Source organism: Phacochoerus africanus, chromosome 15, assembly GCF_016906955.1.
Source record: "Phacochoerus africanus isolate WHEZ1 chromosome 15, ROS_Pafr_v1, whole genome shotgun sequence".
NCBI lineage: Eukaryota > Metazoa > Chordata > Mammalia > Artiodactyla > Suidae > Phacochoerus > Phacochoerus africanus.
The window spans coordinates 73021954-73140563 of record NC_062558.1 but is presented as its reverse complement, the minus strand read 5'-3'; the positions used below and the strand labels follow the sequence as shown (position 1 = coordinate 73140563).

General features: G+C 40.4%; 3 protein-coding genes and 1 pseudogene across 7 annotated transcripts; all 4 read right to left on the bottom strand.

The window, feature by feature from the left end:
- Window positions 1-8113: 8113 nt before the first annotated feature.
- Window positions 8114-39190, bottom strand: SUPV3L1 (Suv3 like RNA helicase). Of its 5 annotated transcripts, none has more exons than XR_007132227.1 (16): window positions 38847-39190; window positions 35676-35753; window positions 34969-35076; window positions 33615-33729; window positions 31992-32160; window positions 29829-29940; window positions 26110-26187; window positions 23713-23804; window positions 22551-22731; window positions 21386-21479; window positions 19320-19539; window positions 16611-16691; window positions 16087-16263; window positions 14408-14556; window positions 11267-13744; window positions 8114-8972 (listed from the first exon to the last, which is right to left on the bottom strand). XR_007132227.1 is itself a non-coding variant. In XM_047760870.1 (15 exons), the coding sequence occupies exons 1-15, from the start codon at window positions 39118-39120 to the stop codon at window positions 13309-13311; spliced, it is 2364 nt and encodes a 787-aa protein (XP_047616826.1). In that variant the 5' UTR covers window positions 39121-39190; the 3' UTR covers window positions 10697-13308. The 5 variants fall into 5 exon arrangements, 3 of the variants coding, with proteins under 3 accessions (XP_047616827.1, XP_047616826.1, XP_047616828.1); XR_007132228.1 differs by having other exon boundaries at window positions 11318-13744; XM_047760870.1 differs by lacking the exon at window positions 8114-8972 and having other exon boundaries at window positions 10697-13744.
- Window positions 18660-19192, bottom strand: LOC125116007 (60S ribosomal protein L23a-like; annotated as a pseudogene).
- Window positions 39191-43356: 4166 nt separating the features above from the next.
- Window positions 43357-74350, bottom strand: VPS26A (VPS26 retromer complex component A). Its single transcript, XM_047761052.1, is given in 10 exon segments — window positions 43357-45042; window positions 47690-47832; window positions 50339-50407; window positions 53520-53626; window positions 55871-56035; window positions 57105-57261; window positions 58913-58988; window positions 67514-67663; window positions 74178-74239; window positions 74242-74350. Coding segments are annotated over 10 exon segments (1080 nt in total). The 5' UTR covers window positions 74279-74350; the 3' UTR covers window positions 43357-44928.
- Window positions 74351-85419: 11069 nt separating this feature from the next.
- SRGN (serglycin) lies at window positions 85420-100813 on the bottom strand. The gene is made up of 3 exons (XM_047760900.1): window positions 100665-100813; window positions 89358-89505; window positions 85420-86302 (listed from the first exon to the last, which is right to left on the bottom strand). Exons 1-3 carry the CDS (start codon window positions 100738-100740, stop codon window positions 86071-86073), a joined length of 456 nt encoding a protein of 151 aa, XP_047616856.1. The 5' UTR covers window positions 100741-100813; the 3' UTR covers window positions 85420-86070.
- Window positions 100814-118610: the final 17797 nt, after the last annotated feature.

Below are 118610 nucleotides of genomic sequence, written 5' to 3'. Positions count from 1 at the left end.
CCTGCTGTATAGCACAGGGAACTATATCTAGTCGCTTGTGATGGAACATGATGGAGGATAATGTGAGAAAAAGAATGTATATATACATATATGGGCCACTTTAATGTACAGTAGAAATTGACAGAATACTGTAAATCAACTATAATAAAATTTTTCTTAAAAAAAAAAGAATGAAGTCATTTGTACTCACTGGGAAGCTGCTGCTGGAGAGAAAAACTGGAGTTACAGAAGAGAAATGTATCAAGCCCCCAGGCTCATGCACTTACCTCACTCATCATACTTGATGTGAGAAGGACCCAGAAAGGGGTTGATGACCTTGGCCCTCTTCCCACAGTCATTGGTCAACAACAACAATGCTTCTAACAACAGCAGCTAACATGGATGGAGTGCTATTTCCATTTTATAAATGAGAAAACCAAAGCCCAAAAAGGTTCATTTACTCAAAATCACAAAGTTTGTAAATGGTACCGTGAGGAATCAAACCCAAGAGTTTCATTTCAGGACCCAGCTCTTAACCAAAACATAATATTGCCTCTCTTCTTCTTCCATATGATAGGTACTCAATAACTACCACTAGCAGCAGCATTCTGTTGGGTTATTATCAAGAATTCCAGAGTTCCCATTGTGGCTCAGTGGTAACAAACCTGACCAGTATCCACGAGGATGCAGGTTTGACCCCTTGCCTCACTCATGGGTTAATGATCTGGAGTTGCCATGAGCTGTGGTGTAGGTCACAGACAAGGCTCAGATCTGGCATTGCTGTGGCTGTGGCATAGGCCAGGCAGCTGCAGCTTCCATTCAACCTCTAGCCTGGGAACTTCCATATGACTCAGGTGCAGCCCTAAAAAGAAAAAAAAAATTCCTACTACAGCTGACCCTTGAACAACACAAGTTTGAATTGCATGGGTCCACTATTTTTCAATAGTAAATACTACAGGGCTACAGGATCCAGGTTAAATCTACTGAGGATGTGGAATCACAGATATGGAGGAACCGGGTAAACAGAGGGCCGGACAGAAATTGTAAGTAAACTTTTGACTGTGTAGAAAATCCTACGCCTCTAACCTCTGAGTTGTTCAAGGGTCAACAGTACTTGGAAAACTAAACACACAGATATCACTTCAGCAGGATCTTCCCCGTGGGGGAACATGGTAAAAGAGGAATTTCTAACCACAACATCCCAAACACTAATCAAATGCTCCCTAAAGTCAGCAACTGATCTGATGTTAATGAAGGGCAGCTGGGCACACCAGTGTCTCTCTGCTCCTAAAGGCACCTGCTCTATAGCACAAAGGGAAAAATGAGTTCTCCTGCTCAGCTTTGTTTGCTTTTCTACCTCATAACCTTATTAATCAAGACAAATTACCCGACAGTTACCTGGCAGAAGCTTCATCAGCTGCCTCTTCAGAAGCCACTGATTCTCCAATCAGGGCTCTTCACCCATCCATCATGTGGGTGAGCCATTGGAAGTCTAGCCTAACTCTGGAGTGCTTGATTGAAGTTACTCTGATGCTTTTCTCAGATGGATGTGAAACTGTCTCCCAGATTGAGAAACACTATCCTTTTCAGTCTGTTTACCCCTCAGACTATGAACTCTTTTAGATCCTTTACTTTGTTGTTTCTACAAGCAAGCAAAGGTTAATCTTTAGTTGTTGACACTATTTAATCCCCGACCCATGGGGAATTATTGGTATTCTGAAACAGACATGCTGTCCCTGAGTCTGCACTGGAGGAGGATAACATCATGGGGAGGTCACTGGCCCACAAGTGATAACAGTATTGTCTTAATTCCTTCATTTAAAAAGCAACCTCTGAGGTGCAGTATGGAACCAAGGTCATCGATTATTCAACACAGGGATAAGAAGCGACAATGGCTAATGGACAAAAAGGATACAAAGCTATAACCAAAGATTTCTGCAATCTTATGGTTGCTTCGTGCGCCAGACAGGCAGCCTTGGGAATTTTAATCAGGCAAATGACACCAGAGGATTTCCATCTGTTACATCATTCCATTTTTTAATCTAAGCATATCAACATCTACATTCCAGGTCTGAGTTAGCTGGATAAACCAAGAAACTTTTTCTTTTCTTTTTTTTTTTTTATTTTCCCACTGTACAGCAAGGGGGTCAGGTTATCCTTACATGTATACATTACATTTACATTTTTCCCCCACCCTTTCTTCTGTTGCAACATGAGTATCTAGACAAAGTTCTCAATGCTATTCAGCAGGATCTCCTTGTAAATCTATTCTAAGTTGTGTCTGATAAGCCCAAGCTCCCGATCCTTCCCCCTCCCATCAGGCAGCCACAAGTCTCTTCTCCAAGTCCATGATTTTCTTTTCTGAAGAGATGTTCATTTGTGCTGGATATTAGATTCCAGTTATAAGTGATATCATATGGTATTTGTCTTTGTCTTTCTGGCTCATTTCACTCAGTTATGAGGGTCTCTAGTTCCATCCATGTTGCTGCAAATGGCATTATGTCATTCTTTTTTTTTTTTTTTTTTTTAAAGGCCGCACCTGCAGCATACGTAAGTTCCCAGGCTAGACGTCAAATAAGAGCTGCAGCTGTCTGGCCTATGCCACAGCACACCAGATCCAAGCCATATCAGCAGCCTACACCACAGTTCACAGCAATGCCAGATCCTTAACCCACTGAGCGAGGCCAGGGACTGAACCTGTGTCTTCATGGATACTAGTTGGGTTTGTCACCTCTGAGCCACAACAGGAACTCCCCAAGAAGCTTAATGATGATAAAGATCACATGTATTTGGAGTCCTACAGCTCAGCCTCCTCACTTTATAAAGACAATTAGATTATTTTACCATTTCTCATCTGATTATTTCAGTCAAACCACTGGAATTTTCACCCTTATTAAAGCTCTATGTAGAGAGTTCCCTGAGGGATCAGCAGGTTAAGGATCCAGCATTGTCACTGCTGTGGCTTGGGGCACTGCTCTGGCGTGTGTTTGAGCCCTGGCCCCAGAATTTCTGTATGCCGTGGGTGTGTCAAAAAAAAGAAAAAAAAAACCCAAAACTCTATGTAGCTATTCAAGGATGTGTAAGTCTTAAAAAGCACTTAGATTTTGCTTAAGAACATTTGAGGGTTGACACTGCTAAGTGACATGTATTACCTGTGTGGCCCAAAACTTCCATGAAAGAAGGAACTCTCTCACATCAACACACGTGTCTGTTTCCATAGGGCTGTCCCTTATGGGAAGGATAAAAAAGATAATATTTGCTTTCAAGTACTGAGTACAGTAGATGGTCGAATCCAACAGAATATACCTATTATTTAGTAAATACTTGCATAATGTTTACTAGGTGTCTTACAATATTAATTCCCACAGCAACTACCAATCTCTCCATTTTACAGATAGAGGAATGGAGGTACAAAGCACGAGTGGTACATGGTGGAGCAGACTTGAGAATGGGGGTAGTGTGGCTTTAGAGTCCATGCTTACCCACTGTGGTACACTGGCTCTCACTAACCTGGAAGAAAATCACAGGGGAAATTCAGGGCCTGAGTTAGGAAAACTGGCCCAGTGGAAAGTGCACAGGCTCTGGGTTCCCACTTTGGCTCTGCCCTGACTGAAGACAAAAGCTCCAAATTCATATCTGTAAAGAGTTCATGGCTACCTTGGTGGTCATTTTGGAGAACGAAAGTAAATGAGATCACATTGAGAGAGCCATGCGGCCGGCAATGGGCACACGAACAGCATCTCTTTAATCTAAGCCTTCACCTGGCTAGGTAGCCCTTCTTAAAATTGCTCTTTCATCTCCTTTCATTTGGTCCCTCAGGGTAAGAAAATGCATACACTCCTTTCAGTACATTCAGTAAAACATAACCATATACCATGATATCACTAAGTGGAATCTGAAAAATAAAACAAATTAGTGAATATAACAAAAAAGAAAGAGACTCACAGATGTGGAAAATAAACTAGTGGTTACCAATGGGAAGAGGGAAAGGGGAGGGACAAGATGGGAGTAAACTACCACATATAAAATAAATAAGCGGAGTTCCCATCGTGGCGCAGTGGTTAAAGAATCCGACTAGGAACCATGAGGTTGTGGGTTCGGTCCCTGCCCTTGCTCAGTGGGTTAACGATCCGGCGTTGCCGCGAGCTGTGGTGTAGGTTGTAGACGCGGCTCGGATCCCGAGTTGCTGTGGCTCTGGCGTAGGCCGGTGGCTACAGCTCCGATTCAACCCCTAGCCTGGGAACCTCCATATGCAGCGGGAGCGGCCCAAGAAATAACAACAACAACAACAACAACAAGACAAAAAAAATAAATAAAATAAATAAGCTACGAGGATCTATTGTACAACACAGGGTATATAGCCAATATTTTGTAATAACTACAAATGGAATATAACCTTTAAAAATTGTGACTCACTATCTGAAATGTATATAATATTATACATTAATAATAAATAAATAGGAATTCCCTTTGTGGCTCAGTGAAAACTAATTCAACTAGTATCCATGAGGATGTGGGTTCAATCCTTGGCCCCGCTCAGAGGGTTAAGGATCTGGAGTTGCCTAGAGCTATGATGTAGGTTATAGATGCAGTTTGGATCTGGAGTTGCCGTGGCTGTGGTATAGGCCAGCAGCTACAGCTCTGATTCAACTCATAGCCTGGGAACTTCTATATGCCACACCTGAAGCCCTAAAAAATTAATTAATTAATTAATTAAACAAAATTCAAACAACTTTTTAAAAAAACATAAATGTAAATCATTAGAAGGTAGCAGTTCCACTTACTGGAATTATAGAAACAATTAGGAATTTTATAAATATTTTACTTCTGTTACTAAGAATAGATCTTGAATTCTGTTTTTTTAATGAAATGTCCAAAGTTAAGTTGTGAATAATATAAATCAGTCTGACCTGCTGATATTCCACTTGCTACAAAAGAATAAGAAAGAGAGTGTGTGAAAGAACAAACTGCCATAAAAGAAAGTCAATGTAGAAACTTCCAAACCCTGCCAGCAGTTACAGTTACTATGGTGTCTCCATGGGAGCAACTATGAATGAAGCAGAAATGCTAACTTCAGCGAGTTTCAAAAGAATACTACTAATAGTTTTTTATAGGTTTATTTCTGACCCAAGAATAGTCACAGAATGCTCATGAAGAAATGAGCATGTATGTTAACTATATTCCAATAAAAACTAATTTTTTATATTTTTTTAGGGCCACATCCACGGCACATGGAGGTTCCCAGGCTAGGGGCTGAATTGGAGCTGTAGCTGCTGGCCTATGCCACAGCCACAGCAATGAGGGATCCGAGACATGTCTGCATCTGCGACCTATACCACAGCCCACGGCAACGCTGGATCCTTAACCCGCTGAGGGAGGCCAGGGATCAAACCTTCGTCCTCATGGATACTAGTCAGATTCACTTCTGCTGAGCCACAATGGAAACTCCCAATTAATTAATTTTTAAAATGAGTATTTCATATGTAAATAATACCTAAATAAATTTGATTTTAAAAAAAAAGAAAGGTTCCCTTTGCAGCTCAGCGATTAACGAACCCGACTAGGATCCATAAGGATGTGGGCTGAATCCCTGGCCTTACTCAGGGGGTTAAGGATCCTGCGCTGCTGTGAGCTGTGGTGTAGGTTGCAGACTTGGCTCGGATCCAGCGTTGCTGTGGCCTGTGGCATAGGCTGGTAACTGTAGCTCCAATTCAACCCCTAGCCTGGGAAACTCCATGTGCTGCAGGTGTGGTCCTAAAAAAAAAAGAAAAAGAAATCAATTACATGCAATTATTTTTTATCATTACTGTACATTAAGAGCTATATTTGCAAAAAATAAAAAAATATTTTTATCACTACTGTACATTAAGAGCTATATTTGTTTCAAGGAGAGACAAGTCATATAAGAAATCGCAATTCATACGGCTCTTAACATTTTCCAGTTGTTATAATCTCAATTGCACAAAATAGCAAACTACCGGAGTTCCCATCGTGGCACAGTAGTTAATGAATCCAACCAGGAACCGTGAGGTTGTGGGCTCAATCCCTGGCCTAGCTCAGTTGGTTAAGGATCCAGCATTGCCGTGAACTGTGATGTAGTTCATAGACAAGGCTTGGATCCCACGTTGCTGTGGCTCTGGCGTAGGCCGGCAGCAACAGCTCTGATTAGACCCCTAGCTTGGGAACCTCCATATGCTGCGGGAGCGGCCCTAGAAAAGGCAAAAAGACAAAATAAATAAATAAATAAATAAAATAGCAAACTCCAAAAAGCAAATGAGACTTTTGGCTAAGCCTGGCATAAACCCACAAGGACAAGAGAGCTTAACACAATTTAGAAGACAGAAAGCTGACAGAGAAGTAACAGCTTATCAGAGAAAACAGTGACACCTAAGAGTCTGCAGAGAGTGATTCTTCTGAGAAACAAGCAATGACAATGGTAACTCTAGAAATGCTCAGGAATAGAGGCCCTGGTACTTGAAAAAAGCAAGAGGCAAAAAGAGAGAGAGAGGAGGGCTGGCTAAAAGTCTACATTAAAAAAGCATTTAGGGCCCAGTTGCACCCCTCTGTCCAGAGCCATGACCACCCCTAGCCCTACAGAACAGCTGTTCATTCTCTGTAGAGACTGAACCCAGCAGGTTCTGGTCTTGGGATCTTCAGGCACCATGTGAAGTGGGAGTGAGGCATAAGATGGAAAACAGGACCACCAACTGAAACCCTCAATCAACAATGAGACCCCAGAGTTCCTGTCATGGTTCAGTGGTAATGAACCTGACCAGTGCCCATGAGGGTGCGGGTTTGATCTCTGGCTTCGCTCAGTGCTTTAAGGATCCCATGTTGCTGCGAGCTGTGGTGTAGGTCACAGATGCAGCTTGGAGCTGCCGTTGTTGTGGCTGTGGCTGGCAGCTGCAGCTCCAATTTGATCCCTAGCCTGGGAACCTCTTTTAGGGCCTGGGGACCCCTGGCAGCTTGGGCCCTGAAACAGAAAAAAAAAAAACAAAAACAAAAAACAGTGAGACCCCAAACCACTTTTTTCTGCCCAGTTTTTACCAACAGACATCTATCTGTAAATAACACTTTCTTCTCTCACTAGGAGGAGTTGGTGGCAGGGTGGGATCCGGTTTTTCCTCTGGTAAAAACTAAATAGCCTCAGATATGGAAAAGGCAAAACAAACATCTACAGATGTGGAAAGGAAAAACAATAGAGAGTGAACAGGTGTAGTTGCTGGGAGCTTGGAGAGGAGGATTATGTGAAGTGCAGAGAAATTTTTAGGGCAGTGGAACTGTTCTGTATGATGCAGTAATGTGAAGGCATAACACAATACATTTATCAAAACCCCTTACAATTTTATACCACAATGAATTTAATGTATGTGAGTTTAAAATATTTAGATCATGGATGCAATGTAGAATAACAAAGAAAATGCATTACAAATGATGAAACAGCCTCACGGAAGGAGCTGGGGAGAAAAGATGCTGACCTACCTAACTCTGTAAATGAGCGGAGTCAGTAAGACTAAAGGCAAAAGGTACTACAGGTAGCACTGTTGATAAAGCTGACTCCCCCAGGAGCATGGCTTAATGATTCTGAAACATGTACAGTCTGGGAGTTCCCTCGTGATCTAGTGGTTAGGACTTGGCCCTTTCACCGCTGAAACATGTACAGTCATCTCTCAGTATTCATGGGAGATTGGTTCCAGGAGCCCCTACAGACACCCAAATCTGCAGATGCTCAAGTCCCTTATATAAAAAGTTGTAGTAGAATGAATACAGTTGGCCCTCCATATCTGCAGGTTTCACTTCTGCAGATATAGAGGGCTGAACATATACTGGAATTAGATGAGTAAGTGGAGGGTGGGTGGAGGGAAGTAGTTTTATCACTGTTGAAGTGGGGGGCTCCAGACAAGCAAGGAGAGAAGGCTAGAATGATCCTGCTCCATGTTCTGGATTAGAACTGTGGCCATCAATATAAACTCACGATTAGCTTAATATAGATAGAGATGAATATATACATATGTGTACACATAAGTATCTGCAGATATGTGTATGTACATGAGTTGGTATACCCTGCTCACATAGTTCCTCGCTCTGTGAGCAGAGGGACCCTAGAAGCAATGATACCCTGTAGCAATAAGTATAACTAGCACTCAGAGCTTGGTTTTTAATATCATCCTCAAAAACAAACAACAAAAAACAAAGCCAGTGTTCCTTGGAGAAATGTCTGATTCTAGAGCTAGGCAGAATAATATATACAAGAGGGGCCTGGAGCATCTTATAGTGCCAAAAAAATAAGAACGCTAAAAAACAAATGATGGGGATACAACAAAGGGATATAGGAGCCAACCCAAAGAGCTCATGATAACCATGCTAGAACAATCTGAGCAACGAGATAAAGTATTATTGGATTATAACCCAAAGTATAAAATAAACCCCCATCAATCCCTACTAATATAATCAGATGAAAAAATAATATGTATATAAATGTGGGAGAAGACAAATCTTCCCTGCAGAAGGATTCTAAACAATTTACGTAGGTACTTCCCTTCCCCCAACACCCAGGGAGATGGAGCATAATCCCCACTCCTGAAACATGGGCTGTGCAGAGTGGCTTCCTTCCAAGCACGCAGCATGGAAAGGCGGTGGGGAAGACTGGGGAAAGTACCTGTACTGTGGAGAAACCTGACAAACACTACCCCAGCCAGATGATCAAGGTTAACTTCAACAGAGACGTCCATGGTATGTACCTTTGCTATGGCGTGGTAAGAATAGTACTTTACCTCTGTGGTCTTCCTCTCAAAAACCCGTAACTTCAGGCTAATTCTAAGACACATCAGACAAATCCCAATTAAGGGACATTCTGTAGTACAATACGTGACTAGGGCTCCTCAAAGCTGTCAGAGTCATCAAAAGCAAGGAAAGCCTGAGAAACTATCACAGCCAAGAGGAGTCCAAAGAGGCGTGACATCTAAATACAATGAAGGATCCTGGATGGAACCCTGGAACAGAAAAGGGACATTAAGTTAAAAATTAAGGCAGCCTAAATAATAATAATTATTATTAACTTTAGTTAATAGTGATGTATCAGTCTTGGATCTTTAATGATAACAAGTCTACCACACTAATGTAAGATGTTAAAAATAGAGGAAACTGGGTGTGGGTATCTGAAAACTCTCTTATCTTTATAACTTTTCTGTAAATATAAAACTATTCTAAAATTTTTTTAAGTTTATTTTTTAAAACCCCATAGATGCTATTTGGGGAATACACTAAAAAAAAAAAAAAAAAAAAAAAAAAAAAAAAACACAGATTATACCCCATAGAGCTAAAGCAATCATGAGAGACAACAAAGCTAGAGGCATCGCAATACCTGATTTTAAGCTATAACAAAGCTAGAGGCATCGCAATACCTGATTTTAAGCTGTATTACAAAGATATATAGCAATCAAAAGTCTGGTACTGGCAATAAAAACAGGAGAAACAGACAACAGAGTTGAAAGCGCTTATTTCTGGCTGTTAAAGCTGTGTTGGAGTTTGATCATGGCTCAGCAGGTTAAGAACCCAGTGTTTGTTACTGCTATGGCTCTGGTTACAGCTGTGGCAGGTTTGATCCCTGGTCCAGGAACTTCCAGATGTCATGGACATGCCCCCCCGCCACGCCCAAAATGCTGTATATAAATTCTTTAGATAAGAATTTTTTTTTAAATGACGAGCTTATTTGGCTTATGTATATAGAGTTAGAGGTAAGTACTGTGCAGAAGTGTGGCTTAGGGGAAAGTTCTTATCTCCAAGTAAGATACATATGGTCAACATCCATCTATTTATCAGTTTTGCTTTGTTCTGGCTGCACCTATAGCATGTGGAAGTTCTCTGGGCCCAGGGATTGAACCCACACCACAGCGGCAACCCAAGCTAGCTAGCTACAGTGACAACACTGGATCCTTAACCTGTTGTACTGCAAGGGAACGCCCATTTATAAATTTTTAAATAATAACAGTGATAAACATGCCAGGAAAATGAAAATGACCACAATATTGTAAATCAACTATACATCAACAAAACTTAAAAATTAAAAAAATTTTTAAATAAAAAACTTTTTAAAGAAAATGAAAATTTAGCTGTTAAAGAATAAGGCAATTTATGAACATTACACATTACTTAAGTGTAATTTTAAGGAATTAAAAAAAAAAATATATATATATATGATCCTAACCTAACTACAAGCACTTGAGAAAAAAACTATTTCCCAGCAGGGAACTATGAGTTCTCCTCCAATTTACAGGTGTGTAACACACCAGTTTAAAGCAGTCACTGAGGTTAGTTACAATACTCTACCGAGCCTCCATAAGCTCCAGGGCTTTTTTCAAGGGCTTGGACTGGATAGGGAGCACATGATATCAAATTTCTGGGCAGATTCTAAAAGAGTATAGCATTAAAAGACCAAGTTCAAAATTGCCTTCCAAACCCAAGTTTACCAAAAGTAGCTTTTTTTTTAAAGGAAAGTTTTATCCTTTTTTTTTGGGGGGGAGGCTCTTTTTAGGGCTGCACCTGCAGCAATGGAAGTTCCCAGGCTAGGCGTCAAATCAGAGCTGCAGCTGCTGACCTATACCACAGCCACAGAAAGACCAGATCCAAGCCTAGTCTGTGACCTACATAGCTCACAGCAACACTGGATCCTTAACCCACGAAGCGAGGTCAAGGATCGAACCTGTGTCCTCATGGATACCAGTCAGATTCATTTCCGCTGAGCCACGATGGGAACCCCCAAAAGTAGCTTTTTAAATTGTCTTCAAAGTCTGACCCTGTTTCAAAAGGTTTTTTTCTCCCTTTTTATGACATGTTTTTCCCATAAAGACAACTCTTATCTGCTTATCATCTGTGTGTAGAGTTGTCCCACTGTGCTAGAAGGCTTTTAGATAACACTGACAATTTATAAGTATATTTATAGTTATCTCTGTTCAAGTTTATGTATTTTACAGCTATTGAATAGAGGAGCAAAATAGCCTAATTTTTGTATCCATTTGCTTACCAAACCCCAACTTTTCATTATATTCTCAGGTTTTTTTTTAATTGGACACACACAGAATGACTGTATCATAATTAGACTCCCAGTTCTAAGAATCTTTGGTGATTTAAGATGACAGTTTTGTGATTCACGGTTAAGACATTTTTCAAAAGACCCAATTCCATTTTGTAGATTTACATTCAACCATAAATACAATATACAAAGCATTACAAGTCATTGGTTATTATTCTTAACCAGTTATGTACTAAACACATTTTATTAAATTACCCAGATCTGTACTGATAGAACTGAGGTCAGCATCTAAGCCTCAGTCCATACCCAATGTTGATGCTCAGGTGAATCCACAATAGTCCAAGAAGAGTTTTCAGGCAGGTGCTTCAAAGCCTATTAGAAAACTGCAAGGAAAAGAGAAGAAGTTGTGTTTTGGAAAAATTGAGATGACTCGAGTGAAATGTATGCCTGGAACTTAGCTGCCCAGAAGCCCACAAAGATAAGTGGCGTGTCAAATTTACAGCAGAGGAGGATCAAACTGTTTTCAGTGACAATTTCAGATACTGTAGAAAATTATTCGGGAACACTACAATTCTGTATTTCCTTTTTTATGTCACCTGATTTCACCTTTCTTGAATCTCTTCTCTGCCTAGCCACAGAGCTCTCCTCTTCCACAAAGCAAGGAGAGGTGAAAGGTAAGCTATCACTAGTATTTATAAACACCCTTCAGCTCAACGTTCAAGCAGCACTTCCGTTAAGGCACTCCCATCTCAACTCTTATCTGAGGCTTCACTAACATTTAACTTGCCTAAGTTTGCAAGTGTGTTGCCTAAGCGTCTTCTCTGACTTACCAATTCTGGCTTCCAAAGTGGAGAAAGTAGGAGAATAACCCTCTAAGTGATGTATCTCATCACTTAACTACAAGACCAAATGCATTGTCCAGTTCAGCTTATGGGCATTTCTTGAGACCATCTGGGCAAGAATGGACTGTGTCTACTGTGGTGTAAATCACAGTGGGAAGCAAGTTCTAGAAGCTAAAGTTGTTCAGCTGCAAAATACCAAAAGAAAGATGCCCTTTCCAGGCATTTCACTACTGTTTATCCTCAAGCAAGGGAGAAAGAGAGTCAGTGCCACCTGTTCAGCCTTCTATAAAGGCAAAGGTTAGAAGAATAAAGACTGCTACCTCAGTTAAATGAATTATCATCTGAACTCTGAACTACAGAAGAAAAAGTCAGAAGATAACTTTGAAAACTTGGCTGTTCCTTAATCCAATTGCAACCAAATCAGTTTAATCCCTAGTCCTAAGTCAGCCTCAATTTAGCAGTTGCTCAGGAAATTAGTTTAGTTCTTCGAATGACCTGAGAGTTCAATTCACAGCTCAGAATGTGCCCAAACCTTAAGGTTCACTTATAAAACACTGCCTGTATAGCAGGTCCTGTGGTAAATGGCATCTCATCACACTTAACCTCACAACAACTCTGGGTAGGCTTTATTGCCCATCTTTTTCAGTTGGAGAGATCAAACTGAACAAAGGGCAAGGTCACTAAGCTGGTAGCAGTGAGAAGCTAAACCAAGGCCTGTGCAACTCCAAAGCCTATGGCCTTAAGCTGGTTTTAGCCACATCTCTACTCAAGGCCTAAAACTTTCTTGGACAAGTAAAGGCCACTATGCATCAGACTGGCCTCTGGACATGGGAAGATCACTCTTTCTATGTAAATAGCCCACCAACGACTACCACTCTCTTCCCTTATTCTACTTCTTTCTAGCATTTAACTCTGCAAATTACATCTATGCATTCGACTATATTCCAGGCACCACAGATCAAGCAGTGAACTAGATAGACAACAATGGCCCTCAGAGAGCTGACATTATTTGTTAACTTATTCCTATCAATATATCCAAAATATGATCTCCATAAGGGCAGGAATATTATGTCTCATTTTGTATTTCCAGCACAAAGACTAGCCTCTGGGCACGGGTACAACAAACAGCAATGTTTGTCAAAGAATTCCACCCATGACATCGTCAGCAAAGGTTTAGGAAACTGGTCAAAACAATTCATCAAACTGATTTTATCCTCATGCAGAGTTCTTTTCAGTGCATTGTCTTAGTGATATACTACAAATGGCCATTAAATGAGGCTTTAAATAAAATCTCTTGAACATGGAAACAAACAGCAGTTTAGTCATCCTTAAGAGTGAATTTTTTTAAGCCAAAAAACCCAGTAAAAAGCCACAGTACCATAGCAGGCAGTAAATGCATATAAAGAAAAAAAAAAGATTTTAAAATAGATTTTATTGGCAAAAATAAAAATAAAACTAATCTGAATCAGGATCCTTCTTCTTTCTTCTTGTCCCTTTTGAGTAAGTTCCAGATTCTGTTCTTTCTTTGCCATGCTCAGTTTGTTGTGTCATCCACTCTTTCTCCAGCTGTTTCAGCATGTCTGCAGTGAGGAGGCCTTGCTGCACCAATCTGGAAGCAAGGGATTTCTCTCCTGCAGCAGGGCTGAGGGGCTCCGCAGCTTTACTCCCTAAAGCTTTGGTGCTGCGATTCCTTCTGGCTTGGCTCTTTAATGTTCCTGACAAACGGGATGAGCGCTCTGCTGACAAGCCCTCCAAATTCAGCAGTTTATGTGTCTCTGAAATTTTAATCAGTTTGGTGATGTTGTGTACACCATCTTGGATAATACCATCTAGTTGTTTCTGAAGATCTCGAACAAGGCTGGCATCTGGAAACATATCTATGAACCGGTAGCTGGAAAAAAGACATATTACATTATAGGAACAGCTCTTATTAGCCACTGGACTAATCTCAATGACAACTATGTCTTGACACTAATTAATTTCAAATGTTCTCTTTTTTGCAAACTGTGTCCAGCGCCTTTGCTTAACCTTTACTTCTGCACCAACACAACTGAGGGTTATGTCATTATAACAGAGCAGGTTATTATTCATATCTTAAGTGATTCCAGTATGTCCCCGTGGTAGGACAAGCCTGCCTTTGAGAATCACTGATCTAGAGCAGCATCTCTCAAACTGTGGTGTATACATGAATCACTCTCCATCTAAAAATGGAGAATATGATTAGGTCTGGGGCGGGCCTGACAGTCTCTATATGCTTTTTTCCTCTCTCTTTTTTTAAAAAAAAACTGCTAATATTCTTTTTTTATAAGCTCCCAGGTGGTACCAATGCTTTTGGTTCAGGGACCACCTACCTTTCTAAATCAGAATCCTAAGAACTCCTTAAGTCATTTTTGGAATGGGTATGAACTAGGCTCAACTGCCTTAATGGACAATAAACACAAAAGAGCACCCTGCAAATATGTGCCTAATTTGAAAATGCAAAATACCATCATAAAACCTTTGATTTGCCTTATTACTTAAAAAAATGAGAGCACATAAAGGAAAAATGTAGTACCTTAGCCACAGGTAGAGATCCAAGACATCATGAACAGCCTCAAGATCCATGAGGTCTTTAATATTCTTAGGTGGAAGTAATGGCCATTTAATATATCTGCGTAACCATGAGAAGGTCAGGGGCTCATTTCTGCTATACTGCCTGGCAAACTGAGAGAAACAGAAGAAAGGAGTTCGGTGAAATCACCTCAGTCTGTGATTAAGAAAAAAAAAAGTAGACGGGAGTGCCAGTCGTGGCTCAGCAGAAATGAATCTGGGCCATCAATGTTAAGAAACATATTTCCTAGGTAAATACCCACACATGGAACATCTCTAAGACATATTAAGGGAAAAAGAAAAAGGCAAGTTGCAGACAAACGCATTATAACATTTATAGGAAAACACATCCGCCCAACAAAATGAGAATTTCTACTTATACAGGTAAGTAGGCAAATGCAACAGAAAAGATCTGCAAGGATACACATAAACTCGTAATGGTAATTATGTCAGAGAATTGAGACTAGGGTGGTAGCCCAAATTAACCTATGTCTAATGTTTTAATTCCATGCAAAAAAAAAAAATTGTATTACTTATATAATTCTAAAATAATTTAAGATGTAAATTTAGAAATAGATTTGAGGAGTTCCCACTGTGGTGCAGAGGGTTAAGAACCTTACTGCACCAGGTCACTGAGGAGGTGCAGGAGCAATCCTAGACCTGGTGTGCTTGGTTAAAGGCATTGCACAGCTGTGGCTAGGATTCAATTCCTGGCCCGGGAATTTCCATATGCTGCAGGTGCTGCCTTAAAACAAAAAAAAAGGAGAGAGATTTGAGGAGTTCCCACTGTGGCATGGTGGATTAAGAATCCGACTGCAGGAGTTCCCGTCATGGCACATCGGAAATGAATCCCGCTGGGAACCATGAGGTTGCGGGTTTGATCCCTGGCCTCACTCAGTGGGTTAAGGATCCAGCGTTGCCGTGAGCTGTGGTGTAGGTCGCAGATGAGGCTCGGATCCCATGTCACTGTGGCTGTGGCCCAGGCCAGCAGCTATAGCTCTGATTTGACCCCTAGCCTGGGAACTTACATATGTTGTGTGTGTGGCCCTAAAAAAAAAAAAAAAGAGAGGACACTTTTGGGTTTAGTGGGGAGGGCCCTCTAAGCAGAAGCAGGGGGAGAGCAAGAGCCCAGAGAGGTGAGAGGACATGGCAGAAACGGAAGTTCAGCTCCCACTGCTCTTTCGTGCCCCCTTGTTCGGGTGAATCTTGCGCTCCTCAGAAGTCAGAAATTTGCATCTCTACGCGATGAGTTAAAATAAAAGGGGCTAGAATCTTGGCACCAAATAAATTCATGCAGTGCCTTATAGTTGAGAAAACTGAACATTATTGCCACTCCCTTCCAAAAAATATCACCCAACACCAATGAGGAAAAAGTGTATCATCAAAGACCGAATTCCCTTGAAAAAACTATAATTACTCTTGTTTTAGCGTCTTCAAAAAGGCTACCATATAAGCCCAAATACAAAGCAATAATTCCCCCTTTCCCAAAAAATTATCTGCAAGAAAAAAAGTCATTTTAAAATTTAAGTTTTTAGATAGTATTTCATGTTAGAAAGTACTCTCTGATAGCTTTATTTTGAATAACAAAGTATTGTTCAGGGAAAATGCATCAACCTGAAACGACTCAGAATATCAAAGACTTACCTGTAACAAGGAAGAACAGACAAAAGGCTGCTTCTTGTTGATAGGGGCTGTGCAGAAAACATACCTCACTCGTAGACTTAATGGAATGTGCTGGATCAACTCTGCAGAAAATTTAAAATCATCCATATTGCAGACAAAATACTGCCCATCAACTTGTGAAAAATCTACAAAAATATCCTGGGGGGGGAAAACATATTAAATTACTGGACTGCCTAGGTGGGCATGAAAAAAGTACTCAAGTCTACAAAAGAGAATCACTTTAATCCAGTAACAGACTTCCAGCAAGTCTAGCTTAATTCGCTGCTTCCTCAAGCTAACAGACTTCCTCTACAGCCTTCCCAATATGAAATACTCCTCAGGACAAAAGTCTCACAAGATTTTGAGAGAAGACTTCCAATTTCAAAATAAACTTCATAAATAGCAATCTCATAAAAACCAACTATCCATTCATGTCCATGAGGTTAACCAGTAATTGTCTGACATATCAACATTTTTAGAAAAGATATTTAAGAGTTTCTACTTACAATGAGATTAGAAAGCGTTGTGTCAGGGAGATGGTAGGCAAACATTTCAATCTGTTCAGCAGTTGGATGAAGACCAGCTGCCTTTAGTAAAAGAGAAAACAACCATAAGCTTTTATCGTTTTAAGGATAAGTTTTCTTAAGTTATTTCAAGATTCAGGTTAAGCTCTTGCCAAATAAGTGACAACAATTTGAGCAAAACAGAGAAAAGCATCATATTCTGCCATGTATTACCAACTAGGAAAGCTGATGAGATAATTTAGTAAAACTAACCAAGTATAGCCATTAAGTAATTAATCTTTTGCCTCTATTTTGGTTATATTTCTAAAATCTATAATGATCTGATAGAGTATCAAAAATATTTGCCAGGATCTCCATTATCTCCACTGAACAAAAATGAACAAGGAAAACCCAATCACTTTAATCAGGACAATAAAACTGAGAGACATACATAGAATAGTAAATGTCTAGGAGTTCCCATCATGGCTCAGCAGAAATGAATCTGACTAACATGCATGAGGACGCAGTTTCAATCCATGACCGTGCTCAGTGGGTTAGGGATCCGGCATTGCTGTGAGCTGTGGTGCAGGTCGAAGATGCAGCTCAGATCCCCAGTTGCTATGGCTCTGGCATAGGCCAGCGGCTACAGCTCCGATTCGACCCCTGGCCTGGGGACCCATATGCTGCAAGTGTGGCCCTAAAAAGACCAAAAAAAGAAAAGAAAACATCTAAAGTGGAGGTCAGTTATCTTTAACTGTGTATTGCAATGCTAAGAATTGCCCATAGGTAAGTACAAGGGGGAATGGGAAAAAGAAAGAGGAAAGGAAGAGAGAGACATGGGAGGAAGGATGAGTATGAACACAAGAAATGAGGGAATAGGATGAAATGAGTGAGTTCCATTATCAACCACACTCTCAACAAAAGCTACAGAAATGACTTCCACCATAGCATTCCTCCAGGAATTTTTTCTTGTATTATCTCATTTATATACTCCTTTACGCAGAGTAACTAAAAATGAGATGAGCCACATTAAGTGAATTTTCCAGGCAAACTTTAAATTATAACAGTTTGTTTAAAATACATACATTTCCTTGGAGTTCCCATCATGGCTCAGTGGTTAACGAATCCCACTAGGAACCATGAGGTTGTGGGTTTGATCCCTGGCCTTGCTCAGTGAGTTAAGGATCCGGCGTTGCTGTGAGCTGTGGTGTAGGTTGCAGATGTGGCTCAGATCCCACGTTGCTATGGCTGTGGTGTAGGCCGGTGGCTACAGCTCTGATTAGACCCCTAGTCTGGGAACTTCCATATGCCGCAGGAGCGGCCCTAGAAAAGGCAAAAAGACAAAAAAATAAATAAATTAAAAAATAAATAAATAAATAAAATACGTACACTTCCGCCTCATTGACTACACTAACCAAAATTTAACCTTGTCTTTACCGGCTTCAAAGCTGTATAGCTGAATGCTGTTTTTAGCCCACACTCAATGGTTTCTTCTCTTTAAAAGTTTCTGGCAATTTTCAAACTGCTGATGTAACCGAGTGTCCAAAAGTTATGCAGCTGTGCCCCATCTCCACCTACTGCTAGATTATAGGAAGAACTAAGGGGAAATCAGGTTTACTAAACTTGTTACATTACAGTTGCTTTTCTAAAATCTGAATCTTTCACTTGCTTATCACTCTCTGACCAAGGAGGTCTCTATTAGGCCTCTCAAAAGCAAAACAGCAAGGCTTTCTCAACAGGATTTTCTTTCTTTTTTCTTTTCTTTTTTTTTTTTTTTTGGTCTTTTTAGGGCTGCATCCATGGCACATGGAGGTTCTCGGGCTAGGGGTTGAACCGGAGCTGCAACTGCAGCGACAAAGCCACAGCGACACCAGATCCAAGTCACATCCGTGACCTATGCCTGGCATGTGACAACACTAGATCCTTTAAGCTACTGAGTGAAGCCAGGGATCAAACCCACATCCTCATGGATATTAGCTGTGTTCTTAACCCGCTAAGCCACCACAGGAATTCCTTGACATGATTTTCTTTTTTTTCTTGTTTTTTTTTTTTTAGTGATGACTTTTATATTTAGAATTAGCCAGCTGGACTCAATTTAGATGATCCCAATTTTGTTAGCAACATCCAAAGCATCACGGTCAGGAGCTAGTCGAACATATGCCTTCTTCTCTCCATCAGGCCTGATCAAAGTATTGACCTTAGCCACATCAATATCATAGAGCTTCTTCACAGACTGTTTAATCTGGTGTTTGTTGGCCTTGACATCCACAATGAACACAAGTGTGTTGTTGTCTTCTATCTTCTTCATGGCTGACTCAGTGGTGAGGTGGAACCTGATGATGGCATAGTGGTCACGCTTGTTTGTCCTAGGGGCGCTCTTCCGAGGATATTTGGGCTGCCTTCTGAGTCGCAGTGTTTTGGGCCGTAGGAAGGTGGGTGACGTCCGGATCTTCTTTTTTTTGTGGCTGTGGATGTCTTTCAACAGTGCTTTCTTGGCCTTCAAAGTCTGCTTTGGCTTTGGCTTTGGGAGGGGCAGGGGCTTCCTTCTTCGCCTTTGGCGCCATCTTCATGAAAAGCTTGACATGATTTTCATGGCACAAAATTTTCTTTGGCTTATTTGTTTCCAGGTGTCTGAGGCAAGTCTAAAAAGAGGGTGAAGGAAGGAATCACTGTTTCCCACAGAGAAGAAGCAATTACTATGTTACACCCTACCTTTATAGGATCCACAGGTCTACTCAAAATTTCCTTTAATAAATTGAGATCTTCTCGATGCATTGTTGTAACCTCTCCTTCTTTAAATTTCGAACTGAATCTACCAGCCCTGCCAGCAATCTGCAAGGCTTGAGAAGTGGTGATTGGTTCTATTTCTCTCTCTCCCTTTTCATTGATACTGGGCTTCATAAGGGAGTAAAAAATAATTCTTCTTATGCTCCTGAAATAGAAATAAAAGTGATCTCAAGAACTACTGTCTCTCCATCATCTGGTTCATTGCAGAAATGCTCACTCTAATTTTAGTTTAAGCCTATTTGCAATACTGCCCACTGTTTACAAAATAAGGTAAAGGGGTTTGTTGATAATTCTTTTTTTTTTTAATTTTTAATTTTTTTCTTTTTACAGCCGCAGCTGTAGCATATGGAAGTCCCTGAGCTAGGGGTCGAATAAGAGCTGCAGCTGTGGCCTACACCACAGCCATGGCAATGCCAGGTCCTTAACCCACTAAGTGAGGCAGCCAGGGATCAAACCTGCATCCTCACAGACACTATGTCACGTCCTTAATGGGAACTCCAGTAATTCTTCTTCCACTCTTTAGTATTTCTTTAAAAAACTGTGTAAACTTAATAAAAAGCACCAAATTATATATTTAAAATGGTGAACCAGGAGTTTCTGCTGTGGTACAGTGGGTTAAGAATCCAACTGCAAAGGCTTGGGTCACTGCAGAGGTATGGGTTTGATCCCCATCCCAACACAGCGGGTTAAAGTATCCAGCATAGGCTGCAGCTGCAGTTCATATTCAATCCCTGGCCTGGGAACTTCCATAGGTCACGAGATTGAATTTGAATAAATAAATAAAGTAAAATGGGTGAACTGTACAGTACGTAATTGTACCTCGATAAGGCTACCTTCTTACAAATAAACTACATAAAATGTTCTTAGGGCCACATGCACAGCACATGGAGGTTCCCAGGCTAGGGGTTTTATCGGAGCTGTAGCTGCTGGCCTACACCACAGCCACAGCAACATGGTATCCAAGCCTTGTCTGAAATCTACACCATAGCTCATGGCAATGCCGGATCCTTAACTCACTGAGCAAGGCCAGGGATCGAACCTATATCCTCATAGATGCTAGTCAGATTCACTTCCACTGAGCCATGACGGGAACTCCTATAAAGTGTTCTTAAGCTGCTATTAAACACTGGCTGCTATTAATGGCTTTGAAAAGTTCTTCCATGCATAAAGGAATATTTCATTCCCCAGAGAGGGTTTAATACTGTTAACCCCTAAAGATAATGGTTGGCCCCACTTGCATAACATGCACACACACTTGTTGACTCAGACGCTGAAAATAAAGTCAGATAATGTAACAGGTTAGCAATGGGAGAGAGAGGCACTCAAAAGTCCTAGTGCTCAGAGTTTCCATTGTAGCTCAGTGGGTTAAAGACCCAATGTTCTCTCTGTGAGAATGGAGGTTCGATCTCTGGCCTTGCTCAGTGAGTTAAAGATGTGATGTTGCTGTGGTGTAGGCCACAGCTGTAGCTCCGATTCAGCCCCTGGCCTGGGAACTTCCATTATGTTACAGGTGCAGCTGTAAAAAGGAATAAAAAATGTTCTAGTCTATGCAGTATTTTCACTTCATTCCCTCAACAGGTGTTAAGTAAATTAATCTCAGATCTATAATACCCAGTCTCCTAAATCAAAGTATTTGGTCATTCTAATGCCAATTAGAAGGGTTTTTCTGTTGTTGTTTTTAATTTATTTTGCTTTTCAGGGCTGCACCCTCAGCACATGGAGGTTCCCAAGCTAGGGGTCTAATTGGAACTATAGCTGTGGGCCTACACAACAGCCACAGCAACACAGGATCCAAGCCACATGTGACCTACACCACAGCTCACGACAAGGCCAGATCCTTAACCCACTGAGCAAGGCCAGGAATCGAACCCCCAACCTCATGCTTCCTAGTCAAATATGCTTCCACTGTGCCATGACGGGAACTCCTAGAAGTTTTTAAATTGCCATCTAACCCACTGAATACCCATAATTATTCAAAACAAATTACTTACAAATTAAGTCCCATGCCAATTGCATCTGTAGCAACCAGGATTTTGCATGGATCATCAGGATCATTAAACTTTTTTGCTTGAGCAAGTTTTGTCCCTAAAACAAGAAGTTTATGTTAAATCAGTGTTCTCAATCCTTTACTACATTATCTTGGACACCCTCACCTCCTACTCTTCATTTTTATGGCCAAAACTGTCTCAAACTTTCTTCTTTATATCCTCAAATAGTCACTTATTCTTTGTTTTCAACCCTCTAAATATCCCCACACAGAACAATACAATCTCCTACCACATTAGCCTTATCATTTCTGAGGACACTTATTAACAGATTTCAGGACTACAACTTAAAGAATATTACCAAGTTCATATTTATTTTAATGACATTTCTATAAGAAAATCATCAGCTCAGCATTTAAAATAGTCTAATAATAGCAACATATAACAAGAGCTATAAATAATAAGAATATTTCTATCCTCACAAAGACAAACTAGAGAAACTTTTTTTTTTTTTTAAGGGCTAAACCTGCAGCATGTGGGGGTTCCTAGGCTAGGAGTTGAATTGGAGCTGTAGACGCTGGCCTATGCCACAGCCACAGCAACATCATATCTGAGCCTCATCTGCGACCTACACCACAGCTCACTGCAATGCCAGATCCTTAACACACTGAGCAAGGCCAGGGATCAAGCCTGCGTCCTTATGGATAACTAGTCAGATTTGTTTCCGCTGAGCCATGACGGGAACTCCAGAACTAGAGAAATGTTTATATGACCTATAACAAATTATATACACCAAGAACCTTAATTCGTAATCTTCTACTGTGTTTTCTATATATAGCTCTACATAAGTGTCAAAAATTAAGAGATTTTGGAGTTCCTGTCATGGCTCAGTGGTTAACGAATCCGACTAGGAACCATGAGGTTGTGGGCTCAATCCCTGGCCTTGCTCAGTGGGTTAAGGATTCGGCGTTGCCGTGAGCTGTGGTGTACGTTGCAAACACAGTTCAGATCTGGAGGTGCTGTGGCTGCGGCATAGGCCGGCGGCTACAGCTCCAATTAGACCCCAAGCCCAGGAACCTCCATATGCCGGAAGCACTGCCCTAGAAAAAGACAAAAAGAAAAAATAGAGAGACACATTTCATTTTCTATCATAATGAAAGTCAGTAATTACCAGGTGGGAGACTGCCATATATAACAGCTGATTCCAATCCCCGAATTTCAATCTGTCGACTCACAGAATAAATATCATTCTTGCTAAAACAGACAATGCAGTCCCCAGGCCGAAGGTTGTCTAAAGATTCTAGTGCGTGATCCAGCACAGAAATGGGGGTAAGCCTCTTGTAGGTTCGAACCTACAATAAAAGACATGAAATTGTAAAATAACACACCTAATTCACTTCTTCTAATTGTGAAAAACTCATAATCAAAGGTAAGCTAAAAACTGATATGTTCCAACTTTTTCAAGAGAAAATACAGAAAAACATTTATTTTGATATTTTAACTGTTACCATCAGTTCTCATTGGTATTTCTAAATTAATAAAATTTAATAGAGGGTTTCCTAAATTTTTAAAGCACTTGCATATATATTTGATTTTCATACCAACTTGGTAAGTTCAGAAGAGTTTACTGTTATGTTCATTGTATGAACAAGTAAAATTTTAAAAAAGAGTAAAATAGAGTCTAATAAAAGATTAGGTCTGATGAGGATTTTTCCAATTCTAGCCTTCTGTGATTTGCCTAAAAACACAAAGTGAATAACAGTAAAGCCAAGACTAGAACCCAGAATTTTTTCCACTACATTCTACTATCTCTTCCTGAAAGCTGAGCACAAAACTAACGGACCAATTCAAAAATATTTCATCTTATTACACGTCTAATAAAGAAAACAAAAAGTACGATTAAATAGAATGAGTTACTTCCTACTTTAAAAATTCGAAAAAGGGATATAAACTATCTGTACCAATTAGATCTATTTCAAAGGCCCCCATATCTGATATCTGAAACTTTGAAAATCATGAACATTTTCTGAGCCTCAAACTTCTTACATTCCTGATTTATTTAATTCTAAAGAAATCTCCTCAAATTCCAAAAGGTTTTGTTAGGAAAAGATAATCTCTGTACTTTTGGAGACGTAGAGTGTGATAGCCACTTGGACAGAACTTTGTATCATGAGGTTCAACCGACTATGTATGATCTACTCAACTATGAGGCAATGAAGCTTTCTTTTTAGTTATGTTCTGATTTCACCACTATCTGGGGACTAGGAAGCCACTGCCTGGGTACTCAGGGCTATTCACTATGCTACCTTCACAATGAAGCATATATCAAGTACCTCCACATCTTCCCCAGTTGTGTACATAAGCTCAGTAACCAGGTCAATAGCAGCAGATTCTCCACACAAATGGATTTCTTTAGCACAGAGTCCTGTTAAATCAAAAACTGGGATTTAAAAAAAATTTTTTTTGGGCCACACCATGGCATGTGGAAGTTCTCAGGCCAGGGATTGAACCTGCACCACAGCAGGGACCCAAGGCTCTGCAGTGATAACACCAGATCCTTAACCCACTGAGCCTGAACCCCCAAGAACTCCAAGGGATTTTTTTTCTTTTTTTTTTTTTTTTGGTTTTTCAGGGCTGCACCCATGGCATATGGAGGTTACCAGGCTAGGGGTCGAACCGGAGCTGTAGCTGCAGTCCTAAACCACAGACACAGCAACATGGGATCCGAACAGAGTCTGCACCTACATCACAGCTTGCAGTAAGGCCGGATCCTTAACCCACTGAGCAAGGCCAGGGATTAAACCTGAGTCCTCATGGATATCAGTCGGGTTCATTAACCATTGAGCCATGATGGGAACTCCAGATTTTCAAAAATTCCAAAGATATAAAATTATATATTCAACACTTTACATAACAAAAATATTTTGTTTGCTTACCTATTGCTTTACAACTTTACCAAGTGTTTTCGTAAATACTATCTATGTCTCAAACCTCAAAATAAAAATCTTCTAGTGGGCAAAAATTATCACCATTTTTATAAACCTCAGGGTTTTTCAACTACTTTTCAAGGGTTTGAGTCTACTTGAGGGTGAAGCCAGCCTCAACTAGAGCCTGGCATTCTGATGGTTAATACTGAACATCAGTCTTACACTTTTGTGTTTTAAATCAGGCTCCATGGAATCACTGAGGTGCCTAAGAGACTGGGAGGTAGAAGAAACTCCAAACTCCTTATCCCTGAGGATACCCACTTTCATCTATTTTATATTACAGGCTCCAGTGCGCACTTTTGGTTTGAAGAAAGAGCTCGTTTATTTGTTTTTAAATTTGAAAACACTTGCCCTACAACATGCTGATCAAAAAGTCACTCAATAACAAGCAGGAGAAACATTCATTCCTGTCTGTGGACCTCAAGTCCACCTTCAGGAGCCTATACTAAAGAAATAAGGTAAATCAATAAAGTGCCATGGCCACAAAGATTTTTACTGTATCATTAATAATAGGGAAAAATCTTCAACTCCTTGGAACAAATTACAATTTGTCTCCCATATCTACAGGTTCCACATTTGCACATTCAACCAATGATGGACTGAAAACATTCAATCTGTGGTTGGTTAAATTCATGGATGCAGAACCCATCCCCCACAAAAACCAAGGGAAGACTCAACAATACAGCTATTCAATGGAGAATAAACAATATTTTAAAAAATTTTTTGGAGTTCCCGTCATGGCTCAGCAGAAACAAATCTGACTAGGAACCATGAGGTTGTGGGCTCGATCCCTGGCCTCGCTCAGTGGGTTAACGATCCGACGTTGCCATGAGCTGCGATGTAGGTTGCAGACTTGGCTTGGATTCCGCATTGCTGTGGCTGTGGCGTAGGCTGGTGGCTACAGCTCCAATTAGACCCCTAGCCTGGGAATCTCCATATGCCTTGGGTGCTGGCCCTCAAAAGACAAAAGGACAAAAAAAAAAAAGTTTTTAATTAAAGTATAGTTAATTTACAATGTTATGCCAACTTCTGCTGTATAGAAAAGTGATTCAGCTATACACACACACACACACACACACACACATTCTTTTTAATATTCGTTTCCATTATGAACTATCCCAGGAGACTGGATATAATTCCTTGTGCTGTACAGTAGGACCTTGTTTATCCATTCTAAATGTAACAGTTTGCATCTACTAAGCCCAAACCCCCAGTTCATCCCTCTTCCTCCCCTCCCCTTTCCCCCTTGGCAACCATAAGTCTGTTTTCTATGTCTGTGAGTCTGTTTCTGTTTTGCAGAGAGGTTCATTTGTGCCATATTTTAGATCCCACATGTAAGTGATATCATGTGGGAGAATATGCAATATTGATACATGGTATTAAAAATGCCTATGAAACAACAAAAATGAAAAAAGCAAGATACAAATATTATATATTCACAAAACACCATATGGATGAAAAAAAGACTGGCATGAAACACCAAAATGTTAATAGTTGCTGTGTAAATATGGTGAGATATGAACTCTAATTAAATAATTAATTAGGATTATCCTAATTTCATACCAGAAAAAATGGACTTCTCATTACTAAAACAATATTTAGAAAACTACAAGACACACTTAGCTGACTTTTTTGTGATTTATATCAAGAGAGGATCCAGGTGGCTCTATTTGGCAATGTCAAGCAGATAAAATGCATCTGTATGTCACAAAGCATGGGTTTTATAGCTATAAGACCACTAACCTAGCAGTGCTCTGGTCCAGGCCCATCCTCTGGCTGGGTCTTTAATCATCTGAATTTCATCAATCACAGCCACTTCATCTGAAAATAAAAAAAGTTATCATAAGCAAGACAATCTACTTAAATAACATCATCAACAAATCACAATACCAAAATCATTGTCATTGTTTACCATGAGCTTCTTTTCTGGCAGGCTTATTTTAGGCACTTTACAATTATAACTCATTTAATCCTCACAACAAGCCCATTAGTTAAGTATCATCGTTATTTACATTTACATTTTACAGAAGAATAAACAGAAACCCAGAGACGTCATTGGCTCAAGGTTATACAGCATGGGCAGTTACTTAAGTTGTAAAATACATGAAATTCCGGATCATCTCCAAAATTCACTCTTCAAAAAAATTTTTTTTTTAAACCCAATTGCACCACAGCAGGAACTCCTGCATATCCTGTTATTCTTTTTTTGCCTTTTTGTCTTTTTAGGGCCTCACTCATGGCATATGGAGGTTCCCAGGCTAGAGGTTGAACTGGAGCTATAGCTGCTAGCCTATACCATAGCCAAGTCAATGCCAGATCCGAGCTGTGTCCACGACCTACACCACAGCTCATGGCAACACGGGATCCTTAACCCACTGAGCAAGGCCATGGATCGAACCTGTGTCCTCATGGATAGATATTAATCAGATTCATTTCCACTGGGCCATGACAGGAACTCCCCACTCTTCAAAATTCTTAACCACTCTACTGTACTGCTTCCCAAAGTGAGCAGGTTCAGTTGTCCTGCTTTCTGCAAACCCGGAGGCAGCCTGGACTATCCCACACAGCAGTGAAAGACAATCCCAGGAACCAGGAGTAGATAGCCCTGCAGTAAATGAAGCACCTCCACCTCAGGAACACAAACGGGTATTAGGAGGACACGCAGAATATGTCAATGCCCTAAGCTCCAGCTCTGCTCGGTCTTAGGGGTTTTAAGCTCATTACTATGGTAAAAAAAAAAAAAAAAAAAAAAGCTGCATTTTATTTTCTAACGCCAAAATATTTCCAATCATATTATTATCATTTTTTTTTTGTCTTTTTACCTTTCCTAGGGGCGCTCCCGCGGCATATGGAGGTTCCCAGGCTAGGGGTCTAATCAGAGCTGTAGCTGCCGGCCTACGCCAGAGCCACAGCAACGCAGGATCTGAGCTGCGTCTGCGACCTACACCACAGCTCAAGGCAACGCCAGATCCTTAACCCGTTGAGCAAGGCCAGGGATCGAACCCACAACCTCATGGTTCCTGGTCGGATTCGTTAACCATTGCCCCACCATGGGAACTCCTCCAATCATATTATTTTATTCTTTTAAAGCCATTTATACTTTAGTTATCTTCCTCAAATACCAAGGAGTTAAGAAGAGCATATTTTTTAAAAATGAAAAATTTAATATGCCCACAATGACATTTAGGAAACAGAAGAGAGCTAATTTTAAAATTACTTAGCATATCTGGGTGTATACAAACAAAATTAGAAAAGGGGGCAGAAGAGGGAATTTTGATTTATATATGCTATTTTAAATTTTTACTATGTACTACTTTTAGAATAAATTGATTTTTAAAAACTATCCACTTACTCAGAAAATTTTTTCTTTTTTCTCTTTTTTTTAGGGCCGTATCTGCAGCATATAGAAGTTCCCAGGCTAGGGTCTGCCCAGGCAGCTGAAGCTGCTGGCCTACACAGTAGCTTCAACAACACCAGATTTGAACCAAGTCTGTAACCTAAACCACAGCTCTTGGCAATACTGGATCCTTAACCCACTGAGCAAAGCCAGGGAGCAAACCTGGATCCTCATGGATAATAGCTGGGTTCATAAGCCACTGAGCCACAACAGGAACTCAAGAAAGTTAGGATTATTAAAATGCAAAGGCAAGCTATCAAATAGTACATAATGAATAACTCCTATTTTTATTTAATATACATACCCACAAAGCACACGAGGGTGTATGAATACAGTACAAACACAAACAGAAAATATAAACCACAGGATTAACTAACATGTTTGATTCTGGATGGGTAGAATCGGGGAGTTACATGTTTTTATTCCTTCTCTTTGCATTTATTTTTCTATTATGAAAAATGATTGCCTATATAATAAATTTTCATTTAAAATATTTTCAAAACTACAGTACTTTTTTCTTTTCTTTTTTTAATTTTATGGCTGCACCTGAGGCATATAAAGGTTTCCAGGTCAGGGACTGAGTCTGAGCCATAGCTGTGACCTATACCACAGCTGGAGCAACACTGGATCCTTTAACCTACTGCGCCAGGCCAGGGATTGAACCCACATCTTGACAGAGACCCAAGATGCTGCAGTCGGATTCTTAACCCACTGTGCTATGGCAGGAACACCCAAAACTATAGTACGTAAACAGAAGTTAATTGTGGCACTATACATAATAACAAAAAAATTTAAATAACCTAAATAGTCTTTAATAGAGGAATAATTTTATTCATAATAGAGAATACTTACATAACAATTTAAATAATACATGTGATATATATATTGATGAAATATTTATGTAAACAAGACTAGACCCAAAAACATGTTGCGTAGAATAAAAAGCAAGTTGTGCAACAATAATACAATAAAATAATCATGTAGGAGTTCCTGTTGTGGCGCACCGGAAACAGGAACTCCTACATGAAATAGGAACCGTGAGGTTGCAGGATCGATCCCTGGCCTCTCTCAGTGGGTTAAGCTCACCACTGCTGTGAGCTGTGGTGTAGGTCGCAGATGCAGCTCAGATCTTGAGTTGCTATGGCTGTGGCGTAGGCCAGCAACTATAGCTCCAATTAGATCCCTAGCCTGGGAACCTCCATATGCTGCAGGTGTGGCCCTAAAAAAAAAGCAAAATAATAATAATAATAATGTTTTAAAATACACACTCTACAGTATCAACAGGTAATATACATCAGTGATACCAAAAAACAACAACAACAAAAAAGACAGGAAAGGTATATATTAAATACTTGACTCCAGTTGGATCAAAACAGAGGAGAGGAATTGTACTGGGAAGTGATACAAAGGAAAATTCACGCTTGTTAACTTTTCAGTTCTTTTTTTTTTTTTTTGGCCGCACGTGTAGCCCATGCAAGTTCCTGGGCCAGGAATCAAACCCATGCCACAGGAGCAATTTGAGCTGCTGCAATGACAATGCTGGATCTTTAACCCACTGCACCAAAAAGAAATTCCAACATTTCAGTTAATTTTTAAGAGGAAAAAGGAAAGAAAATTCAAAAGCAAACATGACAGAAAGTTCGGATTTTTTTTTTTTTTTTTGTCTTTTTAGGGCTGCACTCACAGCATATGGTAGTTCCCAGGCTAGAGGTGGAATATGAGCTGAAGCTGCCAGCCTACACCACAGCAATACAGGATCCAAGCGGTGTCTGTGACCCACACCACAGTTACTGCACCGCCAGATCCTTATCCAACTGAGTGAGGCCAGGAATCAAACCTGCATCCTCACAGATAAGAGTCAGAGTCATTAGTGCTAAGCCAGAAAAGGAACACCCAGTATGGCATTTTTAAGTAGTGGTAAGTATGGGCATTTGCTGTACTGTTTTCTTCTTTGTCTCAATTTAAACCTTTTTTCACAATAAAAAACACAGTTCATATGTTCATGCATATTTTTAAATTAAAAAAAAATACTAAACCATAAGTTTCGACAATGGTGTATACGTACAGGGAGTTGTAACACTGCACATCTCAACAGTACAAGCAACGTGGGCAGCCTGTTTCCCATCTGGCTCTACTGTCACACGCTCTTCACCTGTTACCAAATCACATGGCACACCCTAGAATGACAAAAGAAAACTGGAATTATTTCCACCTTGAGAACAACAGCAAAAAAGAAGCTTTGAATATTTAATAGAGCATTCTCTCCATTACATCAAATTTTGTCCAATAGCTGAAACAAAATCTATCTAATCCTTAAAAAAATTATAAAAATACAAAATCCACTGTCTCACATAACCTATGTAAACTTGGAAATATCGCAAATCAGCTAAATTCTCAGGTAACAAAAGTGTGAGAACTTGCAGCGGTTTTAATTTTTAATTGTGTACTATTTCAACAGTTTCCGTACTATTTCCATTTCTGAAATGAAATAAATTGTTTGTGTTCAAAATTAATATTATAAATAAAATTTAAGAATAAAGACCTACTAATATCTTTGACAAGAACCAACACCAATGCTGTGGTATATTTGAAGAGGTTCCCCAGGACGAAGAACATTTGGTGTTAAATCTGGGAAAATCCAGGCAAACTGGAACAGATGGTCTTCCTAGTGGCCTGAAACTAATGCAGAAACACCAGACATATCCAAACTGAGGTGGGGTTCACCACACAACTGACCTATAGTCTTTCAAAATGTAAAGGTTATGAAAAGTAAAGAAAGACTGAGGAATTGTCCTAGATGAATGGACACTAGAGACATGACAATACAATACAGGGTGAGACCCTGAACAGAATGCTGGGGTTGGGGCAGACAGGGAGGTGGACTGGCAGCATTGTTATTGGACAAATGGCAAAATTTGATTATGGACTGTGGATTAAATAATGGTATTCCATCAATATTAAATGTTCTGCTATGGATGAATAGCCTGAAATTATGTAAAAGAAAGACTGTGTTCTGGGGAAATATTTTTAAGCATTCATGAATAAAGAGGCATTATTTCTGCAAACTACCCAAATTATTCAGAACAAGAAATAGAAAATGCAAATTACCTACCCAAACTGGTTAATCTCACATTATAAAGTTATAATAAAATAATGAATCAAAATATGGCTCATTTATTGAAATTATACTTCGGACCACAGGACATTCAGTCCTTTTCAGGTTTGAAAAGGTGGCTTCAGTTATCATTAGTTCTAGTAGATAGCATCAGAGGTTTAAGCTAAAAAAAAGGTAATATGAATACCACAACAGAGTAGTGATTAACTCTGAGAAGGCAAAGGAGGGGTTCAGAGGCAGTTTCAGCTGTATCAGTAATATTTTTTTTTTCTTTTGCTTTTTAGGGCTACACCTGCAGCATATGGAAATTCCCAGGCTAGGGGTCAAATCAGAGCTGCAGCTGCCAGCCTAGGCCACAGCCACAGCAATTAAGGATCTGAGCCAAGTCTGCAACCTACATCACAGCTCAGAGCAAGCAACGCCAGATCCTTAACCTAGTGATCAAGGCCAGGGACTCAACCCGAACCCTCATGGAGGATAGTTTGTAACCTACCGAGTCACAATGAGAACTCCCAATATTTTAATTCTTAAAAAAGTTTAAAAAAAAAAAAAAAAAAGGAGTTTCCTGGTGGCCTAGTGGGTTAAGAATCCAACATTGTCACTGCCGTGACTTGGGTCACTGCTGAGGGGTGGGTTCAATCCCTGGCCCAGGAACTTCCACATGCCATGGGCACAGGCCCCCCCCACCCCAAAAAAAGTTAAGAAAGTAAAGAAAAACCCAAGTATGGCAAAATATTGGAATTTTATAGGAGTTGGGGAGTGGTTTCAATTTATTTCTATATTACTCCCCATATTTCTCTGTATATGTAAGATATTCTTTATTACTGTATTTCACTCATTCTAATACAAACATTTTTTTCACATTTTAGTAACTCTGAAATCCGATACCTCTTAACAATGGATGGCATGTCAGAATTCAGTTGGCAGCATCATCTTTCTCCATTGTGCATAAAATAAAGGTACATCTTATAATTTATGGCTTCTTTAGTACAATGCAATATGGCAATTTTCGTTGACAGTAAATTATCACATATGCCCTCCCATTCCCCTCCCTTCACTCTAGTCTCCCCCAAATTAACAAGAAAAAGAGTGAATATTTGGTAATATACTAACAGCAGCATTACTCTTTTCGAAGATCTCATGTGCCAGTAATTTTAAAGGGCCACAATACACTCCAGATTTTGCTGACAGGTATTTCTGAATTGCATGATAAGTCTTTCCACTGTTTGTGGGGCCTGAATGGAATATTATCTTCCGCTGTATGGCTCTAGCTTCTGGGTACCTAAAACAAGAGTAAGTAAACAGTTTAATCCCATTCACCTCAAAATCCTGACAAAGGTACTAACTGAAAAAAAAAAAAATTCCACTGAAACAACCTCAACATTCACAAGATAGCATCTTCTTCTTCTTCTTCTTTTTTTTTTTTTTTTTTTGCTTTTTAGGGCCTGCCTGTGGCATATGGAAGTTCCCAGGCTAGGGGTCAAATCGGAGCTGCAGCTGCAGACCACAGCCACAGAACAGCCATAGCCATGCGGGATCCAAGCCATGGCTTCAACCCTTACGGCAATGCTGGACCCTTAACCCACTAAACCCCAGGGATCGAACCTGTAGCCTCATGGATACCAGTCAGGTTCATTACAGCTGAGCCACAATGGGAACTCCACAAGATAGCATCTTTGAAAAACTAAATTAAATGATAAGTTTCACATTCACACTAAAATGACTGCTTTCCAAGAATGGCATTTACTAACTAGAGGACAGAAAAGTCCAAATACAAATTAGTTTCTTGAATATTCTTACCACTGTACAAATCTCTTTTCTCCAAGAGTTACTTAAAATAAATTTAAACTGCCATCAGCTCCAGAAATAATTTCACATTATTTCCAGAGCTCTACATATGTCCTGTAAGTAAATATTCCTAGGCTTCTGAATTTCAGCATATTCAATATAATGACTCAGTCTTTTGCTTCTGGCCATGATGAATGGTAATGGACTTGCCCTCTCACCATAAACAAGTACAAAATTGCACAAAATATATATACACAGCAGCTGCTTGAAGGCACGGACAACAGGCAGTGCAGGTCTACAAGCTCTTAAAGAATGGAACACTTGAGATGAGCCTTGCTATACCCCAGTAGGGCACAAGGAGGCAGAACCCAAGCAAGGTAAAAATAGTCCCACTGAGCTGAGCAGTAAAGATCAAGGTCAGAGCTGCTGAAGCACCTGGAATTTGAAGGCCAGAATGTAGAAGGCAAGGATGCAGTAGAAGGGAGTCTTGAAGTCTGTGTGGGGCTTCCTTGGATCCTTGGCCAAGGCCTGGACTGAACATGTGCAGGGCCTAGCAGAAGACTGCTTGCTAAGAGTTTGAGTAGAAAGCCTCAAAGAGGTGGCAAAGTGCCAGGTGATGCTGGAGTCCCAGCCATGGTGGTGGGTGGAGAGAGCTCATAAAAGCCCAGGTTTTCAGGTGAGACACCAGAAGACCACACCTGAACTGCAAGAACACCCTCCTAAAGGGCTACTCTAGATCTGCCCCAATAAACCCTTAAACCAAGCTTGAATAGGATCAAGGGGAGATACCAGTTAACTGTCTGCCAGAATTAACTCCCTTTTTTCTAGAGAAAACAAAGCAATCTAAACTACTTATGATTTATATCCAGCATACAATAAAAAATAATGATCATAAATTTCCCAAGATTAGAAAGTAAAAACTTCAAATCCACAAATAAAGAAACTAACCAGTTAGGTGGTATTCTTAGGTCGCTGATTTTACGTAGATCATCCTTACACTCCAACACAGGAAATATTTGCTTTGCGTGTCTCAAGAAAAATGGAAATAAATCATCCACATGAGCTGGAAAATAAAACACTGCATTAATATGTACAATCTAAATGTTATCCATAACTAAATTTAATGAAAACTTTTTTCTTAGTGAGTTAAGGGGACATTGCTAGAATAAAAAGAAAAACCCTAGGGAGTTCCCATCATGGTGCAGTGGAAATGAATCTGACTAGGAACCATGAGGTTGCGGGTTCAATCCCTGGCCTCGCTCAGTGGGTTAAGGATCTGGCGTTGCTGTGAGCTGTGGTGTAGGTCACAGATGTGGCTGGGATCCTGTGTTGCTATGGCGTAGGTCGGCAGCTGTAGCTCCCATTCGATCCCTAACCTGGGAACTTCCATGTGCCACAGGTGCAGTCCTAAAAAGACAAAATAAAGAAAAACCCTAGAACAAGGAATTCTATCCTTTCCTGAGATCCTGCTTTGTCATATGTTTTCTTCCTTACTTCACCTCTACTTTCCCGGAAAACAGAACACTGGCTGTCAATAACCATGTCCTACTTCTTCAGTGCAAACAAGTAAAGATCAGCAGTGATGAAAGTTAAGTTAAAAACAAAGAGCCTAGAAATATACATGAGACAGAAGGCCTGTGGTTATTGAAGAGAAATACAGGTGCGAACACCATTTAAACTACAGAGACCACTGAGAGACAAAACACAGAAGTGAACTGATTCCTCAGCAAGAAGTCGTCACACCTTAGTGGCACTGATGAGGGTGCGGCTGGGTCCCATTCTGCTTTGTGTCCAGGTTCTATCTCAGTGCCTGGCCCAGGGCAAAGGTCTAGTAGTCAAATACATAAAAATATAACCAAAGCCAAACTGCCTATGGGAACAAAATAATGATGTTCTTACCTTTTCTTTTTCTTTTATAGCAAGAGCTTTGTCCTGATGTGAGAGAGAAAGAGGCCAGTGGAAGAAAGAGATGGAATCTGTTATGGATTAATTCTATTTTTGTGAGAGTTCGTTTCACGGTGGCCTACATGACCACAAAGTGAAGAGCAGAGGGCGACAGACAGATCAAGGCCCCAGTCCTCCTCCAGTCTAAGACATATGGATGATTTAATAACTAGCTCAGAGACCCACTATACAGGCAAAAGGACCTAAAAGGCCTCCTGGGAAAGCACTGAATTATTTACAGAGGATGTGAATAGGGCCTACTCTAAAGCAAGTAAGCCCTAACTAGAGAACTAAACATGACATATGGAAAGAAACAGAAAGTATGTTTCACAGGATTTTAAAGTCTTTAAACACTTACCTGCACTGAAGCAAATATCATTTAAAATAATGTGAATGTCCACATCCAGGGAATGAGACTGCATGATATAGTTTCTAAAGCTTATGAAAGCTTGGTGGAAGAGACGCGCTGTGGGAAACAAAATCAAAGTAGGCATGGCTTAGTTTTCACTTAAAGTCTCATTTTTAAAAAGTACACATACAGGAGTTCCCATTGAGGAGGCAAGTTCGATCCCTGGCCTCGCTCAGTGGGTTAAGGATCTGGCGTTGCCATGAACTGTGGTGCAGGTCACAGACAGCTTGGATCCCACATTGCTGTGGCTGTGGGATAGATCAGCAGGTGCAGCTCCAATTCAACCACTAGCCTGGGAACTTCCATGTGCCATAGGTGTGGCCCTAAAAAGCAAAAAAAGAAAAAAAAAAAAAACAAAGTACACATACACATCATACCTAATTCACCAAAGTGTCTTCTTTTTCCCTTGTAGTACAGCTGGTTTGTTATGATCTAGGCTAAAACTGACATCCTAGTACAGCACAAAAGAAAGCTTAACACATAGCTCCTCTGCTGTGTGTCTGGCTCGCCAGCTGCATCTTGCCAATTTCCCGCCCAGGGACAGCTTCCAGATTACAACTATGTACTTACCCTGTGTGTCCAGGCCCACATGATAAAGACAAAGCTGTAACCTCAACAGTAATAAAATGTTTCTCATGGAAATGTTACTACCTTACCATCAAGTCCATAATCAGCACCCAGCTTCTGAATTTCCTTCCTCTTGTAAAACTTATCTAAGATCTTCTTGACTTCATCTGGAAGAAAGATATCAAAATTTAACATATGTTCAACATTTGTTTTCCAGATAGAGAAAAGCCCCCAAAGCAAAAGAAGCCTGAAGTCATAACACTTAAGGCAGCAGTTTGTTGAGTGCTGAAAGACCTTGAAGGTTTTAGCTGATCACAAATTCTTTATGGTTTAATAGTTTCTAGAAAAGTAAAGTCAAACGACGCAACATTCCTGTTACATGGCAGAGGAGTAAGGGTGGTGCTACAGGATCAGCATCACCCTTAGCCTCCGTCAGGCTGCTTTTAGAGAACCATGTTCTGTTTCATTTATTCACAACCATTTTCAACATTAATAGTGAGCAGCCAAAAGGTATCTAGAAAGACGACCAATGCTTATGCTTATCTGCGAATAACTAAAGGAGCCAGGGAAGATCTTTAGTTTGAAGATGATGTCAGGAAAAACAGATTACACGTGTTTCATTCTAGATGGAATAACTAAAACCAGTGGAAAGTGAGATAAACAGATGTCAGTGGAATTTATCCAAGAACTTACTAATAATTAGAACAGGGAAAAGGAGTTGCCTCACAAAAGTGCTAGCTTGTCACTGAAAGTCCTCAAGCAAGGTTTAGGTAACTGTATTTCAAGGGTGACAGGGGAGAAATTACTGTACTGTAGTTGAGGCTGAATTAGATGCCTGCCGAAGTAACACATTGTTATGAATCACTAATTTTACAGGTGAAAATATTTTAAATTAATCAAGCTGAGATTGTATTAACATTTTACATGTTCAAATATTACTGCATTATCCTGTAGTAATAAATATTTTACTGATCCAGCCATATACTCTTCATTTCTGGGAAGGCAGGCCAAAACTGAGGATGCAGTCTTTGATCATGAAACACAGGAAGGCTGGGTGGCCCGCATTTTTATCCCCCATAAGAGTACCAACTGCATTTTCATGCAGTCACGACACACACAACACTCACTGAAGAAATTAAGCCTGAATAAAGCATCCCACTAACAAAAATTTGTTTTGTAACAAAAATTTTTCAGAATGAAGGAATTTGGTTTTGCTTTCAATTAAAAAAAAATCTCCATAATAAGAATTACCTTATTATCCACTCCCAAAAAGATGCTGCAATGGCCATTTTCTTTGTAACTGTTTTTTTCTTTTTTCTTTTTAGGGCCACAACTGTGGCATATGGAAGTTTCCAGGCCAGGGGTTGAATCAGGGCTGCAGCTGCCAGCCACAGCCACAGCCACGCAGGATCTGAGCTGCATCTGTGACCTACACCTCAGCTTGTGGCAATGCCAGATCCTTAATCCACTGAGTGAGGCCAGGAATTGAACCCATATAGTCACAAACACTATGTTGGGTTCTTAACCCACTGAGCCAGAATGGAAATCCCTCTACTTTATATCAAATGTTTAATACACATGATACTAGTTTATATTTGTTATCCTTTACACTTTCCTTTTTTTTTTTTTTTGTCTTTTTGCCATTTCTTTGGGCCGCTCCCGCAGCATATGGAGGTTCCCAGGCTAGGGGTCGAATCGGAGCTGTAGCCCCCGGCCTACGCCAGAGCCACAGCAACGCAGGATCCGAGCCTCGTCGGCAACCTACATCACAGCTCACGGCAACGCCAGATCCTTAACCCCTGAGCAAGGGCAGGGACCAAACCCGCAACCTCATGGTTCCTAGTCGGATTCGCTAACCACTGCGCCACGACGGAACTCCCCTTTACACTTTTCAAAGTGCTTTGCCAAACATGTTATCGTGATTTTCACAATCCAGAGATATCAGCAGAGAAAATACTACTCTCTTTTTACCATTTGGGAAATGGAGAAAAGAGAAGTAAAATGTAAATCAGGCCCCTCCCTTAAGTGCTGTATGACTGTCACAAATATGCATTGTTTTTCTACTTAATTCAATCTACCTTCACATGGCTAAATGTGTTATAATCAACCAAAAAAAAAAAAATACATATACATGTAAAAAAAAAAAAAAATCTTTAAAACAGCACCTACCATATTGACCAGAACAGTGCTTGGCACATAGTAGCATGTAACAGACATTCAGTAAGTATTTGACAGGAATAAAAACTGCCTACTTCATTGGGTTATTAGGAAGATTAAAAGTGTCACATGCTTAAAACAGTACTTATCTCTAGCAAACGCTCCCTATTAGTCATTGTTATTTTAAAAGAAGAAGAAAGAATCACAGAGGTATTCTAGGCCTAAAGAGTAGCATGTATTAAAGGCCCTGAAGCACAAGCTCACATCTCACCAATGCTGCTGAAACAAGGAGAGTGCTGTGCAATGAAGCCTCTCCAAGAGGTACTCAGGCTAGACCAGGCAGGGCCTTCCAGGCATAGTAGAGATTGAAGCCCCCTTTCAACTGGGGACAATGGAAAAACACTAAACAATTTTTTGCAGGGGAGCAAAAGGATTAAATGGTCTTGCCACTTGCTGATGCCAAATGATTCCTTTCTCTCTGGAGCCCACAATGATCAGAGTACCTACCACCTTTGGGAAGCACACCCTTCTCCTGCTCTAGTTTGTAATACAGTTGGTCATCTGTATGTGCTTCCTTCCTCCCCATAAGAATATAAGGTTCTGGAGCGGAAGAGATCTGGATATGAATCTGGTTCCTCTTGACAGCCACGATACAGCCTAACACTGCGTCTAGTTTGTGTAGGTGCCCAGTCAGTGACAAATAATCCTGAGCAAAGTTCTCCTCTGGCTTTTCACTGCCTCACTCCCTTGTCCTTTCTCGGGGCAATAGTTCTGAGCCACCGGGGAGGAGAGAGAGGATGCTAGAAAATTAGTGGTCCACCTAACGACTCAAAAAACGTGAACTGCCCCATCACAAGAGGATGGGACAATGTAACCATTCAGAGAACAGCGAGAAGAACAAGGCCAGTTCTGGCGCAGCACACTAAAGAATCAATGAGACACAGTCCCAAGCCTTGAAGGGCTCCCAAACCAACAAGGGGGATGAACATTGACATGCACAGTGACAACGCTCAAGGGGACCGCAAGTCTCCAGGGGAAGGAAGGACAGCTTCCTCAGCCCTACAAACACCAGCCTGGCCGCCTTCTCCAGCCCGTGCACTCACTCTTGTCCAGAGGGCGAGTTAGTTCGGCCCCGACGTCGCCATCCGCGCTGGGACCCTGAGGTTTGACAGTCAGCGGCACGAACAAGGACGTGTTCGGGGTTTTGGAGCCTCCTGAGGCGGAGGAGGAGGCGCAGGCGACGGCAGAAACGCGCCCGAGAGCCCCGGGAAAGGGCACGGTGTGGGAGCGAAGGGCAGAGCAGACGGCTGCCCGGTGGCCAGCCTGGCGCCCGGCGGGGAGCCGAGCCCACAGCAGGGCACACCGGGGTAAGGACATTGAGGCCGCAGACTGGAAAGGAGGCAGGCTGGAGTAGCCTGGGGACACGGCGGCGGACAGTGACGCACAACGCCAGTGCCTACAGCCCGCAAAGACCCAGAACAGCAAAGCTGCCCAGGAAAACGCCCGAGTGCTGAAAGGCGGCTCATAAAGGGAAAGGAAAGCTTAGAAGTGAAAAATCAGAAAAGATAACTCCTTGTAAGTTCATGTTCTGTCTCTCTCTTTTTATTGGAAATTGGAGCCAGCTTTCTTTAAAGAAAAGAAAATAATCAGGCACCGGTTGGGGATGTCACAGTTGAGAGGCGGGGCCTGCGAGGTGCATCACGTGACGGACGCTGGCCCTATTCAGAAGCACGTGGGCAGTGCGGCCGGGCTCAGAGGGCGCACCACTTGGAGAGGCACTTCTCGGTGTAGTCGGCCTTTCTCCATGGCTTTGGGACTCCAAGTTTTGAAGAGCATTTCTGGAAAGTTCCTTGGGTTATTAACTTTCGTTTCCTAATGGAATAATGTTAGAGAACAAAACGATCTGCCCATCAGGATTGTTGCTAAGGAATTTTGTTCTGCAAGTGCTTAGGTAAACCCCTTGTTACGACCTGTGTGTAAGTAATTATACTCTAATATGAGCAATTTGTGTACATCCTCCTAGCAGCTGATGTATCACAACCACATGGCAAAAATATGTCCTTAGTACCTGGACCAAAGTCTAGTTTCTTTGGCATTCGTTGGATACTGTGTCACATTAGGTCGCTGCATGTTAAATTCAAAAGATGCTGTTGGATTTGGGGTTTCCATATCTCTTATTATACTTAAAACAGTAAGGTCTTGCAAGTTGAAGGAACAATGCACGTGATGTGTGATAATGTGTCAAATAGGATTTCAGGAACAGTTTGCTATGTACCTTTGATTCACAGAATACTTTTTAAACATACGGGATTCAAGTAGACCAACACCTTGCCCTCAGAGTTTCTGATCTGGTCTTGGTCATAGGCACAGTACCTGTTAAGCATTGGAAATACTTATTATTCTTAGGCTAATGAGAGTTCAAAGAACTATTCGTGTTGGAACTATGGGCCAGTTGTGTCATCGTTTCTCACTTCCATACTTCTAAAGTATTATTGGGTGCCTAGTACAACTGCTGTCATAGCACTGAAACTATCATAATTGTGTCTTTAGAGTAGTAGTTCTCAAACTTTAGCATGCATCAGAATCATCTAGAAAGCTTATTTTAAAACAAAACTGTTGGGAGTCCCCTGGTGGTCTAGTGGTTTAGGACTCAGAGCTTTCACCACCACAGCCCAGGTTCAATCCCTGGTTTGGGAACTGAGACCCCACATCAAGCCACTGAACACGACGCCCACCCCCCCAAATTGTTGTGGCCCTACTCCTGGAGTTTCTGACCCAGGAGATCTGGAGTGGGGCCCAAGACTTTGAATTTATGTTTTCAGGTGATGTTGACCCTGCTAGTCCAGGGACCACAATTTCAGAACCACTGCTATGGGTTATAGTTCCTTCATGGTAGGGCCAATAAAATACCACTAAAGAAATACTCAGGAAAACACTGAATGTATGTATAAATACAGAAATAAGTGGACAGGGAAGGGAAGTGGGAGAAATAAAGATAACCCTGGTCAAAGGGAATAAAGCAACTTCTCTCTTCTTTGCCTTTGCTATTAACAAAACCTGGTTTATAAGGTTTCACAAAAGCAAATTTCTGTAGCTTCCCCCCCCCGCCCCACATCTTGCCTACCAAATTCTACAATCTGAAATTTCTAGTGTTTTTCTTTTCTTTTTTAGGGCCACACATGGAAGTTCCAGGCTTAGGGGTGGAATCAGAGGTGCAGCTACTGGCCTACACCACAGCCACAGCAACGCTGGATCCTTAACCCACTGATGGAGGCCAGGGATCGAACCAGCAACCTCATGGTTTCTAGTCAGATATGTTTCTGATGCACCATGATGGGAACTCCCTGAATTGTTTATTTCTAAGTGAATTTTTGAGACTTAGTCTTAGAATCATGGAATACTAGAGCAGGAGTGGGTCTTAGAGATTAAGTAGTTCAGATTCCTCAAACCTAGGGAGGGGGCAACTATCAAGTACATTTGTAGAACTTGTGGTAGTGTGGTTTATGTCCACACAGTCCTTCTATGCTTGTCTTGCTTTGTCTCCAGGGTCTGATAACATTCCTAGAGAGCCTAGTCTATTTCCTTTACTCTAATACTAGGTCGCATAACAGTTCTTATCCGTAATTACATTTAGACACTTTTTTTTTTTTTCCTAAAAGACACCTTTACTTTTATAATCGCTAGGAAAATAAACATCCATTCATTCACACATTCCACGTGTATTGTGATAAGCAAAGTATAGCAAAACAGGCTGAATCTTTGAGAGTTTTATTAAGCCTATACAATTAAAGAGTCTTCTAAAAGTGTGGTAAGCACAGTCCTGGAGGTGTGCACAGCATACCCTGGCAGTAAAACAAAGGCCATCTAACTCTGACTGGAGATGGAGATGGTGTCAGATAAGAACAGCCTCAAGAGTCTTACAAGAAGTTAACCAAAGTGCAGGCAGAAAGGCAAGCATTCTCCGAGGAGTCTGGCAATAACAAGCTGAACTGGTGTTTTGTAAGAGACTAAACTTTTACTCAAGTCGCCAGAAGATTTTAAATGGGGGAGTGACATATGAATTATGCTCAGGAGTCTTGTGACTCAGTGGGTTAAGGATCCAGGTTGCTGCGGTGGCAAGGGTTCACTCCCTGGCTAGGGAAAGTTGTCTCTATGCTGCCAGCTAGGCCAAAAAAAAAAAAAAAAAAAGATTTCTGTTCATAGAAGCCCTCAAGCCTAAAAGTGGAACTGGTATATTTAAGGGTACACACATTCTTCACTATGCCTTTATCTGATATCAAACTGTAAAATGTGTTACATTTCAATACAGGCTAATAAAAGCCCTGGACAGTGCCTTTATGTATGTTCAACAGTTTCAGCTTAATATAAATGGAACGTAATAAATTTGAGTTTACTGACTCACATGGTAATTAGAATTGAGTATTCCAACTACTTGATCCACGCTGAAAGGGTCGAGAATATGTCACTGCACCCTAAAGTTTTTAGTTAGAAGGCATTTGAGTTCCTGAAATCTGCTATCTCCCTAAAAGCAAAGCCTCCCAAAAGAACTCTGTTGCTATAAATTCCCTCACTGGGAGCAACCAGGGAAGATTAACTCATCACTAGACAGTGAGAAATTGGCCCCACACCCAAACAGACTTTGGTTACAAAACTGTTGTATCTAACACCTATTCTAAGGATTCTTTTATCGTTCCTAAAAGTCTTTCGCTTTCCCATTAGTGCTCTTCATTCACACAACTTCCCCTATTAAGTCACTTCTAAGTACACTTCACTCCCTCTTTCCCTGAGAAAGATTATATATAAGCCCCAAATTCTTACAACCCTTTTAAGTCATTTTTGTGAACTTTATTGCAGTTAGAATTGTTTTTCTTTTGTTAATCTGTCAGTTAATTAATAGGATCTCAAACACAAAACAGGGTAGAGCAAAGTTTTTCCTCCCCAACAATTCAAAACAATGAAAATTTCTTCACCAGTGAGAAATAATTAAACTGTTGGACAGTAGTTCTCAATCCTGGGTAGCTTTTCTTTTTTTTTCTTTTTTTTTGGCCACACCTATGGCATGCGAAAGTTCCCTGGGCCAGGGATTGAACCCACACTACAGCAGCAACTGGAGCCACAACAGTGACATGGCTGTCTTAACCCACTGAGCCACCAGGGAACTCCCGGGGTAGCTTTTTCAAATGCTGACATCTTAACCCCTGAAATTCTGATTTTATTGGTCTGGGTAGGGCCTGGCATGATTATTTTTTAAAAACTCCTGAAGTGATCTGAACATGCATCCAGGGTTGAGAAAAGACACAAATTTTTCAGTTCATTTCTGATTAAATGGCCAACTTTTCACAGTTCACCAAATACTGAGTTCAGATGTTTATTTTTCAAGTTGATTATACAATAGTCTTAAGGAAAGTGAATAAACATCCTATATATGACAGTATTTTAAGCCACCTAATTAAAAGCATTGTATAGATATTTAAAATTGAAACTGACCGATTTATAAAAACTTCTAATTACAATGAGAGCTTCCTAAACTATGGAGCAATCCTGACTTCAAAGATAAATCTGACAATAAGAAGAGGTTTGAGAATAGTTTAATATTTCAAATAGCAAGCTCAGTACCTGTTTCAAATTCTTTATTTTACATCATGGTTGCACAATTTGAGGCCGGTTAAATACAACTGGTTTTCAGGTTTTCTCTGAATATTTTCCAGATTTCTACATGCAAGTGACCATGAAAATATTTGGCATTTTTAAATTCTGAAACTCTGAACAGGCACTTACATGAAGGAAAACATTATCATTCACAGATATCCACATTTAAAGTAGATGCTTCAGCACATGGTACATGGAACCTTTTGCCAATTAAGAAGTTGGTTTCTGAGCATTTTTCAAAGTGCCACAGTAGTAAAACAGGCTTAAATGTAATTTGGGTTATTTAGCTTACTCATAAAGTAAGGTTAACTGACAGGACTTGCACTGAAGTGTATAAAAAATATTGGTACAAAAACCATTGACCATAAGTGAAAGTAGTTTCACATAGCAGGCTTCATTTTAGTTTCTACACCCCATATTTAGTGTATTTGAGATCAGACCCCATGCATAGCATAAGAGATGACTGCAACCCTCTTTTTTACAGGCTTTCAACAAATTACTTGAATTTAATGTTAAAAATATTTAAATAGTAGGTGAAGAAGTTTAAATTTGAGTTTGAACCTAGTGAAGATTCCAATTTAACAAACATGAAATGGTCCATATCTTGGTAACTATCACTTCACTGGTTATCCTAAGTCTCCCATCCTCAGATTTTTCCCCTGAAAAGGGAAGAAGAATATTTGTGAAGTCAAGAAAATTACATTTGCATATTTGTGGTAAAAAGGTTAAGTCAGAAATTTTTTTCCCAAAGTATTCATGGAAAAACTATATAATTTTAACAGATTCTAAAATGCCAACTGAGTCAGCTCCACACTGTATAAAACCTACAGTGGTACCTATTGGATAGTAGTACCAAAATGGTTACTTAATATGGTCAAAAAAAAAAAAAGCTACAATGACATTCCAAGTAATCCCTTAGGGGGAAAAAAAAATTTAATACTCATACCACAGAAGACTTCAAAGAGAACAAAATTCAGAAGCCACAGAATGGTAAACTCATTTCTCGTACATAAATGTGAATTTACACATGTAAAAACATAAACGTAGTTCTCAAAAATATTGAGGTGCCACGTTTTAAATTTTTGCAGGATATAAGAGCCACTCAGGTTTTCTAATTTTATTTGAACACAAAATATTTAATTTTTTGTATGAAGAGAATCAGAGGTAATCATTAGTATGAAAAAAGAAAAGGGTTTACAACATTATGAAGAAAGCAAAATTACAAATACTAGCTTACATGAAAATCTTTAATTTTATGCTAATGCATGTGAGTACTTATCATCAAATCAAAGTGTACAGTTAAAAAAAAAAGGCAGTTTAAAGAAGTTCCAGTGTTTCAAAGAAAGCACTTTTTTTTAATGTATATACATGAATAACATTTAGTTATATCATAAAATAAATTCAGCACTGTAAGATAAAGGAAGACTATTACAAATGGAGTTTTGGCCTTTCCCCCCTCACACGCTGCAACCTTAACTTGCCAAACTTAAATCTCAACGTATATAGGAGTTTTTTTTTTTTTTTCTCCTATTCAGTTCACATTTCAGGCTGCTCAGCAGATGCCTGTGATTCTGGTGATTCAAATCGCTGGTGAAAGTTTGTTCTCTGTTTCCTCAGTTTTTCAGGAGCTTTTCTCCATAAAATGATCTCCTAGTAAGATAAAGGCAAGATAAGAAATTAATGTCCTCACATCATTAAGTTTTCACCCTTAAATTTTCACTTCAATTTTAACAATAACAAATCTAACTTCTTCCCTACAAAAACCCTCCTCTTTTCTGACTGACCCACTTTCTCCCAATTCTAATCTTAGACCTCCCCTTTGGCCAGCTCTGCTCCCCCCACCAACAGCTATGTAGACCACCATCACAAATCCAATCGGGCACAAAGTTCTAGCTACTACTGCTTTAAAAAATTACAAAAAAATCTGTCATTTGGTTTGTTGTTCCACTGTCTTATCCAAAGTCAAGCCTTTGTCACCTCAACCTTAAATACTCAAATAACTTCCTGGTAGATGGCTCTTCCTCTCTTGCCTGAGGCCCTCTTTCTAATCCATCCTTCCTATCACTACCAGATTGGTCTAAAACATTGCTTTCATGGCTTTTCAATAGTCTTCAATTCCCCCAGGATAAATCTCCAACCTGGCATTCAAGGCCCTCCATAACCTTTACCCAATTTATCAACATCACAGTCTTCCCTACCTAGACTCTGGTATCCCACCAGCCAAACTGGGTTACTCTCTGCCTCCAGTGCACTTCAGGTAAACCTTCCCTTCATCTTCCCTTCATATTCCGCAAATCTCTTCTCTATTCCTCTGCCTAAGTTTTTGTTTGTTTTGTTTTTTAGGGCTACACCCAAGGCATGTGAAGTTCCCAGGCTAGGGGTCAAATCAGAGCTACAACTGCTGGCCTATGCCACAGCCACGCCAGATCCAAGCCACCAGTGCAACCTATACCACAGCTTGTGGCAATGCTGGATCCTTAACCCACTGAGCAAGGCACAGTGGATTAACCCACATCCTCGTGGATACTAGTCAGGTTTCTTAACCAACTAAGCCACACAGGGAACTCCAGGTTCTTTGCTTTTTGTTTTTGTTTTTTAATTAACCAATACAGCAAAATTTAAACATTGAAATGAATGCCCATGGGAAGCAATATACTTACTCAATAGGGCCACATATGTAATTGATTCAGAAATTGTAAATTTCATAAAAATCTAATTTGAAGTTATAAATTATCTACGTTTAATTATATGGCATTATGGCATCATTAGTGAAATAAGTTGTCTTTCTTCCAAATTACTAAGTTTTCTGTTAATTATATGATTTTTCTTTTTCCACATATCTGCAACATGGGGACCTTGAGAACAAACCATATTTAAAAAGGCAGTAATGGAGTTCCCTCTGTAGTACATCAGGTTAAGGATCCAGCATTGTCTCTGAGGCAGTGTGGATTCAATCCCTGGCCCAGCACAGTGGGTTAAGAATCCAGTGTTGCCACACCTACAGCTAGGATTTGATCCCTGGCCTGGGAACTTCCATATGCCACGGGTGTGGCCAAAAGTGGGGAAAAAAATTTTTTATTAAAAAGTAGTATTCCTCACAGTACTCAGCACAAAATAATTGCTAATTTAGTTTTGGACATTCAACTGACATTCAAATATTTATTAATCTAATTCAGAATATAGAAGGCCATTCTAATCACAATCTTTATTAAAAATTCACCAAAGGAAGGCTTAACTGATTTTCAAATGAGATCAAGTTTTATAATAAACTTTTTTTTTTTTTTTTTTGACCACATCCACAACATGTAGAAGTTCCCAGGCCAGGACTGAACCTGTGTCACAGCAGCAACCCAAGCTACTGCAGTGACAATGCTAGATCCTTAACTTACTGCGTCACATGGGAACTCCTATAATAAACACATTATAAAAGTATTAGGGGAGTTCCCTTCATGCACAGCAGAAACGAATCTGACTAGAATCCATGAGGATGCGGGTTTGATCCCTGGACTTGTTCAGTGGGTCAGGAATCTGGCATTGCCATAAGCTGTGGTATAGGTCCCAGACATGGCTCAGATTCCACATGGCTGTGGCTGTGGCGTAGGCCGGCAGCTACAGCACCAGTGTGACTCCTAGCCTGGGAACCTCCATATGCCACAGGTGCAGCCCTAAAAAAGAAAAAAAAAAAAAAAGTATTAGGTTTTGGTCATCTCATGGACATTTATAACAGCATTGTTTAATTAGGGGACAATAGAAACATCAAAACCCATCAAGCTGATGCAGTCATTAAAACTGATAAAGGAAATCTCAATTTGTTGATATTAAAGACACTACTAAAAAAGCAAATTAAAGAATAATATCAACATTATAATCTAAAAACATATATAAATTTGACTGAAAAACATCATGGTGGTAGAATTTTATTGCCTGATTTAAAAAAAAAAAACCCAGCACATACTGTTTTTATAAAAAACAGAAGTTTCAAGAGAAAAATAAAAGCACTGCCAAATTATAGTCCATTCTAGAGTCCTGCAGAATGCCACAGCTCACGGCAATGCTGGATCCTTAACCCACTGAGCAAGGCCAGGGATTGAACCTGCAACCTCATGGTTCCTAGTCAGATTCGGTTCCGCTGCACCATGATGGGAACTCCCATGCCTATTTCTTTATCATACTCTCAGTGTTTTCAACCTACTTAGAAACAAACCCCCATTTGTTTAGTAAAGCTTACAAAAGTGAATGCTTCCCAGGTGTTTTTAGAACTGCCAAAAAACAAAATACCAGCTGGGTGGCACCATACCTGCTGCTTGAAGTACCTTCTGTCTTCCTCATCAACAAGGACCAGATTCAAAAAGTACCTTACTGAAAATTTTTTGTTCACGTCTCTCATTGTTGGAGTTGGGTCATATCCCGCTAAAAACAGTCTTATTGGAATTGATTCACCTAAAAGAAAAGCAATTTCCATTTAATTCTAAAAGATGATTAAATACAGTTATGTAACATCTAAAACTAAGCATTACTGAGAAGATTAAATAACTCTTCAGTACCTAATGAGATGGCCGCATAACAAAAACTTTAGACCAGGGTTTCTCAGATTTGACATTACTAATTTTTGGGGCCCAATAATTCTTTGTTGTGGGCAAAGTCCTATGCGCTGTATGAAGTTCAGCAGCACTCCTTGCCTCTACGCACTAGATGCCAGTAGCATTCCCCAAATATGACAACCAAAAATGTCTCCAGGCATTGCCAAATGTTCCAGGGGAGGGAGTTTGGGGGGGGGGGGAAATCCCCATAGATGAGAACCACTGCTGTAGAGCCAGAATGCCTGGATTCAAATCCCAATTCTATTTGTTTCAAATTCCTGATCTGCAACATGAGGAACACCAATAACATCCATCTTGTAAAGAATTTGTAAGGGCTGTATGGACTAATAATATAGGTAAAAAGCTAAAACAGTCCCAGCAGTAAGTTCTGTTTTACTATTTTTGTTATTTTCTGCTTTCATGAAGTTTACCATAATTTTTTTTTTTTTTTTTTGTCTTTCTGCCATTTTTTGGGCCGCTCCCGTGGCATACGGAGGTTCCCAGGCTAGGGGGCCAATCGGAGCTGTAGCTGCCTGCCTATGGCAGAGCCACAGCAACGCTGGATCTGAGCCATGTCTGCGACCTACACCACAGCCCAAGGCAACGCTGGATCTTTAACCCACTGAGCAAGGCCAGGGATCGAACCCGCAACCTCATGATTCCTAGTCGGATTCGTTAACCACTGAGCCATGACAGGAACTCCTACCATAATTTTTAATCATTTTCAGGATGATGACATTCTTTCATTACCAAAAAGACTACTATTCAGAGTCTCATGGTTTTTCTTTTCCTAAGAGTAACTATTTACATATTCTGTTTTGAATCTTTTTTATGTAATACTTTTCTCATGTATATCTCTTTCTTTTAAGATATATAACTCCTCACTTTACATAAATATTTGTGGCTGCTACAGTTTTACAAAATAATGTTACATAACACAACATTCATGGGTCTTGGAGTCAGAAAGGCCTGGACTCACACTCCAACTCTATAATGATTAGCTATTGAAGAAAACCAGATATGTCACCAAAAACTATGCTTCTTTGACATAAAAATTATTGTGAGCTGAAGACAATTAAACAGAAAAAGCAGAAAAGGTTCCCTTATTCCGCCTAAATTCTCCTTTTGCTGGAGACAGGCTCTTTTTAGCTCAGGGATGGCACCACAGGAATCTGCAAACAAGCATACTTCATTAGCTTCCCCCCCGCATATTTACCTGCCCATAGTCTGCTGTCCTTGGAAACCTAAACTGCCTTTCTTTGCCCAATTATTTCTCTCTAAATTTGTTGTTCTTTTGAAGATGCTATGTAAGTTGAAATTCTAAGTCACTGCTTTGAGTTACTTTTTTTGAGGTTTCTCCTGCACCATGTGCACTACATGCATTAATAAACTGTTTTTCTCTTATTAATCTTTTTGTTAAAGAGTTCCAGCAGAAAATCTAAGATGAGTAGGGGTAAAGTTCCGCTTCCCCCACACTATCACCTTTAACAAGTTTTTTTAACCTCTGCATCTGTTTCATCTATAAGGGATACCACTACTTAACTCAAAGGGTGGGAGGGAACTTTAGAGCACCTGAGTACAATGCCTCATCTATAGTTGGCACTCAACAAATGGTGACTACTTTTTGAAGTAATAAGAAAAAGCCAAAGGCATAAATTTAAAATAATAAATACTGGCTTCATTATCTTAGACATGGAAGATTATCTAGTAATAAGGCAACTGCTTATTTTCTTGGGAGGTATAAGAACTCCAAAACTGCACAGGAATTACTATTCAGTTATATTGCACCTTATGTTTACCATGAGTAAAAAAGATTTACAGGGAGTTCCCATCGTGTCTCAGCGGTTAACGAATCCGACTAGGATCCATGAGGATGCAGATTCGATCCCTGGCTTCACTCAGTGGGTTCAGGATCTGGCACTGCTGTGGTCAGACTTGGCTCAGATCTTGGTTGTTGTGGCTGTGGTGTAGGCTGGCAGCTATAGCTCCAATTTGACCCCTAGCCTGGGAACCTACATATGCCAGAGGTGCGGTCCTAAAAAAAAAAAAAAAAAATTCTACAGAAATAAATTATTAAAACAGAAGACAATTAAAATATTACAAATTCAGAATTAAGCAAAAGACATACATAAATGTCTCCTCTGAATTCTAAATTTAAACTAAGAAATTAAACCTTATTTCAGACTAGAAAGTACTATCACAGTCTTCTCAGTATTTATGCAAAGATGATCTTAAAAATGATCATTTAAGGATCACTTTAAGAATTCACAAATGTTTTCACACTGAATAAATACTTTCAAACTCAACTGCCATGAATACACTCTTTGCACTACCTTTAACACAAAAGAAGTGAAAGGTGTTATTACCTTTTACTGGTGCACCATCCATTATTTCATATTTAGCGATCGTTTCTGTTTCTGTCGTAGTACTGGGTCCTAGTGCAATAATGTAAAGGATATTAATTTAAACATTGCTAGAATATAATTTCCAGCCTTATGGCTTCTTCCTATTTTCCAACTATAATATTTTAGTACTAATAACTTCCCCTTTTGTGAAATGTTGATCATTCTTTTCTATTTCTTGATTTACACTTACCACTCAACTGAATGTTTCACTCGCTTCTTCACAAAGGTAATACAGGAGACCCTTGAAAAACTGCAGGGGCTACAGGCGCTTGACTGTACATGCAGGGAAATCTGTGCATAATTTTTTAGTTTTTGATTTTTGTTTTTTTCCTTTCCGAAGGCTGCTCCCGTGGCATATGGAGGTTCCCAGGCTAGGGGTCTAATCGGAGCTGTAGCCACTGGCCTACGCCAGAGCCACAGCATGCGGGATCCAAGCCGATCCGGTTGAAGACGCGGATCTTCAACCTATATCACAGCTCATGGCAATGCCGGATCCTTACCCCACTGAGCGAGGCCAGGGATCGAACCCACAACCTCATGGTTCCTAGTAGGACTTGTTAACCACTGAGCCATGACGGGAACTCCTGTGCATAATTTATAGTCCATCTTCTATATCCTCCATTCCTCCCTATCTGAGGTTCCTATCTGCAAATTCAACCAACTGCAGATCATGCAGTAGTGTATTATTTACTACTGAAAAAAACATCCACTCTAAGTGGAACCATGCAGTTCAAACCCCATGTTGTCCAAGGGTAAACTGTATACAGTTCAGAAATAATCTTCACAGGCTTCCTTCTATCATTTCTACTATTTGCTAAATAGAAACTAGCAATGCACCTCTGACATGCTAGTTTTCTTTTATTTATTTATTTATTTATTTGTCTTTTTGCTATTTCTTTGGGCCGCTCCCTGCGGCATATGGAGGTTCCCAGGCTAGGGGTCCAATCGGAGCTGTAGCCACCAGCATACGCCAGAGCCACAGCAACGCGGGATCCGAGCCGCGTCTGCAACCTACACCACAGCTCACGGAAACGCCGGATCGTTAACCCACTGAGCAAGGGCAGGGACCGAACCTGCAACCTCATGGTTCCTAGTCGGATTCGTTAACCACTGCGCTACGACGGGAACTCCATGACATGCTAGTTTTCCCTGCAACACCCAAATAGTTCTCTAGGAGTTGATGAATTTTAACATAGACGAAAGATCAAACTGAATGCTTGGTTGACATATAGTTCTTTTCTTTTTTTTTTTTTTTCTTTTTTGTTTTTTAGGTTCCCAGGCTAAGGGTCGAATCGGAGCTACAGCTGCCGGCCTATGCCACAGCCACAGCCACATGGGATCCGAGCCCTATCTGCAACTTACACCACAGCTTGTGGCAACGCCAGCAAACCTCAGTGGGGATAGCACATGCATCCTCATGGATACTAGTCAGACTCTTTACTACTGAGCCACAATGGGAACCTCCACAACTTATTTTTAAACAAATGAGAACCTGAAGTTTGGTTTTAGTATCTTTAAATCACTTTAAGGTGAAAACAATGGAGTTTAAGAAATTACAGATGTCTATAATTATGACTACCAATTATAAATTCTTTAAAGTACCGCCTAAAATTATTTTCAATAGACAACTAGCAAAGTTAAAGGGAACAAAATATATAAACTAATTAAAATTAAAAAGCAGTTATGATCCAATAAACAATCTGGGGGCAACTGGTCAACCATCTGAAAAAAAAGTAAAGTTGGATCCATAGCTCATTTCTTACTTCAGGACAAATTCCAAATGAATTAAAACTTTGAACAAAAATCCCCAAACTATAATGTATTACTTTAGTAAAATCAAGCACAGAAAATTATTTTTAGAGCCCCACTGTAAAAAAAGGTCTAACACAAAACCCAGAGTCCATAAAAGCAAAAACTGATAAATTTGACTTATATAAATATCAAGAACTTCGACATGGCAAAGACCACCACAAGCAAGACAAACCAGGGAAATTTCTGCTGCTCTTAATACAGAAAAGCAGACTGATCTTCCTAATACACAGAGTTTCTACAAGTCAAAAGAAAAAGATAGGAGTTTCCTGGTGGCCTAGTGGTTAAGGATCCAGGAATTCCTGCTGTGGCTCAATGGACCCGATATTGTCTTTGTAAGGATGCAGGTTTGATCCCTGGCCTTGCTCACTGGGTTATGGATCTGGAGTTGTTGAATGCTGTGGTGTAGGGTGCAGATGTGGCTCAGATACGGTGTTGCCCCACCTGTGGCTAGGCCCCAGCTGCAGGTCTGATTCGATCCCTAGCCCAAGAACAATAATATGCCACAGATGTGGATCCATCATTGTCACTACTGTGACTCAAGTTCAACATGGCCAGGGAACTTCTGCATGTTGCAGGAACAGCCAAAAAAAAAAAGGGGAAAGATTAATAATCAAATAGAGATGGGGAAAAGAATATGGATAGTCAATTTATGGAAAAGAAATATAAATTTTTTCTTCGTTCTTGGCTGCACCGGCAGTATATTAAAGTTTCTGGGCAGGGATCGAATCTACAACCTATGCCACAGCTGCAGCAGTGCCAGATCCTTAACCCACTGCACCAGGCTGGGGATCAAACTGGTATCACCACAGAGATAAGCTGGATAATTAACCCACTATGCCACAGCAGGAACTCTCTCATACTTTATTTTTGAACCATGTGAATTTATTGTGTTCAAAAATTAATTTTTTAAAAAACATAAATGAGTATCTCACTGCCAACAATATAAAGTACCAAAATTATTATCCAAGGAGTGTATTTATTTCATGTTTAAACAGTATTTTAAGACTTTAAAATTTCGGAGTTCCCGTCATGGCGCAGTGGTTAACGAATCCGACTAGGAACCATGAGGTTGCGGGTTCGGTCCCTGCCCTTGCTCAGTGGGTTGGGGCTCTGGCGTTGCCGTGAGCTGTGGTGTTGGTTGCAGACAAGGCTTGGATCCCGAGTTGCTGTGGCTGTGGTGTAGGCCGGCAGCTACAGCTCCAATTAGACCCCTAGCCTGGGAACCTCCATATGCCAAGGGAGTGGCCCTAGAAAAAGGCAAAAGGACAAAAAAAAAAAAAAAGAAAGACTTTAAAATTTCAACTAATATAGGAATTTCAATTCAACTTACCAATTCCTGTTATCTCTTTTTTAATCAGTTGTAACTCCATATGTTGGATTTTTATTCTTACTAACAGGAAGTAAATTTTTCCAACAATCACATCCTTTAAATGATACCTTTGGGGAAAGAATATATGTCACTTATTAAATATTGGTTTATGAAATAAAAAGTGAAATATGTTCTGAAAGACTTTGTTAGACATCTTTAGAATAACTAAAGAATACCGCTTTGACTATTCATATTATTTTATGTTCCTTTTTCAAAAAAGTATTCATCATTTTACTATAAAAATAAGGACTCAAAGTTTTACCTGAATATCCATACACCTTAGGGAAGAATTAACCTATTTAATTGTTAGTCTCTACTTAGAGGTTAACTTAGTTTTCAAAGAACTTAAGCATGGAAAATTGATTTTTATGCTTGAAATATTTATTTGTGTATGAAGATGTTTCTGAAGATTTAAAAACTCTACACAAGTGTTTAGCGCTTTAATCCAAGTATTAGAACAGTGCAGTTAACAAATCACCTGGCCACAAAGAGAGACTCCATAGGCTGAATTTGTTGCTGTAATACCCAATAATCAAAGACCTTTCCCAGGGACCTTGAAATACCATGGTAATTCCTATATTTCCCAGAAGGTTTTTTTTGTTTTGTTTTTAGCCTTCTCCCGGGTTTGGATCTTGAAATAATATCCCAAGGGTTGATTAACACAATTATGTTACTCTGAAGGGAGGCTTCCAGTGACAAGTTTTAGGTCCTTAAACTATCTAATAATTTTATCAACAATATAATTTAAGACTCTGAAGGCCTGTGTTTCACATTTTCAGTGACATAAACTGGGGCATGACAACTAATAAACATCATTAACGGAAGAGTACATAGAAACACCCATTTCTTAAACAAATAAACTTTAATGAAAAGAAAAATCTCTATAAATTAAAAGAGATTTAAAAACCAAAAAGCCAGGGAGTTCTCTGATGGCCTAGCGGGTTGAGGCTCCTGCGTTCTCACCGCTGTGGCTCTGGTTGCTGCTGTGCGGCGTAGGTTCAATCCCTGGCCCAGGAATTCCCACATACCGCCTGTGTGGCAAAAAAGAAAAAAAAAAAAATACAAAAAAAAAACCAAGAGAGAACCTGAAATAAATGTTGCAACTCTCATAAAAAAAAAAAAATAAAATAAAATAAAAACCAAAAAACCAAATGCAATGTGTTTTAATCCACTAGATGTAAACAAATCTTGTCTGGATGGTAATTTGAACAAACCATGTTGGGAAAACATGTATAAGCCAATTAGGGAAATGTGAAAACTGACTGGATATGTGAAGATGTTAAAAAAATCATTAATATTTTTAGATGTAACAGTATTGCTTAATGTAACACATTATATTAAAAATGATACATAAATACTATGGATGAAATTAATGTCTAGAATTTCCTTCAATATCATCTTGGGGAGTATGGGGGGGCCAAACACAAATAAAACAAATCTGACCCTGTGTTGACAACTGCTGGGGCTCGGTACATGAGGATTCATATAATGTTCATATACTTTGATCTATGTTTGAAATAATAAAGTGTAAAAAGGCATTAATAAAATAAGAGCCCATTTCTATAAAAATACAACATATATAAACATATATGCCTCCTCCCGTGGAAAGATATGCAGGAGGATATTAATAGTGGTTAACTGGTAAAACTGAAAATATGTGATATTTTACTTCCTTTGAAAGAAAAGTCCTTTGACTTTCCTACATTGTTAATTTTTTCTATAATAAAACAATATTGCTTATGTAGTCAGAAAAGAGCTTTTTTACTTATTTTTAAAGTGATGACCAGACTAAAGTTATGTCAAGACAGTAAGAAACAGCAGTTCCCACTGTGGTTCAATGGGTTAAAAGTCTGACTAGTATCCATGAAGATATGGGTTCCATCCCTAGTCTCTCTCAGAGGGTTAAGGATCCGGCATTGCAGTGTGGCTGTGGCACAGGCTAGCAGCTGCAACTCCAATTCAACCCCTAGCCTGGGAACTTCCATATGCTGCAGTGCAACCCTAAAAAGCAAAAAAAAAAAAGAAAAGAAAAAAGACACACAGGATTAGCTGCCTTCTGAGATGGTAAGCTCCTCTATTAAAAAAATTGCAAAGCAAAGAATTATCAGGAATAGAATAGAATATGAAAGACACCTGCAATGAGTAAGAAGCAAAACCAAACTCCTGAAGTTTCTTTTAGCTCAGGTATTCTGTTGGTCCATTAACATCAGATTAATGTTGATTCCGTCAATACTTTGACCAATTTACAAAGACTTTTATAAAAGGCTTATATCTTAATTCTCCCTGAACATCTGTTTATGAAAGGTACTTACTTTGACTTATTATATTCAAATTCTATGTGGAGACAATCTTCAATGCCCACTTCCATCTTAATAGAGTTGTTAACATCAGGATAGGTAGCAAGCTGATGAACAATAAGATCATATTCTTTTACCAAGTCTGTCAGTCTTCTTACTATTGTCACTTTAAGAAAATACCTATGAAGTTAATGGAGAGGACTAGTTAAATCTCCTGTGATATATTTCAGTACTTTAAATGAGCAAACATTAACCCCAACTCTATTTTCTCCTTGATGGAACTCCTTTGGGATCAACTTACTCTGTTTACTTTATGAAAGAGTTTTGTTGTTGTTGTTGTTGTTGCTGTTGTTGTTGCTATTTCTTGGGCCGCTCCCACAGCATATGGAGGTTCCCAGGCTAGGGGTTGAATCGGAGCTGTAGCCACCGGCCTACGCCAGAGCCACAACAACGCGGGATCCGAGCCGCGTCTGCAACCTACACCACAGCTCACGGCAACGCCGGATGGTTAACCCACTGAGCAAGGGCAGGGACCGAACCGCAACCTCATGGTTCCTAGTTGGATTCGTTAACCACTGCGCCACGACGGGAACTCCATGAAAGAGTTTTAATATTTATTTTGTTAGGTTTTTTAACATGGAAGTTCCCAGGTGGGCCTGGAATTGAATCCAGGGCTGCAGCTACAATCTATGCTGCAGGTGCAGCATCGCCGGATCCTTTAACCCACTGCACTGGGCCAGGGGTTGAACCTGGGTCGCTGAAGTCAGATTCTTAACCCACTAATGCCATGGGGGAAACTCCAAGAGTTTTAATTTTTAAATAAATGTTCCCAACAAGAAAATAAATACAAAGTTCAGTTTTAAGAACTGTGTACATCCTTTTTAGATCAATTTGGAGCACTATCATCAAGCTTAATTGAGGACATTTCTCTAAGTCACTTCTTAACCAAATACTAAATGAGATTCATTGGGAAACTAAAGGATTGAGAGAGTAACCATTTACATAACAAATAAAGTATCTAAGAAACAATTCAAACAAGAGAAGTGTCTCTACTAAAACTTCTCAGAATGGGATTCTCTAAAATTTATTATTTCAGATCAGTATTAGACAGAAAAAATATTTGACAGAATTTTAAAAATCTTAAGTCTTCCAGTCCAAAATTATAATTAGAAGTTCTAATAAGACATTCAATAGCAGTCATTACTTCCTGGCTTTGAGTTTGTCTATGGTTTCTGATATACATTCATACCTTAAGCGAACATTGGCACCGATGTAAGATTCATATGGCTTTTCAACTTGCATAAATTCAAAATCATAACTTCTGCTCTGAGTTAGTTCTCCAGGTAAGGCTAGTTCTTTCACTAGGTTTACAAATTCGTGAGTATTACTCTTGTCATTGAAAAGTTCTAAGAAATTTCAAAAAGCAAAAAGATCAATTAATATCCATATCATTAAAAACCAACTTCTACCTCCAATGCAAATAATTTTTATCAAAATTATTGGTTGGATTTATCTCTACTTTAAATACCGGAGCTACGATCTGAATTCCTTTATCCTTCTATTATGTTCTACCTAGCATAAAAAAATTCAAGTAGCATAGCACAATGAAAATTTCTATTTTAAAAAAACGAATTAATTCCTTCAATACAGTTAGGGTTTGCCCAATAAGAAGCTGTTTTAACAAGACATTTCTAAGAATTATTTGAACTTCTTCCCTTCGAGGCAAAAAAAAAGTCTTGCTTTAGTTAGGCAAATATATTAATTTAAAATGGCAAAATGATAATACACAAAAGACTAAAATCAACTATAATTACTACAATTTGCCCCTCAAGTATAATCTCATCCAAAATAGTTAAGTAAACAAATATCCACCTGTTCCAATCTTGATACTTTTATTTATTTATTTATTTTTTTCCTTTCCTAGGGCCACTTCCCATGGCATATGTAGGTTCCCAGGCTAGGGGTCTAATCAGAGCTACAGCTGCCAGCCTACACCACAGCCACAGCAAGGCCAGATCCGAGCCGCGTCTGCGACCTACACCACAGTTCACGACAACGCCGGATCCTTAGCCCACTGAGCAAGGCCAAGGATTAAACCCACAACCTCATGGTTCCTAGTCGGATTCGTTAACCACTGCGCCACTACGGGAACTCCCAATCTGGATACTTTTAAAACATACAGTAAAACTTAGAAAGCTAGGACCTATTTTCTTTTTCTTTTCTGAGTCTGCAATACCACAAGATTTATTAGTTTAAATTATGCTAACTCAGGAGTGTCTCCGAAACACATGTATGGAAACATACTCAAGTTTATCTACGTCAAGAAGAAATTACACCTTTTCTTTTCACATGGAAATTTTTTTTTTGTCTTTTTGTCTTTTTAGGGCCGCACCTGCAGCATATGGAGGTTCCCAGGCTAGGGGTCTAATCAGAGCTACAGCTGCCAGCCTACACCACAGCCACAGTAAGGCCAGATCCGAGCCGGATCTGTGACCTACACCACAGCTCACGGCAACGCCGGATCCTTAACCCACTGAGCGAGACCAGGGATCAAACCCAAAACCTCATGGTTCCTAGTCGAGTTCGTTTTCCCTGCACCACAACAGGAATGCCCCACATGGAATTTCCTATTGACAGGACAGTCTGTCTAATAGGCACACACTAACTTAGGAAAACAAATGGCATGGGTAATTAGAAAGTAAAGGTTGAGATGAAACTGCTAATTGTGAATAAAGCTGGTGAAAAATTATGCAGATGGAAATTTCAGTGAGTCAACTAATTTACTTGAGTTATTTTTCAAGGCTGGTAGCTTAGGTAACTCCTTTCATTTTCAATAATTAGAAGTAAAATCATAAAGGCAAGATGAGTCAAATATCATTTAATACAATTAAAAAAGAAACATGATTTAGCGTTTATAAAATAAATCCTTTCATTATGCAAAAGAAATCCTTCCTTCCATAAAACTAAGCTCTAATTCAATTATTTAAGTGCCAAATCTAACTCTCTTCAAACTCAGTTATCAAAGGAAAAAAAAAGTAATACTATTTTAAAACTCACCAATTTGACCTACAAATTCAATTCTAATTCCTTGGTGCTCTAGCCTCTTTCCAGGTTGCTTAAAGGCTAGGTTTACCTGCCAAAACATGAAATTGTAAGAGATGTTAACAATCCTTGTGGACCTACTACCAGATTCCTTCCAGATGAGTGCAATATATAAATATTTCAAGAATTCATTTCTAAAATTTGAGACACCATCACATACCTAGATCATGATGACCTTATAGCACCAGAGAAGATAAAACTATTATACAATCACTAATATACCTTTTACTTAAACGTACACTTAAAGCCCCTGCTTTGTTAGGAAGGAATCCTTCCTTAGAGCTAGAGATCTATAAAGAATCAATAAATGAGAGAGCTTTCAACTACTCAAATGTGTTTTCTGGTCAAATAGTCAGACAATTTGATATGCCACAGGTGTGGTCAAGAAAAGAAAAAAAAAAGTAAAACAATTCTACAACAGCGTTTTAATGTAAGGTAATCGCTAATTCTAAGAACTGACCTAAAAGATCACTTTCAGTTTTTTATAACCAACCATATACTGTTATAATTCCTACGCTTAAAAGCATTGCTTATTGTCCTGAGTCTACTACTCATCCTAAAAATAGAATGTCTAAAAATTTTGAGTATAATTTTAGACGTTTTTGAAATAAAATACATAATCTAAAATCCCTAAATTCAGAGTTCCCATTGTGGTTCAGCAGGTTAAGAACCCAACTAGTACCCATGAGGATGTGGGTTCAATCCCTAGCCTTGCTCAGTGGGTTAAGGATCCAGCGTTGCTGCAAGCTACAGCGAAGGTCACACATGCAGCTTGGATCTGGCCTTGTGGTAGCTGTGGTGTAGGCCAGCAGCTGCAGTTCTGATTCGAACCCTAGCCTGGGAACTTCCATATGCCATAGGTGCACCCCAAAATAAAATCCATAAATTCATATCTTCCAAATGGAAACCTTAATTTTATACATTTTTGACAAAATATAAAGTATATACATATTAAAAATAAAATTCACAAAAATGGAAGAATTAGCTAACATACAAAAAAGCATACTTCCAGGTTTATTCTTTACTATAAAAAACATTGGTAACATGATTCTTAAAAGCTTTTCTTCCAAACAGTGCTTCTCAAAAGAAAAGAGAAATCAAGGGCCAATAAAAACATAGGTCCATTACTACTACTATTACTACCACTTTTTTTTTTTTTTAAATGGCCATACCCACAGCACATGGAAGCTCCAGGCCAGGGACTGAATCCAAGCCACAGCTGTGACCTACACTGCAGCTGTGGCAATGCCAGATCCTTTAACCCACTGCACCAGGACAGGAATCAAACCCACACCTCCACAGTGACCCACGCCACTGTAGTTAGATTCTTAACCCACTGCACCATGGCAGAAACTCCAGGGGTCCATTACTTCTGTTTGTAAACTACACATTAAAATATTCCTACTTCTATATCTTCCTTATCTGTACCCAGGATAAGTTAGTTATTTGCCTTCCAAATTAATATCTCAGAAAAAGAAATACCTAAATTATAGTACATTATATGATGGGGCATTATTGAAGTATAAAATAATAAGGTCAAAGAATTTTAAATGATGTGGGAAGATGTGCATAAGTTACATGAAGGAAGCATAGTCAAACCGTATACAAGTATCATGCCAATTATATTTTTTAAAGCTGCAGAAAAGAAAAACTCTTAACAGGAGTTACTTCTGAAATGTATGCATATGGGTAATTTTGTTTCCCTCTTTGTATTTTTTTTTTTACAGACAGAAATTAATTTTAACTTTAAAATGTACATGCTACAGGAGTCCCAAGACAACTCAACACGGAAAGAATGTTCTTTTCAACAAATAGGGCTGGAACAATTCACTGTCAACATACAGAAAGAATGAAATTGGATCCCTACCTCACACACCATTTAGAAATATTACCTCAAAATAGTTCAAAGACCTAAATATAAGAGCTACAATTACAAAGCTTTTAAAAGAAAACATGGGTGTAAATCTTCAATCTATCTTGCATAGGCAACTGTTTCTTAGATGACATTAAAAGCATGAGAAACAAAAGGGAAAAAAGGATAAACTGGATATCATCAAATATTAAACTTCAGTGCTTCAAAAGACACTACCAACTGAAAACAAAACTCACAGAAAGAGAAAATATTTGCAAAACATAAATGACAAAAGACTTGTATCCAGGATATATAAAGAACTCTTACAACTCAACAATAAAAAGACAACACAATTAAAAATGGTCAAAGTATATGAACAGATATTTCTCCAAAGATATACAAATAGCAATAACCACATGAAAAGATGCTCAATATTATTAGTCATTAGTGGAAATGCAAATCAAAACCATCACAACCACTCTTCAGTCACTAAGATGTCAATTAAAAAAAGAGAGACAAGGAATTTCTGCTGTGGCACAGTGGGCTAAGGATCTGGTGCTGTCTCTGCAGCAGCTTGGGTTGCTGCCAAGGTACAGGTTTGATCCCTGGCCGATCACAGTGGGTTAAGGATCTGGCATTGCTGCACCTGTGTGTAGGTCACAGCTACTGCTCAGATTTGATCCCTAGCCCAGGAACTTCCATATGCCATGCTCATGGCAAAAAAAAAGAAAAGAAAACACCCAGACAATAATAAGTACTGCCAAGAATGTGAGAATATGAAGAAACTGGAACCCTCACACATTGCTGGAGAAAATATAAAATGGTGTGGCTGCTCTGGAAAAGTCTGGAAGTTCCCCTAAAAGTTAAACAAAGAGTTAACGTATGACCCAGCAATTCCATTCCTAAGTATACACCAAGAGAAGTGAAAAGATATTAACACAAAAACTTATCTGCAAATGTACAGCATTATTCATAATAGTCAACAGATAGAAACCCAAATGTCCTCAACTGATGAATAGATAAAGGAAACGTGGTACATCCATATAATACAACAGAGAGATATATGGTAATATCATTCAGCCATCAAAAAGAATGATGTTTTGACAGATGCTACAACAGGAATGAACCTTAAAAGCATTATACTACATAAAATTAGGCAGACACAAAAAAACAAATCCTGTATGACTACTTATATGAAACAGAACAAGCCTGGAACAGGCAAATTTATAGGAAAAAAGTAAACTAGAGGTATCCATGGACTGAGAAAAGGGAAAAGGGTAGTCATTGATTAATGGGTACAAAGTTTCTGTTTGGGGTGATGAACAAATTTTTGAAGTAGTGGTGATGATTGCACAACACCGTGCAGGTGATTAATGCTACTGACTACATACTTTATTATTTTTGTTTTTTGTCTTTTGTCTTTTTAGGGCCACACCTGTGGCATATGGAGGTTCCCAGGCTAGGGGTTGAATTGGAGCTGTAGCCACCGGCCTGTGCCACAGCCACAGCAATGCAGGATCAGAGTCCTGTCTAAGATGTACACCATAGCTCACGGCAACACTGGATCTTTAACCCACTGAGTGAAGCCAGGGATAGAATCCGCTTCCTCATGGATCCCAGTGGGGTTCGTTAACCACTGAGCCACGATGGGAACTCTTAAATTACATACTTTATTTTTTTTTGAATTACATACTTTAAAATGGCAAATTTTATTATATATATAGATTTTTTACCAAAAATTTTTAAAAAGGAATGAGCCTTGAAGATATCATGCTATGTGAAAGGAGCCAAACACAAAAGGCCACCTATTTTATGGTTCCATTTATATGAAATGTCCAGAATAGGCAAATCCATAGAGAAAGCAAGCACATTTATAGATTAGTGGGTTTCAGCTGTCTTAGCCCATTCAGGCTGCTATAACAAAAGAGTACAGACTAGGTGGCTTAAAAAACAATATAAATTCACTGCTCACAGTTCAGTAGATTGGGAAGCTCAAGATCTGAAGTTCCCATTGTGGATCATCAGAAATGAGTCAGACTAGTATCCATGAGGACACAGGTTCAATCCCTGGCCTCGCTCAGTGGGTTAAGGATCCAGCATTGCCATGGGCTGTGGTGTAGGTCACAGACATGGTTCATATCTGGCACTGCTGTGGCTGTGGCATAGACCGGCAGCTACAGCTCCAGTGTGACCCCTAGCCTGGGAACCTCCACATGCTGTGGGTACGGCCCTAAAAATAAAAATAAAAATAAAAAATAATAATAATAAAAACAAGAGACGAAAGTACCAGAAGTTGGTGTCTGGGGAAAGCTTGCTTTCTGGTGTTTTCACTGTGTCCTCACATGTTAGAAGGTGCACCTAAGATTTCTCTGAGGACACTAAGCCCATTCACAAGGGCTCTGCTCTCATGGCCTAATCATCTCCCAAAGACCCCCCCGAGCCTTCAAATACATCACATTAGGGATTAGATTTCAACACATGAATCTCATGAGGACACAAACATTCAGTCTACAGATGGCATCAAGGGAGTGACTGCTAGTGGTATGGTGTTCCTTTTGGGGTGACAGAAACATTACAGAATTAGATACTGGTACCAATTGCTCAACTCTACAAATATAATAAAAATCTCTGAACTGTATGCTTTAGTAGGATGAATTTTATGGTATGTGAATATAAATTAATAAGGCTATTTCTTAAAAAAGAAAGGATACATCACAAATAAACCAGAGAACAGAACAGAGAGGTTGGAATAGACCCATACAACCTCTGACCTATGACAAAGGTGATTTAGCAGTGCAGTGGGGGGAAAGTTGACTTTCTCAATAAATGTCCTGGGTTAATCAGATATCCATAAGGGAAACAAACAAACAAAGAAGTAGCCTTCACTCCTATGTCACACAGACAAAAATCAATTTCAAGCAAATTGAGAATCTAAATGTGAAATGTAAATTTTTTTTTAAATCACAGGAGAAACCGGAGAGTATCTTCATGTTGGTAAGACAGACAAAGATGTCTTAAATAGATATAAAAAGGACAAAAAGGAAACATAACATTTTTAGAGTATTAAAATTAACAGTTCCTGTTCAACAAAAGAAACAATTAAGAGTGCAAAGCCAGAAAGATATTTATAACACATATACAAAGGACTCCATATTGAGAAGCATAAAAGATATTCATCAAGAACAAAAAAATCCTATACATCAATAATAAAAAAAGTCAAATGAATAGAAAAATGAGCCCCCCCCCCAATAAAAACAAACAAAAAAATAAACCTGAACTCTGAAACCTTGAATATGGCCAAGAAATGTATGAACAGTTGCTCGACCTGAGTAGAGAGATGTCAGGGAAGTGGAAATTAACGCATGTAACAAGAAAATGAGAAGATGACAAGTCATAGACTAGGAAAAAATATTTACAAAAGACACATCTGATAAAGGTGTAAAATTTCCAAAATACACAAAGAACTCAAACTCAAGAATAAAACAAACAACCCAACTGAAAATTAGGCAAAGGATCTGAATAGGCACCTCAATGAAGAAGATACACATTTGGCAGATAAACATGAAAATATGTTCAACGTATTACTAGGGGCCTGCGAATTAAAACAATGAGATACCACCACACCAACTATTAAAATGAGCAAAATCCAGAACACTGATATCACCAAGCACTAGGAAGGATATTGGTGCACACCACCAAACTTGAGTCTAATCAAGCCTCTGGGTCCAGCTGCCAACTTACAGGCAATAACTATTTCGTGAGTTTGCACAATCACAGAAAATTCTATAGTTCAAATGGCCCACAGATAAATGGTACTTCCACAGACAAATTATCATGAAAACAAAGGCATGAAGAGGAAATCTGAGATAAGATTTAAAAGCTCTATCAAATTTTTTAAAGGAGTAGACTAAACAATTAAGAAACACAAGGAATTTATTATTATAAAAATCAGCGAAGTGGTTACATTTGAGGGGAAGAGGCTATGATTAGGATGGGACACATGGTGGCTGCCAAAGTTCTCCCTAACTTGAATAGTGATTATAAGAAAATATGCCTTATTATAATTTATTTTTATTTTGTGTGGTTTTCTATATATTTTACAATTTAAGAAGATAAAAATGAAGAAAATCTCAGGTCACTAAATAATCAGATTCCACATTATCTTTTGAGCAACAGAAAATATCTACCTGTAAGAGATTTAAAATTTTTTAAAATGTACTTTATATTTACTGATTAGGTCTACATATAATCTTTAGCAAATTCCAAAAATGTAATTTGAACACCAGCTATTTTTAAAAAAACACATTTAAGGGAGTTCCCTTTGTGGCTCAACTAAGATCCATGAGGATGCTGGTTTGATCCCTGGCCTTGCTCTGTGGGTTAAGGATCTGGTGTTGCTGTGAGTTGTGGTGTAGGTCGCAGACGTGGCTGGATCCTGCATTGCTGGGGCCATGGCATAGGCCGGTGGCTATAGCTCTGATTCAACCCCTAAAGGGAACTTCCGTATGCCTCAGGTTCAGCCTTAAATAGCAAAAAAAACAAACCAAAACAAAAAACATACTTAAGTAACTTTATTTCCTTATACATTCCACTCTTCCTTTATTCCATAAATATCAGCCACATATTCCCAATTGGACCAGATGACATAACATTACTTCAAACCAGACAGGGCATATTCCCTACTAGACTTAAAAACAGTTAGTAAACAAATCAAATAAATATTTAGTGAGAGTCTATTACATAAACAACACTATAATGTATTTTATGGTGAGTACAGGAGCACACTCAAGATATAACGCTAAGACAGTAAGTAATTTGATAAAGGACCAGGATAGACAATACAGTAAAATGGCTAATAAACCTAAATTCAACTTAACAAGTAACCAAAGAAATGCTATCAAAGAATATCATTTTTGCCTACTGAAACAGGAAAGATTGAAAAGTGATCAGATTCAGTCCTACCCTGGATGAAATAAAAGACATTAAGTGGAAATAGAATTTGATGCAAATTTTCCAGATTAATATGTATCGATACCCTTCAAATATTCATGTCTTTTGGGTCAGCAGCTCACTTCCAAGTATTCATTCTAAGCAAATAATTTTATCTTACAGAAATTTGGAGAAAAAAATTGTGTATATAAATGTCTGTATTACTAAAGATATGGTGATATACTAACAGCAGTCTAAAAATAGAAACTACTTATACATCCAATAATAGGGAAAAAGTATGGTTAATATATTACATACACATTAACATTAATGCAGAGAAACTAGGAGGAAACACACTCAGATTTTAACAGTGAATTATTTCTATATGATGGGACTATAGATATTTCATTTCCCAAACTGTCTACCATGTGTATATACTACCCTAACAAGCAAAGAAGAAAAACTCTTACATTTTATTTATTTACTTAGGTTTGTTTTTTTTTTTTTAGGACCACACTCTTAGGCTAGGGATCGAATTGGAGCTACAGCTGCCAGCCAACACCACTGCAACGCTAGATCCCAGCTGAATCTGCAACCTACACCACAGCTCAAGACGATGCCAGATCCTTAACCCACTGAACAAGGCCAGGGATCGAACCCCGCATTCTCATGGATCCTAGTTAGGTTCGTTACCACTGAGCCACGACAGGAACTCCAAAAACTCTTATATTTCATATTTAAAAAAAAAATTCAGGAGTTCCTGTGTGGTCCAGCAGATTAACAATCTACTGTGGTCAGTGCTGCGGCTCAGGTCACTGCTGTGGTCCAGGTTTAATCCCTGGCTTGGGAGTGTCCGCATGCTGCAGATACAGTAATTATTTCAAATATTTTATGGTTTGATTTTATCTATGATATTATCATTCTTTTCTTTCTTTCCTTTTTCTTTTTTTGTCTTTTTAGGGCCACACCTGCGGCATATGGAGGTTCCCAGGCTAGGGGTCAAATTGCAGCCGTAGTCGCTGGCCTATGCCAGAGCCACAGCAACGCCAGATCTGAGCCGCATCTGCAACTTACCCACAGCTCACGGCAACACCAGATCCTTAACCCACTGAGTAAGGCCAGGGATCGAACCTCCACCCTCATGGATATTAGTCAGATTCATTTCCGCTGAGCCACGACGGGAACTCTGATATTATCATTCTCCAGTATCATAGAGTAATGAGTACAAATCATATTCCATAAAGTGTAAGAATAATCTTATACATCACTTGATAAGGAAAAGGGGAAAAAGTTAAACCTTACAAAAGGTAGTACAAATGCATCTGACCATGCATGAACTTAAGTCTGCTGCAGAGAACCCAGAAATTAAAGCAACAGACACTATGATAGCAGTATGGAGAGATAAGCCATAAAAAATGAGAAAGAAATCTTTAGAAAATATACTAGAGGATTATCCCCAATCTTTGTAACTCAACTTTATGTTAAAAGAGAAACTGTGAATGGATCACAGCCCCGCTGTAGAAACTATCTGAAATTAAACAGAGGCACACAGTCACAAACACAAAATTTCACATGCAATTTAATTTAGACACTGCCCCGTAACCCTTCCAGTTTAAGAATCTGTAAATATTCTAATGAGTCAAGGATTCTGGCCGACTTTCTGAAAAAAATTTGTCACCTCTAACAGAATCATTCACATTTAGAAACAGCACACAGCACTTTCATAACTAATTCTAATATCCTCCATCCAGGTAATTCTCCAAACAAATATTTACCTTTCCTGAAACAGATTCTCCATCATAGAAAAGATAGTGTTTTTCTACTTTGCCATCTTCAGTTTTCATTTCCGCCATTTTCCTCGTTTCTCCATCATTAAGGACAACATCGATCTCACAAATGGGACCAAAAAAGCCTCCAAGAAAACTCTGAAATAAAAGGAAAATGCTTATAATTATGATTTGGCAGCCACTACATTTTGTAATTCAAATTTAATTGCCTATGACCTATAGTTAATCTGTGAATTCACAAGGAAATAGGAACTTATATCAAATATTTTATCAAAATTAAACAAATTTAGGGAGTTTCCTGGTATCCTAGCAGTTAAGGATATAGCATTGTCACTGCTGTGGCTTGGGTTCAATCGCTGGCCCTATGATGAACTTCTGCACATCACAGATGTAGCCAAAAAAAATATAAATTTAGTACAATGTGCATATAGTTAATACTGTACCGTACACTTAAAAATCTGTTGTAACATGATAATGTGAGAAAATAGAATGTGTACAGGTATGTGTTACTGGGTCACCATACTGTACAGTAGAAAAAAGATTGTATTGAGGAAATAACAATTAAAAAAAATTAAAATTAAATTAACATAAAAATACAAAAATCTGTTGAGGATAAATTCATGTTATATGTTTTTTACTACAATAAAATGAAAAGGCAAAAAAGAAAACAAATTAAACATGCTATAGTTTCAATCATTTCCATAGATGATAACTATAAATAATCAAATAAGCATATACAAGAAATCAAAAAATTAATCCAACACCTGGATTGGAAAAGTTATCTCTAATTATACCATGAGGTTCTTTAATTATACTGCTTTAATGAAACTCATACAATCCAAATTACTCATACCAATTCAAATCAATTATTACAATGTACTACTTACGGTAAAACTTGCTATATAGTAGTTGCTGTGGTGGCTCAGCGGTTAATGAATCCAGCTAGTATCCATGAGGACACAGGTTTGATCCCCGACCTCACTCAGTGGGTTAAGGATCTGGTGTTGCCGTGAGCTGTGGTGTAGGCTGCAGACGCGGCTTGGATCCCGTGTTGCCATGGTTGTAGTGTGGCAGCCACAGCTCTGATGTGACCCCTAGCCTGGCAACCCGTGTTGCTATGGTTGTAGTGTGGCAGCCACAGCTCTGATGTGACCCCTAGCCTGGGAACCTCCATATGCCGTGGGTGTGGCCCTAAAAAGACAAAAAACAAACAAACAAAAAAACCTGCTATAAAGTTCTGAACATGATGTGTTACATTGTGTAAGCTACTGGGATAAAACTGACTAATAAATAAGACTAAATTTCTGTGAAATTTTCCAAAGAAAATGTATAAGCCTTGTTCAATAAATCCTAAATATGACAAAAATATAAGGGTTAAAGATCAATGGCTTATAAATGCCAAAACATGTTAGATGGAAATAATACAGAATCCATTAACTAGTCCAATTATCAGATATAGTTGTGGATTATTTTTGCCACTAATGAAAATTAGTCTTCTAACCTTTTTTAAAATTTACAGAGAACAGTCTCCTATCTTGCTGTCCTACAACTCTTACTTTGCTCTATACAACTACCAGAGTGATCTCTTAAAAACAAATCTGATCATACTGGGCTCTGTTTTTTTTTTTTTTTTTTTGATCTTTTTTGCCTTTTTGAGGGCCACTTCCCGCGGCATATGGAGGTTCCCAGGCTAGGGGTCGAATTGGAGCTGTAGCCACCGGCCTACACCAGAGCCACAGCAACTCGGGATCCAAGCCGCATCTGCGACCTACACCACAGCTCACGGCAACGCCGGATCCTTAACCCGATGAGCAAGGCCAGGGATCGAACCCGCAACCTCATGGTTCCTAGTCAGATTCGTTACTGCGCCACGACGGGAACTCCTGGGCTCTGTTTTAAGTCCTTCAATGGGCTGGTCAAAGTATAAATTAGAGTAACTACTTTAGAAAATAGCTGGTATTATCCGGTAAAGCTGAAGATATATATATCCCACGACCCAGCAATTACACCCCTAGGTATCCACCCTGAACAGAAATTTACACACATAGGAATTCCCCTCATGGCGCAGAGGAAACGAATCCAACTAGGATCCATGAGGTTGTGGGTTCAATCCCTGGCCTTGCTCAGTGGGTTGGGGATCCGGTGTTGCCGTGAACTGTGGTGTAGGTCGCAGACGGAGCTCAGACCTGATGTTGCTATGGCTGAGGCGCAGGCCGGCAGCTGTAGCTCCAACTGGACCCCTAGCCTGGGAACCTCCATAGGCCACAGGAAGGAAAAAAAAAAAGTGGATGAAGGAAGGAGAAATTTACACACATAAACCAAGAGACAAATACAATGTTCATAATACCATTATTCCTAACTGCCACTGCCCCAATTACAAAATTATCCAAATATTTATCAACAAGAGGATACATAAATTTTAGTCTATATTCATACAGTAGACAACGGAATGAGTTATAACTACAGAAAACAAAGATGAATCTCACATTATTCCATTTATTAAAAAATCAAAAATACATAATGTACTTTACCGGAGTATTAGAAATCAGGAAGTGATTGGAAGAAAGCTCTGGGATGCTAGTAATGGTCTGTTTGGTTTTTCTTTTTCTTTTTTTTTTCTTTTGTCTTTCTGCCTTTTCTAGGGCTGCACCAGCAGCATATAGAGGTTCCCAGGCTAGGGGTCTAATCAGAGCTGTAGCCACCAGCCTACGCCACAGCCACAGCAATGCAGGATCCAAGCCGCGTCTGCTCATGGCAACACTGGATCCTTAACCCACTGGGCGAGGCCAGGGATTGAACCCACAACCTCATGGTTTCTAGTCAGATTCGTTAACCACTGAGCCACGACGGGAACTCCGGTCTGTTTGGTTTTATCCAAGAGCTTGATACTCTAGTATATTCACTTAGTGAAAATTCATCAAGCTGTACACTTACCTGTGCGGTTTTCTACAGCTAACTTTTACTTTAATGAAGTGTTGTTTTAAACATACACTGTATTTCCTCATGTGGCCAATACACATCTGGCTCTATTCATCCCTCCAGCCACACCAGCCTCAAATGATCCAAGTTCATCAGATTTGCCAGTCTTCTTCTCATCCTAGACCAAGTACCCTTAACCTAACTGGTTCATCCTTTGAGTCTCAATTTGACTCGTCTCCACAAAGAGGCCTTCCCTAACTTCCTGATCAAAATTGAATTCTCCAAATTTAGGTTTCATACGCCATGTAGTTTTACTTTATCATTTATTATAATTTACTTATTTAGTACCTGACTCCCCAAGTGAACTGTGTCATGAGAACAAATATCTTATTTTTTGTTCAACACTGAAGACACAGTGGCCAGAGCAGTATGTGGCATTTAGTAGAAAGCATTCAAATACCCATTGAGTATTAATTCGAAGTAAAACACATTCTGTCCGGATAACAAAAAAATAAGTGGATACACAAAAGAAATGAGCTAAAACTGACATGTCTGGCAAAACTAGCCCTCCTCCAGGAAGTTAGCATTGGTGCAATAACAGACTAGAGCAAGGAACTTGGGTTAAGGCTCAGTTCTGTCCTCAGGAGGCAGAGTAACAGCAAACAAGCTAATTAATGATACTCCTGAGACTATGTGAGTGGCACAGTGATCCCATGATCAAAAGAGATAGTGTTTTCCTAAATTCTAAGCTTCCTTGTTTTTATTAATTGTAATTTCAAGAAATAAACTCAAGAGTTGCCAATTGGTACTTTTGCCATCTCCAAAGACACAAATAGCAAATTTTCCTTTTGACAAGATGTTTTCAACTTTCCTGGCAATATTACAAACAAGATCAATTCTAATTCTGAACTTAGAATGAAAGACATCAATGATAGCACACATGCACTGTCCCTTCCTAGTTAGCCTTCATACCCCAAACCTGGCACTCAAAACTTGCTCAAAATGGTATACATTCTCCTGAGGGCTACAAATACCAGATTGTATAGCAGCTCAAAATCAGTTCCCTGATATTTACTAATCACCATGTGCAAAATCACTGAGCCAGCAAAGCAGTGGGGGAGTGGGGGAGGGCTGCTGCAGTGAGGAACAACTCCGAAAGGGTAGAAGAGGACAGTCTCAAAATTTGAACTATAAAATAGAAGCAGGAAAATAATATTTACTTTTCTCATTCCCCCTTAATAACTCCCAGAGCTGGTTCTAGGAAAAATGAGATTTAAAAACTATAAAAATTGTTTTACAGATAAAAGGAAATACTATGGTAATTTTTCTCCATATACATATATTTAACACGTAGAGTTGAACTTGGGATTTGAAAGCCTATATTAAAAGATCAAGTAATCAAAAATAATCAAAATTGCCACCAATTAAAATGGTATAAAACAGACTTGAGTAGCCTAAGACTTCACGATTAACACAACTATAATTAAACAATAAGTCTTATTTTGACACCATATGTAAAAATTAAAAATTCCTAGACATTGAAAATATGTAAAAACTATGTGGTTATCCTCTATTATTTTTTTGTATGCATGAAGAATCTCCTAACTAAAAATTAAAAGTTGACTTATTTTTCAACACAATCTAAACATTAGGCAGAGATCAGAAGGTATTTAAAAAAAAAAAAAAAGCCTAGTATAGCACATGCAGAACAAAAGGTTGAATGTAAACTGCAGCACTTTAACAAGGTTATGTTAATGACACCATGAGAGTTTAGTACTGGGTTAACATCCAGTTTTTATCATTAGGACACATCAAAAATGAATCAGCTGTACTAAAAGCCTCCAGAAACTTGTGGATGTCTTACAATTAACAAGAGAAAAAACTTTGTTTTCTTTCTAAAAGGAATTGAAAGATCCTCTACCCAAAGTCCTGTTTCTAAAGTTTTTATTTCAAGATGTGCATCTTCTGTCATTTCAAACAGAAAGTCACAAGTTAAAATTGTTCTTAATTTATTCACTGTAATACTTCTCCTGATACAAAGAGAGAAAAAAAACTACGAAACTGTCAGACTGGAAGGAAATAGAATAAAAGTGGCAAAGAAGGTTAGGAAGCATTAACATAGACTTTTGCTGAAACTATAGAAGGCAGTTTTGAGATCTTTTAGGAGAAAAACTACGAAGTTCTTCTGGAAAAGGTATCTTCAAGTGAGTATTCAGAATACAGGATTTTTCAGGAGCAACACTATGCAATATACACGTTAAAACTCTTAGGTGGCCTTCTTAGGTGGCCTTTAACTAACTAGAGGGCAATATATATGACTATTAAAATATTAGAGCAATTTTTTAACAGTTTTCTAATTGTGTTCTAAACGTCCTATTACTGCTGTTGGGTTAATTTAAGGTTTTTCATGTAATTCCTAAGTCCAATATTGAGCATTACCATCTAGCAAAACTACATGTGGGAATGTTAAAGCACAAACTTTTTAGCCCTCACTGAAGAAATTTCACTACATCCAGTAGACATAAAGAAATGTAACTGAAGGTGAGACGCAAGAGAGGCTCTCAAAATTTATTCATTTAGCCCATACACAAGCAATGAAACAGCAAATTTTCATACATATATTACAGCTGTGCCCATTTCAGTGTTATAAAGCTTTACAAATTTGATCATTTGACGAGTAACTTGACAATAAAAATTGCTCTTGAACATAATTTAAAAGCTTATTAAAAGTAATCATTTTAAATGTAAAAAATAGCCTTTTAAGTTTTCTTTGCAAATTATATTCAATTAAAGAAGCCTTCTCTAACTCCCTGACTAGGCACAGCCCTACTGTACCTCCTTTTTAACACATGTTAAACAAATGATTACACAAATAAATGTTTATCTCCCTCTGGACTGCAAGCTACAAGAGAGCAAGGGCTGTTTCAATCTTGCTCAGCGGCCCCGGGAGAACCTCAGTAATTATTTCTTCAATGAAAGAAAAAACGGCTGCAAGTTTAAGAAAGAACATGCCTGTCCTCACTTTCTTTTAATTAAAACAACTCGATTTTTGACTCAAAGTTATTTATTCAAAGTAACTTAAAAAATTAATAAATCTAGCTTGGTCTTTAAGTCAAAAGTCTCAAGCAGTTTACTGAATCGGATGAGCTTTGGGAAAGCAGGTACTATTAGGGAGAGCACACAGTAGGCGCGCAACATATACTCGCCAAGTGAAACGAATTAACGAACACTACCGTAAAACGAGCCAAATGAGATCCAATCTGGAGGCGATCGCCAACACACAATTAAACGCCATCGTGCCCATGCTTGCGCTTCCCAGTAACTGCAGTGAGAGTACTCTGATTTCCCTCCCTCCTTTGCTCCCCAGGCCATTTCAACATCCCAAAGCGGTAAATTTCCAGAAATGGCTTGAAGGAAAGGAGAGCCAAAGCTCAAAGCAGCGAGCACGAAACTAGAGTCTTTGGGATTAAAAGCGTCCTTCCCTTCAATATCCTTTTCTTTTTCTCTCCCGTTCTACAAGTGTCAACATCGAGGCTGAAGTGGGGTCAGGAAATCGCCTCATATCACCATACGCAAGTCAAAAAAAAAAAAAAAAAATCACGGACTTTATCAAGCTCACGACACATTGGACCAGAGCGACCAAGTCCCCCCCGAGTGTGGAACCGAGGGACTCTTGGATCACTCCATCTGAAAGGAAGCGGGGCTGCCCAGGAGAAGCAGAGGGACTGGGTACCTTGGAAGGGGAGGCGGCGGCGGGCCCCCGCAGAGGCGGGGTCCGAGTACCCAGCCAAGGCCCCACAGCCGGTCAAGGAACGCGGGCACAGGCTCCGACATGGCCAAGAGAACGCGGCACCACCCGCAGGTGCTCGGGCCTCGCCGAGACCGGGAAGAAGCGGCGCAGCCCGCTCTTCCCCGACCTGCTGCGGCCAGACAGGCCTAACCCGGTTCCCCGCCCTGCCCGCCTGCCCCTTCCTGCTCCCCGCAGCCCTCCCGCGATACTGGGCCCGCCGTTGGCCGGCCCGCCGCGCGCTCTGGGGCGAGGGCTGGAGGCGAGCGCGCTATACGCCGCGCACTCACCATTGTCAGCGCCGCTGCCGCCGCGTCCCCCCCACTTCACTCTTCTTTCCTCAGGAGAACTCCCAGCCCGGGTTCCCTCCGCCCCGGCGCCCCGTCACGTGATCTTGGGCCGCGGCTGCACGTGACCCCCCCCCCCCTGCCTCCCCTCCCCCAGCACAGGCCGCCTCCCGCCTCTCGCCCCGCCCTACTGGCCAGCCTGGCCCTCCGAGGCGGGGCGGTTTGGAGGCGCGGCCTCGTGCTCCACCCCACGGCGGAGGGGCGGAGTCATTGAGATAGCGTCAAGTGGGAGGGGCCAGGGCGGAACATCGGCTTCCCTGGGACTCAGCGCTTTGTTGTTCCTCCAGGGTTTGTTTCCCATACTACCTTCTTCTCTGAGGAAGTTTGAGCAGCTGGGAAAGAAGGAAGGATGCAAGAAAAGGTTGGTGCGGGAGACACTCTCTGCGGGTGGGTTACTGGGCCGCCGAGTTGAATGGGAGCTGTTTTCCCGAGGTTCTGCTAGGTTAGGCTTCGAAAAGAGATGTGCTCTTTCAATCCGGGGATGAGGCATTCTTCCACTTTCTCGAACTCTACCTAGCTTCCTTCCTTTCCCTCAAAGAGCTTCTGGGTTTTGAGAACTAAGCTGAAGAGACAAAAAAAATAGAAGTTACTACATCCGTTGTTTCGTGCAGTACACGGATAACTCATGAACTATCCACGCCGAGGTGTGGAGGGCTCACAGATCAGTTGTACCGCCCTGCCTTTCCGTGAGGAGAGCTGTCCTAAAAAGTCCAGTGTGGAGTTCCCTGATGGCTCAGTGGGTTAAGCAACAGGCGTGGTCGCTGCTATGGCACGGGTTCGATCCCTGGCCCGGGGATTTTTGCATCACTCGCTATCAAAAAAAAAAAAAAAAAAAGTCGGATGTTACTGCTCAGAAATACTCAGGCTTTAACTGCATCTAGATCACTGTTGTGTAAGCCTAGACCTGCCCCTGAGTGGAATTCTGTAGCATTTCAGATTTAGTGTTGAAGTACCATAGTGCACTCTATACAGAACCAAAGCAGGAAAAAAAAAAAATGACAGTCCGAAGGCAGATTATCCCATCATAACAAAACACTCTCAAGTTTATGAGGCAGGGCCATAAAGTAAGTCTCAAATTTAAGAGGTTTGGAATATGTCTTGGTGTATATCGGTAACCACAACAGAATTAAACTAGAAGTGACAAAAAGATAGCCAGAAAAATCCACAAATACTTGGAAGCTAAGCTACAGAGTTATGTAGTTCTATGTCAAAGAAGACATCTCAATAGGAATTTTAAAATAGTTTAAAAGATATTGAAAAGACAACAGAATTTATGGGATACATTGAAATATTGTTTAGAGGGCGATCTGTAGCTCTAAATGCATGCATTTGAAAAGAGGAAAGTTTCATTTATTTATTTATTTTGTCTTTTTGCCTTTTCTAAGGCTGCTCCCCAGGCATATGGAGATTCCCAGGGTAGGGGTCGCATCGGAGCTGTAGCCACCGGCCTACGCCAGAGCCACAGCAAAACAGAATCCGAGTCACATCTGCGACCTACACCATAGCTCATGGCAATGCCAGATCCTTAACCCACTGAGCGAGGCCAGGGATCAAACTCACAACCTCATGGTTCCTAGATGGATTCTTTAAACACTGAGCCATGACGGCTACTCCAAGAGGAAAGCTTTAATATGTGTAAATCTGCGACCTACACCATAGCTCATGGCAATGCCAGATCCTTAACCCACTGAGCGAGGCCAGGGATCAAACTCACAACCTCATGGTTCCTAGATGGATTCTTTAAACACTGAGCCATGACGGCTACTCCAAGAGGAAAGCTTTAATATGTGTAATCTATGTTCACTTCAGGAAACTAAAAGGGTATTTAGCATGTGGAGGGAAGCAGAGGATACATGGGAACTTTGTACTTGCTGCTCAGTTTTGCTGGGATAAAACTGCTCTAAAAATAAAATCTGTTAAAAAAAATTAAAAGTCCTCTCATATATGGTAAAATGATCTTTGACAAAGGTGCAATGATGACTCATTGGGGAAAGGACGGTATCTTCAAGAAATGGTCTGGGGAAAACTGGGTATCCACATGCAGAAGAATGAAGTTGTATCTTATATACAAAAACTAATTCGAAACAGATTAAAGACCTAAATGTATGACCTAAGACTATAAAACACCTAGAAGAAAACACAGAAGAAAAACTTCATGGCATTGGACTTGACAATGATTTCTTGGCTGTTACACCAAAAGCACAGGCAACAAAAGCAAAGATAGACAAGTGAGACTGCATCAAACTTAAAAACTTTTGTGCATCAAAGGACACAACAGAATGAAAAGACAACCTATGGAAAGGAGAAATATTTGCAAATCATATATGTGATAAGATATCCAGAATATCTAAAGAATTCCTATAGCTCAATAACATATATTCTTGTTCCCATCATGGCTCAAACAAATCTGACTAGGAACCATGAGGTTGCGGGTTTGACCCCTGGCCTTGCTCAGTGGGTTAAGGATCTGGTGTTGCCGTGAGCAGTGGCGTAGGTCACAGACACCACTCAGATCCTGCGTTGGTGTGGCTGTGTTGTAGGCCAGCAGCTACAGCTCCCATTGGACCCCTAGCCTGGGAACCTCCATATGCCATGGGTGCAGCCCTAAAAAGACAAAAAAAAAAAAATATATATATATATATATATATTCTTAATATCCAGAACATAAAAGAACTCCTACAACTCAGTAAGCAAAAATCAAGTGAACTGATTAAGCAATGGGCAAAAACTTGAATAGAGATTTCCCCAAAGATGACATACAAATGTCCAACAAGCATATGAAGAGTGCTCAACATCACTAATCATCAGAGAAATGCAAATCAAAACCACAAGATACTACCTTACACTCATCAGGATGGTTACCTTTTTTTTTGAAACCCAGAAAATAACAACTGTAGGTGCGGATGTGGCGAAATCAAAACCCTGTGCGGCGTTGTTGGTGAGATTGCAAGATGGTGCAATCCCTATGGAAAACAATATGGAAGTTCTTCAAAAAAGTGAGAATGGAACTACCGTATGATTTCACAGTCCTGGTTCTGGGTATACTTCCCAAAGAACTGAGGATAGGGATTAATGATTTATTTGCATGACCATGTTCATGGGCAGGTGAGTGGAATATTAATCGGTCTTAGAAAGGAAGAAAATCAAGTCACATGCTACAACATAGATGAAACTTGAAGACATTATGCTAAGTGAAATAGGCCAGTCACAAAAAGACAAATACAGTGTGATTCCAATTACATGAGATATTAAAGTAGCCATAGTCATAGAAACAGTAGAATGGTTATGATAGGTTGGGGAGAAGGGTAAAGGAGAATTTAATAGTATAGAGTTTCAAATTCGCAAGATGAAAAAGTTCTGGAGATCCATTTCACAATACTGTGAATATAGTTAACACTACTGTACTTTATGCCTAAAAATGGTTCAAATGGTATATTGGATGTTATGTGTTTTTACCACACACAAAAGAAGCAAATTAAACTCTTAGGAAAAGGAAGGATAACAAAAAATCCTAAACCAAGTTTATAAAGCAGAAATTTCTGTGAAAACTGATCTGTGGATAAGCCCTACACTATGGTTAAATGTGCTTTTTGGTGTACCTGTAAAATTCTTATTCACTAGAGTGGGATATATATATATTTGATCTTTTTGTCTTTTGGGGTCGTACTCGCAGCATATGGAGGTTCCCAGGCTAGGGGTCCAATCAGAATCCACCAGCCTATACCATAGTTCATGGCAACACTGAATCCTTAACCCACTGAGCGAGGCCAGGGATCGAACCTGCATCTCATGGATGATAGGTTCGCTAGCCACTGAGCCACAACAGGAACTCCTTTATACATGTTTTAAAGTTCATCTCTATTATCATTTTAATGCTCCGGTTAGCATTATGGTGTATAGATAAAGTGTATAAAGTATCAAATCACTCTGTTCGTTACCTGAAATTATATAATATTGTAAGTCACTTATACATCAATAAAAAGGAAAAATGAAAAGACTTGCCAATTTTTCATTGGGGTATTTGTTTTTATTATTGAGTTACAGTTTATCAAATACTTTGGGTACAAGTACTATGTCAGATATATTAGTTGTAAATATTTTCTCCCAGTCTTTAGCTTCACTGTTTATTTTCTTAATAATGTTTTTGGATGACCTGAGAATTTTGGCTTTTACATTTAGGTATGAGATCCTTCTTGAATTAAGTTTTGCAAATAATGTACACTAAGATTTGAGGGCTTATTTGTGTCCAGCACTGTTTGTTTAAAATAATTTCCTTTCCCCATTAAATTGCTTTGGTGCCTTTGTCAAAAATCTGTTAACTCTATAATTATGGATCTATATCTGGACTTTTCATTGTTTCATTGATCTCTTGGTCTCTTTATGCAATACCGCATTGTCATGATTACTATAGCTTTATAGTAAACCTTGAAGTAAGGAATTGTAATTATTCCAACTCAGTTCTTTTTCAAGAATGTTTTGGTGGTCCTAAGTTCTTTGTATTTACATACAGTTTTTGAATAGTTAATCCACCTTATTGAAAAAAAAAATCCACCTTATTGGGATTGTGCTGGACCTATATCTCTATTTGAGGAATATTGAAATATTAACAATTTGCAGCTTCCAACCCATAAAATGGTATATTTCTCTATAAGATCTTTAATTTCTCCTAGCAATGTTTTGTAATTTTCGTTGTAGAGATATTATACATCTTTTGTTAATTCCTAAGCATAATTTCATTTTCCAGTTGTTCAATGCCTGGGAAAACTGGATATCCACTTGTGGGGTGAGGGGGAGAATTTTCTGTGTTTTGTTTTGTTTTGTTGCCACACTCATGGCATATGAAAGTTCCCCAGGCCAGGGAGCGAATCCAAGCTTCTGCTGTAGCAATGCCAGATCCTTAACCTACTGCATCGGGCAAAGGATTGAACCCATGCCACCACAGAGACAACACTGGATCCTTAACACTTGCTGCACCACAGTGGGAACTCCTCTTATGATGATATCTTGCAATCTTTGGTAATTTCTTTGGTGATTTCCTCCTTTCTCTTTTCTCTCCTCTTTCTTCCTGAATCTTCTATTAGTCTTATATTGGGCTTCCTGATTGACTCTGTCATTCTCTTACTTTTTCTTTCCTATTTTCCATCTGTCTCTCTTGTGGTTCTCCTTCCTAGGTGATTATCTAGGGAAAATCTGGAAATGTTATGGTCCAACCCCTACAACTTTTTTTTCATTACTGTGTTATGGTAACCAACGTCTAGGGCCCCCAGTGATCCATATCTTTGTGTTCCGCCTTCTCAGATTCTATTAACGTTGGTCTGTGGGACCAGCAGAGTAAGGTGGAAGTGATGGTGTATGACTTCCACATCTGCTTCCAACTTGCTCTTTTTTTGGATCAGTCACTCTGAGAGAAGTCAGCAGCCACGTGATGTTGCCCAGTGGAGAAGCCCACATAGTAAGGAACTGAGGCCTCCTGTGAAACAGCTAGACTGACTTGCCAGGCGTGTGAATGAGCCATTTGAAAAGCTGATCCTCCCACCCTAGTCAAGTCTTCAGATGACTGCGGCCCAGCTGACATCCTAACTGCACTCTTACGAGAGACCTCCCTTAACCACAGTGACTTAGGTAATCCTCTCCCAAATTTCAGGTCCACAAAAACTATGAAATAATACATGTTTATTGTTGTTTTAAGCCACTGTTTTGAGGTTATTTTTCACACAGCAATAGATAACTAATAGATACTATTATATTTTTAACTTCGAAGAGTTCTTTCTTATTCTCTGAAAGTCCCCATTTTAATAGCAGTTTGTCCTTGTGAAGAAAAAGAAACAAAACATCCAATAATCAACATACAGACATCTAAAAATGTAGCTTTGTGCATAAATCATGGATGCAATTACCTTTGTAACAAATCACCTATCAAGTAGCTGAATGATTGTGGCATCAAAGTTTCTAGCTCCTATGGAGCAATGATCAATGATAAATCATACTTTTTTTTTTTTTCTTTTTAGGGCTGCACCTGCAGCATGTGGAAGTTCTCAGGTTAGGGGTCAAATCAGAGCTGCAGCTGCTGGCCTCTGCCACATCCACAGCAACTCAGGATCCAAGCTGCATCTGCAACCTATACCACAGCTCACGATGATACCAGATCCTTAGCCCCTGAGTGAGGTCAGGGATCAAACACGAATCCTTAAGGATACTAGTCTGGTTTATTACCACTGAGCATGAGAGGAAATCCAAATCATACTGTTCTGTTACAAGGTGTGAACATAACAGGTAAAGACTTCAGTCCAAAACTAATTATTGGCTTAGTGCAGTGGGCATTTGGCAATGTCTGGAAACGTTTTTGATTGTCAAGTCTGGGGGAATGCTGCTAAGATCAGAAGTGCTGGTAAGCATCCTACAATCCACACTACAGCCCCCTACAGCAAAGAAATATCCTGCTCAAATGTCAGCAATGCCAAGGCTGAGAAACCTTAGTTTATTATAAACTTAAGAAGACAAATAGACTTCTCAAAGATCAATTGTATTAATATTTTAAGCAGTAATTTGAGTGATAAAACAGACTACATGCTGAGAGTTGACAAAAAGATTCTGCAAAATCAATCATTCCCTTCTCTTTGCTACCTTAGCATTTTGTTTATAATAGATTTGAAAAAAATCTATACTGTAAAATGTGTTACAGTTATTTGTTTCCCCCACTACGTTGTGAGTAGTCTTAACTGTTTATTCCTGGTGTCTTGGTTCTTAGTAAGTTTTTGTTGGTTATATAATCTGAGGAAGAGTGACTGTAAATTAGAGAGGTACTCCAAAGTACAAATTGGAAGAAATCCAACCCCTTCCTTTCCCTCATACTCTGTAATTATGGCAATGATTGATTGATAAATACAACTCAAAGGTAAAAGAGTGAGAATGAGAAAGAACATGGGTTATGTACTATTTATCCTACGTACATGAGAATATTTATATGTATCTATCTATCCTCCTTTGTGCCAGGAAAGACTAACATATTATATTCACTCTCATTTGATCTGTGTTGGACTCTGAGCTCAAGGATAAAGGGTGTCTGGTGTGTCTTTGCTTCCCTTTGTATTTTTAGTACCTAGCACAGTACCTGGTTATGCCAGGAATCTTTAAAATAACCTTGTGAATTGTAAGGCTCATTTTTGGGGGCTTTGAGTTAATCATATCATATATTGCTTCAATTAATCTTCACCACGACCCTATGGGCAAATATTGTTAACCTGTAGTGCCGATAATGATAATAGCTTGCATTTATTGATCATTCACTCAATGACATTGTTCTTAGCACTTGACGTACATTAATCTTCTCAACAAATTTGTAAGGCAGTCACTATCATCATCTTCATTTTAAAGAGGAGGAAACCAAGGTACAGAGAGGTTAAATGAGTTAACTCATCTGATGTTACCTAGTTAGTAAGTGACAGAATTGAACCCAGTAATTTGGCCCCAGAAGCCCTACACAATTCACACCTTCGCAACGTTGCCCTTCCAAGACAGCATTGACAAAATTAAGTAACTTGCGTTAAGTTACAAAGCTAATAAAAAGTTAAATTGGTATTTAAGCAGGACTTTGCAATTTTAAAGCTCAGCTTTAGAATTAAGGACACAGCACAATATAACATTTGTTGATTTAGCATGTATACTGCATCCTGAAAGTTGGTGTCCCAACCTCAGTATGTCATTACCAAGCTGGTATCTCAGTTGTGCCTTCAACAGGCCCTTCCATCATTCTATCATGTTGGAAACAGTGGATCTCATCATCATGTGCCACTGCTGAATCTCCTTGCTATAAAGTGGGCCCTTTGGCTTGATCCAGTGTCATATACAAAATCATGATGGTAGATCAAACATTCTGTAAGCCCTTGGAGGCCCCATGGGTAGGAAAGAAAATACATACATGTATTTTCCTGTTAGAATACATGTCTATTCCTGTTAGAACAAATCTCTGGCCCCTCTAGGATGGAAGGAGCCTAATATAGTCAACCTGCCATCAAAGTCTCCTTGGAGAATGGTACCATGTCAGCAGTCAGCTCTGTCACTAGTATATGGACATTGGGCAATATATAGCTAAATTAACCTTGGTCAGTGGAAACCCAGGCAGAGCCTCCCTCTCTTCCATTATGGCTACCCCTCCATTAGTTATAATGTGCTATCATTAGGGTAGCCCATGATAGAGGCTGATATCTGCCCACATCATTTAGTCTACCTGGTTGTGCCTCTACTGTACTAGATGCTTTCTCATTGGCATTGGCATTTGACTCAAAGGTTTTCACACAGCATCTTCTCTCATTGGTCCACTCATGGGCCTTCACCCTGGACTTCTTAGTTCCCAATCTTCTCATCTCTTCTATCTTAGGCCCCTTATCAACTGACCAAAACATTTACCGCTATCCATGAAACTATATATATCTTAACCTTGACCTGCTTCTCTTTCCACACAGAGTAAATGACCAGGTAAACCACCTAAAGCTCTGCTCTCTGGAAGGACTTCCTCTCACAGCTATTTTTAAGGTTGTTCCTGATTGGCACTGCTGTACAGCTGCCATCCATTTTTGGCTTGAACCTATATAACAGGCCAATCCATCTGTGAACTAAACTTGATCTTATTCCTACTTTGTCAGTCATAAAAAAAAAACCTTCTTCCACCACATGGCCATAGATATGAGCTGACGGAGAGATGTCAGGGCATCACTGGCACATGACATGGCAGTATGGACACAGGCTCATGATACATCCATACAGTGGATCACCATGATATTCTGTGAGAAGTCCCACCAGTCCACGTCTCTTCAGATTGGATTATGGCAGAGGGTAGAAGATTTAACATAGCCCTGGGAATAGACTAAATGTATACTGTCATCTGTCCCAAGAGAACATAATCTGTTTCTGATTCTCTCTCTCTCTCTTTTTTTTTTTTTTTTTTTGGTCTTTTTAGGTCCGCACCCTCAGCATGTGGAAGTTCCCAGGCTAGGGGTTGAATCAGAGCTGCAGCTGCCAACCTACACCACAGCTCACAGCAACGCCAGATTGTTAACCGACTGAGCGAGGCCAGGGATTGAACCCACAACCTCGTGGTTCCTAGTTGGATTCGTTTCCGCTGCACCAGGATGAAAACTCCAAAACAAAGTCATTTGGTGGATTTTTCAAGGTTATATAGTGTGTCCATTCTAGCATGCTCACTTCCATACACCTTTCGACCCCTTCTTCCACTGCCTGCCATGGCAGGTCTAGCAGTTCTACTTAAGAGGAGCTGTCACTTTCTCCAAGCTTCTAAGAGCCATTCTAGCAGCATGTCAACATCTTCTCCTGGGGTTCTTGTCATGGTGTTAAAACTTCCACCCCAGAAGGGTACTTCCATACTGGTGAACACTCCCTTATCCAACTTGATGTTTTGCCTCCATCCCTTGATCTAGCACTCTTAGAGTTAAGCCACTTAGACACTCTCTTGGTTTCTGAGGGGCATGATAGCTAAGTTCTGCAGAACCTCCACCTTTCCTCCTTAGCAGGCCCAATAGTTTCTGTTGGCTTATATTGTAACTTTGGTTACTGATCTGGTGGCTATACAGGGAGGTGGGACAGGACTTAAGGGAGTGTACATGTGGTCTTAAAGGGCAGAGGAAAGCATTAGTTTGTAAGGAGTGGGACTCTTCTATAGATTAGGAGGGTTTGAGGAAGTCTGAGGATTCAAATTCTGAATCAACCCAGAGACATTCCTACCCAGATGTCCTCATTTCTAAGGTCCAGTATTTTCCCAATCTAGGTCCTGATGTTGCATAACAGTCTTGGCTAGGTTGACAAGATTCCTGAACTCTGCTACTCTTATGGTTACATTCTGGGCCTGGGCCTTGGCTTTTCCTGCCTTTCCACTGCAGAAGAGAGTTTCTTAATATGCTGCTGAGGAGGCCCATTATTTTTCACATTTAGTCTTTAATTAATCATCCCTGGTCTTTCATTAATCATCCCCAGCAAGAGCCATCTAATACCATTGTCTTTATATTGACTACTTCCCTGTATTTCTCAGTTGCTTCATACACCACCCCTTAGTGCATTTCTTTCCACTGGTATACCATTCCCAGTTCATCATCAGTGAAAGTTTGAACAACTGATGCTCTCTTGTGCCTGTTCTGCGTCTACAGCAAGGCAGTAGGGGATCCAGCTCCAAATCCCATTTTAGCATCTGCTTTCTACCCGTCTTGGCACCAACTGTTGCAAGTTGGAGTCTCCATGGAGCAAACTCTGAGATGAAAATTAGCATGCAGAAAATTTCTAAGGGAGCTCTCAGGGGAGAGTGAAAGGAAAAAAGACTAAGAAAGAAACTGAGCTGCGAACCAGTCCCTACAAACCCTCAGCTGACTCCTCAGGGAACTCTGAATATGTGATAGCCCTGCTGAGTTGCCCCGAGTTCGAGGGAAGGGTCTGGCATTCATATGCCCATATCAACTAGGCACTGGGTGCAGACTGTGGAAAGGAGTGTGGCCTTGAACTATGTGTCTCTCTTCAGCAGAGGTTGCTTTGAACAAATCCTCAGTTCTGAAGAGGGGATCTAAATGGTGCAGCATGGGATCCATGACAATGGTGCTGACAGGCTTTTCAGAACTAAGGGAAACAGAGATGGGAATAGCCTTCAAGAAGAGGAAGTGTTTGGACAAGAATAACTCTTTAACTGTAGCTTGATTGTTTTCTTCGTCTGCTAGTTGATAGGATTTGATTCTAATTACAAAATTTGCTTTTGTTGTAAAATAATTTTACAGATATTTTGACTAGAATCTACAGACATCTGAACAAAAATAATTATTTCATAAACAAGAGAATCAAGACAGTTTAGCCTTTTGACTATACTTCTGCTTTAATAGAGTAACATTTGAAAATACACAGGTATCCAAGAAAAAAGGTAAAGCAGTATGAGGTATTGAGCGCACAACTGTGCTTTAATTTGGGTGTTAACTTTCTCATTGTGACAGCAATCACAGTTCTAAGCAAACCATATCCACTAGCTCTGAAAACACATCCAGTAGTAGTACTATAGCAATTAACTTCACACAGTGAAACATGTAAAATACCCACTCTGTACATTCATCTGTGTTTTTTCATGAGAAAGGAGGCATATTTAGATTTCACAATCAGAATCATGTTCCTGAAGACTTAGGTATGAAATAGTGCCTGTCAATTTGCTTCTCAAACTACATTTTTTAAAAACAGTATAATTTATTCTTTAAAGCAATTGTATAGGTATGAGAAAAGTCTAGTTAACTTCAGAATGATGTTGACTGTATTACAAAGGAAATGCAGGTATTTTCCAGGATAATAGAATAAAGGAGGCTTTAAGAATTGGGGGGAAAAAAGATGATGAAACTTAAACTTCTTTTTCAGATGTTTTAAATTTTCCTTTAAAGCTTTTTGTCCCCAAATTAATCACTTAACCATGGTACACAAAATATATTTCCTGGTGTCAAGGTTGGAAACCCTCTCTTTTACATAGTAAAATCATCTTCTGGTCCATCTAGACCCAAGTCCTGGTTGTCTGAGGGCAGATTTCTCTCCAGAGACCTAAAGTTGTCATAAAAAGCATTGTTTTCTTCTACTGGTTGATATTCCTGTTCGATTTCATTTAGGGAGCCACTTCCAGATCCTGCTCCAGAGCCAGAGCCTGAAAAGTCCTCAGAAAGAGGAAAGACATCATTCAAGTTCTTGGATCTTGTCATTCTGAAGTAAGATAGAAAAATGGGGGGAAAAAACACATTAAAGTTTGAGATGCACAAAGATAATCATAACAAATTTTTAGGAAATAAATGCAGCCACTTAGTTGCTCAAATTAGATGTTAAAAGCATCCCAGTTATTCCCCACTTTAAAACAAAAAATAAATTAGACCTTTCCATATATTTGTGTATATTTATTGAATCTAACTCATTGCATTTATCAATTCTACATCTCATTAAAGATTCATGTAAAATGCCAAAATTTTTTTGTCGTTTTGGGGCCACATCTGTGGCATATGGAGGTTCCCAGGCTAGGGGTCACATCAGAGCTATAACTGCTGGCCTAACTACAGCCACAGCAACACGGGATCCAAGCCGAGTCTACGATCTACACCACAGCTTACTGTGACGCTGGATCCTTAACCCAGCAAGGCTGGGAATGGAACCCATGTCCTCAGGGATACTAGTCAGGTTCGTTAACCACTGAGCCATGATGGGAACTCCCAAAATGCTAAGTTTCTTCTCACTAACATAGCAATCCTATATTTGGAATTTACTTAAGGGATCATTTATTTATAACAAAAAATACCCCATTTTAATATTTTTTTCCACTAAGGAAAGGACAAACAAGTCAGCCTATATAGATGACATTTTTTCTAATTTAAATTCTGCAAAACTTCTAATAATTTCATAGTACTTCAAAAGAGAACTTCGCTGTACCAGGCAAGCATTATATTTGCCAGCATATTAATATTCAGTTTCTTCCCCCAAATAATTGCATTCATTCAACTGGCTTCAGTGTGGTAGTTAGGAGTCCACTCAGCATTAAGAGACCAGAGCAATAGTGCTACCCATCAGTGGCAGAACAAGGCAACAAGTATCAAACAAATGTTGAATTTCACAGCCTGTTGGTCATTTTCTCCACGAAAATAATAAACCGTAGGCCGTACAATAGATCAGAGTTTCCTTCATGCATGTGTTCAATGTTTATTGAATCCTGTTCTGGGTGCCTGGAATAGAATGGGGACTTATAGGTGAGGTCCCTGCTCAAGAAGTTTATAACTTAGAGGGGAAGACAGACAAAAGTGAGTAAGTAAATTAGGAAAATATTAGATGGGGCTAAATGCCATGCAGAGAAACAAAGTGGACTAACACAGTAGAGAGTGACCTGGTGGCTAGCTTAGGCTGTGCAGTAGGGAAAAGGAATCAGAGCTGGAAGCAGATTTGACAGTTTCTCTCTCTCTCTCTCTCTCTCTCTCTCTCTCTCTCTCTCTCTCTCTCTCTCTCTCTCTTCTCTCTCTCTCTCTCCTCCCCCCCCCCCCTCCTCTCTCCCCCTCTCTCTCCCATCTCTCTCTCTCTCCTCTCTCTCTCTCACTCACTCTCTCACTTTCTCACTCACACACACACACAGTATTAAAAGCCATGGAACAGGATAAAGTCACCCAAAGGAAGCATGTAGATACAGAAGCAGCCTAGAACAGAGCCAGGACCGCAACAACATATTAAATATTGATCAGAGTTGGTCAGAGGAAAAAGAACAGCCAGGGAAGTAGAAGAAAATGCAAAATAAGATGGGGCCATGGACGCCCAGAGAAAAAAAGTGTTTCAAAAGATAGGGGTCTGGAGTTCCCGTCGTGGCGCAGTGGTTAACGAATCCGACTAGGAACCATGAGGTTGCGGGTTCGGTCCCTGCCCTTGCCAGTGGGTTAACGATCCAGCGTTGCCATGAGCTGTGGTGTAGGTTGCAGACGCGGCTCGGATCCTGCGTTGCTGTGGCTCTGGCGTAGGCCGGTGACTACAGCTCCGATTCAACCCCTAGCCTGGGAACCTCCATATGCCGCGGGAGCGGCCCAAGAAATAGCAACAACAACAACAAGACAAAAGACAAAAAAAAAAAAAAGATAGGGGTCAACTGTTTTTGGAAGCAATCGAGAAATCAGGTATGCTAAACAAAGGGAACTAAACAGCAGATGGGTCACCCAGGAGTAATTGTGATCTTAGCAAGCACCCTGGGTGAAAGGTAGAACCAGAAGCAGTGAGGAGAAGGAGGGGGGGACAGTAAGAATCTGCAACTTGCAGCTGTAGCTCCAATTCAACCCCTAGCCGGGAACATCCATGTGTCGCAGGTGCAGCCATTAAAGAAAAAAAAAAAGAGAGAGACTTGGCTTTCTTTAGTATGAGTCATGGCCATTTCATTTTCCTTTCCCTAATTTCTTCTTTTATTTAACCACCATTATCTGATTCCAGAACATTTTTATCACCCCTCAAAAATCCCGTATCTAATAGTATTGTCTTTACTCCTCCCTCCCCCACAGCCCTGGCAACCACTAATCTATTTTTAGTCTCTATGGATCTGCCTCTTCTGGACATTTCATATAAATGGAATCATACAATATGTGTTTTTTGATGTGAGTCTTGTTTCCTTCACTTTGGATAATGTTTTCAGGATTCATCCATGTTGTAGCATTTGTCAATACTTCCTTTCTTACGGCCAAAAAAATACTCCACTTGAGGGGTATACCACATTTTTGTCCATTCAAGCAATAGACTCCTTTTGGATTTTATTCTATAACGTGCTCTATTTACATTAATAAAATACTGTTCAATCATATTCAATACTTATCGGTGAAAAGTATTGAATTTTTGTTTCTGCCACAAGAAAAAGTGTAGATAAATCATATATCCTTTTGCATCTCATATACCAGTAAATACAGTACAGTTTTAGATAAACAAGGTCCTACCATATAGCACCGGCAACTATATCCAATCTCCTGGGATAGACCATGATGGAAAAGAATATGGAGAAAGAATATATGTATATATTTATGACTGAGTCACTTTGCTGTGCGGCAGAAAGTGGAACAGCATTGTAAATCAACTATACAAAAAATAAAAATAAATTTTAAAAATACAACACAGTTTTACCCTGTACCCTTTACTGTGCAGTGAAACCCAAACCATGGAAGCAAGAATTTGTAGAAAAACACTCAGGGTAGCCCACCCCACCTCCATGCCGAGATCTCAGCAAAGACTGGTGAAAGTAAAATCAAAAACCACTTACGAAAAAGGGTCAGTCCTTGGAGGTAGGATTCTGTTGGATTCACCTGGAAGTAGGTCAAACACTGGTCCCTTTTCATCAATGCAGTTTGGAGAATCACTGTCAGGACTGCAGCGAATCCACTGGTACCTGGCTTTCCGCACAGGAGAACCTGCCCAAACAAGGAAACCACGTGGTCAATAATTACCTCTTACAGAGCTTTGATCATTCTATCCCTAAGAAAATTTTAATTAAATAAGTTCTAAATTTGGTAGGTAAGGTGTGAACAGGTTTTATGACCATTCCTGTAGCAGGTTCACCCATTATTTGCCAGCTTTTTATCTACACCATTTGTCCTTCTCACAGCTCAAGCACCCCATGTCAAGTAGCCTAGCGTTTGAAGTTAGAATAGGCTCTGGCAATTAGCTGCCTGGAATGAAGTTGCAGCTCAGCTGCTGGTGAGCTGTGAAACTTTCACTTCCTCAAGGCTCCACCAGAAAACCAAGCTACTAAGAGTAGCTTTGTACTCTTTGATAAGCTGGTCACAAAAATTAAATGAGGACGTGCATGTTAAATGTAAAGACTTTAACATAGTGCCAGGCACACAGTAAACATTTCATAATATTAACCATTATTATCTTTGTACTGTTATTTCCATTTCATCCAAAGAAGACTGAGGCCGTGTAGGTGCAAAGTAGAGGATCTAGGATTCAATTTGACCACATCTGACCCCAAAGTCTGCCTCTTCTGCTGGCGATAAGTCCAGTCATGTTCAGAAAGGTTAAGGAGTACACCAAGTAGTACCCAAGATGTTACAGAGCCCTGGGGCTGTAGGGCTTTATGGTGTCCTTGGGAATGAAGAGTAGATAACGACTTGACCACTTTCTTTGTCCTCAGATCTAGGCAGCAATTTCAAAAGAACAAGCTTCCTCTCTTCACAGAAGCTGGTCTGTCACAGCCTCTTTTGAGTTTAATTTCTATGCAAAAGTCTCCATATCTTGTGTTGAGAACTCATATAGGAGATCCCTTATTAATTCATGAAATAAATTCTTCATTCTTCATTTTAGCAAGGATGGAGGCCTGGTGGTGCAAAATACTTCACCACCCTTCCAAAGATCACCTCCTCACCACCTGAAGTATGTACTTGACTCACACAAGTGAAACTAATAATCACCTAACAAGAAGGGGCACATCTGAAATTCCTGAAAAGCAGGAAAGATGATTTTAGAGCCCAGCCCATTATTGTCCTGTATAGATTGAAATGCAAAAGGTAACAACTAAGAACACAAAATATAATAAAATGAAAATCAGTGTTGTGGGCAATCACTGCAACTTTTTTTCCAAGAGTAAAAGACTGGAAAATTAAATGTTAATTAAGGCACAGTCTGCAGTACTATATAGCTATTAAAGGAATGAGGCAGGTGTCTAGGTACTAATACAAAATACTCTCCAAGGGGTATATATATATATATATTGTTTTGTTTCGTTTTTTGTCTTTTTAGGGCCGCATCCATGGCACATGGAGGTTCCCAGGTGAGGAGTCAAATTGGAGCTACAGCTGCCAGCTTACACCACAGCCACAGCAACACCAGATCTGAGCCTCATCTGCAACCTACACCACAGCTCATGGCAACACCAAATCCTTAATCCACTGAGCAAGGCTAGGGATCGAACCTGCATCCTCAGGGACACTAGTCAGATTCATTTCTGCTGAGCCACGATGGGAACTCCTCCAAGGTGTGTAATTAAGTTGAAAAAAGTAAAGAACAAACACTATGCCTTGTGTGTTACCATTTGTGTGTATTTGCGTTTCTAAGAGTATATTTACATATATGCTTACATGCACAGAACACCCTGAAAAAATACACAACAAACTGATCATCTTTGTGGAGGAAATTGGTGGCTGGAAGACAGTGAAAGGAAAGATGCTGACTTTTCACTGCATATCCTTTTTTTAAAAAAATTATTTTTATTTTTTCCATTATAGTTGGTTTACAGTGTTCTGTTAATGCACATCCTTTTGAACCTTTAGGTTTTTGAGCCCTATGTATGCATTATCTATTCAAAATTCATTGTTTTAATTTTTAACAGCTTTATTAAAATGGACTTGACATACAACAAGCTGTGCATATTTAAAGCATACAATTTAATGTTTTTGACATATGGATACACCATGGATCCATCACCCCAGTCAAGGGCAGGAACATACCCAATACCCCCCAGAGTTTCCTTGTGTCCTTTGTGATCCTCTGCTTTTCCCTCCCTCCTCCTGACTCCCCTCAACCTCCTGCCAGCCATCAGTCTGCTTTCTGTCATTAAAAGTAGTTTGCATTTTCTAGAATTTTATGTAACTGGACTCATACAGCAACTTGTCAAGGGTTTCCTGACTTTAACTCAAGGTCTAGAGAGGTCTCTCCCTTTTATAGTATTCTCTTCTAGAAATGGAGAGTCTACTTGAATATTTATTACATCTAGATTGCTTTTGTCATGATCGTCAATGACATTTGCGTTAGAAAAGGAATGTGTGTTCGTTATAGCAACTTTTAGTGGAGTTCCTGCAGTAGCACAGTGGGTTAAGGATGTGGTGTTGTCTGTGGTACCACAGGTTTGATCGCCAGCCCAGCACAGTGGGTTAAGGATCTAGCATTGCTGCAGCTATGCCATAGGTCAGATTCAATCCAGGCCCAGGAGCTTCCATATGTTGAGGTGTGGCAAAAGAAAGAGAGGAAAAAAGAAAGAAAAATTTGAAAAATGTTGCAAACAAAAGAAAAGTTACTCCTAATCTCATTACCCAACCCCCTCAGAGACCATGAATTTTAGAGTTGCTTTTTTCCCCCTTTAGGTACGTGGGTTTCTAGGAGAGTATGCACAAATTGTGTCCTGTTCTCAACTATAAGAGGTTGAAAAGTAGAACCTCTACTGAAGTCAAGTTCATGTTACATCTCAATGGGATGGCCAAGGACTTTGTTCTTAAAAGATTGCAGAACTGGAGTTCCCGTCATGGCGCAGTGGTTAACGAATCCGACTAGGAACCATGAGGTTGCGGGTTCGGTCCCTGCCCTTGCTCAGTGGGTTAACGATCCGGCGTTGCGGTGAGCTGTGGTGTAGGTTGCAGACGCGGCTCGGATCCCGCGTTGCTGTGGCTCTGGCATAGGCCGGTGGCTGCAGCTCCGATTCAACCCCTAGATTGGGAACCTCCATATGCCACGGGAGCGGCCCAAGAAATAGCAAAAAGACAAAAAAAAAAAAAAAGATTGCAGAACCACAGCGCTTTTTCTAAATGTCCTCTTTCCTCATGACTCTGGTGTGTCTATTTATACCTGTCTTTGTCCTAGCTAATATTTCTGATTAATTATTTATAAAATTTTATAAATACAACATTCCCAAGATATTACATCGATACTCATTATATATAGAAAGAGAATGTAATATATAAATAATACACAATGCTGTTCACTTTAGACTTATTTAAAATGGGGAAACAGGAAATAACTAATGAAACAATAGAAAACACTCAGGTAGGCGTTTCCGTCGTGGCTCAGTGGTTAACAAATTTGACTACGAACCATGGGGTTGTGGGTTCGATCCCTGGCCTTGATCAATGGGTTAAGGATTTGGCATTGCTGTGAGCTGTGGTGTAGGTCACAGACATGGCTTAGATCCTGCGTTGCTGTGGCTCTGGCGTAGTCCTGCAGCTACAGCTGGGATTAGACCCCTAGCCTGGGAACCTCCATATGCCGCAGGTGCAGCCCTAGAAGAGACAAAAAGACAAAAAAAAAACTTAGGTAAATTTTGGGGCATTCATATGAAAGAATATTAACCAAATGGGCAAAATGTAATTATGGAAAAGACTAGCATCATAGGAAAAATCTATATATCTATCTAGATATATACATATATATATTTTGCTACACCTGTGGCATGTGGAAGTTCCTGGGCCAGGGATTGAACCCGCACCATAGTGGCCACCTCAGCCACTGCAGTGACCACAGCAGATCTCACTATGCCCCAAGGGAAATCCAGGAAAATCTTTATTTTTAAATGAGTGGGGGAAAAAAAGAAGAATATCACTCTGTGCAGAATAGTTGTTAATGAAACTACATAAATAGATACTGGGGGGAAGTGGGAGGAAACATAAAAATAACTATAGTGGTAGACTGGTGATTCTTTTTTCACTTTCTTTTCTAAATTGCTGTAATAAACAGTATCCTTTTAAAAAAATTTTGGGGGGGGGTTTTGTTTTTTTTTTTTTTGCCATTTCTTGGGCCGTTCCTGCAGCATATGGAGGTTCCCGGGCTAGGGGTCGAATCGGAGCTGTAGCTGCCAGCCTACGCCAGAGGCACAGCAACGCAGGATCTGAGCCGCGTCTGCGACCTACACCACAGCTCACGGCAACTCTGGAACCTTGACTCACTGAGCAAGGGCAGGGATCGAACCCGCAACCTCATGGTTCCTAGTCGGATTCGTTAACCATTGCGCCACAACGGGAACTCCCAGAACTGCTATTCTAATACAATCTTCCCCATAGTTCCTCGATACAGTTTTCAGGTTCTGGTCTGGGACGCTAGTCATCTGCAACAAGTTAGCTCTGGCACTGCTAGGAGGCTGGAGGTAAGGCAGCAAGATGACATCATGGTGTCTGCCCCTTACAAGCTATGTAATCTTGACCATCTTATCTTCCCTGTACCTCGATTTCCTCATCCAGAAAATGGCAACAGTAATAGATCTAATAATGAGATAAAAATGTTAAGTTCTTAGAATAGTGCCTAGCACCACCACCAGAGCTCTTTAAATGCTAGCTTCTCTGATGAGGACTGTCTCTGATCGTGAACAGCTTGTACAGAGATCAAATTCAAATTCTGGTTGTACCATTTAGTACCTCTCTGATTCTCAATTTCTCATCTTTAAAATGCAAGTAATAGTATCCCTAAGAGTTCCTGTTTAAACGAGATAAAAGTTTGTGAAACATCTAACACAAGCCTTTGGATATGCTATATATTTAATATTTTTTAGCTTTCTCCTCTGATTCTTTTCCCCAGGATGCATAAGTTTGGCATCTGATGAATTGCTACTTAGAAGCCTCTTCGTGTTAAATCGGATCCAAAAAAAAAAAAAAAAAAAATCCAACATCTTCTCCAGTAGAGGGCGCTATCTTCACACCCTATGCCATCTAGACCAGCACTGTCCAATAGAAACATAAGAGGAACAATACCTTCATAGGGAATTTTCAGTGTTGTAACAGCCATATTTTAAAAAGTAAAACAAACAAAAAAACAAGTGATACTATTTTATTTATTGGTTGATTGATTGATTGCTGTTTAGGGCTGCACTTGTGGTATATGGAAGTTCCCATGCTAGGGGTAGAATAGGAGCTGCAGCTGCCTGCCTATGCAACACAGAATCCCAGCGGCATCTGCGACCTACACCACAGCTCATGGCAACACCAGATCCTTAACCCACTGAGCAAGGCCAGGAATGGAACCTGCAACCTCATGGATACTAGTTGGGTTCATTACCACTGAGCCACAATGGGAACTCCCATTGATGTGTACTTTAGATGGGTGGATTTATGGTATGTGACTCTATCTCAGTAAAGCTGTTCCAAAATTTATAAGGACATCTGGAATTCCAGCTGTGGCCCAAGGGGACCAGCATTATCTTTGCAGCACGAGGACTCAGCGTTTGATCCCCACCCAGGCACAGTGGGTTAAAGGATCCAGCATTGCTACAGCTACAGCTGGGATATGATCCCTGGCCTGGGAACTCTGTATGCTGCAGGGTGCCTCCACCCCCAGCAAAAAAAATTACGATTTTTTTTTTTGCTTTGTTTTTTCAGGGCTGCACCTGAGGTATATGGAGGTTCCCAGGCTAGAGATCAAATTGGAGCTGTAGCCACCAGCCTATGCCACAGCCACAGCCACAGCAACGTGGGATCTGGCACTACACCACAGCTCAAGGCAACGCTGGATCCTTAACCCACTGAGTGAGGCCAGGGATCGAACCTGCATCCTTATGGATGCTAGTCAGATTCTTTTTTTTCTGAGCCACAAGGGGAACTCCAAGATTACAAAATTTACAAAGAAATCAACCGTAGATGTCCATCTCTCCTCAAAAAATGTGTATCTCATTTGGGACTGATTACTTAATTTCATTTTTTTAATTTCATTTTTTTTTGCTATGCAATATATCTGTATTATTTTATATGGAGTGGTTTCTACCTCTTTTTTTCCTTTTTTTGTATTGTAATTTATTTTAAAAGGTTTCATTGCTATGTATTTCACATAGCACACAACTCTCTTCTAACAGGGAAAATTTAGTGGTTTTTAGCATATTCATATGTATGTACTATTATCACCACAGATTTATTTTTTTTGCCCCTTTAGTTTTTAAAATTACTTAATGAATTTTATTACATTTATAGGTGCACAACAATCATCACAACCAAATTTTATAACATTTCGATCCCAAACACTCTGTACATCCCCCACCCCCCAACCTGTCTCATTTGGAACCATAAGTTGTTCAAAGACTGTATCACCACAAATTTAGAACAGTTTTATCATCACAGTGAAATCCCCTATCCTTATCTATCCAGCTCCTGTATGCTATGCTTCTTATTCCTTAGGTAACCATTAATCGATGTACTTTTGTGTCTATATTTTTGGCCATGTTGGACATTTCATATAAATAGAATAATATTTTTTAAAAATATAGTTGACCTACAACACCAGGTACATGACATAGGATCCTATATTGCTATACATTATAAAATGATCAACACAGACTGATGATTTTAAATCTTTAAAATAAAGAATGTGGTTACAGACACAGAGTTCCTGACATATTTATTCAAGGGTGTTGGCAGAGTATGAAAATTCAACAGTTCCAGCCGCCGATGTGTGGGCGTATCTTGATTCTATCTTGCTTGAGAGAAATGTCTTAGGATTACCGTAATTTAAAAAATAAAAGGGAGTATGCTCATAAAGAGAAAAATTACCTTCCTAAGAGCCCCCCACCCCCACCCCATTACAGATCTGCTGGTTAATTTTGTGGTGGATTCAAGGGAGAAGAAGAATGGTTTTTATTTAGAATCACTTCCTTCACTGCCCACCCCCACTGCTTTTCTCTCAGTCTCTGCCCCTTTTTCGCTCACACAGTTACTAGTCCTTCTTTAGCAAACTATTTTCTATGAATAAACATTACCAGAGCAAATTTACCCCAGTAATCTATCTTTTCATATTATAGTATCAGTTTTTCCCCAACATCATATCAGTTTGCTAATTTCCTATTTTTAACAGAGACACTTTAAGTGTTAGAAAAATTAAGCAGAAACTTAAGTTTTCCTGGTGGGGTAGGAGGAAAACTATTTTGATTTAACATTTGATAGCATTCAAACAGACGTTACCATGAAGTTGGAGCTGCTTCCTACCTGCCAATCAATTCCACAAGACAAATAAATTCCCCTACCTTTGGGTGGTTTGACAAGCTATAAAAAGCTCCAAGTTTACTTTCAATTTCTCCCTCTCTGTCCCTCAACTCAGTGGTTTTTATAGCAAGGGCTATAGTCAAAGCAAGGTTATTTGCTTTAAATAGAGAATCTCTAATCTACCTAGAATACAGCTTAATTCCCACAGCAAGTTAACTTTGATTTGAAATCGAATGAGCAGCCCTACCATTAATTAGTTGTAATGGGCCTTGGGCACGTCTCATAAATTTTTCGCAAGAGGTTTATGTAAAGAGCAAATGAGATGAGGAATTAAGATCTAGTTTTCTCCTCTATAAATTGGTGTTAAGTCCTTCTCACAGGGAATATGACAAGAATGGATCATTACCAGAGAATGGATGTGAAATGACTTTACAATCAAACAGCAGTGCACACACGTGGAATCAATATCATGGTTGTGCTCTCAGAGGCAGTGTAGAGTGGACCTGTGGCCTGGCAATGACCACTGCCCCTTGGCCACACCTGCTCATGGGTTTTCCATTTTTCCTCTTTATGAGCATCTTTGAAAAAGAGAGGCAATAAAAGAGTTTGGGATTCACAGGCCTCACCAATAACCCCCTGGAGCTCTACATTCAATTGATTAAATGCCGTCTGTTCTCTCTCTCCAGGTCCCTCACACACACATTGCCAGACTTCCCTCTCTTTGGACTTGGTAGATAGGCTTTTACACCATGTCTTTACTTGGGTTTGATTTATAGTCATTGATGTGAGCTGAATTGTGTCCCCCACCCCCCAGTTCAATGTATTGAAGTCCTAACCCCTAGTGCCTCAGAATGGAACTGTATTTGGAGATGGGGCCTTAAGAGGTAACTGAGATAAAATGAGGTCATATGGATGAGCCCTAATCTAATATGGCTCGTGTCCTGGACACAGACAAATACAGAGGAAGGACCATGTGAAGACAGAGAGAAGACAGCCACCTACAAGCCAAGGAGAGAAGCTTCAGAATGAAACCGGCCTTGCCGACACCTTGATCTTGGACTTGTAGCCTCCAGAACTGTGAGGAAGTAAATTCCTGTCGTTTAAGCCACACAGTCTATGGTACTTTGTTATGGCAGCCCTAGCAAACTAATGCAGTAATCTAAGATATTTTGTTTTGGTAAAAGCAAGCCAGAGCAAGTCTAGTGGATTAGATCAGTCAAATCAATGGGTTAAGAAAAAAAAAATTTTATGTGGGGGAAGAACGCCATGGAATTATATCTTGCATCACATGGAAATATGGTGAAATAGTGGCCTCTTTGCATTGCAGTCTTGAGCTGCTGTCACTCCCACATGCAGCCACGGGTGGTCATATGTTTCCCTTCTTACTCAGACATAGCCACAAACCCTTAATTCCCATACAAACTTCGCTTCTCCTTTGGAAACACCCTAGTTTTTCAGCCCATTCATTCTCTCTTTTTTGGTTCCCTTTCCACCAAAGAGCTGAATCTGCTCAGTGATGACATAAATGCTAGTTCTTTATACAGTTTTATATGGTGTCTTTACTACTTTCTTTTTTGTTTGTTCATTTGTTTTTTAGGGCTGCACCTGTGGCATATGTCAGTTCCCAGGTTAGGGGTCAAATTGGAGCTGTAGCTGCCGGCCTATGCTACAGCCACAGCAACTCAGGATCCAAGCCACAGCTCAGGGCAATACTGGATCCTTCACTCACTGAGCGAGACCAGGGATCGAACCCCCATCCTCATGGATACTAGCCAGATTTGTTTCCACCGTGCCACAACAGGAACTTCCTGGTTTCTTCACTACTTTCTAAGGAATACCTGCCACATAAAGAACATTTTTGTTTTAATTTTACTTTTCCGTATTGAATCTTAGTGGGGAATTAAACATTTCTGTGAAATTTTGAAGATGTAAAAACTCATAACTTGGAGTTCCCATTGTGGCTCAGTGGTTAACGAACCCACCCAGTATCCATGAGGATGTGGGTTTGATCCCTGGCCTCAGTGGGTTAAGAATCCCGCATTGCCATGAACTGTGGTGTACGTCGAAGATGTGGCTCGGATCTGGCATTGCTGTGGCTGTGGTGTAGTTCTGCAGTTACAGCTCCAGTTGGACCCCTAGCCTGGGAACCTCCATATGCCGTGGGTGCGGCCCTAAAAAGACAAACAAAAAAAAAGACTCACGGTCAGGGTAGGCCCAGCACCAAGTGGTCACTCAAGTCTGTGCTACAAACATGGACCTCACTGCCTGGATCTTATCAGAAGACATTAGGGAATTATTTCATTAAGCTGAAGATTTTCTCTAAAAGATCCAAGTAAAGCTTATTCCTTACAATCAACAATTTTTGATATTTTAAAAATAGATTAAAAGTTTCAGCAACATACCTTGCTGGTTTTTTTCTTCGGTGATTACACAACAAGAAGAAAGTGATTTTATACATTTCCAATACATAATGAATGTATCTGAGATCATCTGTACAATTTCATTTCCACCAGAAGTAAAAACAAGAAAACTAAGAAGTCACTTCGAAGAAAAAAATCCAGCTCATGTGTGTAATTATGACTCAATATTTCCTTTACGAGTTGGAGGAACTTAATGTTTTTCTACTATGAGTTCTCCCATCTCTTTATCAGGCTGTGATTTTCTGCCTTATTCAGACGTGATCCTTTATTTACCAAAGGAGAAGAAATTGTATTTTTCTTACAAATTTATCATTTTCATTTTCTTAGTCATTAAAGGTTTTAAGTTGTTTCATTCTTACTAAACAACCCTGAATGATAAAGAAACCTATCAAGAAATTTCCAAATGTGATGTTTCTCTGAGCAACAGCACAATTATTAAAATTCTTTGGCCTCTCTTTGAAATCTGAGAGGGTTTGCATTAACAATGTCTAACCATAATTGAATTGTCACTAAGAACAAAGTTTAAAAAAGAAGAAAAAATACAAAAATTTACTCTGATTTCAAAAATAGCATCTCCCAGTGTCAGGGTGATTACAAAAATTTTGTTATATGTTAAAATTAGGGATCTATGTGGACACCTAGGGGTAGGTAATTTTCTATATTCCTTTTTTAAAAAAAATTTCTGGCTAGTTTTGCATATTCTTTCAGATAACATTATTTTATTTATTTATTTACTTTGGTCTTTTTGTCTCTTTAGGACCACACCTGCGGCATATGGAGGTTCACAGGCTAGGGGTCCAATCGGAGCGGTAGCCATCAGCCTACACCAGAGTCACAGCAACATCAGATCCAAGCTGTGTCTGGGACCTACACCACAGCTCACGGCAGTGCCAGATCCTTATCCCACTGAGCAAGGCTAGGGATCGAACCCACGTCCTCATGGATGCTAGTTGGGTTCGTTAATCGCTGAGCCACAATGGAACTCCAATTTTCTATATTCCTTTCTTGAGCTTTATTTATTTATTTATTTTTGGCCATGGCATGTAGTGGCTTGATATGGGATCTCAGTTCCCAGACCAGGGGTTGAACCCGGGCCGCAGTGGTGAAAGCGCCAAATCCTGACCATTCGATGACCAGGGAACTCCCTCTTGATCTTTTAAAAAAAGTTTTTTAAAATTTATAAACCATACATTTCATCCAAAATAAAATTGTACATTTCAATCATTATAAGAACTTATAAGGCTGCACCTGCCTCAGAGTTTAAATTTTTTTTTTTTTTTTTTTGGTAGCAAACTTAACAAAACTCAGTCAGCGACCCTAAATCATTTTTTTCTTTCTTTCTTTTTCTTTCTTTCTTTCTTTTTTGAGGGAGGCACCACTTTCCCAAATAGAATACATTCTGTACCTTAAAATTAATATAATCATTTGTGTGGACCCTGGGCCTTATAAGGAAAATTACAAAGGGACAAGATACCTGGGTCTTACCTTGAATTGAAGAATCCAAAATCAGGATAATGGCTAGAGCCAGGACAAGCCCACTGCACCGGAAGAGCACCTGCATCGTGACAGGCTCACTTTGGCTCCACCGCCTGCACACCAACCTTACAAAAGGAAAATGTAGCCGGGTGCTCTCTGTCCCTTTTAGAAAAGGTTCCAAAACCTCAAACCCTGCCCAGAACACACGTCACAATTTCCTGAACAAATAGAGATCCACATCAAACCCCAGAAAGATTTAGACAAAAAAAAAAGGGCAGCAAAATAACTATTCATACCCATTATGAAACTGCCCTGGACTCTCCCCAGGTCCGCTTTTTCAAAAGTTTTGTTGTTTGCCACTGGCCGGTTACAATTTTTTTTCCCCCTGCTAAACAGAATCAGCATAAAGGACAGTTTGTTTTTTCTTTCTTCAGGTAACCATCTAAACAAGAGATTGCTGACATTAAGGGGCCTCTGCCCAGTTGATGAAGTAAGGAGGCTAGATGCTGCTTTTTCACCACTGAGACCATTCTACATAATATGTTCTTGATTTTCTTTTTTGTTGGCAATAGCAGAAGTCACTGAGCCATGCTCAAAAAGTGAAACTTCAAAGCTGGGTTCTAATCTACAAGAAAGTGTTGTTGGATCTCAGATAACCAGTTTCTTCTTAGAGGACTCAGTTTCTCCCATTAGATCATCAGCTCTCCCTCTAATTCAAAATCTAGTGAAGATTTTCAGTTGCAAAGAACTGGATAAAACAGAAAAATGATTGTGCAGTCCTCTGCTCCTTCACACCAAGTATTTCTTATGATTTGATTCCATTTATACTTTTTTTTTTTTCCTCCTGGTAAAACTTTTCAACTTGACTTTGGCGTCCTCTGGCCTTTAATAAGCTAGAAGTCAGAAACAGGGAGAGGTTTTCCTGTCAGTGGGCTGCAGACTTCAGAAAACATACAAACCACTGCCCTCTGTAAATAAAGGAATAGCGTTTCCCCATCTCCTGGGGATCGTGTGCTGAAGACCGAGGGTCACAAAGCACAGGCTCCATATTTAAGCCACATAATAAACACAACAGATTATCACACCCCTTTACCCTTGGGGCACACACTTTTTCCTTACTTCCACCCTCTCCATTGCAGCACGTCTAACCCTACAATGTCCACTTTCCATTTTCATCCTCACTCTTGCCTGTCCTTTGGCAGGAGGGAGGAGTTTCCTTTCTCTTGTTCTCTGCTTCCTGCTGGTTCCTTTACCATTTCCTGCTAAGAACGCGCCTCAGAAATTAATTGCTGAGTCGCCGTGGTGCAAGTCCACAAAGGTTTCCAAGAATGCACATTTTGACCTTCCTCAAAACCAGTTGGAAGTGTGTCCAGGGACTCTTCTGAGTGCAGTAAACAATCCGCAAACTCACAAATCCCGTGGGTTCCCCACTATGGAATACTGGTTTCAGCTGAAAATAACATCCCTCAACTTTGGTCTCTTTTAATGCTATCCTTTATTTATTTATTTATTTATTTATTTATTTATTTATTTATTTTCTTTTTAAGGCTGAACCTGCAGCATATTAAAGTTCCCAGGCTAGGAGTTGAATCAGAGCTGCAGCCTCTGGCCTACACCACAGTCACAGCAACCCATGCTGCAGCTTGCAGCAATGCTGCATCCTTAACCCACTGAGCAAGGCCAGGGATGGAACCTGCATCCTCATGGATACTAGTCAAGTTCTTAATCCACTGAGCTACAACAGGAACTCCTATCCTCCACTTTAAAACCATGGCATCAAAATAATATCCTTGTCAATAGCTTCAATAAATTCCCTGCAAAACCTCAGAGCTGATTACAGCTTGTGCTTTAAAATGGTAATTTTGGAGGCTTTTTCCATTTCAGTTCTTCAATTTTTACTTCTTTGTGTCATGGCGGGATTTTTTTTTTTTTTTTTTAATTTTTGCAGCAGTCATAAGCATTTGCTCTGTTTCTGCTACGCTGACAACCAAGTTTTTTTTTTCCAAATAGTCATCCTCCAACTTCATTTCCCTAGTCCTCTTCAAGCCGTAGAGGAGCAGGACACATGCCTGAGGCAGTCCCAAGTCCTGGGTCTGAGCTCCCTTACCTGCTGAGAGATGCTGGGCCACCTTCCCTGTGCTCTCCCATCGTTCTAGTTCTAAGGCTGGTGTAGGAAGCCAGTGAAAGGATGCCCATCAAAGCTCTTGGCCGTGAGGGTTGAGTTGGCAGGGCAAACTCAAAAAGCAAAAGCTTCCTGCCCAAAGCTTCTTCCATTAACCAAAGGGGACCCCTATCTTTCTCTAAGCCTCCACCTCTACAAAAAGTTTTCCATGCTTTATTTTGTCTTTCTGCCTTTTCTAGGGCTGCTTCCTCGGCATATGGAGGTTCCCAGGTTAGGGGTCGAATCGGAGCTGTAGCCACCGGCCAGAGCCACAGCAACGCAGGATCCGAGTCGCGTCTGCAACCTTCACCACAGCTCAGGACAACGCCGGGTCCTTAACCCACTGAGCAAGGCCAGGGATTGAACCCGCAACCTCGTGGTTCCTAGTCGGATTCGTTAACCACTGCGCCACAATGGGAACTCCTAGTTTTTGATGCTTTTAAAAGAAAAATCCTAGGAGTTCTCGCCATGGTACAGTGGCTTAAGAACCTAACTGCAGCGGCTCTGGTTGCTGCAGGAATATGAGTTCAACCTCCAGCCCAGCACAGTGGGGTAAAGGATCCAGCATCGCTGCAGCCGTGACAAAGGTCTCAGCTGTGTCTGAATCCAGTCCCTGGTCCAGGAACTTCCATAGGCTGCAGGTACAGCCATAAAATTTTTTTAAAAACAGATAAATTCTAGGCCAGATTTAATCCTTCATTTACCAGTCAAACTTAAATGCACCTATTTTACTTCACACTCATTTGATTTGCCTGTAAAACGGGTGTCCTTAATCCTTAGCAGTCATCTTGGAACAGAACGGGCATCAATTCCTTGCTGTCTAAAAGTGTAAGCATTGCTTTTCACTAGCTTTTTTTTTTTTTTTTTGTCTTTTTGCTATTTCTTTGGGCCGCTCCCACGGCATATGGAGGTTCCCAATCTAGGGTTCGAATCGGAGCTGTAGCTGCCAGCCTACGCCAGAGCCACAGCAATGCGGGATCCGAGCCGCATCTGCAACCTACACCACAGCTCACGGCAACGCCGGATCGTCAACCCACTGAGCAAGGGCAGGGATCGAACCCGCAACCTCATGGTTCCTAGTCGGATTCGTTAACCACTGCACCACGACGGGAACTCCCTTCACTAGCTATTTTTGGCCACCACACCCACAGCATGTGGAAGTTCCAGGGCCAGAGAGGGAATCCGCACTGCAGCAGTGATTGCCAGATCCTTAACCTGCTGAGCCACCAGGGAACTCTCCAGGGTGGTCTTTTTTTTTAATTTTTTTATTACTCAAATGAATTAATCACATCTGTAGTTGTATAATGATCATAACAATCTGATTTAACAGGATTTCTATCCCACAGCCCAGGCACATCCCCCCACCCCCCAAACTGTCTCCTCCAGAGACCATAAGTTTTTCAATGTCTGTGAGTCAGCATCTGTTCTGCAAAGAAGTTCAGTCTGTCCTTTTATCAGATTCCACATGTCAGTGAAAGCATTGGATGTTGGTGTCTCATTGTATGGCTGACTTCACTTAGCATGATAGTTTCTAGGTCCATCCATGTTGCAAAAAATGCTGGTATTTCGTTATTTTTAATGGCTGAGTAATATTCCATTGTGTATATGTACCACATCTTCTGGATCCACTCCTCTGTCGATGGACATTTAGGTTGTTTCCATGTCTTGGCTGTTGTAAATAGTGCTGCAGTGAACATCGGAGTACATGTGTCTTTGTGAGTTGTGGTTTTCTCTGGATAGATGCCCAGGAGTGGGATTGCTGGATCAAATGGTAGTTCTATGTTTAGTTTTCTGAGTAATCTCCATACTGCTTTCCACAGTGGTTGCACCAATGTACAATCCCACCAACAGTGTACTAGGGTTCCTTTCTCTCCACACCCTCTCCAGCACTTATTGTTTGTAGACTTTTGGATGATGGCCATTCTGGCTGGTGTAAGGTGGTACCTCATCATGGTTTTGATTTGCATCTCTCTAATAATGAGTGATGTTGAACATCTTTGCCAGGGTGGTCTTTTGAAAGGTGTATTTGGAGCACTTGAACATTCCCACCATCATGATTCAGCAGGACACTTGTTAAGATGAATTGAGATTGTCAGAGGAGACACTGAGTGCGGCACAAAACTGCTCCGTGGGACAGCTCCAGGACTCAGTGGTTTCTTAAAGCTCCAAGTTCAAGATTATGCCACACAGCAACCTCTGGGACTTTCTTGGCTCTTCACTGAGAAGATCTTGACTCTTACCGGGGCACTACACCAAAATAACAAACAGGAAATAGATCCTGTACCAGATCTATATTATGTCTCTGGAGGCCGAAAGACTTTTTCAAGAATACATGATTTCTAGAACTGGAAGAAACCTTAGAAATCATCTACCTCACTTACCAAGGTGGGAAAAAGCACAAGTCCAGAAATGTTGTATGACTTGCCTCTGGTCACATAGATGATGAATGGCAAAACTAAGTCTAGAATTTAGGTTTCCTTATTCAAAGTCCAGTAACAGATGAAGAATGAGGAAGAAGAGTTCCCGTTGTGGCACAGCAGAAATGAATCTGACTAGGAACCATGAGGTTTTGGGTTCTATCCCTAGCTTTGATCAGTGGGTTAAGAATCCAGCACTGCCATGAGCAGTGCTGTAGGTCAAACACATGGCTCAGATCTGATGTGGCTGTGGCTGTGACATAAGCCAGCAGCCGTAGCTCCAATTGGACCCCTAGCCTGAGAATCTCCATATGCCACTGGTGCGGCCCTAAAAAGCAAAAATAAATAAATAAATAAAAATTTAAAAAAAAAAGAGGAAGAAATAAGATTGAGATTTGTGATCATCAGAAGTCTTCTTTTAGGAGTTCCCATCATGGCTCAGTGGTTAACAAACCCAACCAGGATCCATGAGGATGCGGGTTTGATCCTTGGCCTCCCTCAGTGGGTTAAGGATCCGGTGTTGCTGTGAGCCATGGTGTAGGTTGCAGGTGAGGCTTGGATCTGGCATTGCAGTGGCTGTGGTGTAGGCTGGCAGCTGTAGCTCCAGTTGGACCCCTAGCCTGGGAACCTCCATATGCCACGAGTGCGGCCCTAAAAGTTAAAAAAAAAAAGTCTTCCTTTTAGTCTTTTAGTCTTCTTCTTTTTTAGCCGTACGTACTGACATATTCCTGTTTAGAATGATAAAATGACTGGGATTTGCTTCTTAGTGACCCAGTTTGAGGAGGGGGCAGTTTGAGAGGTGTAGCAGTAGGCTAGCAGTAGCTAAAGCTGAGCAGTGGGAGGAAGGGGGTTCATTATACCAGTCTCTTTACCTTAATGTATTTCTTGAGAATTTCCATAATAAAACACTTTTTTAAAAATCAACCTTTAAAAAGTTAACTTTATTTATCTGGAGTCCATAGAAGTAAGAAAACACCTCCTGACTAAAAAGAGAACTGTGCAGGAAAAAAAAAAAAATTCTTTTAAAAAGCCACTTCTTTATTCTTGGATCTTGGGCATCCTCTGAGTTTCCCCTTCTTTCAGTTCTACACTCATTCCAGCCTCCACCCTTTAGTGCCTGGGGAGACTGAAAAGTATCTTGATGCTCTGGTACAGCAGCTACCACATGTGTTCTTAGACCTCTTGCCAAGTATCAGTGGATGGTTATCCACAGGACGGGTGCCCTGGAAGAGGGCACAGGCTCACAGGCATCTTCGGAGGCCTTTCCTTGATCCTCCCTTCTCCTCACTGTAGCCACACGTCATTTCCCAGGAGCAGGTGCCCCTCGTGGAAGGTTTCTACAGTCCTACGCCAAAAGCTCCCTCAGGTGTTGTCAAGTACATAAAAGTTGAGAGTTTTAATCTTGGACTGGGAGTGGGGGAGGGGAAGAGCGTCCCTTCCCCCCGCCGTAGTTTAAGTCTACATACTGACAAGCTGAAGAACAAGGGAGTAGGGAGCATATAGAAATCTCTGTACCTTCTTCTCTACTGTGAACCTAAAACTGTTCTAAAAAATAAATTCTGTTTTTTATTATTTATTTATTCTGTCTTTTGTCTTTTTATGGCCGCACCTGTGGCACATGGAGGTTTCCAGGCTAGGGGTCAAATAGGAGCTACGGCTGCTGGCCTATGTCACAGACACAGCCATGCAGGATCCAAGCCTCGTCCGCAATCTACACCACAGCTCACAGCAACACCAGATCCCCAACCCGCTGAGCAAGGCCAGGGATCGAACCCGAATCCTCATGGATCCTAGTTGGGTTCGTTAACCACTGAGCCAAGACGGGAACTCCTCCAAATTAAAAAAAAAAAAAAAAAAAAAAAAAAGAACTTCTCAAATGCCACCTAGAGTCTGGTAGAATATGACATTCCAATTCCAAAATTATAGGGCTTTGAAGAAACAAAAGTTGCAACAGAACTTGCTGAAAATTATTGACATAAATAACTGGGAACAAGGGGCTATACTGCTTTTCTTGGGAATATTTTCACAGTGATCAAAAATATTGAAAATGGATCTCAGGAAATATTTCAGACATGAGAGGACAGGAGTGAACGATTAGGCCCTTTGAAGGGAGGGAGTGGGATGGACTGGGAGTTTGGGGTTAGTAGATGCAAACTATTTCATTTAGAATGGATAAACAGAATTCCTGTCATGGCGCAGTGGAAACGAATCCAACTAGGAACCATGAGGTTGTGGGTTCGATCCCTGGCCTCGCTCAGTGGGTTAAGGATCTGGCATTGCTGTGAGCTACGGTGTAGGTCACAGATGAGGCTTGGATCTAGCATTGCTATGGCTCTGGCATGGGCCTGCAGCTATAGCTCCAGTTGGACTCCTAGCCTTGGAACTTCCATATGCCATGAGTGTGGCCCTAAAAAGACAAAAGACCAAAAAAAAAAAGAATGGATAAACAATAAGTTCCTACTGTATAGCATAGGGAACTATATCCCATCTCTTGGGATAGACCATGGAGGAAGATAATGTAAGGAAAAGACTACATATATATGTATGACTGGGTTGCTCTGCTGTAAAGCAGAAATTGGCACAACATTGTAAATCAACTACACTTTAATTAAAAAATACCCTTTGGGAGTTCCTGTCATGGCTCAGTGGTTAACAAATCTGACTAGGAACCACGAGGTTGTGGGTTCGATCCCTGGCCTGGCCTTGCTCAGTGGGTAACTGATCCGGTGTTGCCGTGAGCTGTGGTGTAGGTCACAGACGTGGCTCAGATCCCGTGTTGCTGTGGCTCTGGCGTAGGCCGGCAGCTACAGCTCTGATTCGACCCCTAGCCTGGGAATCTCCATATGCCACGGGAAGTGGCCCTAGAAAAGGTAAAAAGCCAAAAAAAAAAAAAAACCCTTTGAAAAATGAATCAGTAAATGAGGTCCTTATTTGTCTGCTTAAGTCTTATCTTTTTCCCAAGACATACTATCTATCGATGCTATTCTAAATTATTTTTTACATCTTTAGTAAATTATATTTTATTAAAGTTTAATATATGTTTACTCTGGAAAAGTGGGCAGTTGAGGAATGGCAAAAGGAGACTTAAAGGAAAGGACAACTCTGAGTTTCTGTAGTGGCTCGGCGGAAAGGAATCCGACTAGCATCCATAAGGATGCAGGTTCAATCCCTGGTCTCGATCAGTGGGTTAAGGATCCGGTGTTGCTGTGAGCTGTGGTGTAGGTTTCAGTCTCGTCTCCGATCCCACGTTGCTGTGGCTGTGGCCGTGGTGTAGGCCAGCGGCTACGGCTCCAATTCAACCCCTAGCCTGGGAAACTCCATATGCCGCGGGTGCAGCCCTAAAAAGACAAGAAAAAAAAAAAAAGAAAGGACAACTCCCTCATCACTTCCATCCCGAAATTACCGCTGCCATGTCCTACCTTCGGTAATTCACAGTATCACACATCAGCTGCTTGCACACTGGGGTCCCACTCATCTTCTCATAGACTTTTTTTTTACACCTTACTCTGTGGTACTGTCTGTCCCCATGAGCATCTCCAGAACCAACTTGGTTGTCAGTTCCAGCCAATTAACAAGCTATCCAAGTTCCTAAATTCAGTGACAGTATTTCCTCAGCTTCACAACCCAACCTCAATCCTTACTCTCCCAAGCACCTATGTACTGAAATTCCACTCACCTGAGATTATAATGAAGGTTATTGGTCACTAAGAAAAGTTCTTACCCCTTTGTAACTGCAGAACATCAACCAGATCTTCAACGGCCTGATGATTTCTATCCTCCCAGGCTGACCACATTTACCAATTAAGTTACTACACTTTAGTTGGTTCTTATTTTTTGCCAGATTCTAGGCTTCTTTTTTTTGTCTTTTGTCTTTTTTTTTTTTTAGGGCCACACCCATGGCATGTGAAAGTTCCCAGGCTAGGGGTCTAATCAGAGCTGTAGCCACCTGCCTACGCCACAGCCACAGCAACACGGGATCCGAGCCTCGTCTGTGACCTACACCACAGCTCAAGGCAATGCCAGATCCTCAACCCACTGAGCAAAACCAGGGATCGAACCCACAACCTCATGGTTCCTAGTCGGATTTGTTAACCACTGAACCATGACGGGAATGCCTAGGCTTCTCTTTTATATTAGTCACTAACGTGAAAAATGAACAGAATCACGTAGTTTATTTGTGTGTTTGTCTTTTTAGGGCCGCACTCACGGCATATGCCAGTTTCTAGGTTAGGGGTCAAATTGGAGTTATAGCTGCCAGCCTACACCATAGCTATAGCAATGGGGGATCTGAGCCGAATCTATGACCTACACCGCAGCTCATGGCAACACCAGATCACTGACCCACTGAGCAGGGCCAGGGGTGGAACCTGCCTCCTCATGGATACTAGTCAGATTCTTTTTCGCTGCACCATTATGGGAGCTCCCCAGAATCGCTTAGTTTAATGCTATTTAGAAGCTTCCCCATTTGGTCACATTATTACATGGACAGTAAATATTTTTCTCACAGGAAACCTTAATCCCCACTAAAGAATTGACAGGATACAGCCTACTCTCCACCCAAACAGACAGAATCTACTGCTGGAATCAGTTGCTCTTCTGACCTCAATGATATGCTCTGCATTTGATGACCTTTATTTGATGACATCCCCAATGGACTAAACTTCTAGTCAAGGTTAGCATGTTTTTGCTTATTCCCAGAAGGCACTGAGTGAATGGATACTGAATGAAATCTGTATTGAATCTTCTATTTTGTTGCGTATTCTCAGTCTTGTCTTCATATGTAGATTATTCCAGGGATGTAGTTTTGACTGGCATAGAATATAATGGGTTCAAATAACTGTCGATTACCAAAAAGGTAACAGTGGTGTTTTCTAGGCAGTAGGATGACAAGTGTATCTTCTTCATTCTTTCTAGACTGTGCCAAATTTTGTAGAATAAGATTATGTATTATATTAGTGATCGATGGCGAAAAAACACCTAATAATAGGTTGATTACTACAAAAGTAATTTTAAAAACTGTTTTTAAAAATGTTGTTTAGGAGTTCCCGTCATGGCACAGTGGTTAGCGAATCCGACTAGGAACCATGAGGTTGCGGGTTCGATCCCTGCCCTTGCTCAGTGGGTTGACGATCCGGCGTTGCCGTGAGCTGTGGTGTAGGTTGCAGACGCGGCTCGGATCCCGCGTTGCTGTGGCTCTGGCGTAGGTCGGCAGCTACAGCTCCGATTCGACCCCTAGCCTGGGAACCTCCATATGCCGTGGGAGCGGCCCAAGAAATAGCAAAAGACAAAAAAAAAATGTTGTTTATTTGTCTTTTAGGGCCTCATGCATAGCATATGGAAGTTCCCAGGCTAGGGGTTGAATCGGAGCTACAGCTGCTGGCCTATGCCACAGCCATAGCAATGCTGGATCTGAGCCACATCTGCAACCTACACTACACCACAGCTCACAGCAATGCCAGATCCTTGATCCACTGAGTGAAGCTAGGGTCTGAACCCACAACCTCATGGTTCCTAGTCGGATTCTTTTCCACTGTACCACAAAGGGAACTCAAAAGTAAATTTAAAAACTAGTAATGGGAGTTCCTGTCGTGGCTCAGTGGTTAACGATTCGGACTAGGAACCATGAGGTCTCAGGTTCGATCCCTGGCCTTGCTCAGTGGGTTAAGGATCTGGCATTGCCGTGAGCTGTGGTGTAGGTCGCAGACATGGCTTGGATCCCACGTTGCTGTGGCTTTGGCATAGGCCAGAGGCTACAGCTCCAATTCCATCCCTAGCCTGGGAACTTCCATATGCCACGGTGCGGCCCTAGAAAAAGGCAAAAAGACCAAAAAAAGAAAAAAACTAGTAATGGAGAGCATTATTTGGACACTTCCCTTGGGAAACAGTAAGACTAAAGAAGTTGAGTCAGAAATCAGCACTCAGGAGCTGCCTGATAAAAGCAGGTTGGAGGGGAAAAAGCAGTCAGGAAGGCTAAAGGGAAAGAACAGTTGTGGGTTAAGTGGATGGTCCAACTTCACAGAAACAGGAATAGTTTCTTTCCAGATGTTAGATTATCCACGTAGGTAATAATTGTACTAGCTCATGGGGGGAAGGTGAGGTGCCTTCCACTCTTTTTAAGAGCTTGGTAATAGGAAAATGAGACATCCTTCTGCCAAACTTATAATAATGGATTTGAGGAAAGATGTGCAAATTCACCCTAAAACAACAGAATGGGAAGAGGGAGAGATGAAGAAAGGAGGTCCTGTCCTCAGATCAAGCCAGTCTTCCCCAAGGCACATCCTCCTCTAAAGACAAAATTGAAATTTTCTCAGGAATCAATGGGTATTTCCCTGGGGAAGTAGGGGCAGTCTCTGCTTTTTTGAGGCTGCTGGGAATGGGTGGGCTTAGCAAGTGTGAAAAATTCCTACTTTAGGGGACATCTGATGTAGTTTTTAGATTCAGATTCATTCACCTAGAAAAATATCAACCCAAGGTGCTCAGAATATGGGTGTCTGCTCTCACTCTCATGTGCCACCTTTGGCTAATGAGGTTCCCATTAGAGCCAAGTGACCTGTACAGAAAGGGCTCATGAAAGGCCACGACCCTGCCGAATCAGTTCTGCATGCCTGCTGGCTTTCAGACAGTGCCATTTCCCAGAGCTTGCAACCAGAACCCCCAAAGACATTCTACTTCCCATCCTAATCTCTATCTCAGGGAATACTCAATGAAGGTGTTATCCCAACATTTGCATTTTAATAGAGGATGATACCATGGATAAACTTATTTTAGATTTTAATCCTCGAGACAGGAGGTAGAGAATGGGGTTAGTGTGGAGGGAGCGAAAGACTGAAAGACCGTTAGGGGTAAGCAAGAGCTTGCTCAATAGATCTCAGTTCAAAACCACATTGTTGGACTTGTAGGGCTTGCATAAGAACCTCCTTGTTCCCTATGACCAGAAGACCCCCACCCTAGAATCCTTTCTGGTTATCATGGTGGTGATTGGGAGAGAGCCCAGCCTGACTGGTCCACCCGAAGCTCCCTGCTAAGAATAATCCTCTTGTCATTTAGAACCATGCTGTTCATCATGGTAGCCTCATGTGGCTATTAAATGCTTGAAGTGAGGCTAGTCTGAATTGAGATGTGCTGTATTTGTAAAATATACAATGGATTTCATAGATATGGTAAGGAAAAAAGAATTTAAAATCTCGTTAATAATTTTTATATTGATCATATGTTGAAATAGGTATTTTAGATATATTAGGTTAAAATGTATTATTAAAATTAATTTCAGCTGGGAAACCTGGACAGCTGCATGCAAAGCAATGAAACTAGAACACACCCTCACACCATGCACAAAAATAAACTCAAAATGGCTGAAAGACTTAAATATACGACAGGACACCATCAAACTCCTAGAAGAGAACACAGGCAAAACACTCTCTGACATCAACATCATGAATGTTTTCTCAGGTCAGTCTCCCAAAGCAATAGAAATTAGAGCAAAAATAAACCCATGGGACCTAATCAAACTGAAAAGCTTTTGTACAGCAAAGGAAACCAAAAAGAAAACAAAAAGACAACTTTCAAAATGGGAGAAAATAGTTTCAAATGATGCAGCCGACAAGGGCTTAATCTCTAGAATATATAAACAACTTATACAACCCAACAGCAAAAAAGCCAATCAATCAATGGAAAAATGGGCAAAAGACCTGAATAAACATTTCTCCAAGGAAGATATACAGATGGCCAGCAAACACATGAAAAAATGCTCAACATCGTTGATTATAAGAGAAATGCAAATCAAAACTACCATGAGATACCACCTCACACCAGTCAGAATGGCCATCATTAATAAATCCACAAATAACAAGTGCTGGAGGGGCTGTGGAGAAAAGGGAACCCTCCTGCACTGTTGGTGGGAATGTAAACTGGTACAGCTACTATGGAGAACAGTTTGGAGATACCTGAGAAATCTATACATAGAATTTCCATATGACCCCACAATCCCACTCTTGGGCATATATCCGGACAAAACTACTTAAAAGAGACACATGCACCCGCATGTTCATTGCAGCACTGTTCACAATAGCCAGGACATGGAAACAACCCAAATGTCCATCAACAGATGATTGGATTCGGAAGATGTGGTATATATACACAATGGAATACTACTCAGCCATAAAAAAGAATGACATAATGCCATTTGCAGCAACATGGATGGAACTGGAGAATCTCATACTGAGTGAAATGAGCCAGAAAGACAAAGACAAATACCATATGATATCACTTATAACTGGAATTTAATATCCAGCACAAATGAACATCTCTTCAGAAAAGAAAATCATGGACTTGGAGAAAAGACTTGTGGCTGCCTGATGGGAGAGGGAGGGAGTGGGAGGGATCGGAGCTTGGGGTTATCAGACACAACTTAGAATAGATTTACAAGGAGATCCTGCTGAGTAGCATTGAGAACTTTGTCTAGATACTCATGTTGCAACAGAACAAAGGGTGGGGAAAAAATGTAAATGTAATGTATACATGTAAGGATAACTTGATTCCCTTGCTGTACAGTGGGAAAATAAAAAAATAAATAAAATTAAATTAATTTCAGCTGTTTCATTTTACTTTTTAAAATGTAGGTACCAGAAAATCTGAAAGCATATATGGCCTTGTGGCTTGCATTATTTTTCTATTGGACAGTGTTGGCTTAGAAAATGGAGGCTTTGGAAAAGTTCCCACTGCAGCACAGTGGAAACGAACCCAACCAGTATCCATGAGGATTCGGGTTGGATCCCCGGCCTCGATCAGTGGGTAAGAATCCGGCATTGCCATGAGCTGTGGTGTAGGTTACAGATATGGCTTGGCTCTGATGTTGCTGTGGCTGTGGTGTAGGCTATAGCTCCGATTCAACCCCTAGCCTGAGAACACCATATGCTTCCGGTGTGGTCTTAAAAGAAAAAAAAGAAAGAGAAGAAAGAAAGAAAATGGAGGCTCTTTTTAAGATTAAGAAAAATACGGATTAGGAGTTCCCGCCGTGGTGCCACGGGATCAGCGCCATCTTAGGAGTGCTGCGACCCAGATTTGATCCCCTGCTAGCACAGTAGGTTAGGGATCCAGTGTTGCCACAGCTGTGGCTCAGATCTGATCCCTGGCCCTCAAAACTTCATATACTGTGGGGTGGCCAAAAAAAGAAAAATATATTGATTAGAAAGAAGAGAGAGGTATGACCTGCAAATGTTTGCACCTAAATGTCCCTAAATAGATGGCTGTCAATGAAAAATATTCAGACATTCTTAGGAAGAACCCATGCAACCCAAAGACAAAAGCACCCACTATTGGCTGTTTCACTAGGACATACATACAATTTGAAAGACTTCATTGTGTTAATTCACTTGATCATCTTAGCTGGCCTGGGCAGTAAGCATCATTTTTGTAATTCACATTTTATTTTATTAGGTTTTTCTTTTTTCTATTGTAGTTGATTTACATTGTTCTGTCAATTTCTGTACAGCAAATTGCCCCAGTCACACACATATATGCACACATATTCTTTTTCTCACATTATCCTCCATCATGTTCCATCACAGACATAGGTATAGTTCCCTGTGCTATACAGCAGGATCTCATTGCTTATCCACTCCAGATGCGATAGTTTCCATCTATTAACCCTAAACTCCCGGTCCATCCCACTCCCTCTCCCTTCCCCTGAGCAATCACAAGTCTGCTCTCCAAGTCCATGAGTTTGTTTCTTTTCTGTAGAAAGTTTCATCTGAAGCATCATTTTTATACCTCCTATACTGTTGAGGAAACTGAGGCACAGAGAGGTATAAATCCAAGTACGATTTGACTCTTGGCAGTTGGACTTCAGACCCTGACTTACACCTGTTCTGTGACCTCTCACATAAGCTTTCCTCTCTGGATGTACTTTCTGGGGGAACATTTCTTTGTTAGTCCTGTTTCCCCAGCAGGGCCACCCCAACTCTGTCCTGGCACTAAAAAAACCAAACACTCCTGTCTGTCTTGGGTAGGGAAATCCCACAGGGCCCTGAATCCTGGAGTTTGGGCAAAACCAAGTGTCTGAAAATATGGTACTCTCAAATCCCTCTTTTTTAACAACTCAGTAGATTGTAAGAACACATTTTTGCATTTCTGGCACCTACAGCCTAAAGGCTAGGAAACTCTGCCAGGTTTTATCTTTTTAATTTGTCAAAGACCGTTTTTTTATCTTACATAATACTTTCCAAACCTTCCCAAACTGACAGTTGGCTGCTTGCAGATGTTCTGAAGCTCAGCTAAGGAAATGTTTTCAGGGAGCAGCCCAGAGGGGCCTCAGAGCCCAGTTCCCACAAAGGGATGACGGTTAAATGCTGGTGAGAGGAAGCCCTTGCCTCTTTCACCTCATTTTTTTCCTGACCAAAGGCCATAGTCTTATCTTTCTTTTCCTCAGAAACCACAGAAGTTAGATGGCTTTGCTTTTGATTTTAAAAAGTCTCCATAATAAGAATCATTCTCTTATTCACTCCCCCAAAAATGCTATAATTGCCATCTTCTTTGCAATTTTATTAGTGTTATTATTGTAACTGCTATTGTTACTACTATTATTATCATGAAGTGCACTCAGGAGCCTGGTGAGCAGAAGACCAGGTAATGGCCAGATGTTGCCTGTCTTCTTTTACAGCCGGGGCCACTGAAGCCCAGGGAGTATGCGACTTGCTCAAGGTCATGGTGTTAGTGGTAAAAGAGCCTGGATCAGAGCTAATTTCCCTTGGCACAGAGGTTTGGGCAGAACCTGGCCGCCAGGGTCAGGTAAATCCTCCCACCCAGCAGGGCAGCCACAGTGCAATTAGCATAGGCATGCCAGCCTCCTTCCTCCCTCAGCTTGGCCCTTTCTCAGATTCCTTATCTTTTGGGTGGCCCCTTCTTGATGTTTGTGTTGGATTTTTTTTTTTCCTTTTTGCTTTTTTGTCTTTCTAGGGCCGCACTGGCAGCATATGGAAGTTCCCAGGCTAGGGGTCAAATCGGAGCTACAGCTGCCAACCTACACCACAGCCACAACAGTGTGGGATCCAAGCCACGTCTGTGACCTCCACCACAGCTCATGGCAACGACGGATCCTTAACACACTGAGTGAGGCCAGGTATCAAACCCATGTCCTCATGGATACTAGTCAGGTTCGTTACCACTGAGTCACGACAGGAACTCCCTGTGTTGGATTTTTTTCTCTGAGGCTTTAGCTATTCCACTGCCTGAAATGCTGGATCCCCAGATACCCGCATGGCTAAATCCTTTACCTTTTTCAAGTCTTGACTAAAAGCTGACTCTCTTAGGGGGTCCTGATTCTCATCTAATACTGCAGCTTCACACCCAAACCATGTACCCCAGTGCCTTTCCTCTCTTTTTTGCTACAGCATTTATCAATTAGTTGTCTTCCTTTCCCACTAGAATGTAAACTCCATTAGGACAGGGATCTTTGTTCGCTGATGTTCCCAAGTGTGCAGAAGAATCCCTGCACAACAGATGCTCAGTAAATACTGGTTGAAATGGAGATTGTTCAAAGCTACTTTTGATGCTCACCAGCTCAGAGGGTAAGAACCTCAGGGCGAGCAGTGCCCAGCATAGAAGCAGGCCCTTGGGCTCAAAGTAAGTTTCTAACCTGTATAAAATGTCAGGAGAGAGGTCTTAGGGGTAACTTTTTTTCCACTAATTCTTTTTTTTTTTCTTCTTTTTAGGCCATAGGTGTGGCATATGGAAGTTCCCAGGTTAGGGGTCAAATCAGAGCTGTAGATGCCAGCCTACGCCACAGCCACAGCAATGCTAGATCCAAGCCACCTCCGTGACCTACATCACAGCTCACGGCAAAGCCGGATCCTTAACCCATTGAGCAAGACCAGGGTTGAACCTGCATCCTCATGGATACTACTTGGGGTTGTTAACTGCTGAACCACAATGGGAACTCCTTTTCACTACCTCTTTCTTTTATTTCCTGTCTAAATGTTCTAGAACATGAAAATGACAAATTAAGCTAAAATAAAACTCTGAGCAGGGGAAGAGTTTGTTCACTCTCTGTGTGACCCATACTGTCCAGCAAGAAACCAGCGGAAGGAGGGAGTCTGTCCCCCCACCTCCGTCTTCTCAGGGCAGGGGACAGGAAACCAGTCTAGTGGAAAGGGGCCAGGTCCCTCTTGCTCAGAGAAGTTCTGAGACATGGTAAGACTACTTTCAAGCATGAGAAAGAACATGCTGATTGGCAGTTTTCCATCTCAACAGATGACAGAGCAAGAGAAAATATGCCTGTTTCTAAGTAAAAGACCGTTCAGTAAGATTTAGAGAATGCCTTCCTCAGAAGGAGATGAAACAGCAGCGGAATAGAACCAGGGGAAACTTGAGACATCCAGCTCCGGAATAAAAAGATTTTTGATTAAAAACAAGCCAAAAAATGAAACTCTGACATCCAAAGGACAAAATGATGCTCCTTTCCCCAATTCCTCTGCACTCTAGGGTCATACAGTGGCAAGAAAAGAGAGTTAGGAGCTAGAGCGTAGACTGAGACTGCTTGGAAAGTTTAAACCTGACACTCCCTAGTCGTGATGCCAAGCAGGTTGTTGAACGACTTGCGCCTCAGTTTTTCTATCTTTTAAATGGGGTGGTGATTGCACCAACCTCCAAGAAACACACAGGATCGGACAAGCACATTCGTGTGAAGACCCAGCATGAGCAAGAAAGAACAAAGCCAGGCAGGGCACCCAGTCAGTGCCCAGTAAGCAGGTGCTCTTACCGTGTGGGTGTGGTGAAGTTAGTCCTTCACAGTGCACATTATCTCCCAGAGGGGGATGGTGGGCTGGACGGGCAACCAAGTTGAGACAGAAGCTGGAAGGAGACACAGCAGGTCTGGGGACTGGAGGGCGGGAAGCCTGGGAGTCCGGGGCAGGGGCAGAAGGTGGACACTTGGGAGGTCAGATCGGAAAAATGGCAGGAGCAGAACCTTCCTGAGAGGAGTTCCCACTGTGGTACAATGGGATTGGCAGCATCTTGGGAGCACTTGGGATGCCAGTTGGATCCCGGTTAGGACAGTGGGTTAAGGATCTGGCATTGCCATAGCTGTGGCTTAGGGTAAAACCTCGGCTTAAAGCGAATCTCTGACCTGGCACATATGCTGCAGGGCAACCGAAAAAGAAAAACAAACAAAAACTTTAACTTTCTCTGGAGTGCCTGTTGTGGCTCAGTGGTAATGAACCCGACTAGTATCTATGAGGATGCAGGTTCGACCCCTGGCCTTGCTCAGTGGGTTAAGGATCCAGCTTTGCCATGAGCTGTGGTATAGGCCACAGACGTGGCTTGGATCTGGTGCTCCTGTGGCTTGGACCCCTAGACTGGGAACTTCCATACGCTGCAGGTGCG

Coding starts and splice junctions, on each gene's coding strand:
- SUPV3L1 (XM_047760870.1), bottom strand. CDS start 39,120: ATGTCCTTACCCCGGTGTGCCCTGCTGTGGGCTCGGCTCCCCGCCGGG. Junction 19,540..21,385: donor ATTGGCATGGGACTTAATTT/GTAAGTAATTTG, acceptor TTTCTATTTCAG/GAGCATAAGAAGAATTATTT. Junction 16,264..16,610: donor CAACGCTTTCTAATCTCATT/GTAAGTAGAAAC, acceptor TTCCCCCCCCAG/GATATTTTTGTAGATTTTTC.
- SRGN (XM_047760900.1), bottom strand. CDS start 100,740: ATGCAGGTGCTCTTCCGGTGCAGTGGGCTTGTCCTGGCTCTAGCCATT. Junction 89,506..100,664: donor TTTGGATTCTTCAATTCAAG/GTAAGACCCAGG, acceptor TTGTTTGGGCAG/GTTCTCCTGTGCGGAAAGCC. Junction 86,303..89,357: donor CCAAGGACTGACCCTTTTTC/GTAAGTGGTTTT, acceptor ATCTTACTTCAG/AATGACAAGATCCAAGAACT.